General features: G+C 39.1%; 1 protein-coding gene and 1 long non-coding RNA gene across 2 annotated transcripts; one reads left to right on the top strand and one right to left on the bottom strand.

Annotated features, from left to right (window-relative positions):
* Positions 1 to 72221: 72221 nt before the first annotated feature.
* Positions 72222 to 119036, bottom strand: RFX6 (regulatory factor X6). The gene is made up of 19 exons (XM_034418675.2): positions 118841 to 119036; positions 116457 to 116613; positions 114080 to 114203; positions 110526 to 110587; positions 106176 to 106253; positions 103824 to 103851; positions 98869 to 98976; positions 96365 to 96442; positions 96158 to 96271; positions 94469 to 94518; positions 92850 to 93009; positions 90190 to 90334; positions 87031 to 87125; positions 81735 to 81852; positions 78685 to 78807; positions 76532 to 76741; positions 75887 to 76402; positions 73934 to 74146; positions 72222 to 72691 (listed from the first exon to the last, which is right to left on the bottom strand). Exons 1-19 carry the CDS (start codon positions 119034 to 119036, stop codon positions 72516 to 72518), a joined length of 2751 nt encoding a protein of 916 aa, XP_034274566.2. The 3' UTR covers positions 72222 to 72515.
* Positions 119037 to 125990: 6954 nt separating this feature from the next.
* On the top strand, positions 125991 to 132422 carry LOC117666379 (uncharacterized). The gene is made up of 3 exons (XR_004591746.3): positions 125991 to 126249; positions 130889 to 130979; positions 132013 to 132422. It is a non-coding gene; the product is annotated as an uncharacterized LOC117666379 (long non-coding RNA).
* The last annotated feature ends 11757 nt before the right edge of the window (positions 132423 to 144179 follow it).

The following is a 144179-nucleotide window of genomic DNA, read 5'->3' as shown; positions in this document are numbered from 1 at the left end:
GTTGGTTACCACCTTTAAAGCGCTCCATGGCTTAGGACCTGGATACCTTCGAGACCGACTTCTGCCACCAGTAGCCTCCCACCGGCCAATTTGCTCCCACAGAGTGGGACTCCTCAGGGTGCCGTCAGCCAAGTTATGTCGGCTGGCGATACCCAGGGGAAGGGCCTTCTCTGTGGGAGCTCCTGCCCTGTGGAACGAACTGCCCCCGAAAATACGCAAGATATTCGACCTCCGTGTGTTTCGCTGTGCCCTTAAGACCCTGCTGTTCTGCCAGGCAGCACTATCTATGTAAATGATTTTAAATTGGGTGTTTTAAATTTTGGGTTTTAAATTCGGGCCGAAATTGTTTAATACTTTTAACTATTTTAAACTGTTGTTTGTATCTTGTGTTTTTAATTGGCTGTACACTGCCCCGAGTCCTTCGGGAGAAGGGCGGTATATAAATTAAATTATAAATAAATAAATAAATAAATAAATAAATAAATAAATAAATAAATAACAGGCAGCACACAGTGTGAACGGAATTATATTCATTAGTACAGTGGTCCACATGTTTTGGCTAAAAGTCATATTCAGAATTCTGAGAACACATCCTGGAGATCTGCACTCAGCAGCTGCCATGGCATGAAATATCTTTTTATAAAAGAGTTGTTTTGGTGGACATGGATGATCACAACAATAATATTATAATAAGACAGATAAGCATGCTTTTCTCCCACCCCTCTAGTTCTGTCCTGTATATTTCTATTCAAATTTACTTGTGTCTTTTACTGGACACTTCCAAATAAAGCATCTGGACACTTCCAAATAAAGCATAGGTGTTTTCTTCAAATCCTGTGTGTCCTATGTGAACCCCCAACACAGGCTGGCATTTTCCCTTGAAACTTAGAGCAAGTTACCATTTATTATCTTCTTCCAGTTAAAAGGTTCTTATTGTTTCTAAAAAGTCAGGAAGGCAGGGAGTCAAGAGGGTGCCAGGGAAGCTCAATTGTGTCCATGTTGGAAAAATCAATGGCAGTACAAAATCATCATTGAATGCAACCTATTCTTTTTTACTGAATATATTTCCATTACTACTCCATATATATATATATATATATATATATATATATATATATATATATATATATATATATATATATATATATGACGTTTCGATGAAGTCTCATTCGTCATCTTCAGGCTGGTGTTTTCGGCTTTGTGCTTCTAGGAGCAATGTGTGATCGCAGCTGTTTCTTCCTTTTAACTGCCAGTGGGGGTGTGAACTGATTGGGTGGGAGCTTGGCTGTGTTCTGATTGGGTGGAGGTGTGTTCTGATTGGTTGGGGGCTTGTCTGTGCTCTGATTGGATGGGAGTTTGGCTGTGCTCTGATTGGATGGGGGTGTGTTCTGTTTGGGTGGGGGTTTGGTTGTGCTCGGGTTAGTCTGAGTGGCAGGGGGATTTGAGCTGGTGAGCTGCATTGTTGTTTGGCTTCGCATTTGTGGTCGTGCCACATCTTCATGGTAGGAGTCAGTTTGCTTCATGGAGGGATTGGAGGGGTTTAAAGTGGCTAATGATGCAGCTGTGGTCTGGCTTCTGGTTTGTGGTCGTGCCTCATCATCAGTTTGAGGGGTTTGAGTTTGCTTTTTGCGTGGATGTGTGGTGGTGACATCCTGTGTGGTTTTCGTGAGTGTGGGTCTGGTGTCATTCTTTGTGTTAGGAACTCGTTTGTCAATAAGGGCGGGTTTCCAAATGGCTGGTAGGCGGGAGGTATCATCTCGTTTATTCATGCTGTGTGGGCATTTTTCTATCTCGATGGCTTCTCTGATTATTCTGTTCTTAAAGTGTTCAGTTTTGGCAATAGTTCTGGTCTTTTTAAAGTCAATTTCATGTCCTGTGGCTTTAAGGTGTTCGACCAGGGAAGAAGTTGGTTCCTCTTTTCTGACTGAGTTCTTGTGTTCTTCAATGCGTGCACTTATTCTTCTGTTGGTTTGTCCGATGTATGTGGTGGGGCAGGCGGTGCATGGGATTTCATATACTCCTTGATTTTCTAACTCAATTTTGTCTTTGGGGTTTCTTAGGATGGTGGATATTTTTCGGTTTGTGCAGAATGCTGTCTTGATGTTGTGTTTGTGGAGGATCTTGCTGATTCTGTCTGTGGTGCCTTTTATGTGTGGGAGGGGGGCTTTGCCGTTTTCTTGTTCTCTGTCTTGGATTTTAGTGGGGGTTTCTTTTTGGATTAGGGTAATCTTATTTCTTTGGAATCCGTTGGATGTTAGTACGTTAGTGAGACTGTGTAGTTCGGTTTTTAGGTGTTGTTCGTCAGCTAAGCATTTTGTTCTGGAGATGAGTGTCTTGGCTACGGAGTTGATCTGTGCTGGGTGGTGGTGTGAGAGTGTGATAACGGTTTGTGTGTATTTTCTTCTGGTAGATGGTGTGTCCTAGGGAGCCATTGGATTTCTTGTAGACTAAGACATCCAGGAAGGGACGTTGGTTGTTCGCTTCTGTTTCCATGGTGAACTGTATTTTGGGGTGTAGGCTGTTGAGGTGTGTGAGAAAGTTGTCCAGTTTTTCTTTCCCGTGTGACCAGATTATGAAGGTGTCATCTACGTATCTGAGCCAGAGTTTGGGTTTGTGATTAGATTTTTCTAGAGCTTGTTGATATATATATATATATATATATATGGTGGCTAAGACGCTGAGCTTGTTGATCAAATGTCGATAGTTCAGCGGTTCGAATCCCTAGTGCTGCGTAACGGGGTGAGCTCCTGTTACTTGTCCCAGCTTCTGCCAACATAGCAATTCGAAAGCATGTAAAAAATGCAAGTAGAAAAATAGGGACCACCTTTGGTGAGAAGGTAACAGTGTTCCGTGCGACTTTGGCATTGAGTCATGCCGGCCACATGACCACAGAGACGTCTTCGGACAGTGCTGGTTCTTTGGCTTTGAAATGGAGATGAGCACCACCCAGTGGTGAAATGTAAAATTTGTTACTACTGGTTCTTGTGGGCGTGGCTTGGTGGTGGTGGTGTAATATGAGTGACTGGGCATGGCCAATTTTTTTTTTTTTTACTTTTAAAACAATTTTTTCTACAACCTCTTCAGCTAAAGAGGTTGTAAAAAAAATGCTTTTAAAAGCCTCTGACGATCCCAGCTGAGTTGCCTGATCAGCAGAGGCTTTCTTTCTTTTTTTAAAAGCCTCTGACGATCCCAGCTAAGTTGCCTGATTGGTTTTGTAAAAGCAGTTTTGTAGCTAATACTGTGGATGAACCAGTATTGAATTAGGATTGGGGAGACCTAGATCAAATGCATATTCAGTCATCAAGCCTATTTGGGGGGTGGGGTCTTTGGAATAGTCAGTATTTTCCTATTTAATTTATATTATAAAGAGAGGCCTTGAGCTCCTTGGTGAAAAAGCAGAGAGGGAGGGAATGAATAATGAATAATATGAAAATATAATAAGCACATTTTCATTCAGGTTTCCTGTTTATTTCAGTTAATAAATATGGACTATAACTTCAATGCAGCGTGTGTGCGTGTGTGTGAGAGAGAGTGAGTGTGTGTGTGTGAGAGAGATGGTTCTCATATTGATAAGTAGTCTAGTAGTCGTTTTCAAAACAACAGGTGCTGACTGCCTTGCTTTCACAAAAGAGACAAGCATTTTTTTTCTGTACAGTGAAAATGTGTAACAAGATAAATCAGAATCATGTTGATTGAAATGGCCTATATAAAGGTTTCTCATCTGAATGTAAAATACCTGATGGAACTCTACCTTGGTATCCTTAAAATGCTTTTACAGGAGATGCATTTGAAATCATCTAGTTACATCTGCCACTTTAAAACCAGTGACTGCCACTGTAGATTCACCAATATTCTAATATGTATATATTTAAACAGCTTTAAAACTTAGGGGCATATTCCTAATTTCCTCCACCACTATTAAGAAGAGAACTTTGAATCTAGGATGGATTCTTTTCACAGCAGCTGTAAAAATATCTAGTGCCTGATCACTTAGGAAATTGGTTTGTTCTTCATTAAATATTAGATTCATCCAAGGATTAAAGGAGACCCAGAAGCTGGCTATAGTTTTCCCCCCTCTAATCACCTACTGCCTTCTCATGAACTCATGAAGATTGTGAGAAAAACACTCCAAGCAAGATGTTCTTAGAGCAGCAAAATTTACTCAACTTATTTACTTAAATCAGAGCTGGAATGTTATAGAATGAAAATTAAACCAGTAAATCATACCCTAATCTTGGCAAATATTAAGTCCATCATCTGTTTTCAGTTTGCTTTATTTCCCCTTGAGAAATATCTATGTCCTATAAAGATCTATTAAAAAGTGGCATTAAACAACTGAACGCTATCAGACAGCAGGCAGACTATAGGACACCTTGCATTTACATTGTGGAGGCTCAGGTCCTAAAATTTACCTGGAAAATCTTTGACAACAAGCAATATAAAGATCCCAGAGCAAAGCAACGAGAGACTTGGAGACCCAAGAAAGAAGATGTGGAAATACTGTGAACCAGCTCAAATAAGTAAGGTTAGGAGTGGAGGAAAGCATCGCTGGAAAGCAACTGATTAAGATAAAAGATTCTTCCAAGTCCATTTCTCCTCTGTTTTACTTTCCAGAAAACTAAGGAGAGCTGTTTCTGAGACACTTCCATGTCCCTTTTCTTCTGTGGGCTGAGATACCTTTTCCATGATAGTCATCAAGTCAGGGGTAAAATCCAGCAGGTTCTGACAGGTTCTGGAGAACCGGTAGCGGAAATTTTGAGTAGTTCAGAGAACCGGCAAATACTACCTCTGACTGGCCCCAGGAATGGGGAGGGAATGGAGATTTTGCCATATCCTTCCCCTGGAGTGGGGTGGGAATGAAGGTTTTGCAGTATCCTTCCCCTGCCACGCCCACCAAGCCATGCCCACCAAACCACACCACGCCCACCAAGCCCACAGAACCAGTAGTAAAAAAAACTTGGATTTCACCACTGCATCAAGTCTACGGTTCTTTCTCTTGTCTCTCACAGACCAATACATGACATTGCTTTTATATTTAAAGGAAGTCAGATTCTGGCTAAACCTAATAATGAAATACTAATATGCGAACAAACACATAAAACTTAATAATGAAAAAAAGCGTGACTGCAATCTGATATAGAATTGTCTGCTCATGATTTAACTTTGCGGTCCTTACCAATGGCTATATAGATAAAAACTGTAAAACACCACACAGTCCTGAACGTTGTTCAGCTAACTAAAATTCACCCTTTCCGCTTATAACGAGAAGTTCAAATAATTTTGCAACTATTCTTTACATTATAGTGTTTTGCACGAAAGACTTCTGAACAAAGGAAAGGCGAAAGAAACTCAAGTTACTACTCCATTGTTTCTCTCATTCTGTGAAGATGTCATCAGACCCTGTGCTTTTAGCTGCTACCATTGAAAGATATTTGAGCCATCCTCTTTTTTTCTTCATTTTTTGTTTGTTTGTTGTATAAGTGGAAAAGAAGAAGTGATGGGAAAACATCAAGGAGTAATGCATAGTAAAACTTAAATATCCGGTTATCACTTGATTCGTTTTTCAGAAGGAGGTAATTAGGACTCATGCCTCAACAGATGATATTATCCATTCTGGCCTATAAGAAGTCCTTTAGTTGTGCTTCCAATCACCTCCCTCTGTTGTATTAACAGAGAGCCACACCTGTTAAACTTTTACTGTCATGCAACGGTAGAGACAACAATTAATACTAGAAGCACAGTGTCAGATGGTAACCTTGGCATTAGATTACATTGCATATTAATGGAAGAATTTATTACCATACACTCTCAGCCAGCTGTTAGGCAATCAGAGAACATTGCTGAGTTTTTTGGTTTTGGTTCTTTTTTCTTTTTTAGTCCCTTGACAGGGTAGTTTTCCATTCACAATATATTCATATAATATGAAAATACCGATATATTTGAATGCCTTGTAAGGAAGGCCTTCAGATGGTTTTTTTTTTTCTGCTAAAAATGTGGGAAGACCTGATTTTAAAAAATGTAATTCTAGCAGAGAGGGAAAAATCATTCTCTTCATGTACTTAGTTTTATATATGGTTGAGCATTTAAAATGAGATAAATACTTCCAATCCATCTATCAGTTAAAACATAATTCCAAGTGCTATTTAAGCATTTAAAAAAAAATATTATACTGTACTCTTTTTTTTTTTTTTGCAAAATACACATCAACCACCAGAAATTGCTTTAGAGGCTGGTGGTGGTATAAAAACAAACAAATCAATACATGAAATGAAAACTAACACTCAGATTCTCTTACAAGTCTTTAAATTTTGAAATAATGAATTGGGCACTGAACCGGATGGCTGTCATTTGAATTCTTTCTGGCATGTAATTCCGTTTAATTCTTGTTCGGAACAGGGATTTGACCATGAAGAATTGAATATGAAGACAATTCGTTGGCATTACAGTCTGCTAAAATTACCCAGTGTCAATTGCTGCCTTTCTAGATTAGGTTGGCAGGGGGAGTAAACAAATTGGTATACAAATGTCTAAGGTGATAATGCAAAGTAGTAGGGCTTTGGGTTAATATTTTAAGAAACAAGAAAATTATCCAATAATCCCTCATGATAAATTTTGTAGTTGGTTTATCGTCTGTGTTTCCTTGTACATCTGGATGGATGCAGGTTAAGAAACAGCTTAAGAAACTGTTTCAGTTCTTATTGTTAGCTGGTAGATTTGTTATTGTGAAATATCAGACAACAAAATGTACCTTTCATAGAATCAATGATGTTTCAAAGGTAGGAAATTGCTTTGGGCAGAAAGTTAAAGCAACAAGAAATCCTTGGAAAATATTACAATAAAGGATAAATTCAGTCAGATATTTATTAGCTATTTTACTATGTAATTCTTTTCCCCAATTAATTATTTTTGTCTATACAAATGTCATTTTGAAGAGAAATGCTGGATGTGATTGGTTTACAATCAATAGTGGGATTCAGCTAGTTCGCACCACTTTGGGAGAACTGGTTGTTAACTTTCTGAGCAGTTTGGTGAACTGGTTGTTGGAAGAAATCATTAGGGCAGAGAACCAGTTGTTAAATTACTTGAATCCCACCACTGCTTACAATGTTTCTATTTTTCATTAATGTTTAAAGACTACATATCTATGCAGGCGTGTAAGTCAGTTTTTGATTCCCGAGGACTGCCTGCACTAATTCCTAATCCCTGCATTTTTGGGGGGCAAGATTTTTGTCATTGCATTTTCCTAGGGCTGAGAGAAAGTGATTGGCCCAGGTTACCCAGCTGGTTTTGTGCCTAAGACAGGATTAGAACTCAATCTTAACCACTACACTGAACTGGCTCTCTGTGCATATATACACATGGTTGTTTTAATTTTTTAAAATATTTTTTTTTAAATATTACAATTTGAAAAAATAAAAAGCAATACAAATTACAGGAAAAAAATAAAAATAGAGAGTGCAGAAAAGAAAAAAACTAGAAGGAAAAAAAGGAAAATATAAAGAATTAACGTCCCACTTCATCATAACACAAACCTATCCACATCTCTAAAAATACAACAAATGCTCTTTGCTTCCCATAATTCATCTTTTAGCTATGAACCAAATGCTAAAATCTCATTATTCATTCTCAGTCAGCAAAAGTTCCATTAAGGGCAACTACAGATAATTAGAAATCTATTTTAGCCTTGGTCATATAAACCAATCCTATATTCCTTTCCTGTTTTAACAATCTTGGCTTTTAATCCCTTCAAATAATGTCATAAACTTAATTTCTTTTGATCTTCTTTTTGTCTCCTCTCAGCAAATCTTTCAAAACTTTAATAGATTTCTTTTGTAAACCCAATAAAGGAAAATTATTCAAATCTCTCTTCTGATTTGATAGTTTTATGTCCTCTTTGAGTATCAAGACATCAACCAGTTTCATTTGTGTATTGTACGCCTGCCTCAGGAAACATAACTAGATGAACTAATTCTACTTTGTTGTAAGGCTATATTAAAAGAATCTTGTAAATCTGAAAAAACAAACTTCCCACTGCCACTTTTAACTGCTTGTTCAATTAGGGCATTATTCTGAAGCTTCTTTATTTGGCTGATAAGCCAGTGGGGTTCTGACTCTCTTGTTTGACTACTTCTAGGTATCATTTCTTCTCTATGTTCTCCAAGATCATCCACATATTCCATTAGATATATCCAATATATCAACTTGTTCTTGTTCCATAACATTCTTGTAACTTATCAATTTAAATCCACATTGAAATTAATTTCAATTTTATCTGGTATAGCACGTTCCTCTTCTGAGCTCATAGTTTAGTTATCTCCATTAAAATATCCATTGTTAAAAGTGTTCTCTTTATCTACTTTTAGGTGTGGAAAAACAGATCATGTTTTAGGTTATATTTACGCAGAAGTATTGATAATTCAAAGGGTTTCACAACGCTTAAGCACCATTTTACATGTCTGTATGTGTGTGTATATATAGAAATAGTAAACTGGCATACTATTTTAAATGACTTCATTTATAGTTGCACAATACACTGAGGAATTCTGCATGTACAACAATTTTTTCAGGTAGAACACCACTTGCATTACTTCTGTTCTGTTATATATGAGCTATGGTGGCGCAGTTGTTAGAATCCAGTACTGCAAGCTATTTCTGCTGATTGCTGGCTGCCTTCAGTTCGGCAAGTTTGAGTCTCACTGGCTCAAGGTTGACTCAGCCCTCCATCCTTCCGAGGTAAGTAAAATGAGGACCTAGATTGTTGGGGGCAATATGCTAACTCTGTTAACCGCTTAGAGAGGGCTGTAAAGCACTGTGAAGCAGTATATAAGTCTAAGTGCTATTGCTATATCTGATATCACATTAATCTGTGTGTAACAATGGAACATAGTAACCAGAGAGATAAATATGGCATTAGAAATGCATGCTGTTTTATTTTACCAAGATTGCTGGATGAGATTCATTAAATCGCTGTTGTTCTACATAATGTTTCTTCATTTTTTAGTTTTTCATATTTTGCCATGTTTCTCAAAATCTCTGAGGAACAGGGGAATGTAGCAATCATTGTGTATTTGTGCAGTTCTGAGAGATACATAACTGCCCAAGGTAGAGCTACATCAGTGGTGGGTTCCAACTGGCTTTACTACCGGTTCTCTTCATGCACGTGCTTTGCGTGTGATCGTCGTCATATTGTCACCGCTACCGGCTCGGCCGAACCAGGCTGAACCGGGAGGAACCCACCACTGAGCTACATGGACAAAACATACATCCCATTCTTCAGCATGATGCTATTTTATCCCAAAAATTATTTCTTAATCTTGTCTACCTTTTATTACATTCCTCATATTCTCCCTTTCTTTTACTCTCCTTTCCTAATTAGTAGATGTCTAAAATCTTATATTATAACCTTAGAAGTGTTCCTTATCAGGGATATGTGCAGGGCATAGTTTAAAAAACAAACACACACACACATATACACAGACATGATACTGACCAATTGCAATAGTGCAATTGAAGTTTTGAACAACATTGGTGGAGCTTTGGTTATACCACTGTGGCAACTATCTTAGTCTTAGTGACCACACTTTGCAGATACTTCTGTTTGTCAGGAAAATATAAAGAAATGACCATACCTTGTTCAAATGCTATAATTCAATATTTTAAAAATACTGCTAGGCAGACTAACTACATGGTTTAACTTTTGTAAATTTCACATTCCTCTTCGGAGTTGTAGAGTAAATGGATCTATTATCATTTCCAAGCCAGATGTTTTAGTTTATTGAGCCTGTTTGATCCCTGCACCTGTTTAAGGCCAGCAGTTGTTGGATTAGCATAAGGGCTGGTGGTTCTTTTTTAAAAAAAAAATTAACTGGACAACTGTTCCTGAGTAAGAGAGGGGTGTGAAAATAAGCAGCCTTTTTGGTATAAAGACTCGCCTGTTTGTGACACAAGACAGGACACATCATTGACAGTGCAAAACAGCCATGCAAATGTTAACTCTCTATGCTCAACTGCTGGAATCTGTCTTACAAAGGAACAATCACAGAGGTTGCCAAAGAATGGAAGAAAAAGTGGTGGCAGTGATGGGGGCAGGAGGAGACATGTTATCCCCATCCATCTGTGAGACAGCCGTGCAGTTAATCGGAATAATGAATTGTTTCTGGTGGATTATGACGATTAGGATAGGAAGAATTGGCTCCTGGCCTCTCTAGAGAAATTCATCATGTATCTTAAAGAGAAGCAATCACTTTTCAGCAATGATCCAATTAAAGTAAAGCCCTTATGCACAAAGCAATTTTTAAAAAACAAATTCACCAGAACTATGGACTTCCTGACATTCTTGTTAATCATGGATTTCATTGAAAACCAATTCGGGCTTGCATGATTTGCCAAACAGAACCTGAGAGAATCTCTGGGGCTCCCTTAATGATCACTCCAGCAGAGTTGGAAGACATGTCCATCTGGGTTCAGTTCCAAGTGGGGACAAAGACACTGGAAACATGGTGGCTGTTTGGAAAGATGGTTTAATGGTGGACAGGACCACATGGTTTTGAGTTCCTGGGCAAAAAGGGCACATGGGTGAGTGTGAGAGAGAGAGATTTATACCCTCTGTTCGGCTTTGAATTTGAGCTTGTATTCTGATTGGTTGTCAAATTCCCATGGGGCCATGTAGTGGTAACTTTGTAGGTTGTCCCAAGCTTGGTTGAATCTTGCTGGGTGATGATGTAATGAAAGGGCTTTGGGCAATTCCTACTATGGCTCTGCCTGAAGGAGGTAGATCTTTGTTATGTAAAATAGACTGGCCCAGACCTTAATGGCCCATTGACAAAGGTGGGGGGGGTGAGTTTCTGCCTCCATTTTAGGGGAAATATTCTGCCCTTTTAATATTTCCCAAAATATCTCATTTTCCTAGGAGAGGGGTTGGCACTAATTTCCTACAACCTGTATTAGGAGTCCTCAATCTCCGGGCTGTGGTCCACTACCGGGCCTTGAGCCGTTTCAAAATCGGGTGGGTGAGCATGCACGGGCATCCCCTCTTGTGTAAATGGAGCTGCACGTGCACATCTACCTGCCTCTCACACAGAACCAACCCCTCTCACCCTCCCCCAACCAATCTTCAAAGCCGGAAAGATTAGGGAACTCTGAGCTGTATAATACCTGACCAAACCATGAATGAGATAAAAATCAGCAGTGAAATTTGGCTGGATCTATCCGGCTTGCATGAACAGGTAGCGCCGGCGGCAGGAGGCTCCGCCCACCCTCTAGGACATCATTACGTCCCATTTTTGACCCTCTGTGCATGTGTAGAAGGCTCTACGCATGCACAAAAGAGACGTGCACGCTCCCATTCCTGAACCGGTAGCAAAGGTAAGTGGATGTCACCGCTGATAAAAATGTGTGGTAAAATGTATAATTGCTTATGTTTAGTCGGTTAATTTGGTATTAATTCCAGGTAGCTCAAAATCTCCCCCCCCCCTTGAGTTGGTGTTGACTCCAAATTTCCATGACAAGATATTTTATTTATTTATTTTATTTTTTAAAAAATTTTATTGAAAATTATTAAAAATTACAGAAAAAATATAGCAATATGGATAGAATTGCAGAGAGTAATATAATACCTATAGAGTTTTAAAGCATCAATTTTCTCCTAGAGATAGTACAAACCTCCATTAAACCAAATCATCAAAAAAAGAAAAGATTATCCAGAAGAAAGAATTCTCAACTGCCATGCAATGCTCCTATAAATATTTACCCACATTCACACTAAGATTAATATTTTACATTCTTCTTAAGATTTCTTTTTTTGCAGCCAAGCATACCACCTGTTCCAACTCCTATATAACCCCGATTCTTGTCTATCTCACAAAAGTCCAGTAAGCTTGTCTGCTTCTGCACAGTCCATGATCTTTGCGGTTAACCTCTGATGGAATATTTTTGGATTTCCATTCTTGTGCAAACGAGATCCTGGCTGCAATGATGATGTGGAGAGCGAGATACCAATTAGATTTGTTTAAGTTCTCTGGTTTCATACCTAGTAGAAACATTTCTGGGTTCAATTCTATCCTACATCCTATGATTTCTAAAATCCATTTTTGAATTCTAGCCCAATATTCTTTTGCTCAGGGACAGGTCCACCAGCTATGAAAATAAGTTCCCATAGCGGCGTTGCATTTCCAACAAACCGGAGAGGACAAGATTTTTTAGAAGTAGTTTGCTATTGTCTCCTTCTAGGGTTGAGAAAAAGTGACTGCCCAAAGTCATCCAGACCAGATGGCCTTGTGCCTAAAATGGGACTAGAATTTAGAATTTAGCCTTAACCACCACACCAAACTATCTTTCAACAAAACAAAACAAAACAAAACAAAACAAAACAAAACAAAACAAAACAAAACAAAACAAAACAAAACAAAACAAAACAAAACAAAACAAAACAAAACAAAACACCAGCCATTAACAGCCATATATTCTCTTCATCCAAAAAGGTTTTTTTAAAAAATCAACACTTCCAGGAGAAATATTTGGGTTTAACATACCAGTGCATACATAAGTGATGTACAGTATATGAGTAAATTTTTACAATATAGGCAAAAACCTCAAATGTAAAATGGTTTGTGTAAAGTGTTTAATGGTTTAACTCATTGTCCAGAGATTAAGTTGGAAAACGTCTGAAATTTCAGGTTCTATGTATATGCTTCAATTTTCTTTAAAGCGTAGGTAATTAAGAGCTATCAGTAGATAAAAGAGGAAGCTAATCTTGCTTCCTTCTCAAATAGTTTAGCCTTTCTTTTTTCCCCCCAAGATTGAAAGATGCACTGATAGTTGTCATTTGGTTGCGCCTTCATGGAGGGGGCAGAGATGACATTCAAAAACCATCTTTCTCTTTTGGCTAGGATTTAGTTTGACATCTCTCCAGTAGAGTTACAGAATGGCCTTGTAAGTCATGAAGAGCAATTGACACCTGGAGACGGAAATCTTTCAAGCTTTTGCCTCCCTTGGTTTTTGTGCCTTCTAATCCTTCAGTCAAAGAAGTAGGTGGGCTCCGTACAAATAAATAGCCTGAAACAAAAATGCTTATTTCAGGAAGAATGCAGAGAAAGATGTTTAATGCACTCCTGTTGGCGGCTTAACTTTCACCCACATTTGAGATATTCCCTGCTTCACTGACATTTTCCACCCAGTGTACTTAAACACAAGGAAATGTGGATTGTAAATTGTAGTTTATTAATATGTAGTATTGTAGAGGCATTTTTTAAAATCAGGGAGCAAATATTATCTGGACAGCAAGTTGTAACTGAAGTCAAACTCTGAGATAAACAGTGGGATTAAAACAGTTCATTGTTTAGGCTGGGGGTATAAGATTTAATGTATGTCAAAAGGTGGGTGTGATTGTTGCAAGCAGATGTTTTTAAAACAGTGGTCAGATAGGTATATTTTGTCCTGGGAATCTGATTCCAGGATTAACTAGCATTTCCTGTAAAAGTGTACCCTTGGTAGCAAATCCAGATTTATGGCTGAATAAGGTGTGAAACAAGTTAGGAACAGATGCCTCTGCCCACTTCCCACCAATTTAAGCTAAATGGAATTGTTCTGGACCATATAGTCAGCAATTATTCCTAATACATGGCATTTGGTGCCTATCTCCCTACCCACCCACCCCCCAAACATTTTTTGTAGCATGTCAAAAACACAAGACTGTTTTTAAAATTATTTCTGGTTTAGGGGGGCTTGAAATTTATTGAAAATTTTCAACTGTAATGCTCTTTTAAAAAAAGCCATGGCAAGGAACTCTAATTTATTTTAAAAATAAATAAATGGAAGGGCTATCTGCCTTGAAATAATTATAATGCATACACTTATTTCTCCATTCAGACCTCCAGTGTATGCCATTAGTTTTGATTATAAATGAAACTTTTGGTAAATTAGTAAATGTTACAATTTCCCCTTATTTGGGGGGAAATTGTTTCAGTTTTATACTGCTCTTCTCACCACCATTGCTCACTTATTTATATTTATTTAAGGCTCACCGTCTTCCATTATTGGCCCAAAATGTTGGAGGGAGGGAATTTTTCAAAGGTTCATATGCATATCTAAGAGCTATATAACCTTTTCTAGGTGAGATAATTTCCCATTATGAACACTTGTTTGGGGACAAATTAAACCCTACCCTTTCCTTAAGGTTATGAAATGTATCTTAGACACAGGACATGCACTGAAACAATTTGACGATCCTGAAGGGGATAACAGACAATCTGTAAACTAATTCATTGCTTCACAAAGGGCCCTGTCTGCATAGTGGAAGAAAATCCTCTATTAGCTTCAATGAAAGTACCTACTTCAGAAGAGGGAGTTTCTTCTCTTCTCTTCTCTTCTCTTCTCTTCTCTTCTCTTCTCTTCTCTTCTCTTCTCTTCTCTTCTCTTCTCTTCTCTTCTCTTCTCTTCCCTCCTCTACTCTTCCTCCCCTCTTCCTCCTTCCTTCCTTCCTTCCTTCCTTCCTTCCTTCCTTCTTCCTTCCTTCTTTCCACATTTATATGGCTGCCCATCTTGCACAGGTGACTCTGGGTGGCTTACAGCATTAAAAATCCACACTAGAAAAAACATAAAAATACCACCATGTCAGCAGCAACACAATCAAACCAACCACTTGATCAGTTCCATCTCCATTTGGGGTCTTGGGGTCTTTTGGAAAAACAACAAGGTGGGAACCAATCATACCTCCAGGAGATTTATGTTCCATAGGAAAGGGGCCACCACTGAGAGGGCCCTTTTTCATAGTCCCCACGAAGCATACATCCCTAACAGATGGAACATGGACCAAACAGTGGTGGGTAAAGATAATTTTGCTTCATTGTCTGTTATGACTCCAATCAGGCAATCTAAATGCACCTCTGCATGCATTTTTAATAAAAAGCATACCAAATATTTGTCTCTTTCAGATGAAAGACAGCCACGTTTCTGGAAGAGAACAATAAAGAATATGCATACACAGTGGTAGCCCAGCTGAAATGCTGTTTATGGAACTTGACAAATGTTGTAATATTAATACATCCTATAGGAGAATGCTATTCCATAATATAAGGAATGCATTTCTAAACTAAAAGACTGATGAGCTCTAGATATATATTTATTCATGGTAGCTTGAACCATCATTATGGATTATTTGTAGAGTTAAAACAGACCCCAGACTTGAAGCAGTCCTCCAGAGAGACTGTCATACCTAGAAGCTGTCTGAAGGAGAGGCCCCTGACTGCTGGTTATGAAACTGTTTTCCTCCAGCAGCTGGTTTTTAAAACCATGTGTCAGAAACAGAACAGTGTTTCAGTCCATAGATTTTTCTTGTTGGATTGGGTGCAAACACATGTGAAATGAAATGCTGGGAAAGAATTCTTGCACAGCTTTCTCAAAATGGATTGGATTCATATAGGAAGGTATTAGAAAAATATGTCAACTTGTTTGCTCTTTATAAACCAGCTTGAGGCTTTCAGCTGAACATTATATAAGGAATTTACGGTCCTCACTCTTAATGTTCCTAGTAGAAGGCTCATTCCCACCAAGGGAGTTCAGTTCAGTTCAGTTCAATTCAGCTCAGTTCCTGTGAACCTATCATTACTTTTGTTGTTTGCGGAAGTGTCGTGCTGGGTTTGATGTTATTGTTGCATACCTCTTCCCAGTGGTGGGATTCAAGTAATTTAACAACCAGTTCTCTGCCCTAATGATTTCCATGTGACGGTGGGCCAGCTCGTACGCACCCGCATACAGAACAAATTTGCACAAGCAGCAGGCAGGCACGCATGCATACATGCACTCAACTCAACTTCTACACGTTGAACTGCACACTTTTTATGCAAGTTGAGCTGTGTTCACACGGGTGCCCCGGCCCACCACTCATATGGCCCAGTTCCCTTCTCCCTCCTCCTCCCAGGGTGCCAAGAGCAAAGGTTGGGGACTGCTGCTCAAAATTTCCAAAACAAAGGTTTATATTATTATACTTTGAGCATGCCAAATTGATGTAATTTGATTTGATCTATCTTCATAATGTTTCTGGTGTAACATGAGAGGCTATAACCTGAGCATAAGGAATTGCTAAAAAATAGTCATAAATATGTGATCGGCTTAGTTTAGCATGGCATTTTCAACCTTCATTACCACTGGCTTTCCAAATTTCAGGCAAGAATTTGTCCTACTTGATTTTATCCATATAAGATGAAACTCAATAGTTCAGCAAATAAAAGGAAAAGGGAAAGGTTTTCTCCTTTCCAGTTGTGCCCAACTCTAGGAGGTGATGCTCATCTCTATTTCTTAGCTGCAGGACCCAGTGTTGTCTGAATACATGGTCATGTGCCAGCATATATATACAGAACACTATACACTATACACTGAGGTGCACAGAACACTGTTATCTTCCCACTGAAGTGTGGTGCATATTTATCTACTTACATTTGCATGCTCTTGAACTTCTAGGCAAATGAGCTAGGACAAGTAACTCATCCTGTCACACAGTTCAAGTCTTGAACCCAGGCTGTCAGCTTTCCAGCTGATAAGCTCAATGTCTTTAAATGCTCAGCCATTGTGTCTCCAATAAATGAAAGATAAACTAAGACCTTCTGCTGTCCTTATAGCACAGTTCAGTTATGTTTTGTATTTTCCTTTTGATAACAGATTTAATTCACTATTGGACTTAAATAGGTAATTCCATTTTATTTTATTACTTTTTTAATGAAACTGAAATTAACAACGAAGAATTCTTCAATAAAATTGGCAGCAGGGATGAAAAAAAAAAAGAGCAGGGAAAAAAACCATATATCTTGGCATCCCTGTCAGAGGATGTAGTTTAGGAAAAAAAAAAGAATTTCACAGCAAAGTAATGGAATTCACAGTGGCATCTAACAAAATATTTCTGCAGTGTTTAACAAAGACTTACTAAGCACACTGCAGTTGTCTTGGATGTATTAAGACCAGAAAATGCATGCTTGACAATTATCCTGATTTGGCCAGGATGACCATGGTTAAAATAGAGATCATCCTTCCAAAATTTTGCCAACAGCAGCAACAACAAAATCCTATATTTTTATGGCAGGGAAGTAAGAAGTGTAAACAAGAATGGGGTGTTTTTTGCGAAACATGTTTTTGCAATTTCCTATCGTGGCATTCATGATGTAAAAAAACATATCAGTACAGTGGAAAATCAAGTCTGTAATTTTCCTATTTTGCTGAGGTCCTGATGTACTTCGTATTTTATAGCATAGCGTACTTGGCCATTTCACCAGAAAACCCTTTTTAATGAAGTAGTAGGCAGCTTGCACTGAGTGAGAAGAGTTATGCTGCTTTCGGTTTGTGATTACGATTTACAGACTGCCTTACATCTTGGCTATTATTTTTTTTAAATGAATTCATTTGTACACAAACTGTTCAAACATAACTTGTCATATTTCATTTACATTTTTTCACTGCTCAAACCTATACCCAGTAACTCATAGTAAATGAACATCATTTCCCCCAACATCTTAAACATTTCATTTGTATGAAAAATTATAACTGGGTCAGTATTTGGCAAATATTTGGCCTGGTATTACTCTTAATTATTCCCTTTTAGAAAAAGTATGACTCAGGCATAATTGGATGTAGACTTTTCATCCTGTTCCATTAAGTACGCTTGCATAAGTGATAAAATGGACATTTCCATTATCCCTAACTTATTGTTCACATTGACAGAGAAATGTTTCAGTTCAATGCTTTACATTTGCAGTACATGACGTCCCCAAGTTACAAACCTCTGGCTTATGAACAACCACTAGATACAAATGGACTGGTTGCAGTACTCAAAATGGTGGACAAAGACAGGTGTATGCTGCCAAGAAGAAACCTGATGCTACAGGCAGGGAGGCTCAATGGCATCTCTCTTGTCGGTCAACATGCACGCCAGCTATTTTCAGAGTAATGTTTGATTAAATAACTTGTTCCAATTTAGATAAAAAATCAGCTTAAATACAGATTTAGGAACGAAAATTGTTCTAAATTGCTGTAGAGAATTGCTGTATTTCACAATGTATGGAGGTTTACTATGCATCTTCATTCTTACAATAATTTTTGGAAAGATGCTATTCACCCTATTTTTAACTTTTGAGCCTTTCTTTGCTTGTTGTAAAGATGCTGCAGTAATTCTTGGAGTGGAGTCAGGGTGACCAAATGGACCTTGAGCTTTTACTGGCTGGAGGTCCTTCCTGACACCTATGCAGAGTTCACAGCAGACAAGTATTCATTGCAGCCAGAGAGAGTAACATTTGCCGCTGCCTAGGATCGAAATATCAACCTCCTGATTGTGAGGCAAGAGCTCCACCTCTAGGCCACCACACCACTCCAAAATGGAACATTAAATAAATAAATGAATAAAGTTATCTTTAGATTTGCTTTTTTCCCTTCAAGATGCAACTAGACATTGTTTTTCTTTGAAGATGTTTCGCTTCTCATTCAAGAAGCTTCTTCAGCTCTGACTGGATGGTAGGGAATGGCAGGATTTATACTCTTTGCAGACAGGTGGTCATTTGCATTCTTTTAGCGATTCGCAGAGGCCACCTGGAAGTTTATCTGTATCATCAAGGTCACCTGAATGGTGCAAATGGGGGTGGAGCCTTCTTGAAACTGTTGAAAGGATTGTGTTGTAGACAGGCGATAGATGATGTCATATCCCCCCCTCTCTGTTGAGAGAGGGCTGTTCAGTTTTGATATAGATGGCTTCTTTGATCCATCTTTCAAACCAGCGGTCCTCTCTGTCCAAATTGTGGACTTTACTGTCTTCGAAAGAGTGGCCTTTGTCTTTTTTTAAATGCAGATGGACTGCTGAAACTAGTCCTAATGGGTTTGTTCTCCTATGTTGTGCCATGCGTTTATGAAGTGGTTGTTTTGTTTCCCCAATATACAGATCTTCACATGGCTCACTGCATGTGAGTAGTAGTATACTACATATACTACGTTACTCAGTTTGTGTCTGGGTGTTTTATCCTTGGAGTGGACTGCCCTAATGTATTCTTAGTGTAAGGAGAGAATAAAATTATTTTAATATTGATTCTCAAAAGTATACCACGACATTGGTTTATTTCCATATACATATTTTAGGCCATATACATATTTTAAATAGAGAAATGAATGAATCAGTAAATAAATGCTAAAATATGCAACAATAGAAAGGGATGTTATATTACTGCTGCATTCAGTTACCCCAGTAGTTCCATCCATAAAAGCATGTGTGATCATTTGCCCCTTCCCAAGAGGACTCTCACCTTCACTCCAGGTGATTTTTTAGAAAACCTGGCCACTGGTTTAAATTATGTAGAAAATGCTCTTTCCTTTCTTCACAAGAGAGAAACAGATGCAAGGATACAACAGGCTGGTGGGTAAATAGCATCTCTGATTCCTCCCCCACCCCCGATCTTTTTACTCTGTTCTGTGTCTCCCTCAATTGTTTATAGAATATCTTTAAATTTTATAGGAAGCAGTTAATTTTATGTATGAAAGAAAGATCAATTTAAATAATAGGAAAAAAGGCAAGTAAATGTGAAAGCGTGTTTGCTACATGGAAAGGCTCGGATTTGTAATAGTGTTCTTGGGAACCTTTTCTCTTGTATAACAACACAAGATGTGTGTTTTGGACAATGCATTTCGAGCAAAATATAGAGTGATTCAGAGCCAAGGTAAAGGGGTCTTATGTCAGAGTGAGCTTTATTAGTAGCTAGATCTCTACTGTCATGGTTTAATTAATTCCTTCCATTGAGAAAGAGATGCTATTCATGTTTAAGTGTATTCATAGCAAGCGCTCCAGTTGGAGGTATTCAGCATGTTCTGTGGGAAAGCACAGAATAAGATCTGTACAACTCTTTGTGACAAGGACCACAATTTCTAGAAGACAGGAGAGCCATGAACCTGATCTGTCCTTGTGTATTTAATTATTGTCAAACTCAATAGTCCAATTCACTATACTGTGCACATGGAGAGTATTATTGTATTGATGAATCATTAGATGGGATTGAACTTAGAATCACAGAATTGTTGAGGAGAAAGTATCTTTTGAAGAGATGGGGATGGGGTGGGGAGACATCTAGCCCAAATCACAGCTCACTGCCAGAATCAAGCAACAGATCTAGTTATATCTGGATGAGTTTAACCAGGTTTGTTGTTGTTGTTGTTTTATTTTTCAGAAGTAATAAAGCTATTGATCAACATTTAGACTGTTTTGTCTTATTAGTTTTCTATGTGTACTTCGTTGTTGTCAAAGACAAACAGTACAAAGATAGATATCCACATAAGAGCATTCAAAAGGTGCTGGCTGAAGGTTTCTCAGACTAAGATGTATATCATAGCAGAAGGAACTGGAAGGAAATGCACATGTATGTCCCGGTCGGGGGATACATTTGCATCTATACCTCAATCCTTGAGGAGCAATTGGAAGCAAGTCTATTGTCTTGGAGAACAAAAAATAATGCAGAATACTACAAATATCTGCAGCAGGAAGCCTTGATGTGGAGAAAAAAAGCTTCCATGTGGGTTGGAACCCTAAACATGCATATTGTCAGCTGCAGGGAGAAAACTATGCTGTGCTTGTGGAGGCTTGTCTCTTGGATGACATCTGTGTGAATGTCCAAAGGGGACCGATGCACAGGACGTTCTATGTACGAATGTATCTCTTGAACAAGGTTTTTGGAATCTTAAGGAAAAGAATCCTAAAATCTTAGCAAAATAAGCATAAAGATTAAAACCACCATGTTTACGCAATAGCAATTCTCATGATTTTTCAAATTCACATATACATTTACTGGCTTTTTCTTTTTTTAAAAAAAGTACCTAAAGTATTGTGTAGCTCCCTGTGAGAGTTCAGAACATTATTCATATAGAGATTTCTATAATACCGTAGTCCTGTTAGTGAGATCATATTCCCAACATTGATAACAGGAAGTTAAAACTGGAATAAAATAATTTGTCAGATCATTTCCTACACTCATAACCAAAAAAAAAAAAAAATTATAGGCAGTCCAGTTTACAATATTTGTAGCCTTGCACTCTTTAAGATATAATCATCTTCTCAGTTATTCCAGATGGTTGTGATAGGACAGTGATGGCTAACCTTTTTGCGGTCGCATGCCAAAAGTCCACACATGCGCACACGACAGCGCGTGCACCCATAATGCAATGCATGCGCAAACTCCCATGCCCCATCCCTCTGTGCATGCATGTGTGACCCCCCCCGCAGTCCGTTTTAGGCCTAGTAGGCCTCCCTGCAGCCTCCTGGAACCAAAAGCGGGCCGCAGAGGGGGGTCACGTGCTTTTTTGGTCCCAGGAGGCTGCAGGGAGGCCTGCTAGGCTAAAAATGGGCCACTGGGGGCGTGGGGCGTGCTGCATCTCCCTGGCTCCCTCCCTGCCCTCATGCATGCACACATGACCCACCCCCTAGGATGCATGTGCATCTCCCGCATGCGCCCTGCCCCCTGCGCATGCGCAGCAGAGACCCAAAAGTCAGCTGCCCGGCGGGAGGTGTGAGTGCATGCGGGGTGGAGCTGAGCTGGCTGACAGCTCAGGTTACCATAGGATCACCATCATGGTGATAGGAGAATCAAAATCGAATCTCCTTGACGATTGAGCTCAACATGAACACATTATCAATATATCCTAAATAGATAGTGGCTAACCAAACAATTGGTCTCTTAAATATGATTTTTGAAAACATATTGTTATTGTCATGCCACCTGCCACCCCCTGCTAGCTTTTAGCTCATTGGATGTTCCTATATTCTCTGTTTTCTTTACATATTTTCATACAAAGCATTGGGTTCCCTACATCCCTCTTCTCATTTATAAGAATTTTTCTATGGCTCACTTGCATCCCATATATTCATTAAAAAAAGGTAAAGTGGGACAAGTGCCTGGAGATGCCATGAAAGGTATCCATGTATATATTTGTGCTCTTGAGTGCTACTTCGGTGGGCGGGTAGCCTAAAGTATTTTAAATCTTGAGTAGTGAGTTACCTTTCATTGTATGGAGGCTGTGTCATAAAATGAATGAGGCCACAAGTTGTTGTTGTTTTTTCTAGAGTTTTTTTGTCTATGCGAGTGGAGAGTTTTGAAAGTTTTCTGTTTTTAAAACTATTAGCCTACTTTAGGCTGCATGATGCTATCATTTTGCTATGTTTCTCACCTAAAAAAAACCAAATAAAAAGCAAAACAAAAACTCATGTAGTTGGTTTTTTGTTTTGTTTTGCATTTGTGGCTGGAATAAACTCTGAGGGATTTGGACCAGATCTGAGTGTATCCTGTACATACATATAAGCCAGGGATGGGTTCTACTTACCTTTACGGTTTGCATCGCACCCATGTGCGCTCTTCTGCGCATGCGCAGATCACCTATGATGACGTCAGGGTCAGTGGGTGGAGCCTCCCGCCAGTTTTACTACCGGTTCTTGCGAACCAGTCAGAACTGGGGGCAATCCACCACTGATATTATCCAAATATATAATATCTCTATCCCTTGTCTCAACTTGGCTGGGGTAACCATGTTTTTTGGTGGTGGGTGGTGGTGATGGGTCATTCCACTAAGAAATTCATTCCTGGGAAATTCCTGGATTCTAGTGCATGGTGTGGGAGCAATTCTTAGCTAGTATCCAAAGTATCTTCTTGTCCACCAACCCTAGCAACAATCTTGTCCTCTAGCTCTGAGCTCTGTCATATAATTTAAAGACTGAAATGTCTTACTTCTGTCATTCTATCCATAATTAGTGGTTTAATTTTTATAATCAAGCTGAGGAACTCATAGTCCCCATAAGCTCTAAACTTGTATTCTTAACTTGCATGTATAGATCGTCCATTAGATCTACACTTTGGTTGGCTGTGGTTTTATATTCCTAAATCTGTATGGGCAAATTAGTCCCTTGCTATATTAGTCCTATATTCTGTTATAAATGCTACGAAGGGGAGGGAAAGGAATCCTTTCTTCTTAACAAGGAGGTAATAAAATAGCATTTCATAAACTCTTTTATTTTCCTCAGGCCCAATGAACTTTAAATACACGTATCAAAAGAGGCCTGAGAATACTTCGACTGAAATATATATTTAAATTAAGTGGTGGAGATCCTGTACTAAGCTATATAGTGACCAGAAGAAAAAAAGAAGAAGCTATTTTTATTCCTCTGTTATGGAGACCAGCTTAATCTGTAGGGCCCAAAACTTCCAGTGGAATGTATTTTACAGCACTGGAATCCCAAATGGTTCAGCGATCAAAAGTGCCACAACTGATGCAATTTTAAATAATGTTTGGGAGAAATAGCTGGAGGAAAAAAAATCTCTGTTATTTACATTCTGAAAAAACATATTAAATCATACACCTTTTTTCCAAGTTATCTCCTTCCCACGCATTCTAAAAGTTCCCTTTGCTAATTGCTGTGCTATTGATGAGACCCTTCTTTCACTTTTCCTCATTGTCAGTAGGTTCCAGTATCTTATTAACATAGTTACTAATCTTCCTGCCCTTTGACTAAGCATTGTAAGTCCTATCACAGCTGTTCCGTATAAGTTTAATCTAGCTTGCTATATATATACGTGCGGATGAGACTCTCTAAATGCCAGTTTCTGCTCAGATGTTCACAGAAAGACATAGTGGCCTTGACCTTTCATGCAACTTCGTTGGGCATGAAAGATAGCAGTCCCAGGTTCTGAGCCACATAAATTTCATGCCTCTTGCATCAGCTGCTCTAGCGCAGATGAGTATATTATCTCTTCCTTCTGACATCTTCATTTGGCTAAATGGCTATAGTTCCAATCGACCCATTTCCCCCACTTCAAAAATTGAAGCCAAAATCCTAAATTTCTGGATGGCACCAAATAGCCCATGACTCTAGGAAGCCAGAGGCTCTCCCCGATCTGTAAATATCCACATATTTAGAAAAATGCTATCCTACTGGAGTATTTAGCTAAAACATGCTCTTATAGTATGTAGAAAATAATAATAACGACAAAGCAGTTCCAGGAAGGAAGTTGTTGCCTAACCTTTTGCACAAAGTATGGCTGCTCAAGTTACAAGGAGGTCTTATTGTCTTTGTATTACTTCAACTCAAAGAGCAGGTGGCAGTCAACTGAGGGTTGTGCTTCAATTATGCCATTTTTTAGACCAATAATCCCTATTCACAATCACTCATTTGTCACCTCCCATCCTGACTTTCTTGAATCTGTTTGGGAAAGTGGAACAAGAAGAGAGTCCAAATTATGTATGTTGGATGTGTGTGTGTGTGTGTGTGTGTGTGTGTGTGTGTGCGCGCGCGCACGCGTCTTTAAGTCAGTGTTGACTCTTGACAACTCTCTGGAAAGTCCCTGCAGTTTCCTTGGCAAGATTTCAGAGATGGATGGGACAGCTTTAGTCCCTTGAAAGGTGGGGTTTTTTGGGGGGCCAATTAATCTTGATCAGCATTAATCTTAGTGCCACTACCTCCATTTGTGACCTGCTTAAAATAATGCTGTAATTTCATAATTTCCTGAAGAAAATAACAGTCTGTGATTCTCTGTAGGCTGAAGAAGAGATGCTTGGGCACCCACATGAACTATAACCCAAGGCCAATCCTCATGATTAGTTTGCCTTGGTGTGAGTACAGTCAGTGACATTTCTTGAGCACAGGAATGCACAACACTGGCCTCTACTTCCATCAGCTCACAGGGAGGGCAATTTCTGTGTGAGAAATTGTGGGAAAACTAGGCAAGGAATGAATAGTGGACACAAACAAGAAATAGAAGGTGGTATATTTATCTTATAAAGGACAACTCAGTCCAGGTAGTAAGAAACCAAAGAAAAATGGTTTGAAATCACTCAAAGGAAGATGGGAAATTCCAAGATTTTTACCCCATGTCTAGCATTAACGATACCTTACGGATGTCTGCACAATTCTTGCTTCCTCGAGCTTACCCAGATGTCTGAGGCTTGACATTCTGCCTCTCAATGTTTTCTCATTTGTCCAGTTTAAGCAGTGCTGCTGGTTCACTTGCTGCACTTCATTTCATTGTAGAGGGAACAGTCCTTTCCATCTGGTTATTGTGGGACTCCTTCTCCTTCTCCTCCTCCTTCTTTTTCTTCTTCCTCTTCTGCTTTTTACAATTTGATTGATAGAACTTTGGCTGTGCAAAGGTGGTAAATCTCACCAAACACCAAACATCACCAGTTTGATTGGAGCAGCACAAAAATAATCAGCCACTCTACCTTCGCCATGCTCGTGAGTTCATCGAAGCCTGGCATTCCACAAGCAATTCCATCAACAGACACACTGACCTACAGCTAGCCTATGAACCCCTCAGAATCCAAACTGCACAGCCAACTAGAGACAACACCAACCCTCAACAAACCCATGCAACGCCTCCACAGCAGTTCACCTCCCAATGACCCTGACCTGATGTAATCTCCTTATCCATCACAAGACCCATCACAAGACTCACTGATGACTCCCAGCTGACCCATCACTAGACCCTCACTTGACACACCCATACCTGAAGCCCTTATAAACAGGAAGACTGACATCCCCTAAACTCCACTGAAGATGTTACATAGCCTGGTAACAAAACATTCAGAAACCAACCCACAAGTTCAGAGAATGAACCTTCATCCTCATAATGAAGCCTCTCTCTCTCTCTTTCTCTTTCCCTCTCTCTTTTCTTTTAAAGGTGAAATTGACAAGAGTTCTGCCACTTTCCTTTTCTAGCCTGAATGACAGGAACATCAGCTAAAACTCTGATTTGTTCTGCCCTGCCTTTCCTTTCCTTTCCTTTCCTTTCCTTTCCTTTCCTTTCCTTTCCTTTCCTTTCCTTTCCTTTCCTTCCCTTCCCTTCCCTTCCCTTCCCTTCCCTTCCCTTCCCTTCCCTTCCCTTCCCTTCAGGAGAGCTGAAGAAACAGGGAAATCTAGGGACCATGGTAACATCAGGCCATTGGTGTGGCTAAAACAGGAAGGGAATGAAATCTAGAAAGAGATTTCATTTCCAACTAGTTTATTCACAGGAGACAAGCAACTTAAGCCTGCAATGCAGAAAAGCCCTAGGTGTTGATTACCTAACTAGAAGAAGAATCTTCTGCATCATTCAACAGAAATATAAAGTACATATCACCATTTCCTTATAATTCTAATTTGGGGCTTCATTTGTATATAAATGGCACCAACAGTGCATTTCCTCAGTGCCTGTTCACTCAATCCTACCAGTTCCAGGGTGTACAATTTGCATGTTATATAAACATTTAGAACTGCTAGCACACATATTTGGGTGCTTTTTGGCTCTATATTTTGGGCGTCCAGTCTGTAGCCTAATGAGATTTTCATTAAGATCAAAATGCAATATAATGCGTATTTGCAAAGAGCTGTTTTCAGTTTCTTAATCCCTTGAAATACCATGTTCTATGTGTTAGATGGTTTACATATTTTATGTTAATTAAAGGAGAATGGATGGAATCTGTCAACATCAGAAGAGTGTAGTGCTAAACCCCGAGCTGGTCTCAATGAAATTACTATGTGAAGCATTACTTCTTTACAGTTTTATGTGTCATGTTCAGCACTATAAAATCAGTAGAAGCATGCTGATTGAGTTTCTAGTGGTAATCTTTCTCGGAAAGCTTTTAAAAAGCTAGTAAATTTCAATCAAAATGCAGACAACAGGCCATTGTAAAGATTAAAGAATAATAGAATTGTTGAGCTAGAAGAGACCACAAAGATTACTGATTTTAACCTTTTGCAATGTGCGTGAAAACCTATTAAACCATCCTCAAGAAGTTGCTGTCTAGGCTGTTCTTGAAATAAACTGTCTGTAGTGCTTGGTCTAGTGGTTAAGGCACCAGGCTTGAAACCAGAAGACTGGGAGTTCTAGTCCAACCATAGGCACAAAGCCAGCTGAGTGACCTTGACCTAGTTACCCTCTCTCAGTCCTAGGAAGGAGGCAAAGGCAAATTACTTCTGAAAACTTTGTCAAGAAAGCTGCAGGGGTTTATTCAGACAGTTGCTAGGAGTCAAAACTGACTCAAAGGCATTCCACCACCACCACCCCTACAAAAACCAGCAAGCAACAAAGCTATCATTCTGCCAAAGAATCTTGGGTATTGTAGTTTTAGAAAGTCTCCAGAAATGGCCCGTTTCCCAACTAGTGGGCCCGTAAGGCCCGAAAATCAGCTGGCCGGCACGTGCATGCATACTGGAGCTGAGCTAGGGCAACGCTCGCGTACTCACAGATATAGCTCCACGTGCCACCTGTGGCACGCGTGCCATAGGTTCACCATCATGGCACTAGGTTAAAACCAACAATAATTAGAAAGGGCAAAATCTTAGAAGACTCCCTTTTCCGCATGTTATTTCCCTTAGCCACTGAATGTAGATCTAAGCCAAGAATCAATGTCCCTGTTGCTGGAATGTATGAATGTATGAAAAGGCAAACGTCATAATACGTTGAACCATAGTGCCCCCCTCCCCTAGCACATACATACCTGGCCTGCACATACAGGATTGGCCAATGACGAAGGAACTATATCTAGATCCAGATCTAGATATAGATCCATGTATTCTGAAATGATGATTTGCAGTTGCATAGTGATGCAAAAGAAAAGTGGTAGATTGTCTGCAACCGAAGGCTAGATGTATACCTTCCCTTTATTTTTGTTCAACTCAAAGTGACATGCATAACATTCCTCGTTTTAATTTCCTCCAGTTAATAACCCTGTAAGATGGGTTGGCTATCTCAAAGCCACCTAGTCACTCTTCATTCCATGCCAAAGGGAGAGTTAGAACTCCTAGCCCCCAGTTTCTAGTCCAGCACCGTAACCACTACACGAACTCGCTCTCTTTATTTATTTTAAGGTGTTGATATAGTATAATCAGCTATATCAGCCAGCTATAGATGTTTCTTCTTGCAATTTCAATGCAACATTAAGCAATGAGGGAAGCTTGCAATGCCTCCAAACAGAGAATCCTAGAAAAGAGCTTTGTTAGAGCTGGAGAATTCAGTCCCTCTCATCACAATGTGTGAATGACAGGCTATTATTCCAAATATGGGACACCCCAAATTGTTTATTTAAACTGACCTCCATCCCTTTTTTTAACAGCTCTTTGCATTTTTATTTATTTTTTTGTAAATATAAGCTATTTTCCAAACGGCAGCACACCATTACTCTGGGGCAGTCCACAAGATGCTTTGTTGGATAAACAAAAAGAAAGAATCTCTTCCTGGCTTTCTTGAATGCATGACTGAGCATCACTAGGCCAAAATAAAAACAAGAGGGAATGAAATGTGGTACCTGGCAGTGGGATTGAGAAAGGCAACATTTTCCTCAAAGGACAAAGCCAGAGGAAATGTTTTGATCCCAGGGGGGAAGGCCTTAGGGCAGGGGTGAAATTCAGCAGGTTCTGACAGGTTCTGGAGAACCAGTAGCAGAAATTTTGAGTAGTTTGGAGAACCGGTGAATACCACCTCTGGCTGGCCCCAGAGTGGGGTGGGAATGGAGATTTTGCAATATCCTTCCCCCAGGAGTGGGGAGGGAATGTGGATTTTGCAGTATTCTTCCCCTGCCACGCCCACCAACCACACCCACAAGCCACTGTGCCACACCACATCCACAAGCCACGCCCACAGAACCGGTAGTAAAAAAAATTGGATTTCACCACCACTCGCCTTAGGGAGTGCTCTATATTTCTATTTAAACTAATTGTGGCTTTAATGATGTAGCAGATTATTAATTAAAACTAAACTAAGTTTAGTTCACCAGTGCTGCTTTCATAGGCTCATATGAACCTTTCTATAAAAGTTCTGAAAAATGTGTTTTAGCTCTTCCAGCCTCCGAAGTAGGGTGACTTGTGCATTTTTTAGGCAGAAAGTAAATCCCTTCTTCTACTGAAACTGGAGCAGGCCAAAGGGTTAAATCATACACAACAGCAGTGTGCTTTTGGTTGCAGAATAATGCAGAACCAAGCATGGAATACCCAGCGGCATCTTGTATCTCTCTCCCAGCAAGATGGTGTCTGTTTAATTCAGGACATCCTTAACTCAAAGCAGGACAGAAATATTTGGTTAGCTCTAATTTACGAGATCATTGTAATCCCGCTACCCAGTCAGTAACTATTTCCCTTGTGCTGGACATTAAGAATGACTTTTCATCTTTTAATATCTATTATCATCTTCTGTTCCTTTGAATGACAGTTGCCATTTAATTCTCCCATAAATATAATCTCTAGGAACATTGCAAGATAGCATGCCAAGCAATTAACTCCAGGTTTTGTAGAATCTATTGCAGTGGTGGGATTCAGCTGGTTCTGTGCGGTTCGGGAGAACTGGCAGTGGTGACTGTGGGAGGCTCCGCCCATCCGCCCGGATGTAATGTGAGAGCACTGTGCATGCACAGAACATGCACATGCTCACATTTTCGAACCCGTAGGGAAGGTAAGTGAATCCCACCTCTGATCTATTCATCATTTTTTTTTAATAATCCAAGAAGTTTCATCAGTTCTGACTGGATGGTGGGGGTGGGCAGGATATAATTTTGGGCAACATTAGTAAGACTTTGAAAGTCAGTCTTATTAGTCTTACATTAGAGCTACTCAAAGTCAATAGAGCCTGTAGTTCAGAGGAAAATTTGGAAAAGTGGGGGCCGGGTGGGGAAGCTTTAAAGAACTTGGATGCAGCAGAGGCTAGTTTGTTGGTCCATTTTGGCCAGTTTTCACTTCTCGGCCTCCTGAGGAGTGTCTACCCTAGATTATATGTTAATATTGGAAAAAAAAATACCCTATCTTTGGTGTCAGTTGGTATTTCACAAAGGGAGGAACCACTTCTCAATACTGGGCCTTGTTACTCTGGATAATGGCAAGCAGAATAAATAACAAGTCCCTTATCTGACAATGGCATATCAGGCCAGAATGGACCAACAAATTAGCCTCTGCTGCATCCCAGTTCTTTAAAGCTCTCCCCCCTCCAAATTTTCCTCTGAACTGTAGGCTCTATTGACTTTGAGTAGCTCTAATGTAAGACTAGTAAGACTGACTTTCAAAGTCTTACTAAAGTTGCCCAAAATTATATCCTGGCTACAGCTCTACCATCTACAATCAGGGGTGTCAAACTGGTGGCCCATGGGCCGGATGCATCACATGCAGGCCATACCCACCCAGTTCCGCAAAGGGAAAAAATGTTGTGAAATGTCACGTGATGGCAACGTGATTCGGCAAGTTTGACACCGGTGATCTACATCAACCAGTTAAGAAATCTAAACCATGGTTTAATAAAGAATATGTAATGCTGTAATGTATGTTAAAGTAAGGAGTAATGTTGGCATATTAAGATGACACATTTAACCAATAATTCCTTCTCCGTGGCTACTCTATGGATCTAAAATGTATACATTTTAGAAAAAAAAACTTCTCAATCCTTGAATGAATACAAACAAATTTCTTAAAATCAATAACACCTATCCCATGCTCAACTTCCATATGTAAATTGCAATTCATTTGAGGCTCAGACAGGATTATTTTGTCTAAAATTCTGGGTAAATCAAATAATTTGGAGAACTTCATTGGTACATCTCATTCTATATGATGTATATCAATCAATTCTGGAAAAAAAAATAGACCAAGATCTGAGACAATATGGATAGGCAAAGCCAGCCCTGGTTACTTTAGCCTAGAAAAAAACCTGTGGTCAATCTTAAGCAGAGGATATGGATTTTTTAGACATTCAGAAAGACAGACCCAAAGTATCCCATCTCTCATTCAGACTGCTCTCTACCCCTGGACCAGCGGTGGGTTTCCAATATTTTTACCACCGGTTTGCCCTGCGCGCCTTCCGTGCATGCACCCAGCCTTGAAAATGTGCCTAAATAGGACGGCATAGAGCCAGGCTGGGGGGGGGAGGCGAGGAGGGGCACCCGAGATTTACACTACTGGTTCGCCTGAACCAGTACGAACTGGCTGAATACCACCTCTGCCCTGGACACTCCCCAATTATTTCTATACTGTTCAATTCTGTGCACCCCACATAGAAGGTTTTTTTTTTACCTAGCCCTGATAGATGCTCTCCCCAGTAGGTTGATAGTTGGTTGATATGCCTAGCTTCCATATGAAAATAGTATTTATTTTCTCAAACATAGAAACTGAGTCTGTTTTATATACAGTATCCTAGTTTGTGTGAAAATGCCCACTGTACTCACACTGGGGATCAGAGTTCACACACCCAGTCTTGAGTCTATCAGTCTCCACTCATGAAGAGCAGATTGAGGTATTTTGCTATAATTTTCATTTATAACCTTGGCTCAATAAATCGAGATGTGCTATGTTCCTTCTTGCTTCAAACACTCTACTATCATCCCAGTGCTGAAGAAGCCCACCATCAAGGAACTGAACGACTACAGACCAGTTCCTCTAACATCTGTAGTTATAATCTGTAGTTATGAAAACCTTTGAAAGGCTAGTGTTAAAAAGTCTCACTTGAAAACCATCATGGATCCGCTGTTAGACCCCCTGCAATTTGCTCAACAGATGATGCTGTTAATATGGCTCTGCACTACATCCTACAACATCTTGAATCTCCGAAGACCTATGCAAGGGTCCTCTTTGTTGACTTTAGTCTACAAAGTCTTTAGTTCAGCATTCAACACCATCATTCCAGACATTCTTCTAACTAAGCTAAATCAGCTAGCGGTATCTGAACACACTTGTAAATGGATCATAAGCTTCCTAACAGACAGGAAGCAGCAGGTGAAGTTAAGCAGAATCACATCAGATACCTGTACAATTAGCACAGGGGCCCCACAGGTCTGGGTGCTCTTTCCAGTATGGGGTGCTCTTCTCTTTATATAACAGTCTCAAACAATCCATCTGTTAAACTACTGAAGTTCACAGATGATACAACAGTGATTGGTCTCATTTGAGACAATGATGAATCTGCATACAGATGGGAGGTTGAACAACTAGCCTTGTGGTGCAACCAGAACAATCTGGAACTGAACACACTCAAAACCATAGAAATGGTGGTGGACTTTAGGAGAAACCCTCCCATACTACCACTTCTTACAATACTAGACAACACAGTATCAACAGTAAAGACCTTCAAATTTCTAGATTCTACCATATCTCAAGACCTAAAATGGACACCTAACATCAAAAACATTATCAAAAAAGCACAATAAAGAATGTTCTTTCTGTGCCAACTCAGAAAGCTCAAACTGCCCAAGGAGCTGCTGATACAGTTCTACAAAGGAATTATTGAGTCTGTCATCTGCACCTCTATAACTGTCTGGTTTGGTTCATAGACTTCAGAGGATAATTAGAACTGCAGAAAAAACAATTACTAGCAACCTGCCTTCCATTGAGGACCTGTATACTGCAAGAGTCAAAAAGAAGGCTGTGAAAATATTTACAGACCCCTTGCATCCTGGACATAAACTGTTTCAACTCCTACCCTCAAAACGACAGTATAGAGCACTGCACACCAGAACAACTAGACACAAGGACAGTTTTTTCCCAAACGCCATCATTCTGCTAAATAAATAATTCCCTCAACATTGTCAAACTAGTTACTAAGTCTGCATTACTATTAATCTTCTCACCGTTCCTATCACCCATCTCCTCCCACTTATGACTGTATGACTGTAACCTTGTTGCTGGTATCCTTAAGATTTATATTGACTGTTTCTTAATATGATTTGATTGCTTATTTGTTCCCTATGACTATCATTGTGTTATGATAGTTATCATATTATGATTCTTTACAAATGTATTCATTATGATTCTTGACAAATGTATCTTTTCTTTTATGTACACCCAGAGCGTATGCACCAAGACAAATTCCTTGTGTGTCCAATCACACTTGGCCAATAAAGAATTCTATTCTATTTTAGAAACTGTTTGGTGCCTTCAATGAAATGTTAACTTTTATATACAGCATGTGTTTACTGTTACTTATGGATGTAACGTTTATATAGAACATGCACTTACTATTACTTATGGATGTATTAAATAGTATGCTGTATTTTAAATTCTGTGATTTGGTCTTGGAGTGTAAATAAATAAATAAGTACCTGTTTTCTCTTCAACTAAAGATGATATATAAAGACTCTATACCAATAATGCTCAAATCTTCATACTTCAATGAAACTAACCTTTAAACTATACTTAATAAAAGTAAAACTAAAATTAGAACTGCATTCTAGTTTCCAAGGACACTTAAAATCATTTTCTTTATTGTCCTTGACAATCTTTTCAGTATAAATACTGACATTAATTAATGGTGTACTGTCAATTTTTTTAAAAAAAAAAATCCATTAAGCCTTATTTACACAATGGGCATTTTATTCTCCAAGCATTCTTTTCAGGATCTGTATCTATAGCAAGCTTAACTCATACAAGCTTGGATGGCATTTACTATCTGAAGCATTCAATTGTTTGGGAAACCAATTGAATGAAAGCAAGCTCAGTGTTGCTGTAAATATATATTCTAACACTGCCCTTCTTAAGAGAGATTTTAATGTCCAGATTAGGATCTGTGTTTAATTGACGGCCTCTTCACTTAATTAATTACTAGGGGTTTTGTGACAAGAGAGATAATCCAGACAAAGGCATTTGTGTTATATACAACTATCATTATCAAAACAAAAATGAGGGTGTCATGCCCAAAGGGGGTGGGAGAATTTCTTTGCACTTTCGATGTATGTACATAATTTTCTTTTATGAATTTCAGAGGAAGAAAGACTTATTACAGTGATGCTGCTATTCAAAGGAAGGCAGGGCATTTATATTTTCAGTCTGTTATTGAGATAAACATAATGCTGCAATTCACTCTTTATTATAAGAAAACACTGGTAGGGAGAAATTCCAATGTATTTTTTAAATATGTGTGCCACAGAAGAGAAACAGAGAAAAATAACCCTGACTGTTAAAAACCTACCCATTAATTGATAGGTGGTTCAAATCCATATAGCTGACATTTGCTTTCCTTCCTATTTTCTAATAGCAATAGCACTTAGACTTATATACTACTTCACAGTGCTTTACAGCCCTCTCTAAGTGGTTTTTACAGAACCAGCATATTGCCTCCAAGAATCCGGCTTTTCATATTACCGGAAGGATGGAAGGCTGAGTCTACCTTGAGGTGGTGAGACTCGAACTGCCGAACTGTTGGCAGCTGGCAGTCAACAGAAGTAGTCTTCAGTACTGCATTCTAACCACTGCACCACCATGCCACCAATGCTACGAGACCTTATAAACTGTATAAGTCTAAGCCAGTTTTCCCAACCTGAGCTTTCCAGGAATATTGAATGCAATAGCCATTGAAAACCATCAAAGTTTGTGTTCAACACCCTTGGAGGATACCACTTAGACATTTCTATTCCTGATCAGTTTTGATTCCCTTAATTCTCTGGCTTTTATATACTTTCATTTGCTTTTTCACCTTCTCAGTTCCAATTAATCAGTGTTTCTGATTTATATGCAATCAAAAGAATAACAGATATATGTTCCAGTTTTATCCCAATATTATTTTCTCCTCGGTTTCTCTCTTACACATCATGGATCCATCCCATAACCACAAAGCTTCTTCAAATTCCCTCCAGATTATCATCAGTTCTGTGTTACTTTCTTCAAGCTGAGTTCTAACATCTACATCTACTAACTAAGACAAACATCGACAAAACAACACATTGCACCCCCAGCTTCTTGGAACTTGGCCAGTCTTCCCAGCATTCCTATTTTTCCTTCCAGGCATGAAATTAGACTCTAAGACAGGTGGGGAAAATGTCAGGAACCCCAAGTTGTAGAAGGTTTGCTACAGCTCACACTGGTGTCTTTATTATCTCCTGCCTAGTTCTCTGGCACTGCTACTTTTTATCAAACTGATTCTTCATGCTCCTTTTTAGTCAATTACACACCTGTAGCTTTATTCATTTGTATATTGATTCTGTACTCAGATGTAGCTGAGAATGAGACTGTAGAATGAGATGTTCATCCCATTCCAAACCCTTCTAGTTCACTTTAATCCCTGAAGCTGGAGAAGAAATTGGTAGAATCACTTCTGCAACCCAAGCAAGTGGGTAAGTAAGTAAGTAAGCAAGCAAGCAAGAACACAGAACAATTCATTTAAACAGACTTCACCAACAATATTCTGCATGAAGCAATTCAATTCAATTTTTAAAAATCCAACACATTTCAGTTGAAGAATTGAAATGTTGCTCAAAACTCTGAACTTTGTAAGGTCAGGTTGAATTGTACCTTCCTTGTCTTAGACGACTTCTACTCTTTCAGGTAGGCTGAAGTGCTACCTTTTTACCTGTTTACTAAACTCTCTCTATATTTTGATAACCCAATGAACCACTGAAATAATTTATATGGAACCCTTGAGGCAATATTATTTTTTAATATTACCTTACAGATAATACTGATATACATTGAACAAAATGCAACAAGGTGAATACATTGCTTTATTTTAATTAAAATCTGACTAGCCAGATGAAAACACCTTAGGCATCTCTCATATTTTGGCAGATCTTAAAAAACACGGTTGCAGCTGGTTGCTATTTGGCTGGAAGAAACAACCTCAGAGTTATAGGTCAAACCAGTGTTGGGCTTCTACCAGCTCGCCCCGGTTTAGGCAAACCGGTAACGGTGGTGGCGGGAGGCTCCGCCCACCCGGCTGGATGTCATCGTGGATGCTCTGTGCATGTGCAGAACTGCCCTGTGCGCACTCACAGTTCCAAACCGGTAGCAAAGGTAAGTGAAACCCACTACTGGGTCAAACTATGAAGTCTAAATCCTAGATAGAAAAGTACTTGCAAGCATATCTCAGGCAAAGACTTCCCATGTCAGGGAATAAGACAAATCCTTCTGAGGATGGTTATGAAATTAATACATCCCCTTCTGGGAGAAATTCCATTCCACAGCTTCCTTATGAAAATGTTCAGCAGTATGCAGATGTTTGACATTCATCTGTTGTCTAGGGATTCTATCATATGTGCCTGTTGTCTAGGGATTCTATCATATGTGCACCATTTTCTCATTTTTGGCATTTAATTTCCAAAATTCCACCGCATGAAACTTTCATACCGATGCCCTGGTACGATCAACAAGCACAATCTTTTGGGGGCTAGAGTTCTATTACCCCTGGGGTTTTTTTCCTTATTTTTTGTTTGACACAAAGGACCCGAGTTTGCATGCAGGCAATGCACTAATATGGGAAGGGGGTGAGAGTTTATTTTCAGCTGCAAATTTTGAGTAATCAGTGTGTGTGTGTTTGTGTGTGGGTATATGCACATGTGTATGAAGTAGAGAAAGATTCTGCAAAATTCACACTATTGAAGGCTTAATAGGGCATTCCTTCACTTCCTTTTATTTACTTTTATTCATTTATTTTTATATATTTTTTTATATACTTTCATTGGATTTGGAAGGCTTCCCGATTCCCAAATGATCTGGGTGGTTTATGTAGTTAAAAGGAGAAAAAGACAATTAAAAAGAAAAGAATACACGTGCCCAGACAAAATTATACATTGCACTGCTACGCCTATTGGGATAAGTATTGCTATATACACACATTAAAAAAAAAAAGAAAGCAATTTTAACTGTAATTTAAACATTGAATTTCTCAATAGGGTGATTCGAGAGTGCAGTGGAGCCTAAAAAAAAAGGAGATTTGACCTATATTTACACCAGTGATAAGTTTAATATAGCTTCTGATGACAATTTACAATATCAATGAAACCCATCTTGCTTTCACTGGTTATTTCCTTATGTTGGTTATTTCCTTGCTCCCTAAATTTTGAACGTTTTGGAAAGGCAAAGAGTAAGCATCACCATTGGCAAAAAGAGCACCCTGTCCATCATTTTATGGGCCTTGACGATGGCGGAGGCCTGGAATTCCACAAGTGTAGGGTTCTTAACCTGAAATATGCAACAGGTCACTAATTCTGCATGTGAAGTCCCCCTACACGCATTGCTGGCATTTCTCTCATCAGCGGTAAATATCTGGGAAATCTGTCTGCATTTTTTGGCACTCTAAATCTTAACATCCATCTCCATTTTGGACATGATTTATGACACATTCAATTGCTATTCAATATACTGTAGATTAGCCATGTCAATTTTTCCTTTTTTTAAAAAAACTTCCTTACAAAATACAAATACCGAAAAGATAGGACATATGGTATCAAGCACACAGATTCCAGATTGTTGGCAATATCCAGGAGGATCAGAATTACCGGAACCTCTTATCATAGATAAGGAAGGGGTATTAAAGGGGAACAGGCAAATGATAGGGTTTAGTAGAAACCAATACAGAGACTTCATGTTGCTTATCACTTCCAATTCACTTTTTCACCCCATTCACTTTTATCCTTAAATAAGGTTCTGGGGACACGGTGGCTCAGTGGCTAAGATGCTGAGCTTGTCAATCAGAAAGGTCGGCAGTTTGACGGTTCGAATCCCTAGTGCTGCATAACGGAGTGAGCGCCCATTACTTGCCCCAGCTTCTGCCAACCTAGCAGTTCGAAAGCGTGTAAAAATGCAAGTAGAAAAATAGGGACCACCTTGATGGGACAGTAACAGCGTTCTGTGCGCCTTTGGCATTTAGTCATGCTGGCCACATGACCACGGAGACGTCTTCAGACAGCGCTGGCTCTTCGGCTTTGAAACAGAGATGAGCACCACCCCTTAGAGTCGGGAACGACTAGCATGTATGTGCGAGGAGAACCTTTACCTTTACCTTAAGGTTCTGAGGGCAGAACCTCAGGGTAGGAGTTGAGCTCCAAAACACCTGGAGAGCATCTTGCTGGAAAGACTGGTTGAATATAACACTCCACATTCAATTTTTAATTGCAGGAAATTGATGTTCCTAGAAACATTTTAGCACTTTAACCAAAACCTTTTTTAACCTCATGTACTGTACAGGCAGTCCTTGATTTATGACCACAACTGAGCCCAACATTTCTGTGGTTAGGTGAGACATTTAAATGAATTTTGCCGCATTTTACGACCTTTCTTGCCACAGTTGTTAAGTGAATCACTGCAGTTGATAAGTTAGTACGTAACATGGTTGTTAAGTGAATCTGGCTTCCCCACTGACTTTGCTTCTTAGAAAGTCACAAAAGGTGATCATGTGACCTTGGAATGGTCATAAATAGGAACCAGTTGCCAAGCATCTGGATTTTGATCACATGAACTTGGTGATGCTGCACAGGTCGTAACTGTGAAAACCGATCATAAATCATATTTTTCAGTGCTGTTAAAACTTTGAATGGTCACTAAATGAACTGTTGCAAGATAAGGACTACCTATATACCTGTGTAAATATACTGTACATTTAATGCCATTGCAGAATACCATGAAAAGTTTAAAAGTATTCAAGGATAGTATTTCTTATAAAGACTGATTTTTAATATTCAAATGTATCCACATTTTTGTTTTTGTTTGCATTATTTCTCTTCCATTCACTAACTAGATCTCATTTCTCTTAGCTGGTGTTTTTCACTAATGTATGCAAAATGCCCAGCTCAAACCAAGTGTTAATTCTTTTCAAAAGAAGCCATATTAAGATGGAGATAAATATCAGAGTGTAATTTAAATAAGACAAGGCTGAGCCTGAGTAAGTTTTGCTTGGCATCTACTGAATGTCCTGTTGAATCTGGCAGGCCCCCATCTTAGCAGGCTCAAGGCCATCCCTGACAGCTGGTCACAAAGAGAGCCTGCCAAAAGACCATGTATGATCATCAGATGTGTTTGCTAAGGGCAAGATTCCAGGATGGGAATGTCAAAAATTGTTTCTGTCCCAAGCTTACATGCCTATGGCTCAAAGGACCATGCCTCGTTCCCTCTCTCTCCCTTGGTGAGACCATTTGAAATGACCCAATTGGTTCCATGATCAAATAAAGTTAGCAGGAGGATGTAGCAGGTGATGACGAGTAACCTGGGAAAGGATGAAGATAAAAGCTATTAACAGCTCTTTGTGTTCCACTCCCTTTTGGGATGTCCAAGCACTTGCTTTTAAAGCAGCTGAACTGGATGATCTAAACTGTTCCCACAGTTTTTATTAGCAGGGCCAATTACAAGTTGGAGAGGGAGCAGGAAATGGCCAGGTTCCTGGGCCATTGCATAATGGAGCACACCAATGGCATGGGGTGTCCTCCATGCACAACCAGATATCGAAAGATCGGGCCTTATACAGACAGGTGGAGTTTCCTCTGACTCTTCCCTTTCCTCTAACTCTCCTCTTGCTTGAAATTGGCTTCCTGTGCTGCACATCCCATATGCAAAGACTATGAAAGAGCTTTAAGAACCCTGGTGGCACAGTGGTTAGAATGCAGTATAGCAGGCAAACTCTGCCCATGGTCTGGAGTTTGATCCTGACAGGGCTTGAGGTTGACTCAGCCTTCTATCCTTTCAAGATTGGTAAAATGAGGAGCCAGACTGCCCCCGAAAGGAGACAATATGCTGACATTGTAAACCACTCAGAGAGTGCTGTAAAGGATTATGGAGCAGTATATAAATCTAAGTACTATTGATATTTAATCTCTTGAATATATGTGTTGGCCACTTTCAAGAAAAAAAAGGTGTCATATCTTTCAGGGACTGCACACAGTTCTAGAATGGCATGCAGAGCAAACACTCTCAAGAGTAGATGGAGGGAGAATAAAGAAGCGGAGAAGCTCAGAGGAAATTACATTAGTTTTATTTTGATTTAAATTAATTCATTAGCCAACCCACAATTTATATTCCAAGAACCAATGCATAGGACAATTTTTACCTAAGTCAGATTGCCATACATGTTCTGCATGTCCAAATGTGCATTAATCACCCAGGGTTGCTTTGAATAGTGAGATGGGTGGCATATTAAATAAACAAGCAAATAACCCAACCAACCAACCAACCAACCAACCAACCAACCAACCAACCAACCAACCAACCAACAAATAAATAGATCTCAATTCACCCTTCTCAATCTGCAGAACTTTGGGTGTCCTTGCATTCTTTTAATTCTTCATCATAATAGCTATTGATGGATTAAAGCTGGTGCTCTTGATTTGCTCCAGATTACAATTTCCAATATCCTTATTATGTGATGAGAACTGTTGTTCTAAGGAAGAATCAACCTGCAGATACAATTTTAGGAAAAAGAATATCATGTAAGGCTCGCTTTGTATTTAGGCAAATAGTGTTAGGAATGGAAAATAAAATAATCCCTGTCAGAATGTCTGTTTGTCCCTATATAATTTCAGGATTAAAGAGAGCCTATGTACTTCAAGGAGAAAATGTACTTGCACATCATATACCTGTAGGAGAAAATGTGCATCTATGTTACAAATCACAACTTGTCACTGAAATATTAACCACTTGACCATGAACTGTGCTACCTGTTCAACAATGTGCAACAGAAAGTCACAGCACTTTAAGGAAGGAAGGAAGAAATGCAACACTGAATTAAGTCTATGGACTGGCTAAAACGGGCCTGCCAAACACTAGCATGATCCCAAGGGAGGGGGCAATGCAAGTGGGGAATCAGAAAGGTTGAAATACATTTTGAATGGATAAATATTGTGGGCCATATCAAACATTTTGTTATCTGTTCATATTAGCACTCTAAACAGCTACCTGGTCTTAACCTTTTAGGAACCATAATGTCACGTTAGCAGAAGTATTCAGCCAATCAAATATCACAACATCACAAAAAGCAAAAACTCTACCACCGCAGTTTATAGCAATAAAATAAGAGCAGGATGTATGATTGAAAAAGCTCTCTAAACCAAAACAAACAGATGAACCAATCTACACAGAAGCCCTTTTGTTTAGGGAACTCTAGTTACCAAATGAAACTACCACTTGTTGGATATCCTATAGTGCAGGCAATAGAGTAACTCCTGATTTTGTGATACAATCTTGTAAGGATGTGCAAATCTTTAGAATGAAGCAGCACTTAAGCTCCTCTTTAAAAGCTAAGGCAGATGTAGCTTTTCATTCCTTATCACCTCACAAATGCTTGCACACCTACTTGTACTCATTTTTTCTCCTAGACAAGCAAAGGCACAGTGTAGACACAACTGGTATGAAAACAACTTCTTAAGCTGCCAGGAGACATGAGCCTTGTGAAAGATGTGGCTGCTTTCATGATTCCAAAACAGGCATTTAATACAGATTCCTGTCTGTTTCAAAATATCCCTTTCCAAAGAGTAGATTAGATTTAGATTTAGATTAGAATTCTTTATTGGCCAAGTGTGATTGGACACACAAGGAATTTGTCTTTGGTGCATATGCTCTCACTGTACATAAAAAGAAAAGATACATTTGTCAAGAATCATAAGGTACAACACTTAATGATTGTCATAGGGTACAAATAAGCAATCTAATCATACTAGGAAACAATCACTATAAATCTTAAGAATACAAGCAACATAAGTGCTCATAAGTGGGAGGAGATGGGTGATAGGAACGATGAGAAGATTAATAGTAATGCAGCCTTAGTGAATAGTTTGACAGCGTTGAGGGAATTATTTGTTCAGCAGGGTGATGGCGTTTGGGAAAAAACTGTTCTTGTGTCTAGATTTGTACAGCCCTACAATTAAATAAAAAACAGTGCTGTATGAAGAAAATGGGGTCTATATTTAGACTGTGGGTGTCCATCTTTTTGGCTTGCCTGAGCCGCAAGAGGAATTGTCTTGGGCTGCAATATTGCTAACACATATTATAGTTAGTGTACAGTATATAAATATTGCTAAAAAATCATGTAGTGTTGAAAGTTTACAATCTTATAGGGCCACATGGCTAGCTGTCCAGGTCCACATGAAGCCCATGGGCTGTGGGTTGAACATGCCTGATTTAAACAGTGCTTCATGCTGAAGATACTGTACTGTGTCTCAATATTATACTTCAGTGAGAAGCATGGGGGTGAGCCAATCTGCCTTAATAGGCTGCCTCACTTTTAGAAAAGTAGGGTCTGTGCATGGACAGGAGCAGTGCTGTTATTTAGCCGGTTCTATCTGGTTCGGGCAAACCGGTAACGGTGGCGGTAGGAGGCTCCGCCCACCCGCCCGGACGTAATCACGTCCCATTTTTGATGCTCTGTGCATGCGCAGAAGGTCCTGCACATGCATGGAAGTGGCGTAGGTGAGTGAAGCGAGCACACGCACTCACATTTGCGAATCAGTACTGAAGGTAAGTGAATACCACCCCTGGACAGGAGCCATTTTCCCCAAGCAAAATAAAACAGGGCAGCTGCTGTCTTCTACTGCTTAGAAGTAGGAGCAATTATCTTCCTCAAAGCACTTCAAAGGAATGCTTCAGTTGACGCTTGATTGACACAAAGTGGCCTTTTGAAACACCCAACCATTTGGTACCATATATCAAGGCATAGTATTCTAAGTGTCAGGGGAATAAGTAAAGATCACGTGTTTTATTTTTTTCTGCTTGTAATAAGAACATATTCCAAAAGCACTGTAAATCCCTATATCAGGGCACTGTTTCCATCCATACACGTAGTCCTCCATTTAGACCGTATGTTATCAATCGTTCAAAGTTATGACAGTCTTGGAAAGAGGGACTTATTATGACCTGTCCTCAAAGTTATGGCCATTGCATCAGAGATGGGTTTCAGCAGGTTCTGACCAGTTCTGGAGAACCGGTAACGGAAATTTTGAGTAGTTCAGAGAACCGGTAGTAAAAATTCTGACTGGCCCCACCCCCATCTATTCTCTGCCTCCTAAGTCCCAGCTGATCGGGAGGAAATGGAGATTCTACAGTATCCTTCCCCTGGAGTGAAGTGGGAATGGAGATTTTACAGTATCCTTCCCCTGCCACGCCCACCAAGCCATGCCCGCCAAGCCATGCCACGCCCACCAAGCCACTCTCACAGAACCGGTGGTAAACATTTTTTAAATCCACCACTGCATTACATCATCCCCGCCATCATGTGACTGCAATTCGGGTGCTTGGCAACCAGCTCGCATATTCAATCATTGCAGGGTCCTGCAGTCACGTTATCACAATTTGCAATCTTCTCAGTTAACATCTGATGATTTAAAAAAAGATAGGGGGAAACTGGATTTGCTTAATGACTATGGTAAAAATAATTGTAAAATCAGATCTGGTCGTGTGATGGTTCACTTAACAACCACATCATTTAGAAATTGAAATTCTGATCCCAAGTTGTGTCCATAAGTCAAGGACTGTCTGTACTGACTGCTAAAAAACAACACATAATTAGTTTCATCCTCTTTAGAATGGTGGTGTGGTGTGGTGTGGTGGCATGGTAATAATAATAATAATAATAATAATAATAATAATAATAATAATAATAATAATAATAATAATAATAATTTTATTTCTATACCGCCCTTCTCCCGAAGGACTCAGGGCGGTGTACAACCTATTTAAAAACACAGACAAAACAACAATATAAAATTTAAAATAATTAAATAAAGTGGCTCAAATTTAAAACCCCAATAAATTTAAATACCCCAATTTAAAACTATAGTGTTGATAGTCCGGCCTGGCGGAACAACAGGGTCTTCAATGCGCAGCGAAACACCCGGAGGTCGGAGATCTTACGAATTTCCGGGGGCAGTTCGTTCCACAGGGCTGGGGCTCCCACAGAGAAGGCCCTCCCCCTGGGTGTCGCCAGCCGACATAACTTGGCTGATGGCACCCTGAGGAGACCCTCTCTGTGGGAACGGACTGGTCGGTGGGAGGCTATTGGTGGCAGAAGACGGTCTCGAAGGTACCCGGGTCCTATGCCATGGAGCGCTTTAAAGGTGGTAACCAACACCTTGAATCGCACCTGGAAGACCACTGGGAGCCAGTGCAGCTTGCGCAGGAGGGGTGTCACATGGGCACAATGGGTTGCGCCCATAACCACCCGCGCGGCTGCATTCTGGACCAATTGGAGCCTCCGAGTGCTCTTCAAGGGGAGCCCCATGTAGAGAGCATTACAATAGTCCAACCGGGAGGTGACAAGGGCATGAGTGACCGTGCGCAAGGCGTCCCGGTCCAGAAAGGGCTGCAACTGGCGAATCAGGCGAACCTGATAAAAGGCCCCCCTGGCCACGGCCGTCATGTGCTCTTCTAAAGACAGCCGTGCGTCCAGGAGGACACCCAGATTGCGAGCCCTCTCCGTGGGGGGCAAAGATTCACCCCCAATAGTCAGCGATGGCACCTGCTGACTATATCGGGGCGCCAGAAGTCACAGCCACTCGGTCTTGGAGGGGTTGAGTCTGAGCCTGTTCCTCCCCATCCAGACCCGCACGGCCTCCAGGCAGCAAGACATCACATCAAGGGCATCGTTGGGGTGGTCTGGGGTGGAGATGTACAGCTGAGTATCATCAGCGTACAGATGACACTTCACCCCAAAACCACAGATGATCTCACCTAGCGGCTTCACATAAGAATGCAGTATTGCAGGCACTCTGCTGACTGCCAGGAGTTCGATCCTCACCGGCACAAGGTTGACTCATCCTTCCATCCTTCCAAGGGCAGTAAAATGAGGATCCAGATTGTTGGGGGCAATATGCTGACTCTGTATACTGCTTAGAGAGTGTTGTAAAGCACTATGAAGCAGTATGCAAGTGTAGGTGTTATTGTTATTCAGATGTACAGAGTCACAGAAATTTTCCATTGGATTCCAGGAATTGAACTCATGAACTATTGCACATTAGCTGGTGTATACAGTACAATGCATTACGTTCAGGAGCTCTCCAGGTCCTGACATTCATTAGTGTGACAGGAAGAGATGTATAGAATCTACCTTTCAGAACAGTGTATACAGACCATCTACAGTCTTTCAGAAATCAGAGCAGGGAATATGGAGGCTACATTAAATTATGTTCTCATTTATGAAATTTTATGTTATTCCCCCTATACCTTGTTTTAAAAATTGCTGGCATTTATATAGGTTGCTTTGTGCCTGTACATCTGTTTTAGCTGGAGTCTAATATATACTCGGCTAGAGACCAAAGTGTTCTAGTTTTACTTTAGTCTCTACTGAGGCTGGTATTTCAGATTTCCTTAAAAGAAAAAAAAATTGCAATAGACAAACGTCCATGTTGCAAGTACATAGGAAAGCAGTTCCCCCCCCTAAAATAGAAATAATGCAGAGTTTATTCAAGGCTGTGCACTTGTTTAGGGAACTGTGAAAATTATTATTTATTTATTTATTTATTTATTTATTTATTTATTTATTTATTAGTTCAATTTATATGCCGCCCTTCTCTGGAGACTCAGGGCGGCTTACAATGCTTTTAAGCAATAGCCTTCATACTTTTTGTATATACCTGCTTAGTAGGGCTTTCGGCCCACCCTAAGTGGTGTTCTTTTTTATACAAAGTCAGCTTATTGCCCCCACAAACCGAGTCCTCATTTTACCTACCTCGAAAGGATGGAAGGCTGAGTCAACCTTGAGCCTGGTGAGAATTGAACTCGCAGTAATTATTGCAGGCAGATGGCAGCTAAGTGCTACTTTAACAGCAGTTTAGTCCGCTGCGCCACCAAGGTTCATCAATTGGGGACACTATACTTCATCCAGATGAATTATGTTGGAAAGGACAGAGCAGGATCTCTGGAGACAGTAGTAATTTGCAGACGTATTTATTGCCGGGGAAGAGAGAGTTCCTTACATAATGAATAAGCCAATTAGAGCCCTCATGTAAGTAACATTCATTGGGAGAAGAAATGAAGTAGACAACAGTGCCATTTTTTTTTTTAATAAGACAAGTATTTATCAACTTTTCTTATATCTACCATATTTTTCGAAGTATAAGACACACTGGAGTATAAGATGCATCTTAGTTTTTGGGGAGGAAAATAAGAAAAAAGCTGATTGGCAGATGGATTGGCCTCCCAGAATACCCCCAATCAGCTGTTCCCAGAGGTGAATTTTAGCAACAGGTTCCTTGGTTGTGAGCTCTGTGCCTTGCTTTTTTTTTTTTGCTTTTTTTTTTCTGCTTCTGAAACTTCTGAAACTCTGTTTCAGAAAAAACTTTCTTTTCTGCCTCTGAAAGTCTCCGAAACAGAGCTTCAGAAAAAAAGCCTCTGAAGCTCTGTTTGGGGGCTTCTTTTCTGAAGCTTCTTTTCTGATGCTTTTTTCAGCCTCTGAAACCTCTGTTTGAGAAGCTGGGCGGGGCTACATTCGGAGTATAAGACGCACCCAGATTTTCACCTTCTTTTTTGGGGGGTGGGCGAAAGGTGCGTCTTATACTCCAAAAAATATGGTACTTTGGTTCCAACTTTTTGTACCAATTTGAATTTCTGAACACTTTTCAAAGGCCGTTTTATATAAATCACATTGCACTTAATCTAACCTGAATGTAACTACAGTGTGGATAATAACTGAGCTGAAGATAAGAGTGCATATAGCTCAGTACAACATTGGCCATCATTCTTCATTCACACAAACATTCTCAAAGGGAAAAACCTAATTTCATGGTGCTAAAGAGAAAGGTGATCTTGTTCTGTTTTTGACAATATCTGTAATGAATTTTATACTGAAGCAGTGCTGCCATCTTGTGACACAGTGATGGGCTTTCCTTTTTTGCTTGTTTAAATAACCCTGAATGATGAGTTAAAACAATAAAGGGTCTTTAAAGTTGAGCTCAGTTCATGGGACTTCACCCATGCAAGATTTGGGGATATATTTACAACACAGTCCTTTCAACAGAAGGCTCCACATCCATTTGCACCACTCAGATGATCCTTTATATTGTTACTTTTTATTATACAATTTTCTTTGTTATATATATAAAATTTCCATATTCATAATAGCAGTTTACTGTCTGGGTGCAATCTCTTTTAGATACAAATAATCAATCTTATACACACAATAATTATAACTATTATTCTCAAAATCTATTCACCATTGTCTTCACTTATCCTTATTAAACATTTTCCATTATTTACATTCTGTTCAGTTTTGTCTATAATCAATTAATAATATCAAACATTATAAACATCAAATAAACGTCACATTTATAACCATTTCCTCCAAGTCTATTAATCATGTTAATTTATCTTAATTATTCAATAGTCATTATTTAGATACACACCTATTTCATCTTTGTTTACATATCCTCCTTGATTCTAAATTTCTAACTTCTGCATCTATTTTCTAACCATTGATAGAATAGTAACCAAGTTAAAAGAGTAATATTTCCCCATTTCTAGTTTCTACCTCTGTACTAATTCTTAATAGAACAACTCCTATCTCTCATCTCTTGCCCGTTTTCGTATCTCAATTCTTATTGACTTCTTGGCCCATCTCCCATACTTGTATCTTCTTGTATCGTTCATGTTTGATCTAAGTATTTCATCTGTTTCTATGGCTTCTTCACTCTGTTGAACCTTCAGTGCACCTTTCAATGATCCTTTCCTCACCTTCACTATTTCATAAGCTTTTACTTCCTATCTCTTCCTTTTTACCCTTTTCTATCATTTGTGATTTTTCCTCCCCTTTCCTTTCCTCTGTTCTTTCTATTTTCTCCTCTACTTCCTGAATTTTGTGTTCATTATTCAGTGTCATTTGCAGGGATGGGCTGCTAAGGGTTCACCCAGGTTCAGGAGAACCTGTAGCTAATGTTATGGCCAGTTCGGAGAACCTTCAAATCCCACCCCTGGCTGGCCCCACACACCCTGCCCCTCCCCTCCCCTCCCCAACCCTCCCTCCCCACCTATCCCCTCCCAGGAGTCTCCACACAGCCTGTTTTGGATGCGATGTAAGTGCAGGGCCCGCACAGAGGCTCAGAGAAGGGGAAAATGGGCCTCCTGGAAGCTCCGGAGGGCCTCTGGAGCTCAGGGGAGGCAGTTTTCGCCCTCCAGAGGCTCAAGGAAAGCCTGGGGAAGGTGAAAACGCCCCCCCAGGGGTGAAATCTTCCCGGTTTGGACCGAATCGCCCGATCCGGTAGTGATGGAGACAGGTGGTTCAGAGAACTGGTAGCAAAAATCCCTGCCCCCCCCCTCATTGCCCAGCTGAGCCGCACAATCATCAGAGGCTTTTTTTTTATTTTTAAAATCATTTTTTCTACAACTTCTTTGGCCGAAAAAATGCTTTTAAAAGTTAAAAAAAAAGCCTCTGATGATCATGCGGCTCAGCTGGGATCATCAGAGGCTTTTAAAAGCATTTTTTTACAACCTCTTCGGCCAAAGAGGTTATAGAAAAAATGTTTTTAAAAGGAAAAAAAGCCTCTGCCGATCAGGCAAGTCAGCTGGGATCGTCAGAGGCTTTAAAAAAAAAAGAAAGCCTCTGCCAATCAGGCAAGTCAGCTGGGATTGTCAGAGGCTTTAAAAGCATTTTTTTACAACCTCTTTAGCTGAAGAGGTTGTAGAAAAACTGGTTTTAAAAGTAAAAAAAAAAAAAGTTGGCCACACCCACTCAGTCATATTACACCCCCCCCCCACCAAGCCATGCCCACAGAACCGGTAGTAACAAATTTTACATTTCACCACTGCGCCCCCCCTCCCCCACCCCCACCATGGTGCAGGAGGCCGATCATTTGCTCATAGTTTTCTGGTCTCACAACTGTCATGTATCAATTCCTTTATCTCCCTGTGGTTCCTTGTCATCATTTCCTACGTACCTTGGAGCATCAATAATATTTCTTTTAATACACTTATTTTCCACTGCTGTACCATTTTGCTTTATTTTAATGAATTAAAAAGATTACTCAGTGTTCTATCAAAATCCCAATGTCCCAGTTATTCATCAGACCAAGAAAACCAATATTAGAACATTTCACAAAATCACTCCACCACTTAAACAATCTGGGTTCAGTTAATAGTGTACTTAGAGTTTTGAGAATTTTGGGGGGAAATTTTGGAATAATGTTGCTTTTCGGCGAATGCGATTCCTTTTAACAGAAAACTTTGAAAGCAGTCAGAAAGGGCTGTGGCACAGAGAGATTTTTGGCTTTGCATATTGTGCTAAGCTTCTGTGTACTATGTGGCTTGGTGTGCCTTTGACAACTATTCTAGGTTTTGAATCTCTTGGGTATTGGTGTTAGAACAATGAAAAGTAGGTTCATGGGTTTTTTTAGAAACAGCTTTGAGAATATTTGTATCAATGTTGATACATTAACAAGTGCTGCAAATCCAGGCAATTGTAATTTAGCCACAACCATGGTTAAATTAACCTTGGCTTACAGCAGGGGTGTCAAACTCAAGGCCCAAATCCAACCCAAGGGGTGCTTAGATCTGGCGCGGAGGCTGCCCTAGAAGCAAAGGCCTGGTCCACAGTGCCTCTGCCAGCGAAAAAGGAAATCGGGAGGGCCATGTGCAGCCCTCTCAGGTTCAGTTTTTGGCTGCAATGGCCTTCTGCTGCTCTCTGCTAGTGAAAACAGAGCTTGAGGGGCCCACACAGGCCCCTCAAGCTCTGTTTTTACTGGCAGAGGGCGATAGGAGGCTGTCACGGCTGAAAATGGAGCTTGGGAGCCCATTTTTGCTGCCAGACACCACAAATGCCCCCAACACGAGTGACATCAAGCTGGCCACACCTACCCTAGCCACACCCACACCACCTCCTGAGGTCAAACACAACCCTGATGCAGTCCTCAATGAAATCGAGTTTGACACTACTGGCTTAGAGGGACACACAAATGCAACCATAGGTGAACATTCAAATGCTTTCTCTGATCTTTGGTCTTTCTCTGATACAAGTTTGCAAAGCCCTGCTTCTGCTGCTCCCGACTTCCCCAATGCTTTGAATCAGCCAGAATTTGGCAATCTCAAAATAGAATATTTATTTTTAGCTAGTCTGTGAAAGCAACAAGCAATATGTCTTCTTCTTTGATGGTCTTTTGTTGAGAGAAACAACATGGGGCCATTCCAAGAATTTCCAGGCAGATGGGTGGCTTGCCTCTGGTCACTAGAGGGCGCTCAAGGCTTTACTTTACTGGCTTCATCACTAAACTAGCCTATGACTTCTAATTCCTTAAAGAGCTGCTGTGTTTTAGAGTAGTGGTTCTTGAAGTATGATCTGGGGACACCTGGACAAGATGCTTTTTTTGGAGGGGGGGCAGGAAGTCAACTAAATAAATATTTTAAAATTTCTCAGTTTTAATTTCTCAGTAAATAGGGAGAGATATACTGTATCTCTTGGGATCCCCAATCCGATTTAAGAAAGTAAAACAGTCCTGGGAGGAAAATGTTAAGAACCACTGCTTTGGAATAATATGATTTAGCTCAGTATTTCTCAATTTTAGCATCTTTAAGATGTGTAGATTTCAAGTTCCAGAATTCCCTAGATAGCATGCCAGAATTTTGGGAGTTGAAGTCCACAAATCTTAAAGTTGAGAAACACTGGGCTAACTTAATAGCTTTCCTTGTTTGGGAGAATATTTTTAGTTCTTCACTGAAATACATAAATAGTTCCCTCTCAATCAGTCTCAGCCCACATTTCCTCAACTCTTAATACATATTTTACCAATTGGTAAACAGTGCAACACTGAAAGGGATGTGAAAGCTGAAGGAGAGTTGAATTTCAGTAAATGCTATATTTGGGGACTTGGGTCAATTATCATTAAAATGTGAATGTAATGGGCTTTTGTACTCATTACTAACTTGGACTTGAAAAGAAAATAATGGAGGGCATCGTAACATCTATTAAGTCAAAGAATGATAGAGTGCTTCTTGAGGTAAAACTCAAAGGTTCATTAATCCCTAAGAAAAAAATGTACTTTCCTCGGACAAGTAAATAATTTTATAGCAATAGTACTTAGACTTATATACCGCTTCACAGTGCTTTACAGCCCTCTCTAAGTGGCTTATAGAGTCAACATATTGTCCCCAACAATCTGGGTCCTCATTTTTACCAACCTCGGAAGGATGGAAGGCTGAGTCAAACCTGAGCCTGGTGAGATTCGAACTGCCAAATTGCAGACAGTCAGCAGTCAACAGAAATAGCTGCAATACTGCATTCTAACCACTGTGCCACCATGGCTCTATAGCCCATGTGTTCAGGTATGAAATACTACAATGGTTCACAAGGAAAAACAAATTAGTTTGTTTTTCAAACAAACTAACTCAAGATGATCTTTAAGAGTTTCCTTTTGAAGATTCCATAGATTTCGCCTGAATGTTTATCAGATATTTATATAACTATTCATTTTTTCTTCATTCATTTTTAATTACTGTTTTACTGTGTTTTAATTACTGTTAGCACAAAACATACTTTATGACAAATATAGTTACATATTTTATATTCTAATATTACTACTTTAGCAGTTTAGAATCATCTAAGGATGTTGACAATATATTTTACTTTGTAGTTTATTAAATAGAATAGAATAGAGTAGAGTAGAGTAGAGTAGAATAGAATAGAATAGAATAGAATAGAATAGAATAGAATAGAATAGAATAGAATAACAGAGTTGGATAAATAAACTTTATTTATTCTCCAAAGGTTTTAATTAATAATTCCATTTTTTTAAAAAATTGATTTATATGCCGCCCTTCTCCGGAGACTCAGGGCGGCTTACAATGCGTTAAGCAATAGCCTTCATACTTTTGTATATTTATACAAAGTCAGCTTATTGCCCCCACAAACTGGGTCCTCAATTTACCTACCTTAGAAAGGATGGAAGGCTGAGTCAACCTTGAGCCTTGGAGAGATTCGAACCAGCAGTAATTGCAGGCAGCTGTGTTAATAACAGGGTGCTTAGACCACTGTACTATCAAAGCTCTTCAGCCTTCTTTTGCTTTCCTGCTGCTACATCATCTATGTTTTATTTGTTGGATTAAAAATATTAATGATTGTTCATTGGGTTTCATGTTGTTCAATTATTGGGATTTTTAACATTAATAGTGGTGTGACCCAGGAGTGAAATCCGTTTACCTTCGCTACCGGTTTGCAAATGGTAACACTCGCGCGCGACACCTCTGTGCATGCGCAGAGCATCAAAAACAGGACGTGATGGTATCCGGGCGGGTGATGACACTTGCTGCCAGTGCTACCGGTTCACCAGAGCTGGATAGAACCAGCTGCATTTCACTACTGGTATGACCTCTAAGGTCCCTTCTGACTCTGTTACTGTTAGGATATCTGTTAAGTATTACTTGCAGCAATAAGGGCTCAAGTGTAGAAGAGCCGAAGATGAGTTGCAAGAATTTTGATGATGACTAGATGGCAGCAATGATCTTCTCTTTGGTAGGTTAGGACAAGTTGACTTGTGGGCATTTGAAAAAGCTCTCATCATCATATAGTACAAATGCTCCATTAGGATGCCATGAGAGCAAGGAGAAACCTGCTTTGTAGGATGATTGGAGGAGTTTCTCTTTCATTTAGTGTATTGCTATTGCTATATTTACAAATAATTTGGATGAGAGGTTAGAAAAATATGCAGACGACACAATAATTGGAAGATAACTTGGAGTCATTGCTGGTCTCTAAGATTTGTTGTTTGTTTTCATACATTTAATTACCCAACTAGATAATATCATTATTATTAGTCATATAATCCCCATCAATTTTGGTGGGGGTCTGGTTTTGTTAGTTCCTTGATTAGGCTAATATTTTCTGCATGATTATTTTTCTGGTATTTACCAGGGTGGTGTTATTGGAGAGAATCTGTTCTGGTTTTTAAATTTTCCTTAGCCTTTTTTATTATTATTTTTTTAAAAAAATGATATGTAAATCTGATTTATTTCTATCCACCATTTCACAGGTGTCAAACTCAATTGTGTCATGTGATGTCATGTGACATATTGCAACATTTTTTGCCTTTGCGGAGGCAGGGTGGCCGTGGCCTGCACATGATGCATCCAGCCCCCGGGCTGCCAGTTTGACAGCCTTGCATCATTTCAATATGACTGATTTGTCTGAATGCCAAACTTCCAGGAATTCCCAAGGATTTTTGAATTTATTCCTAGAATGCTCACAATTTCTCAGTTGAAACTGTAGTTGAGTCTGTCCTGTCCAGTTGAAACTGTAGTTGAGTTTTGTTGTGAAATTTAGGAGTTTTCATCATATCTTTTGATTGCTAATTAGTGTTCATGGATGCACTCTGCTGGTCTTCTGCGCGGCTGTTACAGGCTTATGCTGTGTGTTGTACATGACTCATGCTGATGATGTTACCTAATTGGGTAATGAAACATCTGCATGCATGCAAGCAAGCTTAAAGAACACCAAGGACTCCACATTTGAACCCTGGACTACAGTGGTGGGCTCCTCCCGGTTCGCGTGAGCTGGTAGCAGTGACGCTATTACGTCACCGAACTGGTTCTCTTTCTTCGGGAGTTGGGCCGTCCTGCCCGCCCCTGCGTTATTCTGACGTTGTATTTCTGCTGTTTTCGCCCAGCTGAGAGGTGCGGCAGAGTGGATTGCCGCACCTCAGCTGGGCAGATTTGCAACGTGCTTGCGCAAAGCGCTCGTTTGGTGTGCCTGCGAGCGAACTGAGCATGCGCGTGGCAATTGCGCGCAAAGCACGTGACCGAAGAGGCAATCACACACAAAGCACACATACAAAGAGAACCGGTAGTAAAGCCGGTTAGAACTCACCCCTGCTGGACTTTATCTATTCTCTTCTATTAAATTATGAGATAGTAAATATTTTAAAGGTGACAATTAAGCTTTAAAAGAATGTACAGTAGATAAGCTGGAACTATGGACAGAAACCAGAAAAATAAACCTCAACATGGAAAAAACCTAAGAATTAGTGCAAGGTCAGAAGATGTGGAGAAACTTGCCCATAAAATCTCCAAGAGTTGGACATGACTGAATGGATCATCATCATCATCATCATCATCATCATCATCATCATCATCATATCTCGGCAGAAAAAATTAAACATAAAAACAGGATGGGGGGGCATACTGGGGGTCTTGGTAAATCACAGACTGAATATGGATCAGCATTATGTTGCAACTGCGTTTTTTTTTAAGAAAAGCAAAAGCAATCTTAAACTGGATTAACAGAAGAGATTTAATAGTTCTCTTCAAGTTTCTAAAGTCACATACAATAATGCAGAAGATTTTTTTTTATGCCTTCATATCATTCTTGACACCTGGAGAGTGCCTGGATTAGTCCCTGCAATTTTTTTGGAAAGATTTCAGGAATGGTTTTCCATTGCCTGCCTCTCAGGGTTGAAACCGAGTGTCTCGTCCAAGATCACCCAGCTGGCTTTATGCCTTAGGCGAGATTACACTCGTGGTTTTCCAGTTTCTAACTTCATGCCTTAGCTATAGTACACCAAATTAGCATCAGAACATAAGATAGATTTATTTCAAGTTGTTCCAGAAAACAAGACAAGGAACAATGAGTAAAGGTCCAGGTTTCAGTTGGACATAAAGAGATTCCTAATAGAAAGAGGTAATCAACTATGGAATAGCTTCCTTGGGAGGTAATAGACTTTGCTGCTGGTGATTAAATAGAAGCTGGATGGTCATCTGTCATGGATGCTGTTGGAGTGGATTCCTGTACTGGATAAGGGATGAGATTAGATTATTTCCATGATTTCTTCTATCCTTTCCATTCTACTGTACAATTCTATAGTCTAATAAAAATAACCCTCAGATGCCTTACTATAGACCTGCCCCAGCAGAGTCCCTAGGAAAGAAAGACCCTCGACTCCATTTTATTGAAGTGATAGGTTCTTTTACTAAAGATTGCTGGCTGCAGTAAAGGCAGGCTAGAACTAAGTTTCCCATGCAAAAGTTTACAAACTTTCCCTCTTCATGCCAGCTCTCTCCCCTTGACCAGTTTGTCTTCAGACAATGGTGAGCTGTATGGTTGTTTTGAGAACTTTCTGTATGTTTGGAGCAATCCATTCTCAAACTTCTCAAGCTTCCATTCTCAGGCTTCATGGCCTTGAAGACTGGCACAAGCTGGTTTCTTGCACCTCATGTGTCTGTCAAGCAGTCACCCCTCCCCCCTATTTCCCACCTATGTCCCATACATGTTTATTGCCCACTAGCTCTCCCCCTCCCCCTAAAGATGGCAGGATGCCAGCGAGGCACCAAGCCAAAGATGGCAGAGCTGACTCTCATTGTCTTTCATATATGAGAAATCATCAACTAATTATTGACAGCAATCCAGAGCCAGGAACAGGAAGTCAGGACCAAAGAACAATTTTGTTCAGAAGACTAGCCAAGAAATAGGAAAGAGAGAGGTTTCTTGAGCCAGGTTTCAGGAGGCAGGACACCTCATTACATTAATTGCCCCAGAAAAGGCAGTAGCTAGCATGGAAGGAGTCAATCTGGAATAAGATGTATTGTTTTAATTCCTTCAATGAACCTTAGTTGGTAGACTTCATCACAAAGTAGCTTCAGAAAAGTATTATTGATCTTAGAAAGAACATTTTCATACCTGGCTCTTTTTTCTCACCAGTGAAGAATTTTTATCTCATGTGATAATAAAGATTTAATAGAAAACTGATGCTTCTGCTCTGTGATGATTTAAAGCACTAATGTAAAAGTTCACAGGACAGCTGGCAATATCTCTTTTTTTTAAAAAAAAAAAAAAGAGGGAGAGTGATAATGGCCCAATTGACATCTGCTTAATGTCCTCCAAGCAATTCTCCACATCCTACTGTTGCTAGTACATTTCCCCCAGCGGCTCTTCTCAATCTTCTCGACAAAGACATTTGGAGAGGAAAGGAAACATTAAAGAGCCCAACATGTTTAATTTAAAAACAGATATACTCCTGCATATTGGCTATAAGAAAGGGCATTTGTGAAAATAATGCTTTATTGCAGGCTTCAATATTTTTGTTGCCAGCATTAGTGGAAAACTTTGCAAAGCTGAGGCTTTTAAAATAAAGTTATGGACTCTTTACTGCCATGTCTCACTGCATTTAGACAATTTTAATAGTTTAAAAATGTCAGCAGGTCATGGTTTACTTTGAAGTAAATATCTGTTGGCTTACAATGACAGTACCAATAACTCCTTCCGTGCAAGGCTAAATGTAACCCAGAACACTCCTCCATCAAGACATATTGTACTCTAGTGTAATTTTCTAATGTTAAGTAAATTGCCATCCCATAAAACAAACAGCATGAGCATCCATTCCCCAAACTCTCTACTGAAATGTGACAGCAAATCACCCATCTTCTTCACTGACTTTCCAGAATTTATGCAGAAGTTCAATGACCCCCTATTTTTCCAGTCCTAATTGTTTTGTCCCCAAAAGATAAAAATAAATTAGCCTCTGCCTTGGGGATATCATTAGGTCAAAGATATGTCTTCTGAAGCCATTATCAAATGCAAATAACCACAACCTGTCTTTCCATGACACCTGTCACTTCCCAAGATTTCAGTATGATTCCCAGAATCCACTGAAACATTGCCACTGAATCAGTGGTGGGTTGCTCTCGGTTCTGTCCGGTTCTTCTGAACTGGTAGTAAAAGCGGCAGGAGGCTCCGCCCACCTGCCCGGACGTCATAATAGAGCATCTGTGCATGTGCAGAAGTTTCTGCCCGTGTGCCTGTTGCAAACATGTAGTAGAGGTAAGTAGAACCCATCCCTGCACTGAATTATAGTTTTTAATGTGACAAGAGGGTAAAACTATTAATAGAGAGAGAATAATCATACTAGTATTGCATTTTCATGGATTTTAAACTAAATTAAACCTAATTTTGTACTACTAATAGTTTCAGTTCCCTCCTCCTGTTTTTTGAAATGCAGTGTCCAGCACTGATACATTACTTCTATAGTGTGACTTACACTTCAGTGCGGCCAGATTGTACCATTGTGGAAATGTTAAAGTATTCAAGGTAGTATATAGGTGTCTGAAAGAGTTTTTATTAAGTATTTAATGTTAAATACAAAGAGGAACGTTTAGCAGGGAAAATTTAATTGGACAAAGTCAGAAAGAATCTTCAGTATCATGGAAACAGATTCTCAAGACTGCTCCCAAGACCTTCCAGGAATCTTATAGGATCCATTCCAGATTTTATGAGTTGCCAACTCCTGCATGAACCAATCTAAGGAGATATTAATTTATAGCTGCCCAACTCCAATAAAGTTCATATAGATAAAGTTTCACTTAGCCTACACAATTATAATTTGAACTTGAATCAAGCCTTGCATTAAAAAAAATTCAAACATATTTTTTGTTTATGGTAATTCTGTCCTGTTTTGTTGGTTAATGTAGTCTAAAAGGGATTATACAGGCAAACCCAAAGTATTTCTTCAGATTATATTCTTGATTAGTTTTTCTATCCTGAATGGCATGTGCCAGTGCATCTGATCATTTCAATCATAATTTGAAGGAGGTCTGTTCTATATGAGGGCTGCTTTCTTGTCCTAGTTAGGAATAAATCCTCATTATTCTGTATTCCTAAGAAGAGATACTCTGCATTATCCAATTACCCAGAAATGCAGGTTAAAATGTCCTACAAGGCTTTTTAAAAAAATTCTTTCAAAGGAGAAAGGCACACCTTGAATATAACAGATGGTTTAAATATGGTGATTACAAAATCCTGAAGTTAAAATAGTTTAATTACAAAGTCAATACAGTCCTAAGCCTTTAGCATAAAAACAACAGACGGGCTAGTGCAAATGGTCAGGCAATCTTTAACCAGAACTTTACATTAGCTAGTCTAAGATAGTTTTTCTGAAGATCAACGGTTTTTCCCCAATTTCTCTTTGTTAACCATACTTTTTAGATTCTAGTTAACATGGTTAACACAAATGAAGTGTGTCTGACCTAAAGCACCTTCTGAGGACTGTATTCAGTTATTGTACAGAAAGACTATTATTAGATTCGATGATGGAAGAGACGGACACAGCTCTTTCAGTGACAACAGCTCTTTATTAGTAGACCAGTACAACCCAACAACTTACTTGTCTGGCAGTGTCCCCTTTTATAGAGGGCTGCCAGACAGCTTAACCAATGAGCTTCAAGTATTTTCCCACCGTTTTGGAGGACCTGAGTGAAGCCTATAGCTCACTCCTTATATGGTACATAACAACTATCTTCTCAGATAGCATTTTTATCAGTAGATCTTTCCACTTCCTATTTATACATACATCTCTAATTGTGTGTTGTTTTTAAAAGCAGCCCATTGTAATGTCTGAAAAGTTTTATTGCCCTGAAAAAAAGGGACTAACTTTTCTACTTCAGTTGCAGATTGCTTGAGATCCTCTCCCAAACTTCTCTTAATCAGTGTTTTTTTTTTAACTTACTTTCTATGGTTGGGAATGCCATGGGTGACCACTTCTACTTTTTTTATTTTTAATTACTCAATTTCCCACCATCCTACAACAAACTCCCCACTCAGCTGCCTACTTTTCCCAATCAGGGGGAAAAAATACAAAGAATTCTTCCTGATTTTTCTTTCTATCGGCTTTACAAAGAGTGTGAGTAGCAAAAGAGACCTAAGACAACTGGAAAAATAATGATACAGTTGAAGAGAAGACTTTGATCTGCATCTATTGGCTGTCTCAGAACTAAGTCAACCCTCACCTTGAGCTTTTCATTCAAATTCTCTTCTCCTTCAGAAGCCTTCACAAAAAACAAATATTCTTCCACCAAAGAGCTGTCAGTAAAAAAACAAATAAGGCAGGAGTGCTTTTGGCAACCCAGCCTTAAATTGTTTGATTCCTCCAGTCCTCTCCCCCCCAAATAAGTTGCCAAAGATCCAAATTTTCATGAAGAATAATGAGCATAGATGTGGGCTGCTTTGATGTTGCATTTCTGTTTGTTGTTCTGATCCAAGTCTCTTTGACAGCTGCCATTAGCCAGGTAGAAAATAAAACCCTACAAATAGGTGATCTTTTAAACATCAAGATTGCTTTCTCTTTAAACCTCAGAAGAAAGATCCCACGACCTGCCTGCAGCATATAATTGAAGCTATGGAAAGGTTGGCTTTTTTCCTTAAATACTTTCCCCCTCCCCAAAATACTGAGGGAATGATGATATAGATCAGGGGTGTCAAACTCGCGGCATCAGGGCGGCATCAAGTGATGTATTGGGACTTTTTCCCCCTTCTCTAAACCGGGCGTGGGCATGGCCAACGTGTGACGCATCTGGCCCGCAGGCCATGAGTTTGACAGCCCTGATATAGATTGTCCCCAAAGTGCTTTTTCAAAGGCAATTGGACTTTCTGGAAAAAGCACCTTTGGGACAACCATGACCTACCTGTATGATGGAGAATCTCCATAGGTGATATAGATTGCACAGCTAGCAAAGTTTTCTCTTTATCATGCTCCATTGTCAGGCACCAAAACAGCTAAAGTACAGATAAAACCAGGCAAATCAGATAAGACTAAGGATGCTGGCACATGGGTGATAACCCAATTGTTCTTCCCACTGATGTCCAAGCAGCCACGGACAATGCAGAGATTTTGGCTTTGATCTCCTCCTCTGCCACTTGTTTGGCTTTTGAGGTCCAGGAGTTCTTTTGGACAAGATCAGATAAAAACACGGGGCTTAAGACAGTCAGGATTTGCATGAGCAGAAACACAGGTCTTAATCAGACATTCTAGATGGTTGTGCTTGTTCAGGGAGACACACAGAGCTGATTATAGCCTAGCTGCTTCATGCTCTTAGCCACTTCAGAAATGCAGACAAACTGACAATATTTTTCAGTTAGAGGAAAGGCGAGGAGTGGTGTTTCTAACAAACAATTTGTCACTTGAATAAATTCCACAGTTCCTGATAAATCCTTTGTCACCGTGGGGCTGCCAGTTTGGATTTCTGTAAGAAGAAGGGAGGGAAATAGTTAGTAAATTCGTACACCTGCTTTGTATAAAAACCACAAAGCTCAGCATATTTTTAAGAGGATTTCTAGCGGCTGTATGTATAGTTCAAGATTTGTACAGGTGTTTTTAGAAATTGGTGTTGTGCAGTTGGAGGCCACCAGAGTCATTGTGAATGAGTGGATGATAAATACTACTAATAAATTAATATGGACAACATTGAAATAAAGAATGGATGGGGGAAGTCTTTCTGTTTTTCCACAGCAGATATCTCTTTGGCTTGATTATCCACATAGATATTGTAATAGCTTAGTCTCATAAAAGTGTCTGCGGCAGTTTATCCTTTTTCAGGACAAATAAATATATTTTGTGCTCAAGCCTTTCAGTTCTTCTTCAACATCAGGAAAAATTCCATTTGATGTGTAGATAATGGCAGGTAGCTTTTTTTTTCAATTACTGACAGTTAGTGGAAGAATCAGGAAAAATCTTACAAAGCTTTCCGCTGCAGAAGTGTAGCTGGGCAAAACTGTGATGGCATTTACACTGTACCTAATGTGGTAGCTGCAGGCTGATTGAGGAAAGGAAAGGCTTCATCCATAGCTGTCAGTTCTTGAAGGTAGGCTAGACTAGGAACTGGAGGAACAAATTCTAAAGCTATTTTTATTATACTGTTACAGTAACAGGATCTTGCAAATCTGAATACTCTTTCCCCCTCCCTCTTTTTTTCTTCATGAAAACAAGGGAGGGTCAAATATGAGGTGTTTTCTCAAATTACATTTCTACTTTGGACTCAATTTTTTAAAAATCTAACTATTGTCTTGGTTGTAGCCCTCCCTCCTGTTTTTCTTTATTTTCTTTTTATGGCAATAGCAATAGCACTTAGACTTATATACAGCTTTGTGACGAAATGGGGTTGAGGGGTACCCCGGACCGTGAACCAGCTCATGAGTAAACACACTGAGACTGAAATGATTCTGACAGAGGCGTCTTGTGTAAAAATATAATTTACTTTAAAACATTTAAAAAGCACTATGTCTTTAAGAAAACACATTAAAAACAAAGTCTTATCTGGGTATGTGAAGCAAGGCTATCTCCCTAGATCCCTCTCCACAATACCAAAACAGTTCACAAAAGAATAAAGCTAGCATGAAGGTAAGCAGCTTCGGCGTCGATACATCATCAAGGCAATCATAATGGGAGCAGCACGAGCTTCACAGCTGAAAGTCACCTGAAGTAAAAACAGTTCAAACAGCAAACATTGCTTGAAGCTTGTGGGAGGAAGAAGGTCCAGCAACAGCAGTCCCGATGATAGCTTGCGTGCTACAAAACAGCAAAAGGCAAGCATCCGTGGGAGTCTCTCTGTAGCGGCGTCTGGAGTCCTTATCTGCATTCTTCTCCCATCTGCGGCGTTGCAACAAGCTTCCTGCAGGAGCTGTGCATTTAGGCCTAGATTAGACTAGGCCCGAGTAGCAAGCAAAAGGTCCTTGCTTATATAGGGAGTTAACCTGCAATTAACTAGGGCGGGGAAGGCTTGCAGGTAATTGCCAACAGCAGATGGCTTGATTAAAACCATACTGTTTGTGAGTAGGTAGATAGCCACAGCAATCCTGGAAACACTCGTGACAATCCCCTTCTCTGCGGCTATTTGACTGGTTAACAAACATACATTCTACATTGGGTACATATATACATCAATGGTAAGTACATTCACATAGCCATTGACATTTTTCCCAGAAGATAGAGGTGTTGGTCACGGGGCAGCGGTTTGGTAAACATGTCCGCTACCTGTTCCTTGGTTTCACAATACACAGTCTTAATGAAACCTGTTTTCACCAATTGCCTCACATGTTTGTTTTGTATATCAATATGGCGCGATCTCTGGCCTACAGCATCGGCTTCCGATATGTTAATGGCAGCCATGTTATCCTCATAGACTTTTATAGGTTGCATGGGCTGCCTCCATAAGCTTACAAGAAGATCGTCAAACCAAACTAGGTTTTTGGAAGCTTTGGACAAACTTACATACTCAGCTTCCGCTGTGGAAGTTGCAATTAACTTCTGCTTCCCAGAGTACCAATACACGGGGCTACTATTTAGGTATACAATGTACCCCGAGGTACTTTTTCTAGATCTAACATCCCCTGCCCAATCGGCATCCGAAAAACAACTCAATCTTAATTCTCTAGTTGCTTCTGGTTCCAATAACAATGAATAGTTCACAGTACCTTTTAAATATCTCAGGAGTCGTTTGATTCCGCTCCAATGGTACTGTGTGGGATGTTCAGAATGTCTAGATAACACATTTACACTTAGACTGATGTCCGGTCTAGTCCAATTTGCAATGTACAACAACGACCCAATCACGGACTTGTAAAGGGTCTTATCCTCAAACTCCGTACTCTCAGTGTACATATTCTTAAGGAAGTCTGTTGCCATAGGGGTATCGCATGGCTTCGCCTCTACCATGCTACACTTTTTAAGCAATTCCTGAATCTTATCTTCCTGAGAGAGCCGAAACCCCTTCTCGGTTTTTACGAATTGCACCCCTAAAAATTTGCTAATGTGACCTAATGGTTTTAAGGCGAAACTCTTACTTAGGTCCTCAGAGAACTTCTTAAGCCTGTTCTCTGATCTACAAATATATAGTATGTCATCGACGTACAACAGTACTGTTTCCCTAATGCCCTGATCTTCCTTGACAAAAACACACTCGTCAGCCGACGATGGTAAAAAGCCCATCTCTCTCAGGCTTTTTGTGAGACACTCGTACCATCGCTTACCAGATTGTTTTAAGCCATATAGGCTCTTGTTCAACAACCACACATAGTCTTCCCGATGGCTTACTCCCTGAGGAATCCTCACGTACAGCTCTTTGTCTAACTGGGCGTGCAGGTACGCGGTCTGAATATCGAACTGATATACATGTTCGCCTCGCATGGTAGCGATGGTGAGAGCTGTTCTCACGCTCTCAGGGCGCACCGTGGGCGAGAAGGTGTCCTCATAATCGTCAGGGAATTTCTGCAAAAATCCCTGCGCCACTAGTCTCGCCTTATAAAGCCCCCACCTTCAATGGGCTTTTGCTTGAAAAGCCACCTGGTGCCGATCACCCTCTTGTCCTTGGGCAATCTTGTTGGCATGAATACATCGAGCCTTCTCAGGCTGTCTAATTCTGTATCCATGGCGGCCAGCCACTTCTGTCGTTCATGGTCAGGTAAGGCCAACACATCCTCATATCTCTGAGGGGTGGCCAAAACCTGGTCGACTGAGGTAACAAAGTCGTCGTACCTCTTAGGCTTATTGCCCCTGGTAACCCTAACTGGTCTGCCTTTAGGGGAGTCACTTACATCAGAGTCATCCGATGAGTCATCTACCTCGTGACTATCACTATGCGTCTCAGAAGCTGGGCGCCTATCCTTCCTGGCTACCCGCATCTTGCGCTTCAATACCCCTTTCAAGGGTGCCTGGGATGCACGCTTCCCAGAACCAGATGTATCCCTATCCTCGGGTAGGTTTTCCGATACATCCTCCGATTGCCTATAACGACTACGGGAAGGGTTCCGAGTAAGAATCTCATTGGCATGGATCTTACTCCAGTTGGCCCCTTCGTGAAAAGTGGCAGACCTTGATATCATTAATTTCCCGTTAGGGTAGGCAAACCTAAATGCCTTGGAGCCCTGCTCATAACCAACAAATCTCAGTTTAACAGAGATTGGGTCTCCCTTTCTCCTGAGCTCCTTCGGGACATGAACATCGGCCATCACCCCGAAAACGTGGAGGTGTGCCAAGCTAGGCTTATGGCCGTATAGCACCTCGTATGGGGTCTTCTGCACTACACTAGACCACACTCAGTTCAAGGTGTAATTCGCGTATCTAACTGCTTCTACCCAATACGCGAAGTTTAATCCGGAATCCTCTAGGGCGCACTGCATAATAGTTTGTAATACATCGCTGCGCTGTTCTGCAACGCCATTTTGAAACTTAGAGTAAGGCGCGGTGCGTAAGTGGACTATACCCTTACTCCTTAACCAGCTGGAGAACTGATTCGAATTAAATTCAGTTCCTCTGTCAGTCAAGATCTTCTTAACTCTGATCTTGTGCTGGTTCTGGACTAAGTTACAAAATTCCTTAAACTTAGTCAACGTTTCACTCTTGGACATTAGGGGAAAAACGAATCCAAATCTGCTATGGTCGTCTACTATGGTAAGAAAGTACCGTCTCTTACCCACGGAAGGTGCAAATGGACCCACCAAATCCATGTGGACGAGCTGAAATGGGTGTTCAGAGTACCTCTGAGACTTCTCGGGCGCAGATTTCGCCTTCAACTTTGCACTCCTACAAATTGAACAGTCTAGGAATGTGTTACAGTCATTGATCTTGGTTCCCCTTGAGTGTTCGGTTACCTTCTTTACTGTAGGAAAACTCACGTGACCTAATCTACGATGCATCAAGTGAGCGCATTCATTGTGCAACGGCTCACCTGTAGCAATTGCATTAGCATTTTCAGGTTTCCTACTATCTGACTCTAAGTTAAAATTTAAAAACTTTTTATTAACTTTACATTTGTCTTTACAAGGCTTCCTCTGGTGAAAGTCTTGATCCTCATCACCTAGTTCTAACTGTGATTCATTGTTATTACCAAATGAGATAGCATAATTGCTATCACTGCAGGACTCAGCATTCGTATTGGGGGAATAATAAGGCAAGCCACCTATCTTCAAAACCTCCCCAATCACACATTTGTTGTTTTTGATCACAGCTGTTCCTCCTGAGAACAGAATCTCCACTCTAGGGTTCTCACATATCCTCATCAGGCTTAGCAGATTATGATCTATCTCTGGTTCATACAATGCTCCGTGAATCTCCCCTATCCCAGGGATATAAACATCTCCAATGCCAACAACATTCACCTTTTTACCGTTTGCAACTTTGACCATGGATTGATGCCTTCTCATATTAGCAAACAACCTTCGGTCACTGACAACATGGTTACTGGCTCCACTGTCCATTAACCATAGTTGCTCTCGCTGTTCCCTTGTAAGCTCTGACTCAGTAGTTTCCACTATACCTACAGAGCTATCATTAAACCTGGGATTGTTCCCTTTGTTGCCTCCATTTGGCTTTTTACCCCTTCTGTGGTTAGGAACATCTATACTTGGCTTTCTACCAGGAGGCAATGGCCTCCTTTTACATTTATTATCAGAAGGTGCCTTTGAACATGCCCTAGCATTCACATTTTGTGGGCAATCCCTTCTATAATGTTCTCTTGAACCACAATTGAAGCATTCTCCGATAGTATATGCTCTATCTGAACTATCGGGCCTTCTTAAAGGTTTTTCCTTTTTGTGAAAAGCCGCCCTGCATTTTCGCAAGTTATCTTCAGCAATCAGTCTGCCAGATAACACTTCTAAAGATAAGTTATTACAACTAACATTATCCAGTTGCGATATAAAATTATCCCAGCTAGGGTCAAGGGAATTGAGTATAACAGTAATGAGGGTTTGTTCAGACACTGTTTCCCCCCTCAACATCAATTCCTGCCTTAACCTGTTTAACTCACATAAGTGTTCATTAATATCTACTCCCGCCTTCAACTTTGCGGAATAGAACTCCCTATAAACTCTGTTTGTAACATGGGAGCTTTTTGAACAAAATAGCTTATGTAGTTTCACCCAAACTTCTGTTACGGTCAGGTTACTAGGTATACTGGGATATAGTGCAGGGTTAATGGACATCAATAAAATACAAAAGGCCTTATGGTGTAAAATATCAACTTCTAAGGACCATGGTCTAGGTGGGGGTTTTAACAGCAACGATAAAACATTTTCTTTCATTAAAATTACTTGAATACTTTTAACCCATTCCTTAAAATTTCCTCCACCCACACTTAAACTTTTAAAATTAGGAGGAAGGACCTGTACATTATTAAACATGGAAATAGACATTAATTGATGTTCAAAATGTGGTCCGTCCTGGAACGGGCAATAAGGCATTGGAATGGAAGCACACAGCACAGTGTCTTCCATCTGGCATTCTGACGATCGTTCCTCCCCAATGGGAGGGATTAAAACTTCACGTTGTGCAGATGCAAAACTCATCCTGGCTTGATCACAAAAACTCGAGGGTCCTCTCTGGTGCACATCTCTAGGAATTTTTGGACGCGCTCCCAAATTCCTATCTTCAGTTGAGGTAGCCTCCGGAACCGTCCTGGATGTCGATGTCGTCACGGATGGATATATCCCACTCGTGGCGTGCGCTGAATTAGTCGCAGACATCAGGGGGGCTTTGGGATGCGCAGCTCCTATTTGTTGAGCCGATGGTGCCTGCAAACCATCGCCTAAAATGGTTGCCAAAGTCTCTATCACACTTGCAACCTTACGCTCAACATGAGAGTCTCTTAAATTTTTAGCAGAAGTCACTGATGTCATCAAGGGAGCTAAAGTCTTTATAGCCTGATCTATGATGGCTTCAACAGCAGGTGGCGCAATGTCAACTTGGCCATGCTGGTTTAACAAAGAAGCAGGAACATTTGAATCAGGCAGTCTGTTATCCCCCATTACCCACTTATGGTCTGAGGTGGGGGTTTTAGGAAAAGATTGAAAGTCTCTTACCGATCCGGTGTTTTGTAGGACTTCGATCTTCTTTCCTTTCACGGCTGAATTCTTTAATAATTCACTAGAATCAGCAGTCGGGTTCTGACTTACTGTGGGCAAACCTAAAAACTGAAGGATTGCCTTCCTAAACTCATCATCCACCTCTGTATTTGTTTTCAAGACCTGAAGTGGCGTTCTTCCAGTCTCTACTCCTTTTGGTGATGATGGTTTATTCACTATCTTAGGCCCTTCAGGAGTTGAGGCCTCTGCTCCAAAACTTATAGCTCCACTATTCTCTAAGTCAATTAGAGTTTGGGGTTTTTCAGCCAAAACATTTTTGGCCTGAGCCCCAGACAGTCCAGTTTGTGACTTCATACTTTGTGCTGCTGCTGCTGCCCTAGTCAACCTCTATTCAACTGCAGACATTCCAGTCTAGCGCGTTACCACATGAGCGTAAGTTCGTTAAACCATCCTCTGCTACCAAACTGTGACGAAATGGGGTTGAGGGGTACCCCGGACCGTGAACCAGCTCATGAGTAAACACACTGAGACTGAAATGATTCTGACAGAGGCGTCTTGTGTAAAAATATAATTTACTTTAAAACATTTAAAAAGCACTATGTCTTTAAGAAAACACATTAAAAACAAAGTCTTATCTGGGTATGTGAAGCAAGGCTATCTCCCTAGATCCCTCTCCACAATACCAAAACAGTTCACAAAAGAATAAAGCTAGCATGAAGGTAAGCAGCTTCGGCGTCGATACATCATCAAGGCAATCATAATGGGAGCAGCACGAGCTTCACAGCTGAAAGTCACCTGAAGTAAAAACAGTTCAAACAGCAAACATTGCTTGAAGCTTGTGGGAGGAAGAAGGTCCAGCAACAGCAGTCCCGATGATAGCTTGCGTGCTACAAAACAGCAAAAGGCAAGCATCCGTGGGAGTCTCTCTGTAGCGGCGTCTGGAGTCCTTATCTGCATTCTTCTCCCATCTGCGGCGTTGCAACAAGCTTCCTGCAGGAGCTGTGCATTTAGGCCTAGATTAGACTAGGCCCGAGTAGCAAGCAAAAGGTCCTTGCTTATATAGGGAGTTAACCTGCAATTAACTAGGGCGGGGAAGGCTTGCAGGTAATTGCCAACAGCAGATGGCTTGATTAAAACCATACTGTTTGTGAGTAGGCAGATAGCCACAGCAATCCTGGAAACACTCGTGACAAGCTTCACAGTGCTTTTACAGCCCTCTCTAAGCGGTTTACAGAGTCAGCATATTGTCCCCAACAATCTGGCTCCTCATTTTACCGACCGCGGAAGGATGGAAGGCTGAGTCAACCTTGAGCCGGTGAGAATCAAATGTCGAACTGCTGGCAGCCAGCAGTCAGCAGAAGTAGCCTGCAATACTGCACTCTAACTACTGTGCCACCACGGCTCAGTACTATATATAGTATTTGCTTCTTACAATTTCCAGTCTCATCATTGCTTTATAGTAGAGTGACAGAAATTAAGGGAACTTCTATATAAGTTTCATTTAAAAGGGATGCCCTATTGTTTTTCTGTATAAACTTTTTGCAGTTTGCAATTGTTTTTCTAAATTTGTACAGATATATGCATTTGCTGTCTTTTTTCCCCCCTGTCTTTCTCTGTTCCAGCCTTAGTAGCAAGCATCATATTTGTATTCCAGCAGATAGGCAGAATTGTATCTGAGCTTGAGACTTTAAACTTTTTTTAAATGATCTTCTAAAATCCATACATAAATATTCCCTTATCTAACTATAACCAAATATATCTAATGGCAGATATATTCAATATATCAGCAATATTCTATATGCTAAGCAAATGTTATAATGGCTGCATATTAAGAGCCAGTTTGGTATAGTGGTTAAGATGTTGGCCTAGAAACCAGGACACTGTGAGTTCTAGTTTCAGTTTAGGCATGAAAAAACCCAGCTGATTGGTCACTTTCTTTCAGCTCAACTCATTTCACAGAGTTGTTGTTGTGGAGAAAATAGGAGAAGGATTGATATCTTCCCTGCCTTGACTGACATATAAAGTAATAAAGGCAGAATAAAAATATAAAACAGAGATAAATTTGCAACACTGTTGCTTAGATTAGTTGTAGAAGTTCTAGAATGATAACCCGTTGATTCAGTTGAGGAAGCATTCCTGAATCTGGGAAGCAGCAATCAAATTATAGAGGTTGGACTATAGAACAAAATAACTCTTTGCAAGTGAATAGGACAGCAACTTTTGAAGCAGGAAAAACTTTATTTTGAAACTGGTGTAGGAATATGCACCATGAAATTGCTTTTGTAGCAAGCGAGAAGTATCTATAGCAGTGATTGTATCATGCGCACACGTGTGCCGACACCCATAATGCAATGCCCCCCTCAGGCCCCGACCCCGCGCATGTGCGTGTGACCCTCCCGCACCCCCCTGCACATGCGTGCACAACCCCAATTTTGGTGCTAGCAGGCCTCCCTGAAGCCTCCTGGAACCAAAAATGGGGCATGGGGGGTGCTGCACCCCCCACCCCCAACACATGTGTGTGCAACCCCTGGCAGAGATCCAAAAATTAGCTGGCCAGCAGGAAGCGTGCGGGCATGAGCTGTGGAGTTGACCTGGGCGTTGGCTCGCATGCCCGCAGAGATGGTTCCATGTGCCACCTGTGGCACGCATGCCATAGGTTCACCATCACGGGTCTATAGGAAACATTGTTCATTCATGCCACTCCAAAATTGTGATGGGGTAATTGGCAATGCTCTTTTGTATACTTTCTTGAATTGCTTAGTGATTGGGTGGCTTTAGATATAAAATGAATATATTTTCTTAAAAAAGAAAAATCCATTGAGGAATTCTTTTCTGGATTCTCTTTGGGAGAGGACATCCCCCACCTAGATCAACTAATTTTAAATCCAATCTTTTCCAACTTAACCCTCTGAAATTTGGTTCAGTTCAATTTTCAGAGAGTTATCCTACTGATAAGGGCCCTTATACATATTTTTTCCCAAATTTATGTTGGGTTGGAAGACGTCAAAATGATACTAACATAAAACAGAATCAATGTACATTTTGCATTTCTATTTCATCGGTATTTATTTCTATACAGTTGCTTGGCCACTGTTCTGCACATATGAGTGTTGTGTTACTTTTCCCTTTTTTACCTTCTGATCCAATGAGGGGGTGAGCTAAAACCCTGATACAATGGGAGAAATTCTCTATTAACTTGTTTCTCGTGCAAAGATATACAGCACACAATGAATACAAAAAAGCTCTCAAAATCAATCTCTTTTTAAAAGCAGAATTTAACTATGTATCTGTCTTTTCTATAGCAACCAGAGCACAAGGGCAGTCTGAACATGTGGCCTTTTATTTGATCAAGGATAATAATCAACTAAGCTGAGAGGACAGGAAGCAGATCTCCTTGTGCCAATAGTTTAGTAGAATAAGTCCTTCTGGTATATTCAGTTGTCTCTTGCAGGGTTATTCTAAAATACTATTGTATTTGTGAAATACCCTGCATTTTAATATATAACAGTTAATATATATATAACAGTTAATATATAACAGTTTATAAAATAATATTATATATCCTAATGTCTTTATTTTGGATTAAATAGGAACTATATTTTGCTCTATGCTTCTTCTGAGATTTAATCTTTGTTGTGTCAGTTCTATATTTGATAACTGGTAAATGTCTCATCTCATATCTGGATGTTGAGCACATTGTGGAACCTGAAATGTATTCATATACAGCTAAGAATGAGTATAAATATGTTTCTAATATATTTTGTGCATCCTCGCAATTTTGCAATTTCTTAGATATGGTAAATGTACCAGACATAGAAGCAAGCTCAGTATGCAAAGTTGGTATTTCCTTTATCATGTGAAAGAGAGGCTGAACCAATCAGAGAATGGCAAAAGGACAAATGAGGTTGTGACTCAATTACCGGTAATACTTGAAATGAGATTTTTAATCCATAAGATTAGACAATATAAATTTCATTTTGGGGATTTGAAAAACTGGTCTTGTAAACATTTCTGTAGGAGGTAGAACACATAGATTTGACAACCTGGCAAACAGAATCGCAAATTCTGCAACTCAAATAAATAAAAAGAACATATGTCTATTAACTAGGGCTTTTTTGATTTTATAAAACTGAAAGTATATACAAGACAAAAAAAGCACTGCTTTTAATAAATAGAGAGAAGTGGATTTTGAAAAAAACAGTTCACAAGTATATTCCTTTTACTTGTTCAGAGGTTGGGGAATATGGATTGGGTGCTAAAGCAAATAAGACTCATGAGGTTTAAAATTTTGAAAAAAGAAAAAAAAAAGACAACTTGCCATTGAATATTCTGTAGGACAATATCCACAGCAATGCCAAGTCCATTGGCATACAATCCTCTTGAAGAGTGCTTAGAAATAGTAGAAAAACCCTAACCCTTCATAGAAATCTGAGAAATTCCTAAATTCTGCCATAAAATTATTTTATATAGACAGAAACAAAAGTTCAATTCGACAATCGTTTGATTGTCAAATTCACTCATAATGCAGAGGGGGAGGAGGAAAGGAGGGGAGGGAGGGAGGGAGGGGGAAGGAGGGAGGGAGGGAGAGAGTGGGAGAGAGAGAGAGAGAGAGACAGAGAGAGAGAGAGACAGAGAGAGAGAGAGAGAGAGAGACAGAGATTCCACATATCTTCTCCTGGGTGCAAATTGACCCATTTATATATTGAATTTTTAAGGCTCTGCTGAACTCATGGCAGTTCTACAAGTAAGAAGACTGTAACACATTAAAAACACATTTATAAACAAAAAGATATACATGAAACCTTCCACAGGTAAATATTCATAACGATAATTTTGTGGTGTGTTAAGTAATAATAAGATGACTTTATTGTACAAACTTGGGTTTTACTGTTAGGTAAGAGTAAGTTGTAGTGCTAATGTCAAATTAATGAAGCTGCTACTCTGAAATTTTGGCACTTTTTAAAAAAAAATGTGTGTCTTTACAACAATAAGAGTGTTGGGTAAATAATAGTGGAGAGCTGTTGATACCAAAATCATATCTTCTATTCCAAAATCCATTCAAAGCAATGTCCTATGAAGTATCCAGAGAGAAATTCAATCTGTTTTGAATCTTTTTGACTAAGGTATCCTGGCTAAGAGAGGAAGTGAAACATCCTGACCAAGAGAGGAAGTGAAACATCCTGACCAAGAGAGGAAGTGAAAAGGGGCAAAATGTGGGTAATATATGGGGTAACAATAAAATGAAATCATGAAATCACAGTGAAGCACACGTATTTTGATTAGAAGGCCGATCTAACAAGGAAAGTTCTAAAAACTAGCAGATTGGGAGAACTACGGTTGCCATGTCCATAAACAACCATAGATTGCAAAAAATTAGAATAATATAACATAAAATAAAGTACACATAGGTAGTTACCCAGGATCCTTACATCATCACATCATCATCATACATCATCATCATTGTTATTACTATTATTATGCCTATTTGTAATTAATTATTACTATAGTTTTCTTAGCAATATTTTTTTGGAAATGGTTTGCCACTCTCCTCTCCTTAAGGCATGATACTTGGAGAACTATTCAATGAAACAGGGTAATTCAGATAGGATGGGAAGAAGGGTAATGGTTGTTGTTTGGGAGCAAAATCACAAAATATGCTTTGTCGTAGTATTGTGAAATGATTTTGGATAGGCTTTCTTAGTTTGGTGGCTTCAAAATCTGCCAAACGACGTCCTAAATCCTTCCCAGGCAGGTTAAAGTTGTTTAATATTCCTGTCCATCTAAAATTGATTTTATATTCCTGTCCATCCGGATGGTGCTGGGCTGGGAAAAACTCACCAAATGTATAATGAAAGTGCCTCTATGTTTCTAAGTCTGGGGTAGATACCGCTGTCAGGTGCACCTGTGCCATCCAAAGAGTTTCCAGAATGTAGGTTGCATATCAAAGAGAGAAGAAAACAAAATTGTGATGAGAGAAAGAGAAATTATTGGTTTTGCTGGAAGAATGAAACACTGTTTAATTACTGTTTTAAACTGCAATGAGGGGAAAGACAGACATTCTCTAAATGTGCATTTAAACCCAGTCAGCAATAAGAAGAGACACATTTTTTAAAAAAACCACTGTGCAAGTATATTCTCATTTACATATAAGAAATAATTTGCACTCCGACTCAGAAGTAGTCCAATATTATTTAACTGTAAAAACTTTCTGGATGCTCTTCAAAAACAAATTTGTAAAACTTTCCTGATGAAAAACGTTGTTAGGTTGAAGAAGTAAGTGAGAACTAAAAATCAGGTTCCTCCAGCAGCAGTTCCCATGAAGACAATATTAATCGGTGGTAAGGATGACACCATCTCATTGTTAGCTTGTCCAGAAGAGTCCATTGGTTCCTGAGAAGGGCACTGACGAGAATGGCCATACATGCATTCAGAGGAACTTGTAGGCAGAGCAGACAGCATTTCTGAAGCTACAAAGAAAATGACAAGTTATTCTTTGTGGTGCTTCTAAAAATTAAAAAAAGGAAAAGATTCCAGAGCTTTAAATACATTCTAGTAAGATCATCCTCCAATCTGGATTTCATTTCTTAAACCTGATATATCAAGATTTACATTAATTATGCACTAAATTGAGGAATGTAATCTAATACAGATAGTCCACAACTTGCAATCACGATTGAGCCCAAAATTTATGTTAAGTGAGACATTTGTTAAGTGAGTTTTGTCCCATTTTACAGCCTTTCTATCCAGAATTAAGTGAATCTGGCTTCCCCATTGACTTTGCTTTTCAACAGATTGCAGAAGGTGATCATGTGACTTTGGGACACAATGCAATGGTCATAAGTATGAGTCAATTGCCAAGCGTCTGAATTTTGATACACATATTCATGGGGATACCACAAAGGTTGTAACTGTGAAAAATGGTCATAAGTCCCTTTTTTCAGTGCCGTTGTAACTTGGAACGGTCATTAAATGAACTGTTGTAAGTTGAGGACTACCTATAACAGTTTTAATAATTCCCAAGTCAGCTGCTTTGGTTTTTTGTTTTTTTTTTGAAACAGGAAAATCTGTTTGTGTGTAATCATCTCAGAGAGTACAAATAAGCAAAGGGATCATCATTATGTGTCACTAACTTTCCTGGTGTGAGCCCATGTATAAAAGTATTGTTTCTTTGTTCTGCAGCCACCACTAAGGCAGATTCTGTGAGGCCAGAATCTGAAAATAACATTTAACACTGCACAATACTTAAGCAAAATGGTTCGGTTGAGATCGGCATTTGTGGGACTGATTGGGGTAGATTGTAGGGGTGATATCAAAATAGAATTTTATCATATTTTATTTATCTCTCTATTAAATTATTGTATTTTATTCCAATTTCATTTTAAACTATTTTATTCCAATTTCATTTTAAATCGTATTTTATTTCAATTTCATTTTAAATTGTTTTTATCAGATTTTAGTAATAATTTGTGTCTGGAACTCTGCGCTTTGATATGACCCAAGGGCTAATCAATCAAGTAAACTAAAACTAAACTGAATACCCTTAGCTTTTTTATTCTTCAGCTTAATAGTTAAGGAATTATTAGGTGTCTTTGGCTACTGTGTGGAGTTGGTTAACCAACTCAGTTCGTCTGCCTTTCACATTCATCCTAGGCACAGATTCAAAAGAAGAGGGCATCCATGCCACACCAATCCTTTTTAGTTTTACTTACTTATAGAGTTCTGGCCAGCGATTGAGGCATCTGGATAATAAGATGTTCCCTGTTTCCTTCCTGTATCTTCTAGGATGCAAAGTGAATCATGAATGTCACTGTATGGAGGCAACGGGCGAATGCTGCTTACGCTGCTGATGACAGAAACGTGCTGATCTACCAATGACTCAAATCTGTGGGAATCTGAATAGTTTGTATTATTTCCATAGAACCCTGTTAACAGGAGGTTGACAATCAGTGAGTAAACATCTAGAACAACAGACAATATTGTATAAGTACATACACTGTAAATCTTAGGTTTTTTAAAAAAATAAAGCTTAAATTATTAAATCCGTTTAATATTTTTTTTTAAAAAAAAATAAAGAAGTTAAACTTTCATGTTGCATGTGTCCCTATATTGCTATATATATGGGACAAATGCTCTTCCAGCTAAAGATGTAATCATTCTTATATTTATATAATAGTTATGTTTCTTACATTTGTAGATAAGGTATATTATATAAATGTTTTATATTTATATATGTACATGTATTTCATAATCTAATCTAATCTAATTTAATCTAATAGATAATATTCTTATATTTTGATATTAGAAGAAATGAGGATTTACAGAATTCAGATAATTAGGTTTTCTAGCAGAAAGGAATTGCCATGATGTATCATTTGGGAAAGATTTTAATTACAGCATCCACCATATCAATCAGGAGATATTTGGCAACAATTTGAACCTTAAATATTAAAGTCATGGCTAACAAAATCAAGTTTTTAATCCACTTCATGCAGTGGATGTAAAGTTGGAAAACAGAAGATACAAAAACCAACCACACTGATGGACGCTGACTGTGGATTATAGAGATGCAATTCTTCAGGAAGACCCAGAATGGGGAGAATATTTTAGATGCTCTCATGAAACAGTTTTTCTGGCTTAACTATGTGTACATCTAAATAATATTAGAATGATCAACTACACGGCAAATTATTGCGAATGTGATTATTACAAACAATAAACTGAAATATTCACTATCAAATGTGATGAATACATACTCTACTACAGGTAATCTTTGTTTAATAACTACTCATTCAGCAACCATTTAACATTGTCATGGTGCTGATTGACGAGGACTTAATTTCATAGTTGTGGCTATTGCAACATCCTGCAGAACTACTGTTATCTGCTGGCTAGATTTTCACACAAACCCCTGAGATGGATCCATGAACTCTTATTCTTTTCTCAACTTTTATCATATCTCTGTGTTAATTGCTCACTAAATGGGTGAATTTAAAAATATGTGTGCATGCTGACACAAAGTTAAGATCCACATCGGGGGTGGGTTCTAAAATTTTTTACTACCGGTTCTGTGGGTGTGGCTTATTTTGTGGGCGTGGTTTGATGGTCATGTGACAATTCTTTAGGATTTAGCAGAGGTACTGGTCTACCAAGCTTTTAACTGCTTGCAGAGCTGTACCAGTCTACCCATTTGTTTTTGGAGGCACCGGTCTACTCATTTGTTTTTGGAGGCACCGGTCTACCAGGCACCGGTCTACCCATTTGTTTTTGGGGGCATCGGTCTACTCATTTGTTTTTGCAGGCACTGGTCTACCACCACACTGCCTTTTAACACTGATCAGCTGTAGGGTGGCCCTTTGAAGTCCCGTGGCAAGAGTTTAAACAGTTTTTTTTCCTTCTAGCCGATCAACTGGGGCTCGGGAGGCAGCGAATAGATTGGGGCGGGGCCAAATAAAAGGTAAGAGTAACGCGGTGGCGGGCAGCTCCCGAACAAAGAGAACCGGTTCGGTGATGTCATATAGTCACCGCTACCCACTCGGTGGAACCGGGCCGAACCGGGAGGAACCCACCACTGATCCACATATGAACTAGTTCAAGGACTACAAGGACACTAGACTAAATTGTAGAGCAAAGACAATAAAGTAAATTCTGAAAAGGATCAATACCATTAGAAGCAGCTGTGGAATATGCTGATCCTTGACAAGAACTTGCTGTGGTGTTGTTCACAAAACTACAACTCCCATTGTTCAAAAATTGCATACAATGTGTGTCCTGTGCGGCTGAAGAGGCTCCATAGAGAGGAAGGGAACGGGCACTATATGAAGACACAGCACAGCTGCTATTGAAGTAGTCCCGGGAGAAACGTTGCTGCTCATTGGCTGCTGGACAAAGGCTAGATTCTGCCCTCTGGGGACAGGATCCTGAAGGTGGATGAGTCTGGGCCCTGAACATGGCTGGGTAACTGGCACCGGCTCCATAGAAGTTCTGATTCGTTTGTGGCACCGTCTGGTAGAGGTATTCAGAATAAGAAGAGCAGTGCGAGTGTGCAGATAATGACGGGCCTACACTGGATGGTCTGGCAGCCATCGGTCCCTGGTTGATAACACTTCCTCGGCTGACCATGGCTGGAGAAATGGGTGGAGTGATAAGGTGGGCAGTGCTCTGAGAGAGGTCAGTCTGACCTGAGAAAACAAACAGATTTTTTTTTTTATAGCCAGACAGTAAGCAATAGTCATGGGTGTCCAAGTGTTCTTCTTCTGCGATGCCTTTTGGCAACTTAAAAAAGAGCAAGCATCTCCTTTGTTTCCTACCTGTGGGTTGCATATTCTCATTGTCTCCTGCAGGGCATGGGTTCAGACTGGATGATAAGCTACTATGATGACCGGATGATAAAGAGAAATAGGTTTGCTCCATCAGGCATTCGTTTTTCACTGAGGCATCACTAGCAATTGGAGCAGCCTTGTTGCGGTTTGCTAGGAAACAAGAACTGGGGGATGCTGTAAAGGTGGCTTTGCTGGCATCTGAGAAAATAACAAAGGTTTAGTTGTATGAAACATAGACCAGGAAACAAGATAGAATTCCATCGTCTGCATCTGCAGCATACCATGCCAAAAGGCTGATTTGTGCATGGCGATCACTGTGCAAACGCTGCCATTACATACTCGCATCTTGACATATTACACAAAGGATGTAAGTTGCAGCAATTTGCATGGTGATGTTGTCACGCAGGATTCATTCTTTACTTTCCCTTGGAAAATAAAATATTCCCTAAATATTGGATACCCACGCAGGCAGATACGATATTTGGCATCAATAATACTGGATGCAGTGGTGGGTTGCTACCGGTTCATCCCAGATTGGGCAAACCGGCAGCGGGAGCAGCAGGAGGCTCCGCCCACTCACCCAGACACTTCTGCACATGTGCAGAAGCGTTGAGTGTGCGTGCACCCACGAGCAGACCAGTAGCTTTGAAGACACTCCTATTCCAGCAGGCCGGCCTGGCCTAATTTTCTCCACTTCTTTTAAATTTTTAAATTGAAATTTTAAATTTGTTTTAAATTATTGGGAATTTTAATTGTCTCGGGCAAAATTATTTAATTTGGTTTTAATTATGTTTTTTAACTTTTGTATTTATGTGTTTTATTTTGTGCCTGTTCACCACCCTGAGTCCTTCGGGAGTAGGGCGGTATACAAATTTAATAAAATGAAAATGAAAAATAAAATAGCAATGGGTTTTGAAATCTGCCCCTGACTGGATGGATAAGGCAGCCTTCCTTAATTTACAGCCCTCCAGATGTCTTGACTTGCAAAGGATGGAAGCTGATATCTGGCATCCTGGGCAGCACTAATTTAGTGAGGGCTGTTTTAGGAGACTGTACTGTATTAATTCTATTGTAATTTAGAAAGTAGTGACAGTGACTTTCACCTAAAGAAATATGCCATATAAACCATATAGAATAGAAATGCATCCAGGTCATTTTAGGAATGAGACTAAGTGATTACTATAATAACAGATCTGTTAAACAGTGTCAATTATTAAGGTGCTGTATATGTTTAAACATTGCAATAACAAAGATTGTAATGAAGATGCCATTTAATACATGATTAGCACAGATATCAAGCCTAGAATGTATTGCAGATTGTACTTCTAGCTATTAGAAAATGCTATTTCTTTTTAAGAAAGGCTTTAAAAATCCTTTGAAAAATAAAGGAATAAACTAGTTTTATTTTGTAGGTTTTTAAGAAGAGATTGGACAACCATTTGTCTGAAATAGTATACGGATTCCTGCCTGAGCAGGGGATTGGACTAGAAAACCTTCAAAGTCCCTTCCAACTCTGTTATTCTGTTCTGTTCTGTACTTTTTAAGTATTTTTCTTCAACAATCTGCATTGGACATTTATTAGCTTGAATCACATTGATATGTAAATTGCTGATTCTGGTCTATTAATTATGTAATAGTTTGGGCCAAATACTAAAACATACAGAATTTGAAAGCATTTTCTTTAGGTTATTATATGAAAAATAAATTTTCCTCCCTTGCATGAAACGAAGTCAAAACTTCATTTGAAGGAATAATAAAAGCTTTTGTAGTGATTTATTGAAGAGGAGAAATTCATTGGAGTTTGGATAATTTGGATTTTAACATTTTAATTACATCTAAATAATAATAGTACAATCCAAAAATATTGATTCAACAGTGCCTGCCATTGAATTTAGACAGATTTACTTTGTAAAAAATATTTGGAATATTATTAAATGCTCACATGAATTTAGAATGAATTGTCTAGAAATGTAAAGAAATAAGCATAACAGTGTTACGTTAATTATCCCTCTATAGACCAACATGTAAGTGTATCCAAATATTCACTCAATTTAGGCATCTGTCCACCTAACATTAGACAAACAGGCACACCCCATTGGACTTCAGATCCCTAAAGATTGCAAACTGCCAATTCCAGTTACCTAGATTCTTCATATATTTGTCCAATAAATTCTGAAGTTCTTGTTCTTTATCATTGTGGAATTGGGTCTCCATCGCAAGCAGGATGTATTCATCTAAAAGCATGCGGATGAGATGAAATGAACCTGCCACAGGAAGAAAAGTGAAGAGATGGTGCATAACCTTATCTTGCTGACCATCTCTCAACACTGCACAAGGAGCAAGTGAAACAAACAAATAATTGCTGGACTTTCAGTGACCTACTAAGACCAACAAAGCACGGTGCTTAACTCCTTACCCTAATCTTGCTTGATGCTGGCCCACCTCACTCAATATATTTACTATCCTGCAAGTTATTTGACCACCGATGACATCAAAGTACGACACTGATGAAAGTGAGACATGCTTTATACTTGAACAGAGCTACATTAGAACATGATAACACTGAATCCATGCACGGATATGGATTTGCTGCATTTTCCTAATGTCAAAAAACTAAAAAGAAACTGACAGAATCTTGATGGCCTATTTGTAATGTATAAGGAACTCTAAAGGAATAATGTTGTTATACATATGGCAGAATATCATCTTCTCTATTAAACATCTAGCGTTTGCATAACTCTCCCATCCAACAATCGTATCTATTGTGAGAATCAGGTCTCTTTTCATAAAAAGATGAAGATTTGGATGGCAGTGGGGATGAATTCATGTTCTGTTTATGACAGAGAAGTCATACTTATCCCTGCCACATGATAAACCACTTCTGTGAATGAAGATGTGACAAGAAAGTATGTGATTCAAAGGAAGAAGAAAATAAATATGCATGGGAATCAATAGCTATTTTTACAGGGAATGCACATTTATTATTATTATTATTATTATTTTATTTTAGGAGCTGCAGGTTGCATAGTTGTTGATGTCATTGGACTTTTTAATTTTGTAGGGCTTGAGGAAGGGATTTACAGGAAAAAGGTGTCTTAAGACTTCAAATAAGTTTATACACCTATTTTAAAGAATAAAGGTTTTTAGAAGGTAGGGGAAGCAAACCATGTGGCTTCCAACTCCTTTACCATCAGCAATCAAAGGAAAGGCTGTATTCTTTTTTCTGGTTAACAAACCAATGTTTTGTTTTTCAGCCCTCTCTTCTTGTGCACGAGTATATTTTTGTGTAGATATGTGCACTGGGAAACAAAGGGGAAGTTGCATATAATCTATAGGAATGTTTCTCAGTCTTAGCAACTTTTAAGATGTTTTGACTTCAGTTCAAAGGTGGAGTGATGGAGGAGAATGCTGAAATTAGCTAAAATAAACTATGCTGGAAATTAGCAAAATAATAATTGGAGGTATAGAGGAGAATACATTGAAGAATAATTATTAATAAGGGGTGAAAAAGAAAATGTTGGGCAATAATTAAAATGAAATGAAAAACTTTGAGATGTCTGTGTAAAAGTTTAAGATTAAAAGATTGGATGAATTGGGTCTAGAAAATGAGAAAAATAGAAAGAAATTTTGATTAATAAATTGAAATAAAAATTGAGTTGTATATATTTGGAAATTAAGATTCGTGGTGATAAAATTGTAAGGTAAATATATAGATTAACAGATTAGACTGTTTTTGTGTTTAATGTTAATGTTAAAAGGAGAAATGGAGAAAAATTTAGACAGAGCGGTATTGAATTTTGATTTATCATTGAATTTATAATTGAATATAAAAATGAGCTTTGTTTTAATAGGAAATTAAGATGTATGATAAGATAATAGAAAGACTTAAATTATGTCTTGTTGTTGGAATTTATGTTAAAAATATCTGTCTTCATTTGTAAAACTAGTCTCCCTATTTGTGACCGGACCAAGACTTCGTTCTTGGGGGGGGGGGGGAAATTATGTTTATGTTTGAAAAAATGAAAAAAAAAAATACAAAAAAAAAAAGATGATTTGACTTCAGTTCCCAGATTCCAGCCATTTGAAATCTAGATAATCTTAAAATTGCTAAGATTGAGATACACTGGCCTATAAGGTCATATGATGCAAAGGGAGGGACGAAAGGAGCTTAGAATGGAAATATTCCCAACAATTTGAGGGCTGCCCAACTTCGTCCCCCATTTGGATGCAGGGGAAAGATTTTCCAGAATGTTTTCTCTACAGACCCCATCAGACCCAGTCCATTTTTTAACTTAATCCTTTTTCTTTTTCTTCTTTTTTTTTTGCCAGTTCCTTGACAGTTTACTGCTCGCACAGTCCTGATCCAGTTTATAGGATTTCTTTCCAACATTCTGAATAACTAAAAGAATAACTTTTAGATGTTTCTGTGCTTGACACTGTGGCTGCCTCTAATTAAACTACTTATGCCAGTCTGATGGCCATTTGGCATTTATGATAAAAGTAAAGGTAAAAGTTCCCCTCGCACATATGTGCTAGTCGTTCCTGACTCTAGGGGGCGGTGCTCATCTCCGTTTCAAAGCTGAAGAGCCAGCGCTGTCCAAAGACGTCTCCATGGTCATGTGGCCAGCATGATTAAATGCCAAAGGTGCACGGAACACTGTTATCTTCCCACCAAAGGTGGCCCCTATTTTTCTACTTGCATTTTTACGTGCTTTTGAACTGCTAGGTTGGCAGAAGTTGGGACAAGTAACGGGAGCTCACCCTGTTATGCAGCAGTAGGATTTGAACCGCTGAACTGCCGGCCTTTCGATCAGCAAGCTCAGTGTCTTAGCCACTGAGCCACTGCTTCCCATAGACATTTATGATACTTTATCTAATTATGCCACTGTATCAGAAACACAGGAATTGAGACATGATGTGAAATAATTTCCTTTGAATGCAAGCACAGATCACTTATTGAATGAAAGAGATTTACTTTACTGTTCTGGAGGTGGCATGCACTGATTTAAAACTTTTTTTATTTTTTTTGTTTTTCCTGAAAAAAAAAAGAGGTTTAACAGAACTTTGTTGAAGCTGAAAGGTGATACTACTAACTTATCAGAAGAGAGCCTGTCCTCTGACTTAATAAGAATAGAATCATCATCTGGAATATTCCTTAAACAAACAAAAGAATTGGAGAAAAATTAAATACCAAAACTGGACGCATTGTTCAAAGTGAGATTATGCATTACTCGAGCTCCAAAGAAGCTCCACTTGAGAAGGAAATCTTGGGCTCTCTTCTTTAGAGACCGACCATTCTGCTTGCTTGCCTAAAAGGAGAAAACATTGTTTTTGAATCTTTTATATTTTAGAACAGAGCAGATTCCACATTCCTGTCATTGCGTTAACATTTCCTGAGATCAGTTCCAGTGGTGGGATTCAAATTTTTTTACTACCGGTTCTGTGGGCGTGGCTTGGTGGGCATAGCATGGCATGGCTTGGTGGGCATGGCAGGGGAAGGATACTGTAAGATCTCCATTCCCACCCTAGTCCAGGGGAAGGATACTGTAAAATCTCCATTCCCTCCCCACTCCAGGGGAAGGTTATTGCAAAATCCCCATTTCCTCCCAATCAGCTGGGACTCAAGTGACAGAGAATAGATGGGGGCAGGGCCAGTCAGAGGAGGTATTTACTGGTTCTCTGAACTACTCAAAATTTCCGCTACCGGTTCTCCAGAACTTGCTGAATACCTCCTCTGATCAGTTCACTTGTCTTTTTCCTATGATGGCCTCCCTAGAAAACCACATACTGACTAATGAAAAATAGTGTGTTTGCATAAAGAGATATTCACACCAAATTCATAGCCACCTCCCTCCATGAATAGGCTATTTAGGAGTGGGAGTGAAACACTTTTACCTCAATGATGCGAAAACAGTGTACCACTGGGCTTATTTAAAAAACCAAAAGCTCAGAGAAAAGTAAATAGCTCAGGGAAAGAAAAATAGCAGTGACAACTAGGTGGTACAGAGAAGCCCTGAGTCTTCAAGCCAACAGATACCTATAGAATGTATTAAGCAATCAGGAATTTGAAACTAAATTTCCTACCCCAAAGGAATCCTCAAAATATGTTAAAACCCAAAATATGGGTTTTTAAATTTTATAATTGGTTAGATAAGAGGAAGAATGCCAAAAACAAGGGATAACAAGTGTCTGGAAATGTATATATCAATGTATATTAATATATCAATGTATATTGAACTTCTGAATGTAATATTGGTTTATTAAATACATGCATAGTTGGTTAGGAAGTAAAATACTGTATACTTGATATATAATGAAGTAGGAGATATATAAATTTGTATATAGAGCAAGGAATAGATTACTTATTAACTTGATTTTGACGTAAACATTAGAAACCAGAGATGTTGAGCCCATTGTTTTACTTTTAAAACTAATAAAATAATAGTAATAATAATAATAAATATGGGTTGGGATCTTACTGAGTTCACAAGCAATTTAGAGGAGTTGCTTTTAAAACACTTTGCCTCAGGCATAATAAGAGAGCTGTGACTTTTTGAGTAATGTAATGTTAAATAAATGGATTGGCTTTCTGCCTGCTTCCTTTTGTTAGCAATGGAACAACAACTTGATGAATCAAACAATAGGGTTATTATTTCTATTATATAACTTTATTTTGTTTAATACCTCTTGTAAATATCTGTGTGTCTCCAGCAGCTCTGTCACAGGGTACATGATAGCATATTTGGAATGTCTATATGTGTTCAAGAAATTCAATATTTTGAAATCTAGGGAGGGGGGTGGGGGGGAAGGAGGGAAAGGGGTGGGTGGGAAAGGGGAGGGAGGGGTTGAGGGGGGAAGGGTGGGGGGGTGAAAATGTTTGTATTTTCTACAAAACTTTTTAATAAAAAAAAAAGAAATTCAATATTTTAATCTGGTATTTTGCATTTCAAACCCTTTGCAATGGACGGTAAGAAAAAAAAAGCTTAAAATGACCCACAAGAAGTACTGTTAAAGGTTGGCAGTCTACTTGTTATAAAGAGCAAATGCTGATAAAAAAAATGTGGAACAAGAAATGAGAGTGGTTGCTTCAAAATGAAATGAGATATAAGGAATTATCCAAAAGTAAGCAAACCCATTTTTCTCTCCCATTAATAAATGGGGCTTTGTATTTGATTTTTTTAAAAAAATTCAATATGTGTAGAATCTACCTTTTCTGGCTAGAAAATTTCTATGATGATCTTTCATACTCTCTGACAAGGAAGAAAAAAAACATGGAATTTACTGGCATGGAGTTCAGGGATATAAGTTCAGGAGTCAGAAACTGCATTCTCAACTATGAACTATACCTTGGGGAAAGAATAGGGAGCTGATATTTAATTAAACAATGGAAGTTCAAAATCTTTTGTGGGAAGAATATACAAAGACTAAGTAAGTCCTCGCAGTGAATACTACCGTGAGAAGGAGAGAGGTTAAAGCTCGCTTATAGGAAGAAAACAAGCAAAGAACCTAATACCGAGTCACAACTGTTGCAATAAAATAATACTAAGTTTGCAGGTCAAAAAGTAGAATTGTTAGTCTGCAGGAAGGCAAGGCTTTATCACAACGTATTGGGAACAAAATGTGCTTTAACTCTGTATTTCCTGAAAATCTCATAAAACCTGAATGCCATAGATGCAAGAAATCAACATTTGTATCCGTACCCAGTACATTTTTAGCTTCCCTCTTGTGATTGTAGGCTTCCAAGAGGCCAAACTCCCTCCCCTTTTTCATCATCTGGAACCTTACACATCCTCTAGAGCAGGGGTCTCCAACCTTGGCAACTTTAAGACTTGTGGACTTGTGAGCTTCTCTGGCTGGAGAATTCTGAGAGTTGAAGTCCACAAGTCTTAAAGTTGCCAAGGTTGGAGACCCCTGCTCTAGAGCAGCTTTTCCCAACCTGATGCCCTTCATCTGTATCAGAGAAAAGCTCCCAGAATTCTCAGTCACATTCTAAGCCAGCCCATCTGGAAAATACCAGGTTGAGGAAGGACATTCTGAGGCTTCCATAGTTTAAAACCCTAACTTGGAATCAGCCAGTTGACAAGAAGGTAGAAAGAAGAGGCTGGGTTTTTCCCTTCTGAAGCATCTGAAGGTACATCTACCAGTTGTATGATCCTGCATCTCAGGTTTGCATTGCAACCCATTACACCTCACTATATAACATGCACATATTGATTATTTCAATATCAACCATTAGAGAAAGGCCTGATCAGGATCAGGACATAAGTGGGTGTGAAGTTTTTCAAATGATTGCTCTATATACTTTAATCCTTTGAAAATTCCTACCACCACTTATTGCTATTAATGAAGGATGAAAGACTGAATTGGTATCCATAGAAGTATGGATACTTTAACAATATACTTGCATTGTGAATATGCTATATCTACTTGTTAAATTTTACTCTTCTACCTCTTCTATTATCTTCCTAGATTTAACATTAAATGGAAACTCAAAATTGGATAGGAGAGCCAATAGGTTTAGGTTATTCAGTATGGCTTGGTACTAAATTGTTGTTATTGTTAGTTGCGAAGTCGTGTCTGACCCATCGCGATCCCATGGAGAACTTTCCTCCAGGCCTTCCTGTCCTCTACCATCCCCTGGAGACCATTTAAGTTCACGCCAACTGCTTCAGTGTCTCCATCCAGCCACCTCATTCTCTTCCATCCCCTTCTTCTTTTGCCCTCAATCATTCCCAGCATTAGGTTAGTACTAAATATAAACAGTTAATCAAGTATCATACAGCTGAAGATTAAATCAGTGAATAGTCTGATTGCAGATATATTAAAAAGATAGCAGTGATCATGACAAGGCTTCCATTGGTTTATCTGACAGAGTGCATGTATTAGAGATTCTCTTTTAGATCTCCAATCAATCTGGTAGGACTAAAGACAGACCCTTCCAATTGTAGGCTCATCTTCTCTACCCCAAAGTTTGTATGCAATGTCCCACTCATCTCGGGGGACATAAATGGATCTTAAATCTTTATTTGATTAAAGTGCTGTGTTGAGTTTTAAACTCCTTCAAACTACTGGTTTATAAAAAATGTTTTTGCACTTGTAAATATGTTTTGTGTGTAACCCAAAACCCTTCATAAAAATAGTTTATAAGCCATTTATGACCGGGTTTTACCCTGAAAAGCAGTATATACCCATTTCACGTGGTTAAATAGGATCAAACAGTGTTCACATGCTCATTTTGGATAATCCTCTAGCACTGAGTAAGACATCAGAGTTCAGCTGTTTGTGGTGAAGTTATAAAGTGCCACTTTCGCAAACAGCAAATAAAAGAAGCCATTTGGTATGATGGAGAGGCCCTATTCTTTTTCACCAAACAGAAGGCCGAGGGCAATGGAAGGATTATGTGCTCTGTAAATCATTACCTCTTACTCTCTAATCTTGATTCATATAGTAAATTGTTCAGTACTTTTTTCCCAGATGTGGCTGGAAAACACTGAATATTGTATATGTTTATTCTAGAACAATGTTCCATGACAGATATTAATTGATGGGCAATTTTCCTCCACTGGTTTTTAAAATAATGGATATTTAAAGTTTAACTAAGCAAACCTGGGAATATAATTTTATTATCTGATTATTATTCTTTTGGTAGAATGATAGAAGTTGTGTGAAAGTAGCAATTATTTTATGAGTGGGATATGACAGACAGTGCCGCTTCTTTCCGCACTGTTACATCTCTGTCCATCATCCTTTAGCCTCTCTATATGCTTTATAAGAAAAAGTTCAATAAGAAGAATTAAATATTCATCCCATTGATACATGGGAAATGAGATAGGCTACAGGTTGCTAAAGGAGAAAGCATAGGCACTTGTAGTTCCTTTGTAAGTAATATAAATGCAAGATTAATTTACATTTGTTCTCTTTTTTCTCCAACTCAAAAGGATTATATTACGCATAAATAGTTTGAAAGATATATATATATAATACTAGATGAATTGATATACATCTGAATCACTATGGAAATACACCCTCGCTATCACAGCAATAAAGCAAATCTGAACATTCATATTTAATTTGGGGACCAAGGATGCTTTTCATCTTTAGGTAGCATTCTTAGGGCTACTCTTTATAAAGTGGGGGGCACCAAGCCAGAAGAAAAAAAAATACATGAGGCCCAGTCCAAAAATCCTAGGCTTGATTTAAATGACTTTAAATGTAAAATTAATATTAAACTAATCTAAATACTGCTAATACGATGTACTTAATATTTTTCCCCATTCTGTAAAATATACAAAGTGGTGGAAATTTTGGGAGATGTTCTGAAATCAGGCTTTGGAGGATTTTATAAAGGCCTGGAAAGTGCAACTATTCACAATTGGATAAAAAAGATTTCGTAAGAAGAAAGAATGTTGATCCAAAAGGCAAGACCTAGAAAATCAGATTATAAACAAGCACCATTGGAAGCCATTTATTTTCAGTTTTAATCTTACCTTAATAACTCTTTGCTCAATTACGGTATCCAGCCATTCAATAAACGATTCCACAGTAGCATTCTTCTTTAAGAGGTCCTTCAATTCTTGGAACACTGTAATAGAGTCATCTACTATGTAAAAAGGAAAATATGTGATTGTGTTCTTCTCTGAACAGGAGAGGAAGCCACTCACCCGTCATTATTAGTTTTGTAGCATGTAAAGGAAAGAAAAAGGGAGAATTAGAGCAATGAAGGAAAAACAAGAAGAGAGAAAATATGGGAGATTTCTTGAGTTCATCAAACTAACTGCTGAGCTTATTTCCCAGGGAAATTTTATGTGATTAGGAAGGTTTTGCATTTATTCAAAATTGAGAGTTCTATCTATCAATCAAGCCAGTTCTATTGTACATTCAAATTTTGTATCATAGAACTTGTTCGGATTACTGTATGCATTTCCTTTTACAAAAACATTTTGTCCCACTATACATACTCATAGCATTCTTCTTTGGAGAGCTCATGCATGAAAGACTGAGTTCTCAGTTAATGGGATTATACTGTCTCTATTGCACATACCAAAATTCAGATCCTAGCTGCCTGTTGCACACAGATGCATGTTAACCAAACCAAAAAGCCAATGAGTGAGGGAAATTATAGCAGAGAGATGGCAGAGTAGAAGAAAATTAAGCTTTCTTTTACCCTTCCAATGTTATGCTTACTCATCCCATCAGAATGGAGAAAAAGAGCTACTAAGATTTATCTGTCAGGATTTGGATATAATATGTAGCTAAGCCTTAAGGAATACGGGTGCATATATTATCATTACAATTATATTTGCCATTTAATATTATTATGGCTAATAAAGAACTAATTCAAGAACTTGCAGGGTATGCCATGGGATGGATACAGAAACTTTGATGTCCCATCAACCATCACTATCTATAAAGATAAGAGAGGGAATTTAGAGAATCCAAAATGCCAAGAATCTTTCTTTACTGAACAGTCAAGAAAACAAAGAACACCACACTGGGTACAAAAATTGGAAAGTAATTTGTAATCTGAATTTTGTTTTAGTAGTTTTTAATCTAATAAATTTTTAGAAGCTATACTTATTTAAGAAAAATCAAGCCACATTAAATATTTCCTAAGCAAATATCTAAATTATTGAAATCAGTCTAAGTTTAATGTCCTGAGTCAATGATGTTTTATAGCTACTGTACTTTGGTATACTTAAAACATATTTAACAAAAACCCCTATGTCCTATTGGTGAAACTGCTTTAATTATCATTACAGGAAAGCACAATTCCTCCTTCAATCTATGGTTCCCCATGGAGAACTTTCTCAGAATCGGGTCTAAAGATTGGCAGATTTTTCAGAGCATTTGAAATTGACATAGAGGAGCAAAAAGCCCTATTGTGTGAATAAGGTTACATTTGCATGTTCTTCAGTTCATGCAAACCAGTAGCAATACAATTATATCTGTCTTGACGTAGTAGTGGGATTAAGCAATGTTTGAACCTCTATGTATTAATTAACTTTGCCTATCTCACAGCAGTGAGAAATTTATTTAATCAGTTTTTTTTAAAAAAGGAAGAACAAAAAAAGTAATCTTGGTCAATTAAATAAGGAAACAAAAAAAGGAATCCAACAAAAACATTTGAAATCTTCCTTATGTGATGAATTATTTTCGGGTCACACACAAAATGAGAGAGTACAGCCAGATCTTAATAAAAATATAAAGAAATAATCACTGGAGAAATATACACGTTGATAAATTATTTCACAATATATGTGTGTGAAGTAGCTATGCAGAAGAGGAAAGGAAGGAAGAAGGGACTAAGATTTCAAATAACATACACAAGAATTGATTACAGGCAGTCCTCGATTGACAAGTCTGTTTAGTGACCGTTCGAAGTTACAACAGCACTGAAAAAAAAGTGACTTATGACTGTTTTTCAGACTTAGAACCATTGCAGCATCCCCATGGTCACATGATCAAACTTCAGATGCTTAGCAACTTGATATATTCATGACAGTTGCAGTGTCCCGGGGCAGGGCTGGGTTCTACTTACCTTTACTACCGGTTCACAACGGGGCCGTGCGTGCGCGCTCTTCTACGCATGAGCAGAAGCTTCTGCACATGCCCAGAAGCATTTTGATGACGTTGGGGTAGGTGGGCGGAGCCTCCCGCCGGCTTTACTACCGGTTCTATAGAACCGGTGCAAACCGGGAGCAACCCACCACTGTCCTGGGGTCATGGGATCCCATTTTGCGACCTTCTGACAAGCAAAGTCAGTGGGGAAGCCAGATTCACTTAACAACTGTGGCAAGAAAGGTCATAAAATGGGGCAAAATTCACTTAACAAATGTCTCCCTTAGTAACAGAAACTTTTGGGCTCAATTGTGGTCATAAGTTGTATATACTTTCCAATGGATATGTCCTGTTTTATGAATTTTAATATTTTAACACTTTTGGGCTACTTTTTAATCCAAATGTTAAATTATGGGAAATTTTAGGGTCAAAGAGAGTTCCTTGCAGGCAGTGGAAAAGTTGATCTAAAGCTGCTTATGCCATTGAATTGAATTGGGAATCTCCTGTGATCAGGGAATTTCGGTAGTCAATTGAACATTTCTGTAGAGAAGTCCATGTTGACATATGTGTGAAGCCAGCTTTGTTTTAAATTGGCTTCTAATGCAAAACATTTCATATATAGGGAGTGTAAGGTAAGTTCAAGCGTGCATTTCAGTTTTACAGAATAGAACAGGGGTGACAAAGTCAATTTCATTTAGGGCCGCATCAGGGTTGTGTTTAACTTTGGGGGGCCAGGGTGGGTGTGGCCAGCTCAACGTCAGTTGTGTTGGGGGAACCTGTAGTGGTGCAAGCATTCTGCAAGCAAAAATGGGCTCCTGAGCTCCGTTTTCAGCTGTGATGGCCTCCTGCAACCCTCTGCCAGGGAAAACAGAGCTCGGGAGGGCCGCATACAGCTCTCCCGAGCTCCGTTTTTGCTGGCAGAGGCACCACGGACTAGTCCCGCCCATTTCCAGGGCAGCCCTGCAGCTCTAAGCACCCGATGGGCCGAATCCAGTCCCCGGGCCTTGAGTTTGACACCTCTGAAATAGAATGAAAATCCTAGGACAGGTTGAGAAACACAATCCTTTCGGATGTAAGCAGAAGCTTACATTCAGTGTAGCCCTCCGCCTCAGAGTCCAGACTCCCTGAAATTGTGAGAAGTGCCTGAGATCCAATGCCATACAGATCAACCTTTTCAATATCAGTAACCATGGCGTTCACTATATGTTGATCAAAGAGAGCAGGCCGTGCAATCTGTGAAGACAAAACAGAGGAAAAATCCTGAATGTCTGTTGATGGCGTAGCAGTGGCATAGCACAGCTACATTTTCAAAATTATTCATGATCAAATATGATTATTTTGCTACTTAAATATTAATATTATGCAATGTAATTTAATGGAATTAATAACTTGCTAAAATTGCGATCAGATTGGTAACTAAATTTTAGCTGCCTCAACAGCAAATACAGGGAGTCCTCGACTTACGACCACAACTGTGCCCAAAGTTTCTGTTGCTAAGTGAGTGAATTTTGCCCCATTTTACGATCTTTCTTGCCATGGTTGTTATGTGAATCATTGTAGTTGTCAAGTTAGTGACCCAGTTGTTAAGTGACTCTAACTTCTCCATTGATTTTGCTCGTCAGAAGATTTGCAAAAGGTAATCACATGATCCCAGGATACTGTGACCATCGTAAATATAAGTCAGTTGCCAAGCATCTGAATTTTGATCACATGACCATGGGGATACTACAATGATCATAAGTGTAAAAAATGGCCATAAGTCACTTTTTTCCGTGCCATTGTAACTTTAATTGGTCACTAAACGAATTGTTGTAAATCGAGGATTATCCGTATGGGAGCCAGTTTCGTGTAATAGTTAAGGCCGTGGTGGCACAGTACTGCAGGCTACTGTTGCTGACCACTGGCTGCCTGCAGTTTGGAAGTTCGATTCTTACCAGGCTCAAGGTCGACGGTAAAAAATGAGGACCCAAATTGCTGGGGGCAATATGCTGACTCTAAAGCACGGTGAAGCAGTATATAAGTCTAAGTGCTATTGCTACTGTTATTACTAAGCCACCAGGCTAGAAACCAGGTGATTGTGTGTTCTGTTCTGCCTTATGTAAGAAGCTATCTGGGTGACTTTGAGTCAGTCACTCCCTCTCTGCTTTAGGAAGGAGGCAAGGGAATTAAGGAGAAAGTTCCTAACAGTGAGGACAACCAGTGGAACAGCTTGCCTTCAGAAGCTGTGGGTGGGTCATCCCTGGAGGTTTTTAAGAAGAGATGGGACAGCCACTTGTTGAAATGGGATAGGATCAGGGGTGGTATTCACTTACCTTCACTATTGGTTCACAAATGTGAACATGCGCAGAGCGTCAAAAACGGGACGTGATGACGTCTGGGCAGGTGGGCGGAGGTTCCAGCAGCTGCCGCTACTGGTTCGCCAAACCCGATAGAACTGACTGAATACCGCCACTGGATAGGATCTCCTGCTCGAGCATGGGGTTGGACTAAAACAGCAGTCACCATGGAACACTGGTGGTCCGCGAGAAAATTTTGGTGGTACGCAGAAAAATTATTTGCATTTTTTATATTGCACTAAATCAGGAGTCCTCAAACTACAGCCCCTGGGACAGATATGTGCAATGAATGTTTGTGTTGCAACCCCTTCGGGGTTTTTTTTTTTTTTTGTGGGTCGGAGGGGGACAGAATTCCGACTTGGGTCTGCTTCAGCCACCTGGTGCAGGGCTATGGCCAAAGGCTGGAGGGATGTGTCGCTGGTGGCAAAGAGCCGGAGGGCCTTGTTCCAGGGGGACTGCATCATGGCCTGGAACTGGCTGACCATCTCAGCTTGCTGAGCCTCCAAGCACCGGTACCTGGCCTTGCACTCCCACAGGTCTTCCTTCTGCTTGGAAAGGCTATGTAGTCCTCAGTGAGGTACTTCTACTGAGCCTCATTCTCGGTCAGATACAATTTGAACTGAGCTGTTTTTCCAACTCTTTCTCGTGGTGGCTGCTTAGCTCCAACAACTTCTTCTTGTTGTGGCTCTAAGGAGCCCAGGTGGGGAGGCGAGGAGTGGCTGAGAGGTTAGGGGCAAGTAGAGACTGGTGAGGTGCCTCTCGATGTGACATTGAGGTGGCCATGCCCACTCAGTCACATGACCACTTAGCCACGCCCACCCAGCGGTCATTAGGCAGATCATATTAGTGGTCCACGGGATTTAAAATTATGAATTTAGTGGTCCCTGAGGTCTGAAAGGTTGGTGACCCCTGGACTAGAAGACCTCCAAGGTCCCTTCCAGTTTTATTCTGATTCTGATTCAGGGACATGTACAGGGGTGAAATGCTACCAGTTTGCACCAGTTCAGGCGAACCGATAGCGGCGGCGGCACATGGTTTGGTGAACTGGTAGCGGCGGCAGCATGAAGCTCCGCCCACCCACCCAGATGTCGTTACTTCCTGGTTAAAACCTGTTTTTGACCCTCTACGCATGTGCATAAGGCTTTGTGCATGCGCAGAGGTTCCAAAATTGCACATGATGTGCACACACGGAGCACACACTTCCGAACCGGTAGGGAAGGTAAGTAGATTTCACCCCTGGACATGTATTTCTCTCTCTCCTCTTATTTAAAAAAAGGCTACTTTGCAGTACATATGCAGCATACTTTCACTGTAATTCTAGTAGTAATTTCTGCACATACTTGAGTACATACGGTACATCCTGAATTTACAAAATACCGTAAATGCTGTGCCCTTCATTACTTTAGCTCTACCTGGGCTAAGTGCAAAAAGGAGGTCTGACGCTTCAGGGAAGATACAAATCTCCGTCCAATCGGTAATTTCTTTGCTGCAAGTTCTTCTGGTAGATTTTCTAATGCAGAAATAATCCAGTGTTCCCAGTTTTTAGCAAAATTTCTTATATCAGCCAATATTCTGAAATAAAAATAAAGAGTTTGGAATCTAGCCCTACAGAATGACATGGGTATGTTCATGTTATATGATTAAAAAAATATTAACAGCTTCGTCCAGAAAAGTGATGGCCCAACACAAATCAGACTTTACAGTCTGAATTTAATAGGAAAATTACATGGCCAGAACCAGAAAACTAGATGTACAATAAGACAAGGAACAAGGATTTCCACTTATGGCATACATCCAGTGGTGGGTTACCCCCGCTTCGGACCGGTTCGTAAGAACTGGTAGTAAAACCGATGTGAGGCCCCACCCACCGCCCCGGATGTCATCATCAGCAATCTGTGCATGGTTCTGCACATGTGCAGAAGCAAGGAGCGCGTGGACGGATCCCATTGCGAACCGGTAGTAAAGGTAAGTAGAACCCACCCCTGCATACATCATTATAACAAGTTGTGCCAATGCCATTGTACCAACTTTAATTTCCACTGTCTGACTTATCCCAGAATTACAGCAATAGATTTTGACTGGATAAATAGGCTATTACCACTTCAATCCCTTCCAATCTAAACCTTTGAAGTATTTTATAATACTTAATTCTACAACAGAACTTTAAAAAATAGAGGCAGAAAGTATCATCTTCCTAATAAAACAGGGTTCAAATGAGGGTAAACTATTGGACCATTGTAGCTGGCTCATGATAAGAAGTAGATTGTCACTCCCAACACAACAGAACTATTGCTTATCTATCTGCTGCTACCGGTACGTGCAACCTATGTAGGGAAGCAAGGGAAATTTTGAAGAAACTCTGATATGTGGATGGTGGGATTTCAACAACAGATAGCCTTTATAGGTGCCCATTTAGAATAGTTTTTAGTAAAGAAAAATGGACTCAAGCTTCATAAATTAACATGAACTTCTGGGGAACTGAAGTCTAAATGAAAATAAGAGGTTTATTAAGTACAACTATTAATTCTTTCGTAGTCCACTTTGAACTTTGATGATTTTGAATTGTCATCAAATAAGTGCCCATTTCACACAAACTTATCAATAAATATTTCTCTACTATACATAATGGTCAAAACATTATTGTCAAGTTAAATAATGAACCTGTTCTTGCAGACATTTCATTATCAAATTAAGTAGCATCATCAATGCTAGGTGCAAGAATAAGAGATGTACCTTAATTTATTTTCTAAAAGTCAGAAATAAAAAACCAATCTTAACTCTATAAAAAAATAATAATCCATATTTTGGAAAACAAAGCCCTTTTCTCCAGTGAATGGCCTTCTTAAAAGGAATTCTTCCATATATAACTGCCCAGGTTCAGGTAGCAGTTTCTGAGATAGTTAGGCTTATACCATTTAAACCGAAGATCTGATATTTGCTGTATTTCAAAAAACAAAAAATATTATTCTGATTTCAACTATCATAATGTTGATTTTATGTTTTCAACAAGTTTACCTACAGCGCTACCTACCCTTCTGGCATTTCTTGCATAGTTGCGGGGATGAGTACATCTATAAGGACCTTGAATACAGAAGGAGGAAAATTAATATCAATGCTATATAATATAATGCTATCAAGTGCATGGAATCAGGCTAACAGGCCTTGCTATTACTTTGTTGCAAATAAAAAAATCACTGCATTGCAAATAAGAATGTATTAATTGATGACTCTTCTTGTGTTATCATACACATGACTTTTTGCTTAGTACAGGATCTGGCAAAAGATACTGTAAAGGTAAAGGTTCCCCTCGCACATATGTGCTAGTTGTTCCCGACTCTAGGGGGCGGTGTTCATCTCCGCTTCAAAGCCGAAGAGCCAACGCTGTCCCAAGACATCTCCATGGTCATGTGACCAGCATGACTAAATGCCAAAGGCACACAGAACGCTGTTACCTTCCCACCAAAAGTGGTCCCTATTTTTCTACTTGCATTTTTTATATGCTTTTGAACTGCTAGGTTGGCAGAAGCTGGGACAAGTAACGGGAGTTCACCCCGTTACGCGGCAGTAGGGATTCAAACTGCTGAACTGCCGACCTTTCAATCGACAAGCTCAGTGTCTTAGCCACTGAGCCATCGCGTCCCTTAAAGATACAGTATTTAGCTGAATTCTTCACTTCCCTGCTCATACTGGCTCATAGATGGTAGACTGCATGGTGTTCCCTCAATAACATGAGGCCCTTGGTAGAAGTGCACGTATGTGCATGTATGGGATAGAGCAGCAAACTGTCAGATATAAATTCCAAATTGGTCTTGAGCTGCTGGAAATAGTAAGGTATGTTGTGACCTATTAGGAGGCCATCTACTAGCCCAAGTTATCTATTACATGAGGCTCTTCCTGTCAGGAAAATTGACATGCATCCAAATGGGTACAGTTTAAAGAATCAATTGTCTTCCTGAATCATTTCAAGGAACTTGGGGAAAATTATCAACACAACAAAGTACTGGGAATGCTTTCCTCGTTAACTACTTATTAAACCAGAGGCGGCTTCAAATGCATCTTGGGCAGTTTTCATCACTTTCTTTAGTGGCATGTGGAGACATAGATGAGGCCAGGGCAAAAACAAAACTGGATTTAATAAAACCACTGTATGCTTTATTTTAATTTTTTCTGTATGATTATTTTCTCATTATTTAATAATTCCTCCCACAGCTACTCTAAATCAAACAATTTAGCTGTGACATTATTATAATGTATGTGCTGCCATACAAAAATTTACATATTATAGATGGCTTATAAATAGCGTATTAAAACCAGCACATGTTAGAAAAAGTTCCATATATAAATAAATGTACTTCTTTTTTGCTTTTGAAAAACAAGCATAGGACATTTTATGGATTTATATAACGTGTGAAGGCATCTATCACTGAATGTACCAGATACAGACACTGACCTAAAAATCCCTAACAATGTGCCTATTTCCTATATATAGGATCTTGTCTGTTTCTTTACTTGTTTGATTCTGTTTGGTCACCCACTCCTGTTGTCTGAAGCTATCAGTGGTGTCTGCAGCAAATCATGATTACACAATTAAAGACGGTTGCATATTTTCCTGCCTGCCCTCCTTGCCTAACCCACTAAAGCAGTCCAGGCTAACTTTTCCATATCAGTAAGAATCTGGTTTGCAAAGAAACATCTGTCATTGTGACAGAAGGCAACAGACCTTATAGAGTATTGAGTCGCAAACACAGAAGATGTCAAGGATAATTGCATTTTCAAGCAGGGGAAGAAGATGCTCTGGCATTCCTTGCCAGAAATGTAGTAGGAAATGTTGAATCTAGGAAGGAGACATAAGACAGTAAATATGAGTGAGATTTCTGGCCACGCTCCTCATATTAAGAACAGATTAGCATAGATCTATAGATCTTACCTCTTCAAAGTTTCCATTAATGGCATTGTCAAGGACACATTGACAGTGAGTTTTGTACATCATGATAAGGGTATCCACCTATTTTAGGAATTAAAAATTAAAACAATGTAACATTAAACAAAATCTTTGTATCTCCTTCAGGAATATCTTCTGTAACATTTTGCGTTTGGAAGGGAGGATAGATTGCAGATGATTGAAAATTAAAAGAATAATGATGAACTTAGTCATAGAAAGACCATTAATCTATTTCTAGCTATGACACTTTGACACTTTGATAGGATAGGACTTTAAACAATCAAATTCATTGTCCCAATCTTGCTTATCCATACTTCAAGCAACATCCTTCCTCAGAGGAGTTCCAACTTAACTAGGACACTTTCCATTGTTATCTAGTTATTGCCAAATAACTACTGTTCCATTTTTTGCTTATGGAATTCAGTCTTCATAAAACAGAGGACTACAAATGTTGCCATTTGTCGACATTCAGTTTCTTTCCCAGGATTGTGACCAATCAAATCTCTTTTTTGGGTAAGGACGTTAGATGTAGACTAGGGGTGTCAAACTGCTGGCCCACGGGCTGTATGCATCACACACAGGCCACGCCCACCCCATCATCTTGATGATTATTGTCAACAGCATTTCTTTCATGCTAAATGTGTCTATGCAGATTAGATAATAATAATAAGTAACAGAGTTAGAAGGGATCTTGGAGGTCATCTAGTCCCTGCTCACGCAAGAGACCTATACTAGGGATTCGAACCACTGAACTGCCGACCTTTCTGATTGACAAGCTCAGCGTCTTAGCCACTGAGCTACCCAGTTAGGCATCTAATTTAAAAATTAGGTGTGTACTTTATATGAGATGCATACTTAGACTGCCCTAACATGGGTATTACACTGTATTTGGAAATTAAATCTACTCAGTGTATGTATTTTTATTACTTAAACTTATCATGCATATCACCTAGAGAATTATATTTGTAAAACAAGAATAAAACACTCTGCGTTACTTTCAGTGGGATATGAGCAGAATAAAGGTCTTGAAAAGCCACACCTAAGATACATTCCAATATGATACAGATTTTCTTAAACAGAAAAGTGGCTACATTTTAGGGACCTTCCTTCAGATGGAAGATACTGGAAGATGCCTTTAATGGTTCATGTACTCTATGTCCTGGTGACCAAGCTTACTAATGAATATGTTTTCCTCCATAGTACGTATTATAGAGATGATTCAAGTGCTCTTATTCCTCAAGCCACTCCTCAAAAGGATACCAGACTGTTCTACTACCCACTTATTATTTCTACACACTAATTCTTTCATTATTTACAAGTAGTGTGCGGTGACGCATAAAATAAGGCAGGATGAGATTGCCAGTAAGAACTGATTCAGTTTATTCAATATTTCTATTTTCAGCATAGTTCCTATATTTGGATTTCCTATTTAAAGACTATATTATGATTTTATTAACTTTTTAAATGAAATATTGTATTAATAATTTAACTGGTTATGTATTATTTTATGGTTAAGGTTAGAACCATCAGATTGTTTTAAGTTAGTTCTGTAGAGGTTTTTTTAGTGTTTTACAAATATTAGACTTTCAATACAAATTTCATCCTTTTATATGTTGTATTTATAGGTGTTTGTGTGTGAGTGTATATTATTCTATTATTCAAAAGCATATGTATATACTTTTAAATAATAGACATTTATTTATATGTAATACAATAAAAGGAGTATTTTATAGTAAATATATTTTATGCATATATGTAAAGTTATCAATTTACTGACCTTTGTATTCTTCTATATTTTATACTGGTCAAGACTGAAATAATATTGATTTAACACAATATCAATATATGTATAGTTTTCTCTCTCTGTGTGTGTATATGTATGTGTATACAGGAACATACTCCCTGTATGTTCATAATCATAGGATTATAGACATTTTGACTCTTATTTGGTTCAATAATTATAAGATATTATTATTTGAAATTGATTTAACAGTCATCTACATTTTCCCCCACAAAGAAATACAAGAAATCAGCCACATTAAGAGCACTATTTAAGAGTCACAGTGATGAAATTAAATACAGAAGTGCTAACTTGTGTTCATTGACCAAAAGAAAAAAAGTAGAAAAATCCACTTTATAATTTGCCTCAAATAATTTGCTTCTGCCTTATCAGTGTTAAATTAGTCCGTTGGTATTTCAAATGGATAGGGCCCTTAACTATTTCTTTGTTTTGCCTTTGTCAGTACGAATCCCTCTGTTTGTAAAATATTAGGCAAGTTAATATGTAAATAATTCAACCACTGTTCCAATGGAAAACCCTTTAAAGGGCGATAGTAAAGTTTTGTTCCCTCTATAAATCAGTCAAGTCTGTTTGATTACAAACATTTGTAGTTGTTTCATATCACTACAGTGAATCATTTGAGAGCAGAGGTGAAATAAAAACTGCAAATTTAGAAGTCAGTTTAGTATGCAAACACTTCACATTTTACCTTGTCTTTAGAGATACATTGGTCCAACACAAGGTGCTGAGCACTGGGGAATTCTGGAAGAAGAGTCCCGGTTTTGGAGCTTAAAGAATACTTCCGTGTAAAACCACCCTAAAATATATGAAATAACTTTACAAATGCATGGTTATAATATAATGATAATCTTATTGAACTGTTTAGAAATAATCAGATTGCTCAATATCACATGCATTCATGCAGTTGAACTCTTTATTATTATTATTCCCTCTGTAAGAATATCAGGCCTTCTCCTGCATTCATCCGAAGATGTTCCTCAGAACAAGAATGCAACAGGAATTTCAGCAGATATGTGACACACATATATATATTGACACCGCTAGGTTTGCAGAGACCTTGGAGAAGTTAATTCAGATTGACCAATTGGGCATTTTTGCTGGATAACCCGACTTCTTTCTTTTCTCCTTCATAATTGAAATGACTTCTTTCTTTTCTCCTTCATAATTGAAATGCAGTTACGATAATTAGAAATGCTTCCAAGAATAAACAGGTCCTATCCATAAACCCTTTCTGCCCTACATTTTTCTATCAGCAACAAAGGCCAGGAAGACAAAAGGAGAGCACAAGAAAAGATACAAAATCTGAAATACATTTTATAACAGTTTCATATATGCTATTTTATCTCCTTTAAGCGTTCTTTTAAAGACTCGTCATCCAGCCTTTAACATCTTCTTCTTATTCTCTGCATTATTCCCATCATATTGCAGGATCGGCAGATCTAGCCTTTAACATTTATGTATAATATTTTAATTGCTCTTTTAATACATAACTTGAAACGATTTAAATAAATGTTTCCATCAAAAGAAATTCTAATGTTTATATGCATTATAATATCAATAAGAGTTGCATAATGGATTCAGCTTTCAAGATGTCATTTTAAAAAAAGAAGAAGAGACGAGAGAAAAGAAGAGCAAGAAATAGAACAGGTATCTGGTTGAGTGCAGAAATGCAAAATCAAGGAGTCAGAAAACAAAACAAACAAACAAAATTTCTACCTACAGTACATTCCCCAATAAGAGAATCCCATTAAAATCTCCATTTAGTTTTTGGGTCCTTAGCAAACATTCCCGTATATGCTTGGGCATTGCCAAGTTTGAGAAGTCCATCAAATGAGATATTTATTTTGGAGATTGAGTCATTTCTGGCTTTCTTGTTTTTAACATATGGAGGCATCCTTCCCTGCCCCCAACAAAGAGGGCGACTCAGATGATAAGTGACAGCCTGACTTTAGTTCTTGGAATTCTTACGTAGTACTTTCAAATCACATGGTAGGGGATCCACTTTCTAGCTGAACCAAACAATGGAAACAGCAGGGTGTTTTTTAAATTCATACATTTGGCTAGAACTGTAGATATTTTCAGATTTTTCTTTAAAAACATTAGCAAAGAAATGGAATGGAAATTACTGATGGACCTTGGTAAAGATCATCAAACCGAGTTCTGAACAACTTTATTAGGGTGTTTCCCAGGGGTGAAATGCTCCCTGTTCAGACCGGATCATGCGATCCAATAGCGATGGTGGCGGGTGGTTCGGAGAACCGATAGCAAAAATCTCTGAGTCTCCCCCCCCCATGTCCAGCTGAGCCGTGTGATCATCAGAGGTTGGTTTTTTTACTTTTAAAAGCATTTTTTCTACAACCTCTTCGGCCAAAATGCTTTTAAAAGTTAAAAAAAAAGCCTCTGGTGATCGTGCGGCTCAGCTGGGATCGTCAGAGGCTTTTAAAAGCATTTTTTTCTACAACCTCTTCGGCCGAAGAGATTGTAGGAAAAAAAATGCTTTTAAAAGCCTCTGACAATCCCAGCTGGGTTGCCTGATCGTCAGAGGCTTTTAAAAGTAAAAAAATAAATAAAGTTGGCCACGCCCACCCAGTCACATTACCCCCCCCACCAAGCCACGCCCACAGAACCGGAAGTAACAAATTTTACATTTCACCACTGGTATTTCCTATTTCAGATCTCATAATTTATACCATTAATCCAAGAAGATAAAAATATGAATAGTGTAAGACAAAGTCATAATTTATTTCATCAAATTATTCTTTACAAGCATATACAGTATCTTGTACATATAGCTTCTGGATTTATTTCAGTTGAACATTATTACATATAGGCAATCTCACACCTAACATCGATTTAAAATTGGCACTCTGTCTTTGGATTGTGGCCAGTCTCACAATCCAGAAAATGTTTCAAATTAATAATTTAGGTACACTTCTTTTTTATATTAAAGAAACGAAGATTATCCAAGCTATAACTAGCCCGAACATCAGGCTACTCAAACACAGATAAGGAGCTAATGAACGAAGTGATGTGTAGTTCCCATTGTATGTTGACATAAACATTAGGTCATTTAAAAGCTGTCATGAGTCAATATGGCTTCATTTGAACAATTACCTATTAGTATGTGGTGATTTTTTTAAAAAAAAAAAAAGATAAGACCAATCTGAAAATATTATTTTCCAAGTATATGATAAAATACACTCTGGGAAATTAAAGAGATGGAAAATAAAAAAAAAGGGCAGGAGCACTGTGACAGCAAAGCTATAATTAATACATTCACATATACAGAAGCTCGTGTTTCAGTTACATGTTTGATTCTTTTAACAAGTAACTTCCTTTGAAAACATGATAATGTGAGACTAAGTGGTGATAATACGGTCAGCCCCCTTATTCGCATTGTACCAGGTGGAGCAGTAAGGACATAATTCTTTTGATGGAGTCTGTCAGCATAGTATTTTTCAAAATCAGGGGAATTTTTGTGTTATATTTTTTAATCCTTAATCTATTGATTAAATATTTCTCTAAAATAGGGGTGTCAAACTCAAGGCCTGTGGGCCGGATTTGGCCCAAGGGGTGCTTAGACCTGGCCAATGGGCTTGCCCTGGAAACAGAAAAGGACTGGCCCACGGAGCCTCTGCCAGTGAAAACGGAGCTCGAGAGGGCTCCGTTTTGGTTGGCAGAGGGCTGCAGGAGGCAGTCACGGCTGAAAATGGAGCCTAAATGAGTGACATTAGCTGGCCATGCCAGTGGTGGGTTGCTACCGGTTCACCCTGAATCGGACGAACCAGTAGCGGCGGTGGCAGGAGGCTCCACCCACCCGCCCGGACACATCTGTGCATGTGCAAAAGCATTGTGTGGGTACGCAAGCATGAGCATGAGCGAACCGGGAACAAACTAGATTGAAACCTGCTACTGGGCCATGCCCACCTTGGCCACCTCCCCAGCCCCCTGAGATCAAACACAACCCTGATGCAGTCCTCAATGAAGTTTGACAATCCCTGCTCTAAAGAAGCTCAAATATTTAATTAATACAAGTAAGGTTAGTTTCATTGGCTTATATTAAAGTATCTTGAGCTTAGATTAAAATATTTTGATCCAGAAGTCATATGTAGACTGCACAGCCATTTTGTGAGCAGTGCAGAGGGCAGCAAATGGGGAACAATCCTTAATTCTTTGGCAAACAAACATAACTCCTGCTCAGACAGCAAACCATTACATGCACCTCCCAACATGAACAGTAGTTATACTTGGGTACTCTATGAATCATAACCATATTTCACAAAAAAGTGAAAAATGGAAGAAATATCTTGATCCTGTACTTTTCCTTTTTATTCTCTCACTCTTTCATTTCTTTCAGAATTTTCAAACTCTAGGTGTTCACACATAGTGGCTGGATTATGGGAGTTGAAATCCAATCCAGTCAGAAAATAGCTGGCTTCTCCACAATTGTTTTTATTGGGCATAGTTAAGGGTTTTACACGGGATGAAACAAAATTAATATTGTATATGATAACAGCAGCAAGATTGTTGATAGGTAAATATTGGAAGAATGAAGCTTTGCCTACTATCGAGGAATGGACTTCGAAGATGGCTAGTTTTGCAGAGATGGCGAAGATTTCAGCATATTTAAAAGATTGTTCACAAGAGACTTATGAATGGGAATGGAAAAGGTGGATAGAATATGTTCAGAACAAATACCAAATTAGAAAGTATCAAATAGCTTTTATTTGAAAACAATGTATTAGAAATATTTTAATATAAAGAGACAAAGAGGGAAAATTATGTAGGGGGAGGGATGGGTTCAGGTATATATATCAGTGTTATTAGTTATGAATACATAATAGGGAAGTCTGGGGGGGGAGGGTTAGGGAGGGTTAGGGAGGACGGGAAGTTTGGGGAGGGAGGTGGGGGGGTGAAAAAAAGGGGTGAAAATGTAATTGTAAAACTTTTGCAATAAAAAAAAAAAAAAAGAAAGAAAATAGCTGGCTGGAGAAAGTTGCATTTAACCATTCCTACTGGTATCTCTAGTCGGCATGAGTTTCTCTTTGAGCTTTTTTTTTTTTTTTTTGCTTTAATTTATATGCCGCCCTTCTCAGGGCGGCTTACAATGCGTTAAGCAGTAGCCTTCATACTTTTGTATATTTATACAAAGTCAGCTTATTGCCCCCACAATCTGGGTCCTCATTTCACCTACCTTTGAAAGGATGGAAGGCTGAGTCAACCTTGAGCCTGGTGAGATTTGAACTTGCAGTAATTGCAAGCAGCAGATGTTAATAACAGTGCTTTAGTCCACTGTACTACAGGCTCTTAAAAGGAGCTTAAAAACTTTCCATCTATATATAGAAGTGGTCTGGATGTATGGACTGTGCAAGTGGGAAAAAGCTAAACACAATGGCAAAGCACTGTTTGGCAAGGGGAAGGACACCGATTCAATCCCATATATCACAAATCAGGGTGAGAAAAAAAAATTGTCTAAATAAACCACTGGTTTCCCTCAGGCAGCTTCCTCAATTATTCTGTTTCTCAATTAACTGTAAACATTTGTGGAACTTTTACAGTTGAATAACCAGAGATTTATGTTTGTCAAGTTTATCTCATCACTGCACATTTAAAACATCAAATAGCAAAGTTGAGGATACTCACCTCATTCTTCAATTTGCTTCCAGAAAACCTTGGAAAACCAAAATGTTTTACTTATATTTCAGAAAAGAATGCTAGATGAATGTTTATTATGATGATAGAACAGCATCAAATACCACATTGTAAGGAACAATAATAAAGGTAAAAATTTTCCTGTCAGTAGTGTTCAATTCCAGAGCATGGTGCTTGTCTCAGTTTCTTGGCTGAAGGAGCCAGTATGGTGCAAAGATAATTTCTGTGGTCATGTGGCCAGCATGGTTATATGCCAAAAGAACACAGAATGCCTTCCCACTTGAAGTGGTACCTATTAATCTACTTGCATTTGCATGCTTTTGAACTGCTAGGTTGGCAGTATCTCTGCAAATATCTATAGGAATAGTTAATTTTTCTAGTAAATCTGGAATCTATAAACACACTTCAAATCTATGTTGGAAATTTGGACAACAAGAATGGTCATGCTGACTAAAAACGTTTATGGACATTTTGCTTGAAAGAGAAAAATATGACTTTATGGTTTTGATGATTAGACAGGATAGATTATATTTATTTATTAATTTGTTTGTTCAACTTGTATGCCACCTTTCTCCGAAGACTCAAGGCGGCTTACAATGCATTTAAAAACCATATATAAAAACATTAAACATTAAACCATTAAAAACAATTAAAACCCATTCACACCATTCATGGCCGGATCTCGCCAGATCGCAACAGCGAGATCAATGGTCCCAGGCCTGCCAGAAAAGCCAGGTCTTCACCGCTTTTCAGAAGGCCAGTAGGGTGGGGATGGTCCAGATCTCAGGAGGTAACTGGTTCCAGAGAGCTGGGACAGCCACAGAGAAGGCCCTCCCCCGCGGGCCCACCAGCTGGCATTGTTTAGCTGACTTATAGAGAGTCATGTGTGACGTTAGAGAAAGAGCTCAATTTATAATTGCACTTATAACAACTGTAGAGAAGATTGGAAGACACTTTGTTGTATCTTTTGCTTCCTTTTCCATTTTTTTCTTTTATTTTTTCATACTGTCTTGCATTTTTGGCTCTCGTTGATTTTTTTTCTGTTCTTTTTCTTTTTCTTTTTTGTTGCTCCTAATTCTTTATGAGTTTGTATTTGTTTTTACCTTTGTTTTAAATTTTTTAATGCAATTCTTTAGAAAAAAAGGAATAGGTAATTTTAGACAATGAGGTCCCCCCCCATTTTTGAACCTTTAATAAAATCTATTTTGTTTGCAAGATGGCACAATTAGAACTATTAGAAAAAAAAATCTTACAGCATTAGCAGGCTTGTGGCAGAATCAATTTAATTCAAGCCTAGAAAATAATTCTGTCCTCTGTTTCACAGTTGTAATATGTTGTGGTTTTACTACAGTACATACAACGAAGCATTGGTATGATATTTATCTTTTTAAAAATATACATACATACCAGGGGTGGGTTCTAAAATTTTTTACTACCGGTTCTGTGGGTGTGGCTTATTTTGTGGATGTGGTTTGATGGTCATGTGACAATTCTTTAGGATTTAGCAGAGGTACTGGTCTACCAGCCTTTTAACTGCTTGCAGAGCTGTACCGGTCTACCCATTTGTTTTTGGAGCGCTCTGGTCTACCACCACACTGCCTTTTAACACTGATCAGCTGTAGGAGGCCCTTTGAAGCCCTGCGGCAAGAGTTTAAACAGTTTTTTTCCTTCTAGCCGATCAGCTGGGACTCGGGAGGCAGCAAATAGATTAGGGGCAGGGCCAAATAAAAGGTAAGAATAACGCAGGGGATGGGTGGGATGGCCCAGCTCCCGAACAAAGAGAACCGGTTCGGTGACGTCATATCGTCACCGCTACCGGCTCGGCTGAACCGGGCCGAACCGGGAGGAACCCATCACTGATACATACCAAGGATCTGCTTTTTTCCAATGATATTTGGTTGTAAAAGTGATGAGAAGTAAAACCATTTTCATCAGGCAGAAGATGTATGGAAATGTCTATTTTTCTTTATATAGGATGTGCACACTGGTAAACATCAACCCTTTAATAAGGAAAGCATTGCTATAACCTAATCTTACGAAGATTTGAGAATCTGCACACAAATGGTTTGTTCCAGATCAAATAAGCAAATCAATTTTTTAAATTGCTTCATGTGCTAGTTTCTTGCCTGTAATATGCTGTTTTGCATAGAACATTTTATATCATTATATGCAACTTCAAAAAAGCAGAACCATTTAGTCATCACCAAGTAACAGGCAGTTCATGTGATGAAAATTGAAACGATAAACATTAATGTGAAGACTGGTCGTAACTGATTCATCTTTGTTCATCATCTAACATTTTATTGATTACATTTTTGAAAACTTTTTTTTTTAAAAACATACCTTGTTAAACCTTTACCAGAATACACAGAATGATAATATGCACTGCTTTCTTTGATGCCAATTCCATAATAGTGATATCTGTAGAGGGGGGAAAAGGGTATTAACAAAGATACATGAATCATGTGCCTGATGGATGGTGCCAAGAGCTCATTTTATTTCTGTTTATATTTGTGTGTGTGCATTGCTCTCTTACCATAAGGAAGGCTGAGCGTCAAAGAATTGAGGCCTTTGAACTATGGTGCTGGAGAAGACTCCTGCAAGTTCCTTGGACTGCAAGGCAATCAAACCAGTCAGTCCTAGAAGAGATCAACCCTGACTGCTCTTTAGAAGGCCAGATCCTGAAGATGAAACTCAAATACTTTGGCCACCTAATGAGAAGGAAGGATGCACTATATATATATATATATATAAAGATGCACTTCATGTCAATGCATACAGCAACAGATTTATGATGAATTTGGAAAAAAGCAACAGAGCTAGAGGCAGAAAAAGGTAGGCTGGATCTGTTTAATTTGTATTAGCTTGGAAAGAAATAAGAGCAGTGATGCTCATTGTTAGCTTTCTCATTAAAACTTCCAGGAAGAAACCAGCCAGGCTGATTTTTCTCACCCTCCTTTTCCATGTGCACGAACATCTGTCCCTGTGCTGCAAGCAAACCTGACTAGAGCATATGCCAACACAAATGATAGCTGATAAGGCAATGATATGATTAAGCTGCTCAGGGACTTGCAATAACTCGTTATCGCAAGGCCAGCTGCCATATCAGTTTTATTAACCCACTAAATCACTTTTAATAAATAAGATAATGCCTTTCAGAAAAGGTGGAAGGAAGTTAAGATTTAACGTTGATCAAAGTCTACCCCCCCCCCAAAAAAAATTAAACTGCAACAGGAATTCACAGTCCCAAGGGGTCTACAGGTAGTCCTTGGTTTACAACAGTTCATTTAGTGATCGTTGGAAATTACAACATCATTGAAAAAAGTGACTTATGACCATTTTTTCACATTTATAACCGTTGCAGCATCCCCATGATTTACATTCAGATGCTTGACAATTGGTTCATACTTATGATGGCCGTAGTTCTATCCCTGGGTCATTTGATCCCCTTTTGTGACCTTCTGATAAGCAAAGTCAACGGAAAGGCCAAATTCACTTAACAACCATGTTGCTAATTTAACAACTGCAGCGGTTCACTTAACAAATGTGGCAAGAAAAATCGTAAAATGGGGCAAAACTCACAGTAACAAATTTCTCACTTAGCAACATAAACTTTGGGCTCAATGATGGTTGTAAGTCAAGAACTACCCTGTTTCCCCTAAAATAAGACATCCCTTGATAATAAGCCCAATTGGGCTTTTGAGTGCATGCGCTAAAATAAGCCCCCCCTGAAAATAAGCCCTCCCCGAAAATAAGCCCTCCCTGAAAATATTTAAACACATGCACAGCCAGTCCCCGCCATTTCCTCTGGTTAAGGTTAGGGAGACAGAGCTGGAAATCAGGTAAGATGGCAAGAGGAGCCCCGTCTTGCTCTATGCGCCCCAAGGTAATAAGACATCCCTGAAAATAAGGCCAAGCACTTATTTCGGGTTCAAAAAATATGACGGGGTCTTATTTTCAGGGAAACATGGTACCTGTATTCTGTGACCCATACACATATTACCTTCAAAGGAAGACCCTGCAATACTGCTGAAGTTAGCTCTCACTCAGACTAAATCTAGGCTGAATTTATTTCTCTCATTAATTCCCTCTAAGTTTATATGCATCCAACTGTCCCTGGATTGTCATAATCATTGTATATGATCCTTGCTGACTCCTTTTTCCTTCATTTCAGTTTCATTTTAATGGTACACTTGACTTAAACATTATTTGCTGTTCTCTACTGCTGATCTATAATGCTTTTGCATTACTGTTCTACTCATTATAATTCTTTATTTTCTTCTTCACTCTTCTCTTGCCCGAGTCCCTTGTTTTTCTCCTCATACCACACCTTGTTTGCTGCTATGATAGTAAGAACTACGGTAGCAACTAAAGGCAATGGATCTGATAATAGCAATGGATCTGATGATAGCAGTGGCACACTCTACTGAATGTCACCTGTCATCTCTATGAAGGAATTTTCTCTGAAACTCCAGAAAACACTTGACAATAATTTATAACAATTATAGGTTAGAAGAGAGCCAGTTTTTTTTTTTTTTTTACAGTAGTTAAAGCACCAGGCAAAAAAGCAGGAGACCATGATATGATTATTTTGTGTGTTACTTTAAATATTAATGTTATGAAATGTAGTAAATAAAATTAACACAAGTTGTTAAAAACGCTATGAGATTGGTAACTAAATTTTAGTTGCTCCAAGAGCAAATATGTAAGCCAGTTTAGTGTGGTGTTTAAGGCATCAGGCTAGAAACTGAGAAACCATAAATTTTAATCTCACTTTAGATACAAAGCCAGCTAGGTGACCTTTGGCCAGTCACTCTCTCTCAACCCTAGGAAGCGTGCAATGGCAAGCCACTTCTGAAAAACCTTGCCCAGAAAACTGCAGGGACTAATCAAAGCAGTCTCTGAGAATCAGACATGATTGAACCGGGGAAAAAAAACAACAAGATATTTTTGTGGGGAAAAAAAATCGGCTGTCCCTGGTGCACAAAAGATAGCCAGCTACAGAATGCAAATGAAAAATCTGGGAAATGCCCTGTCTTCTCAAAGATACAGGAAATGCCAGGCATTTGTTCTGGTTTAACTCAAGTCTCACATCTTCTTCCTTCGGCTCAAAAGAGAATTCCTCCAAGTTAGCAATCATTAAACACACTACCAATGTAATAAATTCCTCTATCATTATAAGGCTTTTATTGTGGGTAGGAAATGAGCAGCTTCAGTTCCTGCGGGTATTGTTTGACTCCAATCCCTATCAGCCAAAGTGTATGTACTTTTGGCCTAATCCAACTTGTCTTTCCAAAACCTATTATGCTAGATAGCAAGAGACTAAGGTTCTTGCACTCACTCAGTATCTAAGGTGCCGGTTTCTTAAATGATGAAATTGCCTTATTACAATCACAATCACTAATGTTCAATAAAGAAATGATGAATAATATCATTATAAATATATATTATATAAAGTATATATTATATAAATATAATAATAATAATAATAATAATAAAATGATGCATAAGCACACCAGTGTGCCTACCATCCCTGTCCTAATGTTTCCTTTTATATTTATCCATTTCATGTATTCATAATCATGTTTATACTTATATCTGTTACCTAATGCATGCTTAACAAAATGAATGAATGAATGAATGAATAAATGAATGAATGAGCAAAAATTACACATTCACTCCTCCCCAGAAAAGTATTCATACACTATCCCTGAAGCGCTCTCTCTCCCTCTCTCTCTCTCTCTCTCTCTCTCTCTCTCTCTCTCTCTCTCTTTTTCCTTTCTTCATTTTTTCACTATCCATTTGCTGACAAATGAACTTCTTTCCGTATCCATTCAATTCAAACAATTTCATGATCAGGAAATTCACATAAGAATTTCCATTATTTAAAGTCTTCTCCTTTTTTTTCCTCATAAGAAAAAAGGGGTAAGGGTGGGGAAGACTACATTGGCAATATTTTAAATAAAAATATACAGCCAGTTTGGTATAGCGGTTAAGGCACTAGGCTAGAAATGGAGAGATTCTGAGTTCTTGTTGTGCCTTAGGCAAAAAGCTGGGTGACCTTGAACCAGTCACTCTCTCTCTGCCCTAGGAAGCAATGGCAAATCTCTTCTGAAATCTTGCCAAGAAAATTGCAAGGACTTGTCCAGGCTGTTGCTAAAGTCAACATTGATTGGAAAGTGCACAATAAACAAACAAAAATATAATGAGAACTTCTCTACAGTACTATGTCATTTGGGGTGCTATTCCATCACCTCATGATCCCTTCCATTGTAACCCAAATATACCTCCCAATTCTCTATAAAGGGTTTTCGGAGATTATAAGGATCTGGAACATGTGGGAAATGGGAAATTATGGTTTTCTGTAAGCAAGTCAATGCAACTTCAGAAGAAACATGGGAATCGATACACCATGCTATACCCTTTATAGCAGATTTCCACACATCTGGATGTCTTTCAGATATGTGGATCTTCACTTCCTATAATCCTCTAGTTAGCATGGTGTTTGTGTCTCTTGGAGAATTCTGGGAATTGAGATTCAACGAAACATAGACCATTGTCAGTTTGGGATTGGTTACTCTAAAAAGTGTTTTTCAGCTAATAATACATTTGGATTCCATCTACCTCTATCAAGAATGCATGACTTTGCCTCGATAAGCATGAATTTAAAAAGTGTAGCTCCTAAGAACTTACTTTGAATGGCCTCTTGTACCCAGCCGCCTAGTGGTGAGGAGAGGAAATTTCTGTCGAATTGTCTAAAGAAAAAGTCAAATATTAAACAATGGAAACTGGTAAATTCAAAATGATTTTATTTTTACTTTCTTACAATATCTGTTCTAATTGGCCCTTCTATAAGTAATTAATTTTGTTAAATTCATTTTAATGATCAGGGGCAAAAGAGTATTAAACTTATGAAGTGGAAATTGCAACAAAATATGATCATGCTCCCATCAAAGGTAACAGGTAACATTAACAGAATTGGAAGGGACCTTGGAGGTCATCTAGTCCAACCCCCTACTCACACTGGAGACCTATATCAGGGACCCAATATTATAGAGCAAATGGAATAGCGTCTCTTTGGAATAGTATAACCTAACCAGTTATACTATTCCAAGGAGCTGCTATTCCATTTGCTCTATAAAATTAATAGGATATGTTACCATCAAAGCTTATCAAAGGTACAACAGAAATCCTTCTCTGAAATTCCCTTCCTTAAAAAAACCCCATTGTTCCTCCTCCAATTTCCCACAAAATTATCTTAAAATTCAGTTTTATTGGAATTTGGCTTTATTAAAATGTATTCACGTTGAATTATCATGTCATGAACTACTATTGGAAGACTGGGGTCTTGAAAAGAGGTAAATGATGGAATGAATAAAAATAGAATGGTGCTTAAAAACTTGCTTAATATCAGAATTCAAGCAATAATCTGCTGAGCCCTGGGCACAGCAGACTAGAGCACCGTTATTAACATCAGCTGCCTGCAATTACTGCAAGTTCAAATCTCACCAGGCTCAAGGTTGACTCAGCCTTCCATCCTTTCTAAGGTAGGTAAAATGAGGATCTGGATTGTGGGGGCAATAAGCTGACTTTGTATAAATATACAAAAGTATAAAGGCTATTGCTTAACGCATTGTAAGCCGCCCTGAGTCTCCGGAGTCTCCGGAGAAGGGCGGCATATAAATCATCTATCTATCTATCTATCTATCTATCTATCTATCTATCTATCTATCTATCTATCTATCTATCTCTATATCTATATCTATATCTATATCTATATCTATCTATCTGTCTGTCTATCTATCTATCTATCTATCTATCTATCTATCTATCTATCTATCTATCTATATCTTTTTTGTAGGTTTCATGTTATGTCTCTTTAGCCAGGTTCTACCTACGTAAACCAAGATATTATACAGCCCTAGTCCAGTGATTTCATACATACATACATACATACATACATACATACATACATACATGCCTGTAGAGATATGTTTCTTTTAGTACCAAAGGGTGGATAGACCGACAGCTAGACAGAAATAGCTTTTTGAGTTATACTTCTTTCATTCAACAATGCTATTGTAGAGCTGAAGGATAGTGACCAGTCATGTGGATCAGAATTCAACTGATGAAAAATTTAATAAGAGAACACATCTACATTACAGCTTCATATACATGCTCTGTAGCTCCACCCAAAGAATCTTAGAATAGTGTTTGGAATACAGTTTGATTTGGAAATATCCTTTGATACTGGAAAACTGGAAAAGGAATGACTATCAGTCTAAATGAAACAAGACAAGTGATACTGTTACCACAGAGATTTTCAGTGAGATTTCAGGGATTTTTTTTTTCTATAGATATTTCTTGCCTGAACTAACAAGTCATTCGAATGCAAAATCTGCACACCTAAAAATGTATCACTCAGTTCTAAAAACACTCTCATGTTTTTTCTACTACATGAAGAACAAGGGGTCAAATAAGTTTGATACAAGTGAGGCTTGTAGCTCTTTTAATATCATTGATGAAACCAGAATAACAGAGTTAGAAGGGACCATGAAGATATTCTAGTTCAAGTCTCAGGAGACCCTATACCAGGGGTGTCAAACTGGATTTCTTTGAGGGCCAGATCAGAATTGTAGTTCTCCTCCATGGGCCAGTGGGGGGGGGAGACGAGACGAGATGCATGCCTCCTGCAACACCCTGCCGGCCAAAATGGGGCACAGGGGGGCCACGTCCGGAGCCCCCACACCTCATTTTCGGCCTCCCCGGCCTCCAGCAGCACTCTGTCGGCCAAAAGTGGACCGCGTGGAGGCCTTGCAGCCCATTTTTGACCAGCAGAGGCACTGCAGGCTGCTCCTTTGATATTTCCAGGCCAGCCCCATGGGTCAGATTTAAGCAGTTTGACACCCCTCCCCTATACCATTCCAGACAAGTGGCTGTGCAGTCTCTTCTTAAAAGCCTGAGTGATGGAGCACCCTCAACATCTGAAGGCAAGCCCTTCATACATCTTCATACATACATTCATAGTCCTAGGCCCAAAACGGGGCATGGGGGGGCGGTGCATCCCCCCCCAGCCCATTTTTGCTCCCAGTGGGGTGCAGGAGGCCAAGTGCTGCCTGTCACACTCCCTGGCCATGCCCACGAACTCACGCCCACTGAACAGGTAGTAAAAATTTTTTGAATCCCACCACTGTTCGTACCCCCATACATCTATAAAACAATTGCATTTCAATTAGTAACTTTCCCAAAAGCTGTGTGTTCCTTTGGCAAATCAATTTAATAGCTAATTGAGAGAAGCAACTCTGACATTAAATGGAAATGCGATTGCGAAGAAGCCTTCCGCCTTGGCCCCTTGGTTTATCTAACCTGATACAGTCTAAAGCCTGGCTTTGAAATTTACTTGCACAGTGAGCATTTGAAGACGAAACAATAGTCCCTGCCTCAACAGATATCATAACCCAGCAATCAACACTAAAACAAATAAGGAGACAGGTAGCAAATAGGAAAAAAAGATAATCCTGCTATTTTCAAAGCTAGAAGAGGGATTTTTTTTAATGTTTATAGTCAGCTGTGTTCTCTTGGTTCTGAGTCATTTAATATCATAGGGAGATGTGAACCCCAAATTTCATTAAACTAATGTGTTTCGGTTTTTTAAGGCAATTGGAGGCAATTGTGGATGTTTGAAAAAGACTGATCTCTGAAGCTGTCTTGGTATTTAGTTTCACCAGCTCCTAGTAATTTGGATTTAATTTGGAAAGGCCACCTCTCATGTTGATTAAATGATTTCAGCTTTTAAGTAGAGTAGATGTTGGGGGAGGAAAATATCTACAATCAGCACTCTTTCCTCGCAAAAGTTACATTACTTTCAACTTTGCCAAGCTAATTATTTCCTTTCCAATATCCTACACTCCTTAAAGCAGTGTTTCTCAAGCTTAGCAACTTAAAGATGTGCCTGGAGAATTCTGGGAGTTGAAGTCCACACATGTTCAAATTGCTAAGGTTGAGAAACACTGCCTTAAAGCAACCTGCAAACCTCTTGCTTCCATATTAGAAAATAAATAGAGCCACAAATATCCCCCCAGCAGCAGGATTTAAACTCTCTTAAAATGCATCAGTTGCAGGTTTCCTCAATCCTGTTTTTGCAAAACAAGTCAAGAGCTATTAATTATATAAGTCAAGGGAATATAGTGGAAATTTTCTTCTAATTTAAGATTAAATAAGGCAAGAAGTTCAAATGGATTAATTACCTTCCCAAATGTTGCAGCACAAGCAGGCTCCAGTTTCTCCTTCCTGCAGAAGTCCAGGTAGTGAGTATAAAGGATGCATCGGGGCAAACAAACGCCTTCACAGACAATGTAATTTTCTTCTAACCTGTAGATAAAAAGCAAGCCAAGGATTTTAAAAATGGCTCTTATAGTTTTGCCATATTTTTTCACTGTTACTACCAAGCTTATAATATTTTAGAGAGGTTTTAGCCTTCAAAGTATAAAATATTTTAATTTCCCCAACACTACCTATTCTATTCTATTCTATTCTATTCTATTCTATTCTATTCTATTCTATTCTATTCTAGTCCAGTCCAGTCCAGTCCAGTCCATTCTTTAAATTTCTATAGCTGTCTATCTCATTCTAATTGACTGAGCAGTGAACAATATCACAATTAAAACCATTAAAAACCCCAAAAAACTAAGCTCTAGTAACTAAAGAAGTGGTCCTATGAAATTCTTCGTAGGTCCCATTGCAAATGGTAATGTTGACTTACTAATGTATATAATTAATTGAAATTAAGAAAAGCTGTTGCTTGGTCATGTGTGAAAAAAATCATCCTTTACTTTGATTGGGATTGGTAATATTACACATACATACAGAAATGCTTCTTTGAAATTGTCACTTGCTGTGCCCAGGATGGTAGACATACAAGTAGGAAAATGATGTGATAAATCCACAGGATATTTTTTGGGGCTGAATATCAGGTTCAGTGTTAAAACTTGGAGAAAAAAACTAGACTGGAATTTCATTACATCTATAAAAGCAATTATTTTGTTGACCACAAAGTGATTACTGTACATAGTTTTTTTTATTAGTTTCTTTACTAAAAATATAAACATGAGCTTCAGATGAATTAAAGCTGCAGTTATGTAGCTAAATAGATATATTAGCATCAGAACCACCACATTAGCATTCAGCTGTGGCTGGCAATTAATTTTTCCAATTGGCTTTAATAAGTGCTAAGAATTTATGAGTCAACATCTTAACTGCTAATTCCTGCAAATGGTTGGCAACTAGAAAGAGGCAGGTAGAAATATGAGAATTGGTCTCAGATTGGTTTAGACTTGGTTTACTATGACATATACTATCTATTAGCTCAACTTTTACAGAATGCTTGTATATATTTCCTAAATATATACCCTTGTTAAGTACTTCATTATCAGAGATTACTATTGTTATTATGTCACATTTATATCCTGCCTTTCTTCTGTAAGCCCAAGGCACAGTAAACTGGGAGCTCCCTTCCCATCATGGCAACAGTGATAGGAGGACAGACCTGGAGTCACCAAGTGAGCTACAGAATTGAGTGATGACTTGCACCTGGATATTTCTTATTCCAATCTTCTACTTTAGTCACAAGTGTTCACTGGCAGGGGAAAAAAGAGGCAATCCTGATGGCTCAATGGCTGCCACAAGGTAATTTCTCCAGCTCTATAATGAAAGAGGCTTATCATTGCTTTCTGGAATATGTTTCCCACTTCCCAATCAAGTCTACAGCCCGACGGTTTTTTGGCAGCCTTCCATCCAAATGCCAGCCAGCTAAACCTGATTTTGTTTTAGCCTTTTTTGAACTCAGCCAAGGTACAATGTTAAAAATGTATGACTACAATATACTACTCTGAAATTGCCTAGGATTTTATTAAAGGCTATAAGCAATAGTAGACAAAACATTACTTATAACTTCTTGGACCACTCTTGCAGAATTTTGCAAATTCTGTTCTGTTCTATTCTATTCTATTCTATTCTATTCTATTCTATTCTATTCTATTCTATTCTATTCTATTCTATTCTATTCTATTCTATTCTATTCTATTCTATTCTATTCCATTCCATTCCATTCCATTCCACTCCACTCCACTCCACTCCACTCCACTCCATTCCATTCCATTCATGGCCAAAAAAGCCCAAAAGGAATATTGTTTCTGAAATTTCAACCAAACAGATGAACAGAAAAGTTCAGTTAAATCAATACATTTATAATCTCTTTCCATAAAATATATAATCCAGTTAAGTGAAACTGTAGTGAAATTTTCACAAAAACAGGTTAGATGGCTGAATTACAATAGTAACAATGTATTTTCTCAGATTTATTTTTATAAATCTTGCATTGATAGAGTTTTTCTTGTCTAAAATTATTGGCAGTTGACTTTCGTCCTTGACCACCCACAGGGGATGATGGGGGAAAATGACATTGTGTGACATTTGCATGCAACCTCATTTTGAGATCATTGTAACTTCTACCAGATGACAAGATTTCCTTTTTCCTGTGACAATACAGAAAAAGCTAACTAGCACACATTGTATAGTAGAAAATAATTTCCCATACATTAAAGCTTCATTGGTTGTTTAGCCTACCATTGCAAAGTGAGTTGTGTCTGCTTCTTTTTGTCCTTCATAATCTGAGTGATTGTTTTCTTTGGAGGCAAATATTTGCTCAGAGATTTTATCTTGTTTTCTTGACTCTCTCCATCCTCATCTTCTGAAGAAATGGGTTCACTTCTGAAATGAATTTCTGTGTGCCAAAACATTTAAAAAGAGAATGTATGTATTTATCTACCTCTCTATCTTGTAGATTAGATTAAATAATGCTATGTAGATAAAATTAAATATATTCAAATGGATTGTTGATTATTGGATGATATATCTGGGGCAACAGCTGCCAGATTAATCACTGAAAATGTTTAATTCATTTATAACTTTCTCTGATGATGCAAATGGAAATGAAGGCAGTAGGAAAAGTACTTTTTTGTCCATTTGCTTACTGTACAATGATAATCTCATGATTTGCAGACTCCATATGTCTGATAATTTTGGGGTATTTTTAAGTCTGTTTTTCTCATCCAAACATAAAAATCAGGAAAAATGTTATTGAGATTACACTAACAAAAATACTTTACTGAGCAAATCTGATTTGGTACAGGACTCTTTGGCCAATACAGTGTAAGAGATAGGCCATTTGAGAAGGAAAATAAACAAAACAAACATGTATAAGCAGTGGAAGTTCCTTCAAGAAACACTAACATTTTGACTATATGAACCTATTGTAAAATGTGATGCTGCTCCCTCATTCCATATGCCAAAACCCAAATCCAACAGATGTTGCATGTTGGCTTTGAGCCTTTAGATATTTAGATGAATAAAGAATTCTGTGTCACTTGGAAAATTACAAACTCCAGCATCAGAAAACATTGCACCATATATCTGCAGGTAGGTAAAGCAGCAGTTAGATAAATACAAGAGGCCTCTGCAAGATCAAAGAGACTTTGGATATTTCCACTTGGAGTATATATGCATGGGGATATATGGAAAGATATATGGATACACAGAAGATAGATGATAGATAGATAGATGATGGATAGATAGAAATAGATAGATAGATAGATAGATAGATAGATAGAAAGAAATAGATAGATAGATAGATAGATAGACAGATAGATAGAAATAGAAAGAAATAGATAGATAGATAGATAGATAGATAGATAGACAGATAGATAGATAGAAATAGATAGATGATAGACAGAAATAGATAGATAGATGATAGATAGATAGATGATAGATAGATAGATAGATAGATAGATAGATAGATAGATGATGGATAGATAGAAATAGATAGATAGATGATAGATAGATAGATAGAGATAGATAGATAGATAGATAGATAGATAGAAGTAGATAGATGATAGATAGATAGATAGATAGATAGATAGATAGATAGATAGAGGTAGATGATAGATAAACATAGATATAGATATGGAAATTGCTTCTTAGGATCAGAGGTGAGAGGCAAAGTGATAACACTCATTTTGTATAACATGAAGAATTCTGAATAACTGAAGGCAAAACTTTTGCATCAAACATTCCATAAACATATATCCACTGGGTACAGAATAATGACATTTCCATCTTTGAATCTGTTGTCCTCAAACAAACTTTGTTTGTTTGTTTGTTTGAGCATCTTTACCCAACCCCTCTTCATCTCAAAGACTGACACAGTGCAAATGCATGTTTTCACTACGACCATATTGGTCCCCTTGTGTCTCTTTTGGGATGAAATTGTTCCCAGGTGACTTTTCCAATAAATAAGTGACAGGGGAAGCCAACAATGTGTTTATGCTGGTGCCCCTCCCCTTCCCCATGGCTGTCCAGGGCTCAAACTGGCATCCTCTTTCAAGATTTGACTGATAATCCATAACAAGCCTTTCCCATCTTGAATCTGCCCATGGCAGAAACATGCCCGGGAGTATCTTTTTTTCCCACTGTGTCCCTATGATGTTCCTTTCCTCCCGGGCCCAATGAGCAAGGCAGGCTTAAATCACTTTAATTGTACAAGTGTCACCTTTTATTCCTATACTGTCCAAAGGCAGCATCCTGGTGGATAAAATTTTTGTCCCCCAATATCTTGGCAGCAAGACTTCACTTACACCATAGGATGTTCTGCCCCCACGAAGATGGGGGGGGGAGGCCCATAGTAGATGGAAATTCCCCAAGGCCAGCAAGGTGCTTTTCTATCCTATTTACAGGAATCAGGGAATGGAAAGAGGGAAAGTGCCCAAGCGGAAGTCTATCCCGAACTTCCATCAGAAGAGGCGGCTGAACACAGACACCTCTAGGTCCAGCCAGGTGAAGAACCAGGTTCCCCTCAGACCGAAAGTGGCACAGATATTAACCAGGTTGAAGGCAACCGAGGTGCCCAGTTGCTTCTCCGCCCAGCTCCGAACCTGTTGGAAAGTCGCCCTCACCTGCCTTGATCCCCGCGCGGAACCCCAGCTCCCCGTCGGGACCTTGCAGTCTGCCGCGCAGCGAATCGACCTCGGACAGCGGCTCTCCGGAGGGCGAAACCTGAAGCAAACCTCTGGAGAGCAGCTCGCCATAGGAGTCCTCCAAGGGTTGGCTGTGCGCAAAGGCGCCGTCGACCCTGGCCGGGTACTTGGCCATCGCCTCTTCAGGACTCGGAGCCTTTCCTGTCCATGGAGCGTCGGGGAAAGGGACCGGGGCGCGGGGGGTGGGTTGCAGTTGGGATCGGGTGATGGGGAGGATCGCTCGGGAGCCAAGCAGAGGGAAGCGCAAGGAAAGGTCCGGCGGGGGGGGGGGGGGTAAAGATGCGCGATGATGGACGGACAGGTGGCTGAGGCCGGGTTGGAGAGTTGACTCGACGGAGGGAGACGGGCGGTTTTTAAAACGCGCTCGGGCTCCAGTCCTGGACGTGGAGGAGGAGGAGGAGGAGGTCGGTGGCTAGAGTCAACCGCGGGTCGAGATCACTGCGCCACAAGTCCCAGCCGGCCCGGGCACAGCAACAAGCCCTGCCCACCGATTGTCAAGAGCTCAGCCCGGACCGCCCCGCCTCAAGTTTGCTAGAGTAAACTCCGACCCCAGTCCAGTCTCTCCCCCCTCACACACACACACACAAATACACCCAAATGTGGGACGCTCTCTGGAGCTCTTCTTTCAGTTCCCCCTTGGGACTGGAACCGGAACCGTAGAAGAGGGGAGGAAGGCGGGAAAAAACCACCACAAGAGTGCTTCTGAACACGTGCAGAATCTCAGCAGCACGTTGCTGGGGGCCCGAATGTGGTTTTCCACCTATCTGACGAATGTGGCGGATGGCTTTCGAGCCAAAGGTGTGTGTCTGAGGCTTCTTTTGAGCCGCTGGCCTTCAAAGGCCAGAGAGGGAAGAAAAGTATGTGGTGGGCTTAAAACAAGCGCTGGTGGTGCTTTCAACCCCAGTCTGCTACACAGGAACAAAGCCGCCTGTGCATACAAGAGGGGAGGAGGGAAAGGGTGGGGTGGGATGGGATGGAGAATACGGTTTCTTGTGCCATAACTGGCAGCAGTAGATCTTCGGGGTCTTTTGTTGTCAGATCTCTGATTCTAGGGAATTATCAGTCCTTGCGTTGGGAAAACAGTGGTGACATTCATTATTTTTTTTTTTACTACCGGTTCTGTGGGCGTGGCTTGGTGGGCGTGGCAGGGGAAGGATACGCCAAAATCCCCATTCCCTCTCCACTCCTGGGGGAAGGATACTGCAGAATCTCCATTCCCACCCCATTCCTGGGAGGAGGATATTGCAAAATCTCCATTCCCACCCCACTCCTCGGAGGAGGATACTGCAAAATCCCCATTTCCTCCCCACTCCTGGGGGAAGGATACTGCAGAATCTCCATTCCCACCCCACTCCTTGGAGGAGGATACTGCAAAATCCCCATTTCCTCCCCATTCCTGGGGGAAGGGTAGTACAGAATCTCCATTCCCACCCCATTCCTGGGGGAAGGATATTGCAAAATCTCCATTCCCTCCCCACTCCTCGGAGGAGAATACTGCAAAATCCCCATTTCCTCCCCACTCCTGGGGGAAGGATACTGCAGAATCTCCATTCCCACCCCATTCCTGGGGGAAGGATACTGCAAAATCTCCATTCCCTCCCCATTCCTGGGGGAAGGATACTGCAAAATCTCCATTCCCACCCCACTCCTGAGGGAAGGATATTGCAAAATCTCCATTCCCTCCCCAATCCTGGGGGAAGGATATTGCAAAATCTCCATTCCCACCCCACTCTGGGACCAGCCAGAGGTGGTACTTGCCGGTTCTCCAAACTACTCAAAATTTCTGCTATCAGTTCTCCAGAACCTGTCAGAACCTGTAGGATTTCACCCCTGGAGACCATTCTTTATTGCTTTTATAGCCCTGTCCATTCCTCACTTCTTATCATGCTTGCTTGCCACCCATGGTAAGAGTAGGGACTGAGAGAAGAGAGAGACTCCATCTCCCTTCTCTTGTCTTGGATGGCAGACAAAGGGAGGTGGGCACAGAAGAAAGGGAAGTGGTCTTCTGACCTTCTTCATTTCCAATATGATCAGTGAACTGGCATCAAAGGAACCCTCCTCTCCCCTTGTGCTCTTTGCCTTGGGGCAAAGGAGAGGATGGGAAGAGGGTCTTATCCATTTACCCGGGAGAGGCAGCTAAAAATGTTCCCTTCATAACAAAGACCACCAGATACATGTCAAGAATACCTACCCAGCTTAAGTAGGTGCTGCAATGCCAAAACCACAGGAAGAAGATGTATGGGGTGGAGGAGGCACAGCTTGACAGGCAAAACAACCCCATGAGAAGGGAAGTGGGGAAAGGAGGGCTTCAGCTATCACAGCATAGGACAAATGTATCTCTTTAGGTACAGCTGGCACCGAAAAAGACTACTTCCCTTCCATCTCTCCCTGCTTCTCCTTCTACCCATGAATTGAGAAGTGAAGGAAGAGAAAGAGTTTCTTTCTTTCTTTTTTTGGCACAGTGGGAAGCCCTCACTCTCCTACTGGCAAAAGGAAGGGGTCCCGGCAATGAGGGGCCAGGAAAAAGGGAGTGGGTGCCCACACCGGCTCCAGGTGGTCCATAGGAGCTTTGCTGACCCCACCCATATCCTTATTATGATGTGCTTCAAGACTGAATGGAAAAAACTGGAAAATCCCACTCGACAGCTGCAGCAGGAAAGGCGGTTCAGGCTGTCCTCTTGACAGGCTGAGTAGGTTGAACATGACATCATCCAGTCATGTCTTCGAGCTGTATTTGCTGAAGCATCTCTGACCTAGGTCATGTGGAAGAGATTTTTTGGAACAGTTACCTCAGACTGACATTTTCTGACTTGCTGCCAGCCTAATATCCATTCCCCCCCACCCTTGCGGGAAGGGGAAGAAATGACCATATTTAATACCATATTTATCTTGTCTTGGACCATATCATTTTGGTCTACCACTCCTCTTCGTAACCAGGATTATTATCTTCACTTGGCTGGCAATGCAGAAAGCACCACTTTATTTCAAGTAATGTTTTACAATCCACTCATGTCTGTACAACTACATAATTTGTTCCATACTATAATAACTCATTGATAGACAATGTCTTTCTACAAGAATGTAACAGTTACTTCTCCACTGGCATATAGAATCAATGGAAAGTTGTCTTTTGGTACTTTGTACATGTGCCTGTATACATATACACACAGAGATTCCAGTGTTGTTGCCTTTTCTTGTATCTTTTCTTTCATGTACTCTGAGAGTGTATGCACCAAGACAAATTCCTTGTGTGTCCAATCACACTTGGCCAATAAAGAATTCTTTTCTATTCGATTCGATTCGATTCAATTCTTTTGAATAAATATCCCGAAGCCATTCAAATTATGTTAAAGTTCAACCCCTATCATTTTTTTCACTAGTTGTAACAGAATTGGATACAGGCAGGAATAGAAAAAAAGCTCTGGTTTAGCACCCAGATTCTGCCTCTCTGGAGGTTGTAAATAGAAGGTTTACATTATTAATTTTTTTTTATTTGATTTATATGCCGCCCTTCTCCGGAGACTCAGGGCGGCTTACAATGCTTTTAAGCAATAGCCTTCATCCTTTTGTATATTTATACAAAGTCAGCTTATTGCCCCCACAAATTGGGTCCTCAATTTACCTACTTTAGAAAGGATGGAAGGCTGAGTCAACCTTGAGCCTGGCGAGATTCGAACTAGCATTAATTGCAGGCAGCTGGATGATAATGACAGGCTATTAGTCTGCTGCGCCACCAGGCTCTTATCAATTAATGGAGTTTATTCCAATAAACAGATACAATTAACCAATTCCCATCCACCCCTGAGCTGGCCAACCTCTCAGGTCTAACTTTGATTATTCATGGTGCTAACGGATGCATTTGTTAATATACTCTGAGAAATGGGGGAATGAAAAAACACCTCATGAATGTCCCTGGTACATCCTCTGCGGTCTTCGGAGATGGCACATGCTTTCAGAATCTTTTTCTCCCCATTTAGCTCATAGCTTTCCCATCCCATATGACATAGTCTTCTGGATGGGCGCATGCCCTTATCTGATGGGGAATCAGGAATCCAAGAAGAAGGCGGGCTATTTGAAAGGACAGTGAGAAAAGTGGGAGATTTCATCCAATCAGAAGTGGCGGAAGGAAGAACAACATGATACAGGTGCAGAAGAAATATTTTGATGGAGAGAAAAGAAAAATGATAAGGATTCATATGACTGATCCCAGGGAAAGTAAAGAAAGGTAATCTTTGTTTTAGCTGTATGCTCTAGCCCTATCCCTCCTTCCATTCCATTATGGTGAGAAAAAAGGAGGAAACAAAAACAGAAACTTCGCCTATCTTTGCCTTTTTTTTATGACTGTTTGTCCCAGAAATCACAGCATTAAAGCAGAGCCCAGCTATAAGGAGCCAAAACCCAGTGATTCCAAGTCAAACTCAGAGAGTATATAATCCTATTCCTAGCCATAATTAGTAGCAATTTTTAACTTTTTAAGATTTTATTGATTTTCTATTGTTTACATGTTGTTACTGCTTAATAAACATTGTGTTGTCTGGGTTATTTAATTGCTTAACAGTACAGGTTACATTCTTAATCTCCGCCTCTTTTTTCTAACCACTGGTAAAATAAAGTCCATGTTTGATAATATTCTGTGTCTACTATTTGTTTAATCTTCAGTGTAAATCTGTCCATTTCTGCACAGTCTAGTTAGTATCTTCCTAATTCTCTTGTCTCGCGGTGTTTCTTCATTTTTCCAATATTGTGCAAATATAATCCTTGCTGCTATTAAGATATGCAATGTTAAATATATACTTTGCTTATCAAGTTTTTCTGATGTTATACCTAATAAAAATAGTTCAGGTTTAAAATCTACATTTTCCTATCATCTTTTCTAACCACTTATGTATTTTTGCCCAATTTTTTTTTGCTTTAACACAAGTCCATCACATATATGCCCATTTTTTGGTTACATTTCCAGCATTTGCTAGTCATATTTTTGAACATTTTAGCTAACCTAGCAGGTGGTAAGTGCCATCTATAAAACATTTTATATAGATTTTCTTTATAAGAAGTTGCCATTGTCAATTTATAGTTCCTTTCCCATAAGTTTTGCCATTTGTCTAATTCTATATTATAACCAATGTTTTTTACCCACTTTGTCGTTCTATCTTTTATTGTCTGTCCTCCATTTACCAGTTTAGTAAAAAATTATATATTTTCTTGAGTTTTCATCAGAGTTTTAACAATATCTGATCAAAGACTGTTTGTCCTTTACAAAAGCCATACTTTTTCATGTTTTTATCGTATCTAGATTGTATTTGCAATTGAGGCCACCATGATAATATAATGCCCTGGTCTTCAAGCTCTTGCTTAGATTTTAATTTCCCTTCAGTGTCCAAAATATCTTTATATCACACAATTTCTTCAAACTTCATCAGATTTGGGTATGTAAAGGCTTCCATCATTGAGAGCCATTCTGGGATTTTTAAATAAATCTTGGGTTTTATTTTTTCCCATACAGATAATAGTGAGTTTCTTATATAATGATTTGAAAGTATCTGTGGATTTTATTGTTCTCATACCATAAGAAGGTATGCCATACCAGTTGTAGCTGCTATACCAGTTTTAAATCATGTCCTTCTAAATATAACAGTCCCTTATACCCAGTGGTGGGATTCAGCCAGTTTGCACCACTTCGGGAGAACCGGTTGTTAACTTTCTGAGCAGTTTGGCAAACTGGTTGTTGGAAAAAATCATTAGGGCAGAGAACCGGTTGTTAAATTACTTGAATCCCACCACTGCTTATACCTGAGGGTTATCCATTCTTTTAGCCATGTTACCATACATGTTTGGTAATATAAAAGCCAATCTGGTTATCTAAATCCTCCATTCTCTTTAGATTCTTGTAGCATTTTCAATTTAATTCTCGCTTATTTTCCTTGCAGATAAATTTCAAGATCAATTTATTCAAGTCATCAGTGAATTTCTTTTCAATTTTTATAGGTGCTGTTCGGAACAGGAAAAGCAATTTTGGTAGGATGTTCATTTTTACAGAAGCAATCCTTCCAAACATTGATAGCTGGAGATTTTTTTCCATTTTTCCAAATCTACTGGTAATTTTAGTTGCTTGAATAATTTTATGTAGTTGTCTTCTTTTATTGTTGAACATCTTGCTGTTAGGTATATTCCCAAATATTTAACTTTCTTAACAATTTGCAAGTCCACTTTTTCTGCCAATTGTTCTTTTTGTTTTTGTGTAAGGTTTTTTATTATAACTTTAATTTTTTCTCTATTTATTTTCAATCCTGCTACCTCTCCAAAGTCCTCAATCTTTTTTAATGGTTTAGGAATTGTCTCTAATGGTTCTTCTACAATAAATATCAAATCATCTGCAAATGCTTGTAATTTATATCTCTCCTCTCTTATCTCCATTCCTTTAATTTCTGGATCTTGTCTAATACTCCTATTCAAGACTTTCAAAGTCAATATAAATAGTAAGGGCGATAGCTGACATCCTTGTCCTGTTCTTTTCTTTGTATTGAAATTTTCTGTGTAGTCCCCATTTATAATTACTTTAGTTGTTTGTTTATAATATATCGCCTTAATTACATTTATAAAATTTTCTCCAAAATCCATACAATTTAGTTGATGTGTCATAAATTGCCAGCTCACATTATCAAATTAGCCATTTCTAACTTGAATTCCCCAAATACGACTAGTCCCTGTATTAAAAGATGCTGAATTAGTACTACTTCTTATTAAAGCTATTGCCACTGCCTATGTTGTGACAGCGAATTAGATAAGTTAATGATAATGGCAGATGATCTCTGCCAATTAAATGACAGTAATTGGTTTATGAGAGATTAAATGATTCTATTTGCTTTCTTGTTTAGTTGAAAATATTGATCTGGCAGGTATTATAGACTTGTCTGAGAGAGGATAGGAAGTCAACCTCTCCCACCTCTATCTGCTGAGATACTCTGTGATCAGTTTAGAACTGGAAGATGGTGAGGTGGTATGGCTGGATTCCATAGGAACCTGTATCACTCCCTGATGTTCTATCCCATTATCTACCAATTCTGTTTTTGCTGCTGCTTCTGGGGTAGTTAAGGATATTATTAGTATACTCTTCAAGCCATTGTGCAACACTTTCTTCCTCAACTAGCCTGTGAAAATAACTTTTTTTTTTTAGCTTTTTCTAGCTCCATTATAAGGAATGGGCCACTCAGTTTTAGCCTGGCACCTCCTTGAAACCTCTGGAGGGGTGGAGGACTAGTTAATATGGTCCAAGCCATATTTGTTGTCCTGTTCATTCTCTTGGTGGCTTTTCAGCCTCATCTAGTATGGTGAGCCTCTTGGTATCCTTCTTGGGCAGGGGTGTCAAACTCGATTTTATTGAGAGCCACATCAGGGTGTGTTTGACCTCGGGGAGGCATGTGGCGTGTGGCCAGGGAGCATGGCCAACTCGGCATCACTCAGTGAGGCTCCGTTTTCAGCTGTGACGGCCTCCTGCAGCCCTCTGCCAGTAAAACAGAGCTTGGGTGGGCCGCGTGCAGCTCTCCAGAGCTCTGTTTTCATGGCAGAGGGCTGAAGGAGGCTGTCACAGCCAAAAATGGAGCCTGGGGGGTCCGAATGTGGCCCTCCCGAGCTCTGTTTTTGTTGGCAGAGGGCTGCAGGAGACTGTTGCGGCCAAAAACGGAGCTCAGGAGGCCCGCATGTGGTCTTCCGAACTCCATTTTCACTGGCAGAGACACCGTGGGTTGGTCCTTCTCTGTTTCCAGGGCGGCCCCACAGGCCAGATCTAAGCATCCTGTGGGCTAGATCTGGCCTGCAGGCCTTGAGTTTGACACCCCTGTTCTTGGGTATCTCTCATGGAAGCATTGTTTTGCAGAAGGATTAGAAAGTGGTACTTGGTAACAGCAAGGTTATTGTTTAATTTGTTAATTTACATTTATTTATAAGAATCAGATACTACATCAGTCTCATAGCCCTAAGTGGTTACAACAGTAACAAAACTGCTAATGCAAGTAAATTTTTAAAAAAGTATATTTAAAAAATCGAATATTGAAATAATTTAATGAAAGCTTCCAACACTCAGTGCCAAAGCAAGCAAATCCTGATGGAGTTCCACAGGATTCTACTATGATTCCTATTGTGTTTAATGTCTACATGAAACCACTATGAGAGTTTGAAATTTAAATTGTGGAGTAGGTTCCAAAAGGATCCTTTTCTTAAAATGCCAAAAGCAACATCGCACCAGTACAATACAGGTAGTCCTCAACTTCCAACAGTTCATTTAGTGACCATTCAAAGCAGTGGTGGGTTGACCCCGGTTCAGACCTGTTCACAAGAACTGGTAGTAAAACCGGCAGGAGGCTCTGCCCACTGCCCCGGATGTTGTCATCAGCGATCTGCGCATGCGCAGAAGCTTCTGGACATGCGCAGAAGCAAGGCGCGCACACAAGCGAAGCATCTGCACATGCACGATCCCATTGTGAACCGGTAGTAAAGGTAAGTAGAACCCACCCCTGATTCAAAGTTACAACAGCACTGAAAAAAGTGACTTATGGCCATTTTTCACACTTGCAACCATTGCAGCATCCCCATGGTCATGTGATCAAAATTCAGACATCTGGCAACTGTCTCATATTTATGACAGTTGCAGTATCCCAAAGTCATGTGATCACCTTTACGACCTGCTGACAAGCAAAATCAATGGGGAAAGCAGGTTTACTTAACTAACTTAACAACTGCAATGGCTCACTTAACAACTGTGGCAAAAAAGATCATAAAATGGGGCAAAATTCACTTTAATGACTGCCTCACTTAGCAACAGAGATTTTGGGCTCAATTGTGGTCATAAATTGGGGACTATTTGTACAAGATCCCCTCCTTTCATAGATAAGTTTGGGACAACAATACATACACTAAGGAAGTGGAGTTTTCATTGTGATGGAATAATGTTACTTTGATCAATCCCCCTCCCCTGCCAATCCCTTTCAAAACCCAACTCTATAGCTCTCTTCTTCTAATTCCAAAGCAGCATTCTATACTCTTGAATATTTCTGAATCTTGATATTGGGATGCTGCCGTGTAAAAGATTAGATCCTTGTTTGTTGCACAAGTATTGCCTATGTCGATTTGTAGAAACTCTTGAGGTTTCAGACAGAATCTTTTCTAGGGAATTAAATAATCAATTAAAATTGAATTTTAATTAGAATTTAATTTTAATTATTTAATTAAAATAGAATTAAAATTGGCTTTTCTATATGCAAACCAAGGCTCTTTTCGTGAATTGTATCTCTTGCTTCAGGTTAGAAACAATCAACATTGTAAGCATGCCAAAGAGAGTGGTAATAGAGCCTCTGGAGTATGTATTTTGCAAGGAATGAGAATACTTGGCCAGCATTTGGATTCCTCAGCTTACTTCTGTGTTGTAGCTAACATAATAACATTTTTTACTCAAATGTTAGACTGCATCAAGGTTGTTGAGATTATATGTTTCTCCTAAGATTACAAATTTTGTGTCTGGCTGCAATTTAAAACCGATATGATACCATAGTAAAATATACAATTTCTAGCATTTTTGATGGCAAGTCTGCCAAAATAGATACCGTAGAATTGATTTTGGGGGAAAATGTATAATAAGTCTAAGTTTCCCATTTTTCAGTGTGTAAATCTAGGTACTTCCTAGATTAAAATCCAAGAAACAAACAAGCAAAAAAAAAAAATAGAATGATGCAATTTATACTGATTTTTAATATTCCTGAGCGGGGGAGACAAATAGCATCACTGTCCTTCTGAGATAATTACAGCAATTTTGCTGGTAGCATATGTTTGTTTGACATGTCTGGGTTGCTTCTTTCCAATTCAGTGAAATGTTGGAAAGAAATAATATGAAGGGCCTTTTTGTCTATGTCTGTTTATCTGTCAGTAAGATAATCACCTGAAAACCAAATTTAGTAAATTTAGTATGAGAGAGAAACTAGTAAACTGTGAGTTCTAGTCCTGTTTTAGGCATGAAAGCCAGCTGGGTGATTTTGGACCAATCACTGTCTCTCAGCACAATCCTTGTCACAGGATTGTTGTTATGGAGAAAATAGGAAGAGGAAGGAATATAAGGTTTGCATAGGAGTATTATACTTATAGAGTATTATAAAGAACTATAATAAAGGTGGAAGAAAAAAATCTAGAAAAAGAAAGATTCATTTTAAAAACGAGCAGATCTGAACAAGAGGGGGATTACATGGACCAGAATGTTTTATTTTTATTTATTTGTTTATTTGTGTCCCATCTTATATTATTTTTACAAATAATTCAAGGTCATGAACATATCCAACACACTTTCTTCCTCCTCATTTCCTCACAACAACAACCCTGTGAGTTGGGCTGAGAGAAAATGGCTGGCTCTAGGTCACGCAGCTGGCTTTCATGACTAAGGCGAGACTAGAGCTGACCATCTCTTCTGTTTTTTTTAGCCTGATGCTTTAATGGATCAGATGTGGATTTTTTTAAAAAAATCCAAAAACAAAACAAATCAATACATTTCTATGGGAGAGATCATCAACTGCTCTCTTCTTAGGTCCCACTTCATCCTAGTCACATGACCCAGAAAGAGCTACTGTATTTAAATGAAAATTGGGAATCGGAGGATTTTTATATATTGTATGTGGTGGCAAGGGAATGTGATTTCCTTGAGGATGCCCATTAATATATCAATTTTGGGACTAGGATGCTAATATTTCTCTGACTCATTTGTGTCATAGTGCTGTTGTGAGATAAAATTGAAAGGTTGTTATGAGGATAACATTGGAAGAGCTCCTGGAAGTAAAACTGTCTATAAAATTCCACTCTACCGCAATTATGTTAGTAGTGAAAGGCAGGTCAAAGAAACAGTGGCTTTGGAAGAGAGGTTCCCTCTATTAGAATAGCTATTCAATGAAGCCATAATTATGATTGACAACAATCTGCTTCTCAAGTCACAAGATGCCTGAATGGGGTTGGGGTGGAGGATAGGGCTGATTTCTCTGGTCATATCTGGTAACTGTCACATTTAAAAATCACAAGAATAGAAGTTTAGGTTTTGTAGATTTCAGAGTTTTTTGTATTTCACCCTACATCTGCTTAGCTCCTGAGCATCAAGTATCCGGAAATGAAGCCAACTGAAGAAACCCCATTCTGGATTTTAATTTCTTCCACTTTGACCATGATTATGGTCTGTTTTTCTTTCCAGGCTTCATTTAGCATAGTCTTTTATTGGTGGATTTCCCTTCTTGGACTCTTGTTCCCATTTTTGACACTAGTAATGATAAAATCTGATGTCCACAAAGATTTTGCCCGTCTGGCAGGCTGTGCAAGATTTTATTAATCCCTATGTGCATATTAAACAACAACTCTATTACATGAACATTTGTATATCATTTAGAATCTATTTGAAGATATCCTTGCTGTGATTATGGAAATTTTTAGAGATCAACCCCCCCTCCAAAAAGCCAAGAATCTCTGCTTGTTTCCACCTGTGCTAGGAAAGCAGCACCAAGTGGGGGGTTGGGGACATATGTTTTTTACTAATAGACTTTTTGTATGACTGCCATACCTGACAGCTTCCCATCTGTTGCATTCACTGGAGAAAAGGTGGGTGGGTGGGAGGAAGGAAAGAAAGAAAGGAAGGGAGGGAGGGAGGGAGGGAGGAAGGATCTCAATCTTTGACTGTTCTGCCAGTTGACTTGATTGTAAAGTAGTCCATTTCACCATTCCACTAATAGCTTCCCATCTGTTGCATTCACTGGAGAAAAGGTAGGTGTGTGGGTGTGTGGGTGTGTGGGTGGGAAGGAAGGAAGGAAGGAAGGAAGGAAGGAAGGAAGGAAGGAAGGAAGGAAGGAAGGATCTCAACCTTTCACTGTTCTGCCAGTTGACTTGATTATAAAGTAGTCCATTTCACCATTCCACTAATGAATTTATTAACTGTTCTTGGTTACTCCCAAGGAGATCAGGCGGAGGGATTACAGATTGGATCCAGAAGGTGGTCAACACCTCATCGTAGGACAAACTGATACCAATAATTTTGAAGGGGAAGGTGCCTATAATTCATTCATTCTCTCCCCCCATCTCTCTTTCTCTCTCTCTTCCCCTCCCTCCCTACCCCTCTTAACATGAAGCTGGAAAAATTGGACCCATTCCATCTGTAATTCAGATAGGGCAAGGAACAAAGGCAGCATTGATCACTCTGATTGTAAATAATGTAGATGTAAATGTAAATGTAAATAATCTGAATGACCTAAACATGCTCATCCTAGGCCTTTTGGACTTCTCAGTGGCTTTCAATTTATCTTTTTGGCCACTTGGTGATAGCTGGAGTTAGAAGTGCTATTTTGCTAAAGTCCCACTCCTTCTTTGGTAGGCAATCCCAGCAGTGATAATGAGAGAGGAGGGACCAGCAAAGCAACTCCTCCTTTGTGGGGTCCTGCAGGAATCAGTCCTTTCTTCCCTGTTCTTTAATATGTACAGTAAACTGAAAAAGGTCATCTGAGGGTTTGTGGTTCCATATCATCCATATGCTAATGATACCTAATTGTATATAGAATTTGAGGTCACATGAGATATGCAACTAAGATATTTAGACAGTGTTTGGAAACTGTGGGGATCTGATGAAACACCCTCCTCGCTATTGATAGGTATGTCTACTCTAGCCTATTGAAGTGAAGGATTAGGAAAGACATGATAGCTATCTTCCAATATTTGAGGTGCAATCACAGAGAGAAGGGCAACCCTTTGGAGAACTTATTTTCCAAAGCACCAGAGAGTAGGACAAGACGTAATGGGTGGAAGCTTGTTAAAGAGACATCTAACCTAGATCAAAGGAGAAATTTCCCCGCAGTGAGAACAATTAATCAATGGGATAACTTGCCTCCTGGTGTTGAGGGTGCTCCATAGCTGGAGGTTTTCAAGAATAGACTGGACAACAATTTGACTGGGATGGTATAAGCATAAGATCTCCTATCTTGAGTATGATGACCTCTAAGGTTCCTTCCAACCCTATAATTATATGTTCTATGACTCTTAGCAAGTTGGAGTTACACTTTGTTCATTGTGGTTTCTTATACTCCCAGTTATATCTTTTGATGGAAACGGATTCATAATTTGGAGGTCCTGCTGGGTCGTAGATAGATGGGCATCACCACTCATTTGGATCACGGCAGTGTGTTCTACATGATGCTTCCTTTGGAGATTACCCAGATAATTCACTTATCCAGAATGCAGCAACTTGACTGTTGGCAGATGCTTGCCATTATAAGTATTGAGACAACAATGCTCCAGGCTGTGGCTGTGGCACTTCCACTTCTAATTTAAAGTGCTAGTTTTGATCTTTAAAGTTCTACATGGCTTGGTGTAGGGGCATCTCCAGGACCATCTCCTCTACCACATCTTGCGGAATTATTGAATGGATGACTTCCTTTCTGAAGGAAAATACCACCAGCAGATGGCAATGTTTAATAAAGTATGTCTTCATTTGTCATAACTGGCATGATTTTTCTCCCTGAAAGAAAAAATTAAAAGGAAACTTTTAATAATTATAAATGCACTTTCTAAAGTCTCTAGAGTAAATCAAAATAAATGTTAAGGTTTTACCAAGAAAAGCATTTATATGTGGAAGTGATATCTTTATGTACATTTCTGTGAAATCTACTTGGTTTTCAGGGACAACAAAGTCTATAATCATATACTTATATAAATGCTATATAATTTTATGTTTTTGTTTCTTCTGCCACTCAAAATACTTCCTATGTAATCCAAATAACAATTATATTTAGTGGATATAAGAATTTCTAGATAATGTAATAAAAATCAGATGTATTTGCATCCTAATTTACTTTTATTAAGACAGAAATATCCTTAGCTTCATTTAATTGTAAGATTACAGATATGTTCACTTCTCAGGGAAAGAAACCCAAATAGTTTAGTTCTGATTAATATCTTCATTAATTGTTATCATCTTGAAACTGTGGTTCACATCATTGATAGTATATCAAATGTTATGTGATATTTATAATTACGTAACAATATGTAACTTGAACTATGATGATAACTATGATATATGACTTGAACTTTAATTTTAAGAGGAGAGATAATAAAAAATATTATAAGAGGAGACCAAATGCTGTTTTCCAGGGGTGAAATACAAACCTCTGGCAAATACAACCTCTGGCTGGCTTCAGAGTGGGGTGGGAATGGAGATTTTGAAATATCTTTCCCCCAGGAGTGGGGTGGTAATGGAGATTTTGCAGTATCCTTCCCCTGCCACGCCCACCAAGCCACACCCACAGAACCAGTAATAGAAAAATTTGGATTTCACCACTGCTATTTTCTGAATCTTTTAAAATTGAAAATCCTTTAAATGATTAGCCAACATTAATATCAAATATTGAGGTAATGAATTTAAATCAATTGAGAACCAGTTTGGCCTAGTGATTAAGGCATCAAGCTAGAAACCAGGAGACTGTGGGCTCTAATCCCATTTTAGGCATGAAAGCCGGCTGGGTGACTTTGGGCCAGTTACTCTCTCTCAGATCACCTCACCTCACAGGATTTTTGTTGAGGGGAAAATAGGAGGAGGAAGGAGTATTGGGTATGTTCATTGCCTTGAATTATTTATAAAAATATTAAAGGCAGGACTTAAAAATCTAAAAAAAAATTCTGCCCTTTCAGAGAAAACACATTGAACATCAAGGATACTATCTGGCAGGAGATAAAATATCAGATTATTGAAATGTTGGATTATGTAGTTCACTATATCATCATCAAAAGCTTTTGAGCTCAACAGAGATCACTTTTAGGGAAGAAATGGTGAACTGAAGGCTCAGTGAAAAGCAGGGCTAATGACTGTGATGGAATAAAGAGCCAGTGAGTAGACTGGCTCTTCATAATTCCTCTCTGGACAAGGAGAAGATTTGAAATCAGCCATAAGGGCTCCAGACAATTGTTCCTCATGAGAAGACTGCAAAATGGGGGAGGGGCAGGGGGAGGAATGGCCATCTTGCTCAAACCACAATCAGTGCCTCTGAAACATTAACTTATCAATCACCGGGATGGAATCCATAGGTGGATTTTTGTCTTTGTTTTAAATATATATGTTTAAAACAATCAGCCTTTGAATCACCCTGGGATCTTTCTAAAATTCACCATAATGCCTTTTGCCCACTTGGATGTTGCCTCCTCTCCCCTCCCAAAAAAATGGGAGAAGAGAAGAGAAAAAGTAAATTGTCTTATTTATGCATATAAGTGCTAAGGTAATGATTATTTAAAGAAAAATAAAATCCATGTCAACAATAGTTGGCAGGGCTGTGACCAGTTGATTTGTATGCATGCTTGATCTAAGATCCAGTTGCTAACCATAGATGATAAATTCAAGGCCTTACTTCCTATGTTCCTTTACTTTAAAAAAAAAATCTTGCCTTGGCCAGGCCTTTCAAGTATGACTCATGCTCACTTTGGTGTATGCTGGAGAGGTGACATTCATCTGAAATACTGAAAAACAGATCTGAAAAGAAGTGTTCTTACAAATATGATTTGTATGACAAAGTAATGTTATGTTACTAAAATAAAACCTTATCCAAAATGTGATAAATTTCTTTCTTGTTGGCATAAGGAAGCTGTCTATTGCTACAGACTGATTTTAAAAAATGCTTCTATGAACTATCTACTAAGGAAATGGCTTGCCTTGATTTTGTGCTCTTGATGAAAGAAGTTGTGGCTTCATTTATAGTTAATTGTGTTTGCTGCAATTAAGTCCTGCCACAAACAGCTTGTATAACAGGGATGGAGTGAAGAAAGTAATGGGCTGATACAATAGCAAAGTAGATAAGAAAGCAGAAGTTGAAGCAATCTGTGAAAAGGAATAAGAAGATTCTCCATATATAGTTCACTAATCATGACTGTATACAAGGGAAATGTTGATCAAATTACTGGTTATTGATCAATTGGTGGTATTAGAGCCACAACTGTCGGGTTATTTGAGGGACAGTCTTTTCCCAGTCACATCTACCCAACCTACCAGAGTAGGGAGACAAGGAATGTTGTGGGCCCCCCCTCTCCTGAGGAGCTACCAAGAAGAAGGGACTTCTATATTGTAGCTCCCTCCTGTGGAACATTATCTCTGCAGAAATAAGATTGACCCCCACTTTGATACTCTTTTTCAAGGCCCTGAACCCCTGGTTTTGTCAATGGGCCTGAGGAACCCAGAGTGAAATAGAGTCCATCAACTGCCTTATTTGACTGATTATGGTCAGTGGAAGTGGGGTGGGGTATTATTGCTTTTTATTGTTTTTTTTTATATGAGATTTTTTTTATCTTTATAAGCCACCCAGAATCACTGAAAGTGAATTGGATAGCCATATAAATTTTCTTAAATAAATAAATAAGCGGTTCAAATGCCCTTTTATTTTCCTTTTATCTATTATCTCCTTTTTAAGAGCCTTCTCCAATCTATTATAGAGTGGTCCAACAACTGATAACCCCAGCATGTTTTACCACTGTTTTAGAATAGTTATTTGGCTGTTGTTTGCAATGTAGTAAGTATGCAGTCCGTCATCACATTGGGGAGAATACTACAGGGGCAGCAACATCATTGACCATTGCTTAAAAAGAATGTAGTAATTGTCAGAAGCAGAGATAGGTTTGTCAAAAACACATCTTGCTAGACAAATTTTAACTCATTTTGATGGTTCACTTCTTTGTAAATAGTGGGAATGTTGTAGATATATTTTGATTTTATCATAATTTTAATAAAGTATTCTAAGACATTCTGATTAATATATTAGTTAAGTGTGGACTGATTAGCATGACAATTAAGTGTATACTTATTTGACTCATTCTTAAACACTGTTTGTTAATAGTTCCTCATCAAATTGATACATTGAGTGGAGTAACAGAATTCCCCCCCCCCTCGGCCTGTTCTCATCAACATATTCCTTGGATGAAGAAGTAAAGACAACACTTTTCAGATTTTTCTACAACAAAACACTGAATGAGAGAGCTAAGACAGAAGTAAAATTCAAGGTGATCTTTGGTTAGAGTAACCTTTTTCAGTCATTTTACCCTGAAGTAATTGAAGATGAAACTCAAATACTTTGGCCATCTAATGAGAAGGAAGGACTCACTGGAGAAGAACCTAATGCTGGGAAAGATAGAGGGCAAAAGAAGAACGGGACAACAGAGAATGAGGAGTCACTGAAGCAGTAGACGTGATCTTAAATGGACTCCAGAGGATGGTAGAGGACAGGAAGGCCTGGAGGAACATTGTCCATGGGATCGTGATGGGTCGGACATGACTTCGCAACTAACAACAACAATTTTCAGGTTTCAGGGAATCACTGCATAAAATCACAAAAAGTGCAGTACAATACAATATAAGCCATGTTTTATAATGTTTACAACAGCAAAGCAGCAGGTTAGCAGCTGAGTTGCAGCACATAAAAATTCTCACCATTGCAAGTGCTAGTATTATACAGTGTGTCAAAAAAAAATATTAAACAATGTTTTTCAATTGCTATCTCTTGTGGAACCCCTAGCAATCTTTCACAGAACCCCAGCTGAGACAGAATGGTTAGAGAATGGGATGAAATTAACATAATGCAAATTAACACAGACATATGCAATGTTCTGCACTTAGAATTAAAAATTGAAAACACCAGGAGATGTGAAAATGATCTCAGAACAGTTTTGACTGAAAGTGGATATGAGTTGGTAGTGACTACATGAAAAGCAAGTGTTGTCTTCACTTTCATTATGTAATAATTTAATTTTATTCTATTTTGGTGAGAGCTTATTTATCCCTTACATTAGGGACTGTACCCAATGCTGAGCATCACACTTCAAGAAGGATTCAGAGACCCTGGAACAGGTTCAGAAAAGAACATCTACAATGATCAGTAGACTGGAAATTAATAGCAATAGCAATAGCACTTAGACTTATATACCACTTCACAGTGCTTACAGCTCCTCTGTAAAGTCTAAGCAGTTTACAGTGTCAGCATATTTCCCCCAACAATCTGGGTCCTCATTTTACCAACCTTGGAAGGATGGAAGGCTGAGTCAATCTTGAGCCGCTCAGAATTGAACTCCTGGAATGAGCAGTGAATTAGCTCTGCAGTACTGCATTCTAACAACCATGCCACCATGGCTCACTCTATAAAGAAAGATGAAAGATGCCAAACATGTATGGCCTTGAGAATAAAAAGGGAGGATATGATAGCATTCCTCAGATTACAAAAATAATGTTACATAAAAGAAAGTCAAGTCCTATCCTTAACTTTTTGGCATTCAGGATACATAATAGTGCATCGAATGTAAGTTCCAGGAAAGCAAATTCTAGCTGAATGTTTGGAAGAACTTTCTAGCAGTTAAGACCAATTGACAATTACTTACAGAGATGGTGACCTCAAGTGAAAACTAGACAGCCATTTGTCTGAGAAGTTTTAACTTCTTGCATTGAGCAAGAGGCCATTTCCAACTCTGTGTGCAGTTGGAAATACATGTAAAAACTATTGCATGCTCAAAGAAGCTTATTCCACTTCTCCCATTCAAAAACTGTGTGGGAGGGGGGAAATAGAGCCTTGTTAGCGCAGCAGGCTAAAGTGCTGTTAAGTAGCACCAACTGCCTGCAATTACTGCAAGTTCAAATCTCACCAGGCTCAAGGTTGACTCAGCCTTCCATCCTTTCGAGGTAGGTAAAATGGAGAGCTGGATTGTGGGGGCAATAAGCTGACTTTGTATAAAAAAGAACACCGCTTGGGGGGGGCCGAAAGCCCTACTAAGCAGGTATATACAAAAGTATGAAGGCTATTGCTTAACGCATTGTAAGCCGCCCTGAGTCTCCAGAGAAGGGCGGCATATAAATCAAACCAATAAATAAATAAATAAAATAAATAAATAGAGACAGAAAAGTCCCTGCTTATACCACCCATATTGTATCAATGTTCTCTCTACTCCATCTGTCATTCCCTCTTCTCCTCTCTTATTGCTGGTATCCCGACAGCAAAAAGCACCCCATTCCTTTGCCAAAGACAGAGAAGCACTTTTCAAAGCAAAGCCTCAATGATAACTTACATGTAGTTCTCAACTCATGAGCACAAATGGAACCAGAATTTCTGTTGCTGAGCAAGGAGGTTGTTAAGTGAATTGTGCCATAGTTGTTAAGGGAATCATTGCAGTGAATCATTACATGCAATAAGTGAAACCAGCTTTTCCCCATTGACTCTGCTTGTCGGAAGCTCCCTGAGAAGATCACAAATGGTGATCAGCTGACCCCAGGATGCTGCAACCATTATAAATAGATGTTGGTTGCCAAGCACCTGAATTTTGATCGTGTGATGGTAGGGATGCTGCAATGGTCATAAGTACAGGGACCGGACTTAAGTCACTTTTTTCAGTGCCACTGTAACTTCAAACAGTCACTAAAAATGATTGTAAGTCAAGGTTTACCTGTACTTGCTTTTCTCAAACTAGAAATTCTGGGTTTTGGAAAATGCAGTTCTTTAATGGATTTTGCTAGCAAGTGCCTACATGAAATTCAATGTATAGAAAAGTAAAATCTTACACTTAGGCAAGAGAAATGAAAAGTACACATATAGATTGGGAGAAACTAGCCTTAAAAGCAATAACTGTAAGAGGGATTTTCGAGTCTTAGTGGACAACTAATTAAATATAAGCCAACAGGGTGCAGCAGCACCGAAAAAAGCCAATGCAATCCTAAATTGCATTAACAGAGGTATTCAATCAAGATCAAGTGAGGTACTAATACCACTCTATAAAGCCTTAGTAAGACCACACCTAGAATACTGCATCCAGTTTTAGTCACTACGCTATAAAAAAGATGTTGAGACTCTAGAAAAAGTGCAGAGAAGAGCAACCAAGATGATTAGGGGACTGGAGACTAAAACATATGAAGAACGGTTGCAGGAACTGGGCATGGCCAGTCTTGTGAAGGGAAGGACCAGGGGAGACATGATAGCAGTGTTCCAATATTTCAGGGGCTGCCACAGAGAGTCAACAAATTTTCCAAAGCACCTGAAGGCCAGAAGTAGGAATAATGGAAGAAGAAGAAACAAGAAGAAATTCAACGTAGAAATAAGGAGAAATTTTCTGACAGTGAGAACAATCAACCAATGGAACAGATTGTCTTCAGAAATTGTGGGAGCTTCATCACTGGAAGCTTTCAAGAAGAGACTGGACTGTCAGAAATGGGGTAGGCATGGTCTCCTGCTTGGGCAGGACTAGATGACCTACAAGGTCTCTTCCAATCTGTTATTCTGTTTTAAATACAAATTAAGAGACTACTTAGAGCTACTTCAATGCCACTACATACAATAAATCATGCAGCAATGCACTGTGGAATATTGTCTGTGGAGATTCTCAATCGTCAGGGTCATGGTTGTCCCGAAGGTGTTTTTTTTCAAAAGGCAACTGAGCTTTCTTGGGGTTTTTTCCCCCTTTGGAAATGTTTTGCCAGTTTTTCAGAATGAAGCGGAACATTTTCAAAGAAAAAAACCCAAGAAAGCTCAGTTGCCTTTTGAAAAAAGCACCTTCGGGACATTGTGGAATATTCTATCTCCATCGTCTCTGGCAATTGGGAAAATGTGGGTTTGCAGCAATCAAAGCTCAATTTGTTTGTGTGTGTGTGCAAAAACGTAATGTGTTGTCTGTATAAGGAGTGAATCATTGGCATACTTTCCTTTTCTCATTTCGTCTGCACTCTTAGATTTGTTGTGCAAGTTTCTTAGCCATAACCAGCTTCAGCTAGTCTTTGCATTTCATATGAACTCCGTGAAACCTTCTAAAACACCATCTGTCCAGTCTGGAAAGTGTTTTGCAAACAGCAGAAAAGCTTTTGCTGTGTTTTCCTATTCAACAGACTATGTAAGGTGATATGCTTGCATTGGACAACTGATTTTTCTTAACAACCTACTAATGTTAGAAATTCAGGTACGTTATGAAGATACTTCGGTATCTATTTTTTTTTAAAAAAAACACCTCTTCTGATATTTAAGCCAATATTAAAAACAAGTCACTTTTTTAAAAAAGGATTGTGTTCCATCATTCCTTGCAATAGAAATATTTGTATGTTTTAAACACCCATTGAACAGATGGAAATAATGCCACAGTCCTATATCTTTCAGAATAGGACACATTTTTATTTGTTATAGAAACAAAGGGGGGAAATATAATTTACTATATTTTTTAAAAGGTTAAAAACCCCGTTCATTTAATATTTGGTTACCCTAAATAAACTTCTCTTGATGAAATAGTTATAAAAGATAACAACGGAACTGAACAGGAACAATCTCGTGTTGGATCTTAGTATTACAAAGTAGTCCCATATTTGTCCAGCTCATGTTTTTTAGGATTAATTTTAAGAGGTTCAAAGAAATGCAGCTTGTAAGATGTATTTCTGCCATAAAAGTGCTCATTGTGACATACAAGAACATTGTCAACTGATTAACCTGAGGCATTGTTTTCCCTGTCAACTAGCGCTGAAGAAACTTGCTTACTCTTTTAAAAACAAACAATATTCTTTATTATGTTTGCTGTAAAAATGACTCCTTTTACAAAGTTTTAGGAAGGTTGAAAAAGCATCTCTTAGATTGCATGAACAATAAAGATGCTACCATATAAATCTTATTTTTTTAAAAAAAATAAGAATAATACATACAGATTCTAATGCCTGAAAAGATGGATATATCTCACTTAGCAACGGAAATTTTTGGCTCAATTGTGGTCATAAATTGAGGGCTACCTGTACTTTAAAATCTGCAGAGGTTTAGATTTCCACTACTTGAAGGATTAGTGGATAGCACTATAATGCAGTTGTGTAGCTGTGTCTTTATCCTTAAGTTCTCTCAGTTTTGGCCTTTGGGCAAGCTTGAGTTTCAAGCATGAGGTGCGATTAATGTGCCACACAATTCTTAGTGAACTGATCTTACAGCTATTACAAAGATTTCCATCTTCTTGGCAATTATGTCCAAGTCTGAGATGGCTTATGCTTGAGTTAGAACATTGCCTAGACTCTCAGGCTGGTCTTTCTTGCTATTTTCTCTCAAGTCTAGGACCCAAAATTAGATTCCCAGTAAGAGCATTAGGATTCGATGTAAACATACAGGAATGTGAAAAGGCAAAAACCATAATGCAATCAACCTAACAGATGGCAAAGCTTCAAGATGCAGCATGAATTCAATGAAACCCCTTTCCTTGAATTAAAAATCAGCTCATTGACTTTCTAACTGCAACAGGCACCTTAGTCTTTGAAAACAAGTAGAAAATGGTCATTTCTCCATTGAATTTCTTTTCCCCCCCCAGCTCAATGCAGAAGGGTCTTCGGCAGCAAAAAATGCACAGAACCTATGATGGCCAGTTCAAGTACTTCAATTTATTTTAATTAAAGAGAAATTTAATATGCTGGCTAAACTAGAAAATAATGAAAGGGCTGCAATAGATCTAATTTGGTCTAAGAAACCTACTCATACTGCAAAATAAGGATTTCAATCTCTGGAAGTGAATCAGCTTTTGAAATTCCCAGTGGTTTTTCTATAATACTTCTTGTCCATTTCTGTGTATTTATGCCACATGATATAGAATGAATGTTAGCAATGTGAAGATCCATCAATAACCAGTATGAACTTGCTTTGCTTCCAAGATTTTTTCAGTGGCCTGCCAGAAAGGTCAATAGAGTTGGCAGAGACTCATCAGCTCTATCCCATCCAGCTCTATAGAATTCCTTCCAAAAATTTTACATCTGACTTTTCCTACAAAAGTCTTTCATTTCTATTCTTCATGCTTGCAATTTCAAAGGTTTTGTCATGTTTGTCTATCTGTAGGATAGTCCCTTCATGCCCACAAGAGATCAAGAGTCCAGCCCACCTTGAATTCCTTCCATTCTTAACTCCCACTAATTTCCCTTGACTGTTAGTCAATATTCTTGAAGAGAATGAATAGAATAGAGTAGAGTAGAGTAGAGTAGAGTAGAGTAGAGTAGAGTAGAGTAGAGTAGAGTAGAGTAGAATAGAATAGAATAGAATAGAATAGAATAGAATAGAATAGAATAGAATAGAATAGAATTTTTTATTGGCCAAGTATGATTGGACACACAAGGAATTTGCCTTGGTGCATATGCTCTCAGTGTACATAAAAGAAAAGATATGTTCATCAAGAATCATAAGGTGCAACACTTAATGATAGTCATAGGGTACAAATAAGCAATCAGGAAACAATATCACTAAATATTAAGCTTACAATAAAACTTTATACGCATTTGAAATGCTTGGATATCCTGGTGCTTGACAATATATTAGATCATTGGTGTCAAACTCACAGCCCATGGGCCGGATGCTTCAGGTGATGGCCACCCCACCCCCATTTTAGCAAAGGGGGGAAAAGTCACGATATGTCACGTGACAACAACGTGACACTGAGAGTTTGACACCCCTGTATTAGATAGTTGAAATAGTCTTTGATTTTAACTGGCTTTTGTTAATCAAGTTAAATTTAAGAAGGCGACATAATTTTATACCAAAAAGGGGTTTTTTAACTGTAATTTTCTGAGAAAGGACATGATTTTCAAAAGTGGTTTAAGAATTTAAATGTAATATTTTTTTTTGCATGTAGGCATTATATATCCTTGCTACTGTCTCAATTAGATATTTTTTCTTACTTTAAATTAGGAAGGCTCAGTATGACGGTGAGCAGCTTCTCTGAAAATCCAATAGATTTAAAATAAAACATTATGTTACATAAACTGCAGACTGGACAAAGAATTCAACATGGAGTCCGGGCAACACAGAATAAATGGATTTTTTTTAACTTTCTCAATTGGAAAATTATACTTCTCTTGATGCAGTTTACCTTTATGTTTCTTTATGCTGCAGCCACATTGTGTGCCAATCGCATTCAGATTATGATCTACTACTGTTCCAGGGGTGAAATCCAACAGGTTCTAACAGGTTCTGGAGAACCGGTAGCGGAAATTTTGAGTAGTTCAGAGAACCGGCAAATACCACCTCTGGCTGCAATATCCTTCCCCTGGAGTGGGGAGTGAATGGAGATTTTGCAATATCCTTCCCCTGCCACGCCCACCAAGCCACACCCACAGAACCAGTAGGAAAATTTTTTGAATTTCATCCCTGTACTGTTCCAATATGTTCCTCTCAAGTACTACCGGCAACCTAGAATATCATCCATCCTGCATTTGCTTGCTTGAGTTCTCTTCCCTTGAGTTCTCTGTTATTTTCAATCCATGTTTCAATCCATGATATCGAAACTTGCAAGTATACTTTCCATTCATTGCCCACATCTTTAACAAGAATATTGATAGATTTTGATCCAAAAATTAGCTCCTTTTAATTAAAATGAGGAGCTTTTGCTGAACACTCTTCAGGTCTATGGAAATTCTTAATCATCCAGGTTGTGAAGTTTCTGAAAGATGCCCTAATTAATTCATGAGCCATGAGCCAAACTTCAAAAGAAATACAGTCATTTATTAGGAGCACCATTTTGGCAATATTTGGATGCAGTTAGAACTAATCCCACATAGACTTATGTTCCCCTATGACCCTGTCTCTCCCCTCCTCCCTGCCCATGTCATAAATCACATTCTCCAATTACCCACTTTGGCTGGCTGTGAAATCCAACACCCTCCTACTGATTGTGGTAAGAAAGCATATATGGAATGTAGCTTCAGTTAGGGAAATCAGTCAGCTATAGCAGTTCTCCCTCCCTCCTGCTCATGGCAACTTGAAAGCTTTGCAAGTTGACATTCGGCTCCCCTCACTTCCCGAGGGCGACCTGCGCAAAACAAAGCATGATTGTCCCTAAGATGCTTTTCCCCCCAAAAGACTACTGGACTTCCTTGTTTTTTTCCTTTGAAAATGTTTCACTTCCCATCCAAGAAGTTTTAGTTCTGAAGAAGAAGCTTCTTGGATGAGAAGGGAAATATTTTCAAAGAAAAAAAATATACAAAAGTCCAATTGCCTTTTTGGAAAAAGCACCTTTGAAATTTTTGGCACCTTTGGATTTTCAAGCCAACTATTGAACCATCTAGCCAACATGCTACCAAAACCACCCTTGCCTAATTTATTTATTAAAACTGCACTGCTAAGTTATCAACTAATTTGCCAAGTATGTCCAAGATTTATCAGCATTCCCTCAATCAGCTATGGAATATAGCACATCTCATAGGGTTTTTTTCTCCCTGAGTTATCACCACTTGATTTTTCAAATACTTGCAGGT

This window comes from Pantherophis guttatus, chromosome 1 (genome assembly GCF_059756535.1).
Source record: "Pantherophis guttatus breed Tessera chromosome 1, ASM5975653v1, whole genome shotgun sequence".
NCBI lineage: Eukaryota > Metazoa > Chordata > Lepidosauria > Squamata > Colubridae > Pantherophis > Pantherophis guttatus.
The sequence above is the reverse complement of the archived record's forward strand: the minus strand, read 5'-3'. Positions and strand labels throughout refer to the sequence as shown.

Bases quoted from the DNA above. Each gene is read 5' to 3' on its own strand.
- RFX6 (XM_034418675.2), bottom strand. From the start codon at position 119,036: ATGGCCAAGTACCCGGCCAGGGTCGACGGCGCCTTTGCGCACAGCCAA. The intron at 78,808-81,734 runs GTATTTAATTTT...TTCCTGTGGCAG, and splicing joins GAACAATGCGTCCAGTTTTG to GTTCATTTCATCTCATCCGC. The intron at 72,692-73,933 runs GTAAGTAAAACT...TTTTCTTTGTAG, and splicing joins CGCTGGCCAGAACTCTATAA to CTTCAGAAATGCTGTCTGCT.